This window comes from Cricetulus griseus (assembly GCF_003668045.3).
Source record: "Cricetulus griseus strain 17A/GY chromosome 1 unlocalized genomic scaffold, alternate assembly CriGri-PICRH-1.0 chr1_0, whole genome shotgun sequence".
NCBI classification, from domain to species: domain Eukaryota; kingdom Metazoa; phylum Chordata; class Mammalia; order Rodentia; family Cricetidae; genus Cricetulus; species Cricetulus griseus.
The window spans coordinates 148,957,000-149,098,218 of record NW_023276806.1 but is presented as its reverse complement, the minus strand read 5'-3'; the positions used below and the strand labels follow the sequence as shown (position 1 = coordinate 149,098,218).

The 141,219-nt window shown below is 39.0% G+C and overlaps 1 protein-coding gene and 1 pseudogene across 4 annotated transcripts; one reads left to right on the top strand and one right to left on the bottom strand.

Annotated features, from left to right (window-relative positions):
- Positions 1–23,317: 23,317 nt before the first annotated feature.
- On the bottom strand, positions 23,318–86,443 carry Mettl25 (methyltransferase like 25). Of its 4 annotated transcripts, XM_027392478.2 has the most exons (13): positions 86,205–86,443; positions 78,199–78,363; positions 75,062–75,168; positions 73,517–74,107; positions 70,664–70,811; positions 55,977–56,071; positions 53,153–53,182; positions 49,448–49,521; positions 40,657–40,750; positions 33,908–33,943; positions 26,051–26,125; positions 25,351–25,422; positions 23,318–23,551 (listed from the first exon to the last, which is right to left on the bottom strand). In XM_027392478.2, the coding sequence occupies exons 1-13, from the start codon at positions 86,422–86,424 to the stop codon at positions 23,459–23,461; spliced, it is 1,800 nt and encodes a 599-aa protein (XP_027248279.1). In that variant the 5' UTR covers positions 86,425–86,443; the 3' UTR covers positions 23,318–23,458. The 4 variants fall into 4 exon arrangements, 2 of the variants coding, with proteins under 2 accessions (XP_027248279.1, XP_027248280.1); XM_027392479.2 differs by lacking the exon at positions 33,908–33,943; XR_003480524.2 differs by lacking the exons at positions 33,908–33,943; positions 40,657–40,750 and having other exon boundaries at positions 23,483–23,551.
- A 90-nt stretch (positions 86,444–86,533) lies between these two features.
- Positions 86,534–93,407, top strand: LOC100751067 (annotated as a pseudogene).
- Positions 93,408–141,219: the final 47,812 nt, after the last annotated feature.

Sequence of the window (141,219 nt, the reverse complement as noted above, 5' to 3'; positions counted from 1 at the left end):
TTTAATACTGTTTCTTTCATGAACCTGTTTTAAAAGAAACACCACAGATTCCATTGTGAGTATATCCAGTTTTGAATTCAGAGACTTTCTAAAAATCAAAACACTGATCGACACAGCAAACTTCCCCCCTGGACACCAGACACTGCCCTGTTAACAAATCACAAGTATTCAGAAGCACAAGGAACACTGTTCCTCCAGAGACATACAAGGGAGCAACTACCTGGTGGCCTTGGAAGTATTAATAACCTCTATGATCAGAGGCACACTCAGGATGATGTCCATGGAGACTTGCTTAGGAAAAAGTGTTTGGTGTCATCTGAGTGCCTGGACAGCCCATGGGTTGTATCCAGAGTACAGCCACTTCAGAGCCTGTCTTCCACTGTGCCTGAGAAGAAAAGACACAGAAGGGGATATGATACACCAAAGAAAAGGCCAGCAAAGGTGCTGGAGAAAAGACTTCTGGTTACTGCCTCTTAAAAGAAGATACATAGATTTTGTTCAGTCTAGGATGGAAACAGAAGTGGGCCAGGCAGTGGTTGTGCTAGAGGAAGGGTCTGGCACAGTCTAGGAACAAGTGCCAATAGGTGAGTGAGATGGTCAAAGGAGATGCTGGCTCACACTGGGAGTTCTGACTGCAAGTCACAGGTGCCCTTTGACTTTGTGTGACTAAAATCTGTGTGGTCAGTCTGTGAGGACCCAGTGACACTCACTCATAATTCCTCTGTTCCAGATTAGAATTGTGTCTTCCCATTTCAAATAAATTAATTAAGAAGAAATCTCTCATAGCTGTACCCAGTCATTTTTGTTTTAGTTCATTTCTCATGTAGTCAAGTTGACAGCCAAGGATAACCATCAGAGGATGCATCAGTAATAAAAATGATAAGTGTCTGCTTGCACTACTTTTGAACTCCAAAGCCTTGATTTTTCTGGTATCCCATCCAGGTCTCTGGAATATCCTTTTATCTACACCTTGGGGATCAACAAACGCCAATGTGGCCCAACTCTGATCTCTATAAGATCCTATTCCAAATCAGGCTCCACTTTACTGAATTTGGATTTCAATGTCTGAAAGACACAGTCCAAAGAGCTGTCATGGAGTCTATATTCAGAAAGGGCACAGGAGCACACTTAGAGGAGTAGAGTTGTTAGTTCTGGAGGACTTGCATTGCATGCTGGTCAGAGGCAACCTTTTGATCTGTAGACACTGTCGGGATTAATTGAAGGACCACAAGTGCAGAAGAGAAGGGCTTGTCTTGTTCTGTGAGGAAGCCATGCCTGGGGCCTGGCTCAATGGTGTGCTGGGCAGAAGCTTCCTGGTACAGGTGGGTTGGGGATCTCAAGACACAACGGCCTGGAAGGAGGATCATGGGGGAGGGTACATCTGAGAGAGGAACTATATCTAGTTGGATGAGCCCCAGAGTAGACAACCTTCCCCAACTAAGGTGAAGCAGCAATATCATGGTAATTGTTAAGGGAGGGATCAAAAGGAACAGGCAGGGGACAGACTGAAATGAAGATGAAAGTGATGGGTACGCACTCACAAGCACACATGCACACCCACACACACACAACGGTATGCATGTGGGGAAGGATGGGTACCTTGGGACTGGGACTGTGGAGGAAATGATGCACTTTGTCACAGGAATAGCGATGGGGCAACCTCTGAGGATGCAGTATGGTACAGCTAACACATCATAAAAGGTTGACCCCCTTTGAGGACCGTCTCTTGTGCTACTTGAGGCAGGAATCCTTGGTGTTAGTGACATCCAGCCTACATCCTCAGACTTTTCCATCCCTTGGGTAAAAACATCAACACTGTGCTGGGGAGATGTGGTTCAGTCAGTATAGCCTTTGCTATACAAGCATGAAAGCCTGAGTCTAGGAACCCAAGAATCATGGAAAAGTTGGGTGTGTATTGTGGCTGGTGAGGTGCCTCCTCTTGCAGAGGGCCCGAGTTTGGATCCCAGCACCTACATTAAAAAGCTCATGACCACCTGTAACACCAGCTCCAGAGAGACCTTTCCTGACCTCTCTGGGAACCTGCTCACATAAACACACACATTGAAAAAAATCTTCAAAAGCTGGGTGTATGGTTGTATGCCTATAATTCCAGTGCTGAGGAAGCAGAGGCAGTTGGATTCTTGGAGCTCACTGACCATCAAGTCTGTCCTAATTATCAAACTTCAGACCCCCAAGACACACATTCATGTGCACCCACGTGCACACACACACACACACACACACACACACACACACACACACGCACACACACCATCTCAAAGGGAGGTGGACTGAGTTTCTGATGGTGATGTCTGAGGTTGTCCTCTCCCCTCCACACACACTTGCACAGAGACATACACACATGCACCCACTCACACCTGAGCACACCTAGCATGCACCCAGATACACCCAGTAAAACAAAAACTTCCAGGAGACCTAGGCTTTTCCAGGGCCATGCAAAAGGCAGTCATCACTCCCACCCAAGCTCCAGCACATGGTCCTGAACTGACTGTTGTAAAACATCACAGAGGAATCACCCTTTTCTCAACCTCCTCCTGACCCCTCTGTTCCACTCAAAACAGCCACATTCAATTCAACATTAGCTGAGACATCTGTCATTGTGCCTGTCCTTTAGCTCTGACCTGACCACGTCCCCTTTCTTCTCTCCTGCAGCTAGACATCTCTTGCAGGCTCATACTCTCTAGCCCTCCAGCCACTCTCTGAAAGAGTCCTCTCACTCCTACCCTGAGTGATAAATAAGCTTTGGATTTCTTGGGAATGGCTGGCCTTGGCTGGGGGCTTTGGGGTGTTCCACACTTTACAACTATTATCTCGTCCTGAGGCTTGGTCTACTCACCCAAATGAAGACTGCAGTTTTCACTCATATCCAAGGTCCCGATTGCCTTGGTGCCATTGAGCAGGTTGCAGTCTGGCTGGGGCATGCAGCCCTGCACCCTCAGATTGGTGGTGATATGGGCTAGGCAAGGGAAAGAGGACAAGGGGGGGGGAGAAAACTGACACAGAACCTTCCAAGTCTCAGGCAAACCCAGCTCCAGGGTTTAATGCCCACCTCGGTTTACCCACGTTCTCCAGGCACATGGATATCAATGCCTACCTAGCCTTTTCTCCCAGGGTCCCCTAGTCCAGGTTTACCTCCCTGGAGTTTGAGCACTCCATTGTAGCAGTGTGTACTGCCTTTGGGAAGACTTGCTCAGGCGTGTCCTCACAGCCATCTTTAGAAAGGCAGAGTGGGCAGTGCAGGGTCCCTGGGACTGCAGGTGACAGATGCAGTGAGGGGCAGTGGGAAGGCCTCCTTCCCACTTTGTTACCTAACATTGCCTCCTGAGGTTCCCCTCATACAAGTTCAGCTGCAGAGATTTCAGGCTATGGTCTAGTTGGGGGATCAAGGACAAAGGACTTAGGAGATGAGCAGAGAGACCCAGGACTGAGGTCAGAATGGCTCTGGGCTTGTGGAAGGATGACTTTTGAGACAGGACAGAGACACAGATTCCGACAAGGAAAGAAGGGTGCCCTAGTATGAATCAGTGGTCTCACCCACAACTTCTGCTAAAAAGTGAAAGAAAATAAACATTTATTCAGCAAATCTTCCAGCACACCACTGCCCCAAATGTCATGTAACAGCAGCAAAGGCTGTGCAAAGTTTCAGGCCAGGGCTTGGGACATGTCTTGGGAACATGAGGACCTATATTCAGTTCCCACTAGGTGCACTGGCCCTCCTAAGAGGCAGATCCAACTGTGTCCTTGGGGTTTGATCCTCAGCCAGCCTAGACTAATCTGTGAGCTAGCTCCAGGTTCCAAGGAAAAACCTTGTTTCAAAAACACTAACTAGATGGTTTCTAAGAAGAACACCCCAAGTTGGACTCTGGCTTCTACACATATTCACACAAATATGCACCCCCTCACACACACTTGTGTGCATGTGCACATGTACTTACACTAACATGCATCCCTGCGTGTGTGTGCGCGCGCGCGCGCGCGCGCACACACACACACACACACACACACACACACACACGAACACAGCGGTACACCTACATCCTCAAACAACCAACCAACTAAACAATGAACAAAGTTGGAGGCCAATGCCCCTTAGGGGAAGGAAACACAGAAACCCTATATGAGAGCCACAGTGAACGGATCCCAGCCACACAGAGAGAAGGGCTATGCCAGAAGAGCAGGGGTGGGATCAAGTGCCAGCCTTCAAGGCTGGTGGTTCAACATCAGAAAATATGGCTAGCTCCTAACTCCAACTCTGTTGTAAAATGATGGCAGGAGTGTTCTGAGGTGGCATGGAGGGAAGAGAGGGTGGGTAGAGAAGGAGGGAAGTGGAAGAGGGAAAAGAACAGCGGTGCAATCAAGGGTGGGGTGGAGCCAGTGAGCTGGCCAAACTTCAATTGGCAAGTGAGTATGTTCTCTCCCAGAGCCCCTCCTCTTCCTTTTAAGAACTTCTCCCTCCTCCTCTCCTGACATTCTTTCTCCCTGGGGCACCTGTGGGTGAGGGTAGATCCCCAAGAACCTCAGTGCTGGATACATCATTGCAGAAGTCACTATGGCAACACACACGGTTGTAGGAGACGATAGAGAGCCCAGGACCAGTCCTGAGCCAGGTAACCCGGGGCTCTTGGTCCTCAGCCTTAACACAGTCCTTGATGGTCACCAAGTTTATTCGGGGTCCTGGATGGAGAAGGGAAAGCCGGTGAAGGTGGGGATTGGGATTCCAGAGTCCTGGAGTGAGTTTAGGCATCCCGAGGTAGGTGAGGTGCAAGGAAGGAAGGGACCAGTCATGCATGCATTGCACCTGCTGGTGAGGAAGAGTTCCTTCCAAGCATGCAGGATGCCGGAGAGGGCGGGGTTCCTCTGGGAGTTTCTTACCATTCTCCAGGAGCATCACCAGGTCTTGGCAACCCTCGCTGATCTCACAAGTTTTCTCGCCAGTCTTCCACTCAAGGGCAGCTCCGAGGCATTTCGCACAGCCTCTATTATCGCCCTTCGGCAACTCAGAGCTGGTACATCTGTGATGAGATCAGCTCCATCTCAGTCGGTTACTTTGTGCCACTTCCTGGGAAAGATGTCCCCTTCCAGGCAGGATTTCTAACGTACAGTGTAGCAGAACGGTGAATCCCAGGAGAGCCAACACTGGAGTAAGCCAGTCCGTGGCTAGAAATGACTCCAGTGCTCTTTATGCAGGGAATGCAACCCTTTTTATACCCAGGATTATCCAAGGCAGCCCAGGAAATGGAAAGTACTGCCTTGCAATAGACACCAGGCCAACGCCCCTCCCTGAATCCACTACAGGAAAGACTAGGCTGTTTGGATAGTCCCTTCCCCAAGACTGAAGAGTACAGACCCAGCTTTCAGCCTTTAGAACCAGGGATCCAGCTCCTAGGCCCTCCTCCCTCAGACTTAAAGGTCCTAGTCTCAGCCTTCTTGCCACTAACCCAAGGGTCCAGATCGTAACACCTTTCTCAGAGCCTGGAGCCTAGGACTCAGTCCTCCTCCCTTCGACCCAGGGGTTCAGGCCCTAGCCCTCCTCCCTCATACCCAGGACTCCAGGCCCAGCCATTCTCCCTCAGACCCAGATCCTTCTACAATAAGAAATGGAGTTATTTTGGTCTCCAGTGACCCTATGGCTCTTACCTTTTGAGCTACCTGTGTGACCCCTTCCGTGTTTCCAGGTAATACTGGAATCCCACTTCTTCATCTTAGGGCTATTCAGCCACCTTCTAGCCAGGTGGGGAAACAGCTGTAATATCCATGAAGATATTACAAAATATACCTCAGCCCTTCTTGTCCTTTCTGTCTCCCACTGGTGATCTCCTTTGCTTCTTTTTGTCCTTTCTATATTGTTTTTCTATCTATTCTTCCATCTTCAGAGCTGTTCCTCTGGTCTTTTCCTCACAGAACAATATAGGTCCTGAAGTCTTCACTTTCCTCCCATCCAGGAAGGAGTTGAACAAGGTGGCAGTAGTGGGTGAATATATATGAGAAGAAATGGATTTCTTGAGGTGCTGAAGAAATGGTGGCTCAATGGTAAAGGGCAATGGCTGCTCTTATGGAAACCCCAGGTTCAGTACCCAGCACCCACATAGCAGCTCTTCAGCCTTTTTTGGCCCCAGGTATGCACATAATACACATACATACCTGAGGGCAAAATACATATGCACATAAAATGAAAAGAAATCAAAAAAGATATTTGTTGCTGTAAAAAGCCGGGAGTGATGGCATGCACCTGTCTTCCCAGTGTTGTGATAGGCAGAGATAGGAGGAGGACTAGTACTTCTTGGCCACCCACCAGTCTAGCTCCAGGTTCAGTGAAAGACCTGTCTACATGGAACCTGACATCGTTCTCTGGCCTCTTACATGTTCACAAAGGTGCATGTCCCCCCACATGAGTGTGCATAACACACACACACACACACACACACACACACACACACACACACACCGCACGAACGCACGTACACATGCACGCACGGGAAGGGAAAAAAAGGAGCAGTTGGCACACTTCATGGACATCCCAAATGTTAGCATTTTCTGTTGTAGGATACAAAGTCATGGCCTGCAGGATATTTCGAAGCATGTTTCTGTAAATCACCGTGGCCTCCATGGGATATTTGTGCTGTGTGCATTTATAGAGATAAGTGAATTTAAAATCCAGTATCTTCCTGATACTTTATGTACAAATTCTTTCTATTCTTCTCAGCTCCAATATATTTGAATACAAAGAATCAAGGCATGATTAGCCTCATAGAACCCAGTGGCACAGGCCTGAAATCTTAGCTATTTGGGAAGCTGAAGCAGGCAGATTTTAAATTCAAGGCTAACCAGGGAAATGTAATGAGGCCCTGTCTCAAAGTAAAATGTTTTTATTTGTTCAGGTTTTTAATTTTTTTTGTTTTGTTTTTAAAAAGAACTGGAGGTGTAAGTGGGAGTAGAACACTTGCCTGCAATCTACTCATGAAGGATGGCTCATTGATGAGTGTTTGCATAGAATGCAGAAGACTTTGGGGGTCAATCACTTGGTTAAGAGGGAAACCAAAAGAGTGGGGAGGGGCAGCAAAATGGCTCAGTGAGAAAGGCACTTGTCACCAAGCCCGAAGACTTGAGTTCAATTCCTGGGACCCACATGGTGGAAGGAGACAATAGACTCCCATGAGTTATCCTCCATAGGTGTGCCACAGCACACTAAGACACAGAGGGCAGCAGGTTTTTAAATCTGGTACCATCATTGGTGCTTTCACCATAGTTGGTTTACCTCGTGGTGGGTTTAAACATCCTTTTGGATAATGTGTAGTAAATAGTGCTGTTGAAGTTTATCCTGTAATATTTCCCCTAAAAATGTCCATTGGTGTTTTAGAGTGTTTATGTAGGTTATTAATGCTTCTAGATAGAGATATGTGTATTATTTCATCCCAAAATTGTGTATGGGATTTTGCTGTATCTCTTGGCATGTGTGCAGTAAATTCTGCCATATTCCAATCCTTAAATTTTGGATTTGGTAGCAACATATAGAAATAATATGGTAAATTGTGGTGTTTATATCTAACCTCTCCCTTGAGTTTATAATGGAGAGTTTTGAATGTTTCTCCTGCCCATGCCAGACCATTACTGTATCTTGCTCTTCCCATGTCTGGTGTTTGTATTTGCTGTGTTAGCAAGGGTCTTATCATTTCTATATATGGTGCCTTATATATTACTTTTATTATTCCTGTATAATTCTATGCTTTCAAAATGGTTGTGGAATGCCTTGTTGTGATTTCCTTTCTCTTCTTATTCCTGTAAGAATTATAATCCCTTATTACTTCCTTATTTATGAGAGTTGGGTATTCTACTTCTGACATTATATCTATTACTTCCTGTAAGGGTGATTTTCTATTTATTCTAGGCCTACTATTAATTAATATGTTGCTATCTCTAAGGCCAGAGTTATCTTAGTATCTTTTATAGGTTCTAATTTATTTTTAAGCATTCCATTGACTTGTTCTATGGCTCCTGCTGCTGTGGGGTTATAAGCTGTATGAAAATCCCACATGATTCTTAAAATTTTGGCCACTCTTTGTGTTTGTTGTCCTTTGAAGTGTGTGCCTTGATCAGATTGCATTATATTGGGTGCTCCACATTTTCCTACCCATGCCCATAAAGTCAATATTGTGGTTGCTTGATTTGGGGATGGTGAGGACCTGGCTAATCCCAGTCGTGTATGTATACCCACCATAGTGAATGTATATTGTATGTGTTGTTAGGGGTCCTATGAAGTCTATCTGCACTATGTGGTTGAAATGTAATCTGTGTCCTATCTGTCCTTTGTAATTGTGTCTGAATCTAAGCTGCTGACTAAAACATCTATTACAAGTTCTTATGTTGTCTTTTATATCCTTCCAGGTAACCTGTATATTCCTTTCCTCAAACCATTGTTTCATTGCATGTGTCCCTATATGTCCTAGGGGCCTCATGTAGTTTCAGTATTTCCTCTCTAATGATGGCTATCTCTTTTATAGGTTCTATTTTTGTTCACTCTCTTTGTAGTTTTATCTTATTGTCTCCTGTCAGCACTACTTTCCATCCTCCTCTTAATTTAATTGCTGCTGTGGCTAGCTTATCCACTACATCATTATTTTTATACATTTCCCCCCACTTTTTAGTATGTGCATCCACATGAAACACCATGATTTTTACTGTTTTTGCTATTTCATCCAATTCTTTCCATGCCTTTTTTGACCATATGTCTCCTCCATTTATTTTCCAAACAGTTGATCTTCATTTTCCAGACCAAATTGCTATGCAATTTCCTACACACCAAGAGTCAGTATATAGGTGCATCACCTTATAATTGTCCCTTTTTGGACTGTCTGGCTGCCAGCAATGCGGTTATCACTTCTGCATGTTGTGCTGATCTCTCAGTGCCAGATTCTGTAATGAATAGTCCATCCCCTGGTCTGAAAGCTACTGCTTTCCAATTGACTTTATAGTTCCTGGTGGTGGCTGAACCATTAGTGAACCAGGCATTAACCAGGGAAGGATCGTATTCCTGGGTCCCCCAATGCCCCATTGGTACCTGTTTCTGGGGAGAAGTGGTATTTGGAAAGGCAAAGTCTTCAGGAGTCATGTGGCAATTGGACTGTAACATCGACTTTGTCACCTTTGGTACTGACCCCTTTGTTGGTACCTTCTTAAGGAATTCTGCTAGGTACCATTTCCATTGGAGTACCTTTCCTTCCATGGGTAGTCCAGCCCATGCCTCTCCTGGTGCCTTAACCCCGTCCAGAATGGGTACAGGTGAGTGGAGAACAACCTGGCTGTGTCTCAGGGATGAATGAACTGTTCTGAAGGCTTCATAAGCTGTCCAAATTATTCTTTCAAGCAATGAATATTTGCTTTCTGACCATGGGAATCTTGCAATAGAATCCCACAGGGTATGTGGCATCTGCTCTTTTTACAAAAATATTCCAATTGCCATATCCTTTAATATATAGGATATCTATTTGTATGGTGTCCTGTGGTTGCACATAGAAAAGTTGTTTATACTGAGCTATATATTCTAATATTAATTTTGCTGCTTCTTCCTGTTCTTTTTCCCAAATAACATCCTGTGCCATTTTAACTATTTTAAATAAGGGTTGTAATATAATTTGTAAATATGGAATATACTGTCTCCAATATGAAAATAAGCCAATTAAATGTTGTACCTCTGTTTTATTAGTAAGTACTTTAAAATGCTTTAACTTATCTATTACTGTATCTGGTATGCTAGGTCCCTTGGTGGACCAGTGCACACCTAGGAATTTTACCTCACTTGTTGGTTTGTCACTTTATCCTGATTAATAGTCCATCCTTTAGTTCTTAAATGTGTAATGAGTTTATCTAGCATTTTTTTCTAAAACTTGTTTATCATCCCCCATAATCATTATGTCATCTACGTAAGTTAAAATCTGTATTTGGGGGTCTATTTATAAGTCTTGTAATGTTGTCATAAGAGTGTTATAAGCTATTATAGGGCTGTTCAGGTAGCCTTGTGGCAATCTAAGGAATCTATATTGCTTCCTTTGTCATGTAAATGTTGTTATTTCTCTTGAATCTGGGTACAGCAATATGCCAAAGAAAATATCTGATAAATCAATGGTAGCCATACTTTTTAGTGCCCTTTTTATTTTATTTTATTAGTTCAAATTAGGAACAAGCTTGCTTCAGATGTCAATCCCTTCTCCCTCTCCCTCCCCTCCCCCCCAACATCCCACCTGTCCCTAGCCATCCTCCCTCCACTCCCCAGGCAGGGTAAGGTCCCCAACAGGGGCTCCCCAAAGTCTACCACATCCCATGTGTCCAGGTTAAGAGAGCATCACTTCACATGGGATGGGCTCTCAAAATCCCTTTTTTTTTTTAAGACCTTACATATTTAATACAGTGCGTTACCCCTGTACAAATGGAAAAAAATTAAGTTCAACATTTCTAGACCAATATGGCTGTTAATTTTTGTACAATGCCAACTCAACATGGTAAACTGGGATACTTTTTTCCAAAGTTGACAGCACAGCTAAAGTTTCCAAAAATTCAAATTATATATATATATATATATATATATATATATATATATATATATCCAATAATGGCAGTATGTTATGCATCAATAGCAGCAACAGCTTTTCCAGGTTCTGCAGTCATTTTAACAAAATTGTAGAGACATCCAGCACTCTCCATTTTAAAAAAAAAAGTAAAAAACAAAATCCCAGAAAAACAGCACAGTTCTGTTACTCTTGTGGTACCTGTAGTGCCCTATTTTTAATTCTTAAAAAGATATCCTCTATGTCAGATAACTCTCCTGGTAGCTTAGGGCTTTTTTCACTAATTCTTCTATGATTTACTGCGGTTTTCAAATAAAAACAACACAAAACACACTCTCTCATTTTTCTACATCCCAATAATGCTGAAACTTCACTAAACTTCCTCAATTAAGTAACGCACACACAAACACAAACTTCACAAAACTAAGATCTTTGTAGTTCCTCAGTTCTCATATGAAGAAACTATGAAAACTCACTCAATCATTGTTCTACATGACTCTGATGATGAAAGTACACAAAACTCACTCAATGTAAGTTACATACCTTGCACAAACACAAATTTCACAAAACTAACATTGTTGTAGTTCCATAGTTCTCAAATGAAGAAACAACACAAAACTCACTCATTCATAGTTCTGCATCTCTGTAATGCTTAAACTTCACAAAACTCAATCAGTGTAAATTACATAGGAGGCACATGCACAAACACCACAAAACTGACTCCCTAGTAGTGCTATGGATTTCAAATAAACAAACAACCCAAAACTTACTCATTCTTAGTTCTACATCACTGCAAAGCTGAAACTTAACAAAACTCATTCAATGTACGCACACACACACAAACTTCCCAAAACAAACTTCATTGTTTTCTCACAGTTCTCAAATGAACAAACAACACAAAACTCATTCATAGTTCCACAACTGTGCAATGCTTAATTCACATGCATTCACAAAAACATCACAAAACTAACTCCCTGGAAGTGCTATGGTTTTCAAATGAAAACACACACACACACACACACACACACACACACACACACACACACACACACACAAAACACACTCTTTCATCGTTCTACATCCCAACAATGCTGAAACTTCACTAAACTGCCTCAATTAAGCAACAACACACACAAACACAAACTTTACAAAACTAATATCTTTATAGTTCCTCAGTTCTCATAATGAAGAAACTATGCAAAACTCACTCAATCATTGTTCTACATGACTCCCATGCTGAAAGTATACAAAACTCACTCAATGAAAGTTACATATCTTGCACAAACACAAACAGGGTTTCAGGGGGTCAGGGTTTCAGGGGGTCAGGGTTTCAGGGGTCAGTGTCAGAGTTTCAGGGGGTCATGGTTAGGGTTTCGGGGGTCAGGATTAGGGTTTCAGGGGGTCAGGTTTTCAGGGTTTAAGGGGGTCAGGTTTTCAGGTGGCTAGGTTTTCAGGATCAGGGATTAAGGGGGTCAGGGTTTTTGGGGGTCAGGGTCAGGTTTCAGGGCATCAGGCTTAGGGATTCAGGCAGTTAGGGACAGGGTTTCAGGGGGTCAGGATTTCAGTGGGTCAGGGGGTCATGTTTAGGGTTTCAGTGAGTTAGAGTTATGGATTCAGGGTGTAAGTGCTAGGGTTTCAGGGGGCAGGGATAATGTTTCAGTGGTCAGATTTAGGGATTCTGGAGGTCAAGGTTAGGGTTTCAGGGGGTCAGGGTTAGGGATTCTGGAGGTCAAGGTTAGGGTTTCAGGGGGTCAGGATTAAGGTTTTAGTCGGTCAGGGTTAGGGTTTCAGGTGTTCAAGGTTTCAGGTGGTCAGGGGTTCAGGTTATCAGGGGGTTAGGATTTCAGGGGGTCAGGTTAGGGTTTGAGGGGTAAGGATTAGGGTTTCAGGGGGTTAGGGTTAGGTATCAGGGGGTCAGGTTTAGCATTTCATGGGTCCAGAGCTGGGTTTTCAGGGGGTCAGGGTTAGGGTTTCAGGGGGTAAGGGTTAGTGTTTCACAGGTCAGGTTTGGGGTTTCAGGGCATCAGGGTTAGGGTTTCATGGGGTCAGGATTTTAGTGGGTCAGGGTTTCAGGGTGTCAGAATTTCATAGGGTCAAGTGGTCAGGGTTTCAGGGGCCACAGGGTCAGAGTTTCAGGGCCTCAGGGTTAGGGTTTCAGGGGGTCAGGGTTATGGTTTCAGGGTGTCAAGGTTAGGGCTTCAGGGGTTCAGGGGTTCAGGGTTTCAAGGTTTAAGGGGGTCAGTGGTTCAGGGTTTCAGCATTTCAGAGTCAGGGTTTTAGGGGTTCAGGGTTTCATGGGGTCAGGGTTAGGGATTCATGCTGACTGTGTCCTTTGCCTTACAGAAGCTTCTCAGTTTCAGTAGGTCCCATTTATCATTTGTTGATCTCAGTGTCTGTGCTACTGGTGTAATGTTCAGGAAGTGGTCTCCTGTGCGAATTAATTCAAGGGTATTTCCCACTTTGTCTTCTAATAGGGTTATTTGGCCGGGTTTATGTTGAGGTCTTTCATCCATGACTTAAATTTTGTGCATGGCAATAGGCTTGGGTCTATCTGTAGTCTTCTATGTGTCCACATCCAGTTATGCCAGCGCCATTTGTTGAAGATATTCTCTTTGTTCCATTGTATAAATTTGGATTGTTTGTCAAAAATCAGGTGTTCATAGGTGTGTGGTTTTTCAACTCTGTTCCATTGGTCTACCTATCTATTTTTCTGCCAACACCAAGCTGTTTTCAGGATTATAGCTCTGTAGTAGAGCTTGAAGTCAGGGATGGCGATACCTCCAGAAGTTCCTTTATTGTTCAGGGTTGTTTTTGGCTATCCTGGGTGTTTTGTTTCTCCATATAAAGTCGAGAATTGTTCTTTCAAGGTCTGTGAAGAATTGTGTTGGGGTTTTGTTGGGATTGCATTGAATCTGTAGATTGTTTTTGGCAAGACTGCCATTTCTACTATGTTGATCCTGCCTATCCAAGAGCATGGGAGATCTTGCCATTTTCAGGTATATTCTTTAATTTCTTTCTTTAGAGACTCAAAATTCTTATGGTACAGCTCTTTCACTTTTTTGGTTAGTGTTACCCCAAGGTAATTTATGTTGTTTGTGGCAATTGTAAAGGGTGATGTTTCTCTGATTTCTTTCTCCACCAATGTGTCTTCGGCATATAGTAGGGCTACAGATTTTTTTTTTTGAGTTAATGTTGTATCCTGCTACTTTGCTGAAGGTGTTTATCAGCAGTAGGAGTTCCCTGATAAGAGTATTTCGGGTCACTTATATAGACTATCATATCATCTGCAAATAGTGAGAGTCTGACTTCTTCCTTTCTGATTTGTATTCCCTTGATCTCCTGTTGTTGTCTTATTGCTCTAGCTAGAACTTCAAGGACAATATTAAAGAGGTATGGATAGAGTGGACAGCCTTGTTTATCCCTGATTTTAGAGGAATTGCATTGAGTTTCTTTCCATTTAATTTGATGTTGGCTGTCGGCTTCCTGTATATTGCTTTTATTATGTTGAGGTATGTTCCTGTTATCCCTGATTTCTCCAGGACCTTTATCATGAAGGGGTGTTGGATTTTGTCAAAGGCTTTTGCGACATCTAGTGAGATGATCATGTGTTTTTTTTTTTTCCTCAGTCTGTTTATATAGTGGATTACATTGATGGATTTTCATATGTTGAACCATCCTTGCATCCCTGGGATGAAGCCTACTTGATCATGGTGGATGACTTCTCTGATTGTTCTTGGATTGGATTTGCCAGTATTTGATTGAGAATTTTTGCATCAATGTTCATGAGGGATATTAGTCTGTAGTTCAGTTTCTTAGTTTTGTCTTTGTGTGGCTTGGGTTTCAAAGTTATTGAAGCCTCATAAAAAGAGTTGGCAATGACCCTTCTGCTTCTATTGTGTGGAATACTTTGAGGAGAATTGGTATTAGTTATACCTTTGAATTTCTTGTAGAATTCTGCACTGAAACCATCTGGCCCTGGGCTTTTTTTTTTTTTTTGGTTGGGAGACTTCTGATGACTGCTTCAATTTCATTGGGGGTTATAGGTCTATTTAAGTTGCTTATCTCTTCTTGATTTAATTTGGGTAAGTGAAATCTGTCCAGAAAATTGTCCATTTCTTTTAGATTTTCGAATTTTGAGGAATATAGGTTTTTGAAGTATGACCTGAGGATTCTCTGGATTTCCTCTGTGTCTGTTGTTATGTTCTCCTTTTCATTCCTGATTTTATTGATTTGCATGTCTACTCTCTGTTGTTTGGTAAGTTTGGATAAAAGGTTTGTCTATTTTGTTGATTTTCTTGAGGAACCAACTCTTCGTTATATTGATTCTTTGTATTGTTCGCCTTGTTTCCATTTTATTGATTTCACCCCTCAATTTGATTTCCTGGCGTCTGCTTCTCTTGGGTGTATTGGCTTCTTTGTGTTCTAAAGCTTTCAGTTGTGTTGTTAATTCTGTAGCGTGATTATTCTCTTGTTTCTTCATGTGGGCACTTAGCACTATGAACTTTCCTCTTAGCACTGCTTTCAAAGTGTCCCATAGATTTGAGTATTTTGTGTCTTCATTCTCATTGAATTCCAGGAAATCTTTAATTTCTTTTTTTATTTCTTTCTTGACCCATGAATTGTGCAATAGGGTGCTACTTAATTTCCATGAGTTTGTAGGTTTTCTGTAATTTGTGTTGTTGTTGAATTCTAGCTTTAAAGCATGGTGGTCTGATAAGATACAGGGGGTTATTTCAATTTTTTGTGCCCGTTGAGGTTTGCTATGTTGCCAAGTATCTGGTCGATTTTAGAGAGGGTTTCATGTGGCGCTGAGAAGAAGGTAATTGTTTTGTATTTGGATGGAATGTTCGATAGATATCTCTTAAGTCCAATTGACCATAACTTCTATTAGTTCCTTTGTTTCTTTGTTAAGTTTCTGTCTGGTGTTCCTGTCCAGTGGTGAGAGTGGGGTGTTGAAGTCTCCCACTATAAGTGTGTGCAGTTTTATATGTGATTTGAGTTTTAATAATGTTTCTTTTATAAAGGTGGATACCTTTGTATTTGGGGCATAAATGTTCAGAATTGAGACTTCATCCTGATGGATTTCTCCTGTGATGAGTAGCAAGTGACCTCCTTCATCTCTTTTGATTGATTTAAGTTTAAAGTCCAATTTGTTGGATATTAGGATTGCTACCCCCGCTTGTTTCTTGGGTCCATTTGATTGGGAAATCTTTCCCCAACCTTTAATTCTTAGGTACCGTCTGTCTTTGAAGTTGAGGTGTGTTTCTTGTATGCAGCAGAAGGAGGGATTCTGTCTTCTTATCCATTCTGCTAATCTGTGTCTTTTTATAGGTGAGTTAAAACCATTAATGTTGATGGATATTAATGACCATTGATCATTCTTGTTTGTTTTTGATTTGGTGATGGTGTTGAAATTATGTGTGGGATTCTATATATTTTTCCTTTTGACTGTTGGTAAAGTGGGATTATCTATTGCCTATATTTTTCTGGTTGTAGTTACCTTCCGTGGGTTGCAGATTTCCTTCCAGAACTTTCTGTAGGGCTGGATTGGTGGATATGTATTGTTTGAATCTGGTTTTGTCATGGAATATCTTGTTTTCTCCATCTATAGTGATTGAAAGTTTTGCTGGGTACAGTAGTCAGGGTTGGCATCCCTTAGTGTTTGTAGGATATCTATCCAGGACCTTCTGGCTCTCAATGTTTCCATTGAGAAGTCGTGTGTGATTCTGATAGGTCTGCCTTTATATGTTACTTGGATTTTTTCCTTTGCTGCTCTTAATATTTTCTCTTTATTCTGTAGGTTTGGTGTTTTGATTATTATATGTTGAGGGGATTTCTTTTTGCGGTCCAGTCTGTTTGGTGTTCGGTAAACTTCTTGTACTTTCATAGGCATATCCTTCTGTAGGTCGGGGAAGTTTTCTTCTATGATTTTGTTGAATATGTTTTCTGTACCTTTGAGCTGTATTTCTTCACCTTCTTCTATACCTATTATTCTTAGGTTCGGCTTTTTCACTGTGTCCCATATTTCCTGGATATTTTGTGTTAGGGATTTTTGGACTTGAGATTTTCTTTGGCCGATGACTTTATATCCTCTAGCAAGTCTTCAGCAACTGAGATTTTCTCTTTTATCTCTCGAATTCTGTTGCTTATACTCACATCTTTGGTTCTTGATTGTTTATCCAGCCTTTCTATTTCCAGCATCCCCTTGTTCTGTGTTTTCTTTATTGTGTCTATTTCAACTTTCATGCCTTGAACTGTTTTGAGTGCTTCCTTCACTTGTTTGGTTGTCTTTTCTTTGCTTTCTTTAGATTCTTTAAGAGATTTGTTTATTTCTTGAATTTTTTGGTTTGTCTTTTCCTCCATTTCATGTAATTTTTTGCTTGTTTTTTCTTCTATTTCTTTAAGGGATTTTCTTGTTTCCTCTTTAAATGTCTCTATCTTCTTCCTAAGATAATTTTTGAGGTTCATCTCTTCTTCATCCTCTGTGTTGGGCTTTTCAGAACTTGCTGGTGTGCAGTCCCTAGATTTTGGTTGTGTCATATTGGACTTTCTGTTGTTGATTGTGTTCTTCTGTCTTCTTTCATCCCTTCTTCCAGTGAATGCAGGTGGGTTCTCTCCCTCTCTCCCGTGGCAGGCAGAGAGCGTGGGTGGACAAGGGTGGGGTGTGTCCGGACTCAGAGTGGGCTTTCCCGGTCTGGGCAGGTCCACTCTTGCCTGGGTGGGCTCCGGCAGAAACGAGCAGGGGTTGATGGGGGAGGTTGTGGGAGCTGAGCATTGCCCAGACTCACCTGAGGCTCAAGCACCCACCACAGGACAAGGGTGGAGTGTAGACAAGCATGAGATGTGTGCTTGTCTCTGGATTTTAGTACATTTCATTTTTGGTTATCACAAAGAATGTGCCAATAAACAAGCACATGTTACTACATTTACAAAATCTTAAAATGGGATTTTTTTTTTTTTGGAGACCCTAGTCATAAAGCTGGGGAAACAGCATTGGACCAAACCAAACCCTCTGAATGTGGGTGTCAGCTAGGAGTCCAAGATAGTCTATGGGTCCTCTATAAACAGTGGAGCCAGTGTTTATCACTAGAGCACAAATGGACTTTGGGAGCCCATTTCCTATGGAGGGATACTATTGCAGCCCAGATACAGCAAGGAGGGCCTAGGCCCTCCCCCAAACAATATGACAGACTTTGAAGGTCCCTGGTAGAGGGCCTCATTATCCTTGGGGAGGAGTAGGGAGTGGTGTGGGGGTGGGTTGGGGTGTGTTGGGTGGGGAACATGGGTGGATAGGAGGGTGAGGGAATGGAGGGATGGATATGTAAATATGATAATTAAAATAATAAAAAATGAAAAGAAAAATAAAATAAAAATGAATAAATAAAAAATGGGATTTCTTCAGTGTTTAGCTAGTTTAATTTCAGACTACTGCTTCCACACAACTCAAGGAGAAACGAATGGCCTGTGTGGACAGAAAACTTTGGTGATAACAATAAAAGAACATATAAATCAAAGGTAAGTCATTTATGTCAAAAGTTTTTCCACTCTCTTCTACAAATATGGGGCTTACTCTATGCAATCTTCATAAATCATTTCTAAACCTATCAAAAGAGACAGAAAGTGTCCATACTCATTTGATGGCTTTGGGGCATGTACTCGCTGGTTTTGTGTTTCAGCGTGATACAATCTAGAGTCATTAGAGAGGAAGGAGCCTTAGCTGAGGCAATGACTTTGTGAGAGCCAGCTGTAAGGCATTTTCTCAATTAGTGAACAATGGGGGAGGGCCCAGCCCATAGTGGGTGGTGCCATCCCTGGGCTGCTGTCCTGGGTTCCACAAGAAAGCAGGCTGAACAAGCCAGGGGAATGAGCCAGTAAGTAGCTCTCCTCCATGGCCTCTGTATCAGCTCCTGCCCTTGGGATTCTGCCATTTGAGTTCCTGTCCTGAGTTCCTTCAGTGATGAACAGCAATGCTGAAGTGTAAGCCTCTTTAGAGGTCTGCTTTTGTTTATAAGAACATGCTCAACATGTTCAATGATAGAACACTGATACTCTATGATTTAAATCCTCTTCTACTGACTCCTGTCAGGGAATCAGGTAGGGTAACTACAGATCTTTAATCCAGCCCCCAACTCCAACAGGCACTCTTACTAACACACAGAGCACTCTAGTCAGGGAAGCAACTAGGCAGATTTTCACCTCTCTCCTCTGCTCCTCTAGACCAGCAGTTCTCAATCGGTGGGTCAAGACCCCTTCGAGGTTTCCGCACCATATATCCTGAATATCAGATATTTACATTAAGATTTATAATGATGGCAAAATTACAATTATGAACTATCAATGAAACAATTTTATGGGTGGGGTCACCAAAACATGAGGAACTGTTTGAAAGGGTCACAGCATTAGGAAGGTTGACAACACCTGCTTTAGACCCAATGCCCCAGTGTCACCCTCTACAACAGAACATTTGCAGCAGCCTTCCCTTCCTTGCCTCCTTGCCCACATCTCCTGTGAAACCCACAGATCTTTGACTCATAGCCCCCCCCCCCATATACGCATTGCTTTATCCCAGCCCTCAACCCCAGCAGGCAGCCTTCGCTTACCCTAAGGCCACTCCTGCCAGGGAAGCAGGTAGGCTGAAGGCAGACTCATACTTCTCCTTCTGCTCCTCTAGATCCAACCCCCAGTCTTATCCCCGGCTCTGCTGCAGTCTGTTTCCTCACTGAGCCCATTCCCAACAGATCAGGTGGATCTTCTCAAACCTTCCTTCCCCTTACTTATCCTATCATCCACGACTCCATTCCCAACACCAAGTTGAGCAAGCCAGGGAAACAGATATGCTAACCAAAGATCTTCACTACTCTCTTCTCCTCCAAAGCCAACCCCCCCAATCCCATTCCTAGCTTTGCAACAGAACACCAGGTGCAGCCTTCCTTCATCCTTTCCCAGCATCTTCTGTGGACCCTAGAGGCCATCCCCTCCAACCTCCCCTCTCCCCCATGCATCACTTTATGGCAGCTCTCAACTCCAGCAGGCACTTCCTGCTAACTCCAAGGCTACTCCTACCAGGGAAGCAGGCAGGCTGACTGTAGATCTTGCCCTCTCTTCTGTTCCTCCAGATCCAAACCCTCAATCTCACCTCTAGCTCTATAGCAGACCTTCTGGGGCAACCTCTCTCCCCTTTCTATAACCCCATTCCAAAAAGACTAAATAAGCAGATCCTGGTGGAAAACTCTGCTTTCCTCCCTTGTGTGAATGATTTCCAGGCTCCAGCCTATTTCCATCCCTAAGTGTCAGCTCCCAATACCCTGAAACACATTTTTCCTTGAACCCCAAGAGGTCACACCTATCAGGTACACAGAAAACTTCCTACCAGAAAACCCACAGCCACCACACTCTCCTAAAACCCAGAGAAGAAACAGACACCAATGAACAAAATGTTGTGGAATAATCATTTTGTATACCGTGAAGATGTGTTACTCTCATTGGTTCAATAAAGAGCCAAATGGCCGATAGCTAGGCAGAAAAAAGTTAGGCAGGACTTGAGGACAGGGAGAGAACTCTCTGGCATGAAGGAGGGCAGAGTTACTGGGAGACCTGGAGAGAAGCAAGATGAACATGCTATGCTGAGAAAAGTTACTGAGCCATGTGGTAGAACATAGATAAAAAATATGGGTTAATTAAGAGCTAGTTAGTAACAAGCCTAAGCTATTGGCTGAGCATTTATATTAATAATAAGTCTCTGTGTGGTTGTTTGGAAGCCAGCTGTTGGGAAAGAGATGACTGGCCAGACTGAAAATTATGCCTACAACAAAGCACCCATCCAACAAAGACAAAACTAGGTATCAACATCTAGAACTATAATTTTCCCAGTGTTGATGCCTAGACATCAGTGTAAAAACACAGTAACAGACAGAATAATATGTCTCCACTAGAGCTCAGCAACTCTACCACAGCAGGCCCTGAATATTCCAACATAAGTGAAACACAAGAAAGACCTTAGAACAGCCTTTATGAACATGCTAGAAGTCCTTAAAGAGGAAATAAATAAATCCCTTAAAGAAATCCAAGAAAAACACACACATACACACACACACACACACACACACACAGTGGAAGGAAAATAATATAATTGTTCAAGAAACCCTAGTCATTGGCCAGCAGCACTGTAATAAATATAAGAGGGCCCTAACGTGGTGGTAGAACTCAGGTGGCTGGCAGAAAGAGTTATTGTTACATACTGTTCATGGTACAGTATTACATGCTTATAAAGCATGTTTCCCACTTGACTTCTCAAGGTCGTTATCTAAGAGTTATCTTAACTCTTGTGTACTTATTGTATGCATTTCAATGACTAGATTACTACCGCTTAAAGATTAGGAAATATCAAAGATTTCAAGTCTTTTTCACAATCATTAGTGTTAAGCTTAGTCTTTTCTATTAAATAAATTTTATTCTTTGACAATTTCATGCATGTTTATAATGAATTCTGGTTTCGCCAACCTCTTTTATTTTCCCTTACTCCTGAAAACCCCCTGGTCCTTACTGATTTCTTTCTCATACTCATCACTTTTGTTCATTTCATTTTCCGTAAAGGTTAGGGCCATTTGTGTGACCCCGAGTTTAGAACTAACCATCAGAGCTTGGTAGACTCATGAGTTAAGTACAAAACTAGATTCTATTTCTCTGCCTTTCACAGAGAATCTACTAGTTGACAGCAGATGAGCAGTAAGTGGCAGGGCCTTGTGAATCCCTTCTCCATCCATAGCTGACTGTTAGCAGAGCCCCACTTGTGTGGGTCCAGTATCAGCAGAAGAGCTGAAATGACTTCATGATGGCCATGGCATTTTTCAGTCCTTCTTCCCATTTCTGGCCCTTATATTCCTTCTTCTCCCTTTTCTAGCATGTTCACTGATCCTTCAGGGGTAGTATAATGTCTTGTTTAGGACTGGGCTTCTGTTACGTATTTCTAAAACCTAGGAATCTTTCTATAATAATGTTTGTAGGGCCGGGCATTGGTGGCGCATGCTTTTAATCCCAGCACTTGGGAGGCAGAGGCAGGCGGATCTCTATGAGTTCCAGGCCAGCCTGGTCTCCAGAGCGAGTGCCAGGATAGGCTCCAAAGCTACACAGAGAAACCCTGTCTCGAAAAACAAAACAAAACAAAACAAACAAAAAAACAAAAAAAAAAACAAAAAAAAGAAAAAAGAAAAAAGAAATACGTAACAGATTAATTGTGAAAAATCACCAGCTGTATGGAATTTTCTTTACAATTCTTTGGCAGAGGAAGTTTTGGTGGAGGTATGTATATGTGTATATTCATAAAGGTGAAGTAAGATTGGTAAAATACTGATAGTCATTAAAGTATGTGACTAGTACAGGGACTCCTCAAAATTGACCTGCCACTTGCCAACATTTGAGTTCTTAACAAATAACAGGTAAAGTAGGAAAGTCCTGATCATTTGTATCAGCTGGAAACTCTGAGGGGGTGCCCTCGCTCTAGGACTGCTAGCCACCAGGTCAGGGAGGGGAGGAGCAGGGGCCACAGAGAGCTTTGTTAGCAGCCCATGAGCCCTTCAGGAGAGAACTCCCTCTGGCAGACAGATTTCCATGAATCAGCTCAATTTTATTCCAGAGGATGAGGAGTATATAGGAGTGGGGAAGCCTGGGCATAAACCTAATCTGCATTAAGTGGCAAACTTCTATCACAAGGCTCATTATGGGGCAGTAGGGTCTGATAGCAGAGCTCCTTAGCACACATTTTCTTAGCAGGCATCTGTGCCAAAGGCCAAGCTGAAGATGACTCAGGCATCCTGTTTAGAGACAGCTTTCAGATAAGGTCAGTCCTCCAGGTCAGGGACATTCTCCCGATAAGGGCAGGTAGAGAGCAGGAAGCTTTGCTGGGGAGGGAGGGAATTCCATACTGCCTAGCTTAGAGAAAAAGCTGCTAGGCTTATGGCAGACTATGACCTCTAACCAGCCAGCAATGTATTCCAAGGAAACTCCACAGCAAACCCCAAAGAAATAAACTCCTTCCCATCTAGGGAAATGCTCAAACATTTACAAAAGCAGTCACTTTTCTTCTCCAGAGACTCTGGGAGTCTTCTCCTGCTGAGCATCCAGGAGACCATATCTATCCCAGTTGGCCTGCTCTTCAGTGTGCAGGAGAAACTTGGTGTTTTGCTAAAGAAAGGCACTTGTTCTACACTGGGCAGGGAGGGGTCTCCTATTCAGTCTGGCTTCACTCAAGGTGGCTTTTTACAGAGCACAATTTAATTCCCCTGAGCATCACCCCATCACTACATTTAGTAGGATAAATAGCCTCAAGAATCCTTAAAATGAATACTCACTCATAAGACGCACATTTCCTTAAAGAAATAGAATATTGCCAAATGTACTTAACGTTAAAACAGTGTAAAAAATGCTCTATATTAGGCATATTTTATAACTGACTTGCTCCTGAATCTTTTAAATGTACATGTCCCCATTATGGCAATGTAGAAACTATTCCAAAATGTTCTGAAAAATACATATACTTGGCATTTGATAATACCTGCATTTGGACTTATTTCCCTTTAAGCAAATAAAGGTCAAAATGTTAAGGGTCCCAAATATTGAACCGGAATTAAAATTAGATTACAATTTGCTACTGACACACTCAGGAATGTCGGCCATAATATTTTCATAAGTTCTTATTTGTATTAATGAATGCTTTGAGAATGGAAAAACTGATTATGATCTTATACTGTTAGCCATTATTTTATTACTTAAAATATACCAATTATTTAAAAATGTTTATATAATGGGATACAAATGTTTAGAAAAGTAATCTTTGAGGTATATCCCCAAACAAGCTGATTAGCCACCTGCTTCAGCTTCGATCACCACTGCTTCTTCAGAGCAACAACAGCGTAGCATCTGGGAGACTTCACAGGGTCAAACAACTTCACAAGAGCAGACCATGCTACATCTTCCTGAAAATTGATAAAGAATTTACATATACAATCATCTTTCAGCAAATAAAAGAAAGATGGGTCAGACTACATGGATGAATTGGAGTACAAACTGTAATAGAAAATGTTAATAGACACCAAAGGCTATAATATTTTCTAATCAAAATTAACATTTACAATTTCATTTTCAAGAACTTATGCTGAAAACATATACACCTATAGAGACTGACTGCTCAAGTATGCTTTGTTTTAATGTAGACAAGCTGGACAAAGCCAATACAAATACTGTATTTTAAAAAAAGAATTTTATGATGAATCATTATTCAGCTTGCACAGATAGGGAAAAATGATACATAAATAAAAATTACACACTTTAAATTTTATTACAGTTTTAAAGTAAAAATAATATGCACACACATGAACAATCTACAATCATGTGTGTGACATCATTATAAAATATACCTAGTATTTAATAGTTAAGCCTGAAAAGTGGGATTATTATTCCTTTTACTTTTCTTTTCTATATTATGTATCTTAAATTTTAACAAATATAACTACTTTCATAAGACATTTTAATGTTTAAAATAATAATTTGCTTATATCATTTCATTTGGGCCTTTTCATTTTGTTTCGTGTTATTTTATTTCACTATTTGCCCACGTCAATGGAATATTTTTGTGAAGGAAATGATTTAAATAGATAGTGTATCATCCCCCAATTTGAGAATCAAGGCTTTGTAGGGATTTAGAATTAAATGGTGACTAAGGGAAGTATATTATTGAAATACTTAAAAATTGCCTTAATTTGTAATTAAAATCCATTTATTAAAATCCATTTATTTAAAGAAGGCTTTTGGAAAGAAAAAGCACTAGGTGTCCAAATAAAGTTATTAAAATAAAGGATTAATAGTGGGCAATAAGTTGATTCTATGAAGGTGATTATACAGTTCAAACAATTTATTGACTACAGCTCAATAGACATAACACATACAAAACGATAAGGTTGTGGGAGAGAAGAAATTCTCTTCTAGTCAGATATTATCTGACTAGAAAGACATTTCCACATCACAGAACATGCATATCCAAAACACATTAAAGAATCAAGTCTTACAAAGTGAAATGTGTACACAGGATCGTCTATGACTGGCCACAATTAATTTTGGCTTGAAAACCATATATGATTAGTTGTATTCACTGTCTATGAATATTAACTATCACACAATTTTAAAAATCAAGTTTATTACTGCAATTTTGAAGACATCTGCTGTACATATGTTAAGCAGCAAATAGAGTAAATATTAAAAGTAATAGAGTATGAGAGGTATTATCTTTTTTTAAATTTATCCCTTCACATCCTTTGTTGCCTTTATTCACATACAGAAACCAGAATTAACGAATCTTAATTATCTGTAGGCTTACTTGAACATCAACATTGAGTAAATTCAAGTAAGACCTTTAGATTCCAAATGCTCCAAACATTTTTACTGCAAAGGATATGGGACATAAAGCTTCACTGTGACAGTTATAAAGGGTGGTCCCTTGTGCACAGTATCCCCACTGGACTTCATCCCTTTAAAACAGTATACTACTATGTATACGCCATCTGGTTGACCTACAAACAAACAGATGCTACATGCACTCTACATCAACAGCTCTAGTCACCTGAAGGACCACTGGTGAAGAGCACTGTGTAGTGAGGGAACTGAGAGAGATATTATCTTACTAGTTTGTGTGAACTAACTTTATCCCGGCTATATGATTTTACTTATTTTATTCCACCTAATAAAGATATTTGTTATGCTCTGAAAAATAACATAATACCTGTTCCTTCAGGTAACAAAGTCGATCAAGAAGAATCAGTGTTTCTATGCAAGGAGCCAGAACAACTTTCAACTGGAAGAAAACAAAAGCCAGTGGCACTTTAATAGTTTATTTGCTATAACATTTATGTTTGAGAAACTGTGTCTATAAAACTTCACATATGTTAGATACCCAATACCGTACATCTTCAGAAAATGAATACTACAGATCAAAAGCTTTTCTTTACTAGAAACAGAAAAAGAATGCCCTCTAACAGACATGAGGTGGAATCCAGGAAGCAATCATGGGATGGAAAGCTTTTAAAGGAGACCTAAAAATGCAATTCATTAAATGAAAGCTCGTGAAATAACTGCTTTGGAGAGCAACATGTGTTCAATGGACTGTAAGCATTGCTCTGTGCATTTATGATGCGCTTTAAGAGAAATCTACCATGTGCTCTTTTTATGACATTACTAACACCTAATATAGTTCTGAAATAGGAAATCATCCTAGATAGTTTTCCTATAAACACAGACACACACATACACGTGCGTGCCTACACACACTCTGTCTCTCTCTCTCTCTTTCTCATGCACACAGCAGCAACAACAGTTTGATTGGCCCATAATAATACTTACTAGGATACTATTCTAGTGTAGCAACATATCCAGAATAATTCATATATATGAATATTGAATTATTCTGGATATAAATATCTTACCATATTAAATGCCTCCAGTTCATTCATTCTAGGCTTATATTTTTCATAGTAGTCCATTATAATTTCTTCAGAGACCTTTGAAATAAAAACAGTAGCAATAAATTTATCAATGGTTACAGCTAAATTATATAATTATAAAAGTCCTAATAATATAAAGTAAAATAAGTACTGTATCAATTTAAGATAACCTTAATTTCTGAAGAAGTGTCTTTAAGCAAGTGAATATAACAAGATTCTGCCATTCAAATCTTCTGAACTAATGTTAGTCACCATTTCATAAATAACACTGTCTTAAGTTTTTCCAAATTTAGTACTTATTGCTATGTTTGCAAAACTATAGTTTCACCATCTGAAGGTTAACTTGTGTTTTTTTTTTTTTATATTGTCTTCCTATAACAAACATACCTGCAATGCATATTCTTTAGTGTCTAGCCTTGGTTGAAATAAAGCAAGTCTTATTTTTAAATAAGAGAATAAATATGGTTTTCTCATCTTTTCTCTCCAAAATATCTCAACTAAGCAAATATAAAAAGAAACAAAACCACAAACTTCTTTGGCCAATGTTACAGGGCACTTTAAATCGTAAATGAGGTGTGTTGTAAAGTACCATGGCTATGATGGACTGAAATAGAAAGGGGCCTAAGACATGCCCTGGGTCACAGGTCCCCAACAAACTAGCAGGACACAGTTCTCCAACATTCTGTCTCCTGAGCAGCAAAATCAACAACAACAACAACAACAACAACAACAACAACAACAACAACAACAACATCACAGCCACTGGTTCTTTTCAATCGGCACCAAGAGAAAGCAATATAGGGAACTCGGAGTCACAGAGCAAGCTGTGCTTGTAGAAGCCAGCATGCTAGAGATCATGAATTCACAATGCTCTCCAGCTGCTGATCTCATCACATAGACAGAGATATACTATGGCCCTGACTCTGACACAGGTTTGTGAGATGAGGCCTTCTGCTGCCTCTGACTGCAATTAGATACTCTTATAATTTTAAAATTTACAAAATCCACGCAACAGAATTAGATATGCATGAGAAAATCAGACATCTTGTGATTTTTTTTAACTCTTTATTTTCTTTCACTTGCTTTGACATGTTGTCTTTAGTTACTTTTCTATTGCTGTCACGAGATACCATAACCAAGGCAACTTATAAAGGAACATGGAGGCTTACAGTTCCAGAAGGTGAGTCCACGGCTATTACAGTGGGAAACATGGCAACCGACAGGCAGGCATGCGGGCATGCAGGTATTGTTCTGGAGCAGTAGCTGAGAGCTCACACTGTGAAACAGCCACATGGAAGAGCCAGAGAGCTAACTGGGGATGGCATGGGGTTTTTGAAATCTCAAAGCCAGAGACACACTTCCTCCAACAGGGCCACACCTCCTGATCATTCCCAAACAGTTTCACCAACTGGGGACCAAGCATTCATATATGAGCCTATGGGGGCCAATCTTAGTGAAGCTATCACACATGTATATTTATTTGATTTTGGTTTCATGAGGTAATTAATGTCTTGATGTGTAGCTCAGTCTGGTCTTGGATTTGTAGTCCTCCTTCCTGGGCCTCCCAATGCTGGGATTCTAGAGTACAAGGCCATGCCTGATTCTGACATGTATTTTGATAGCGGTTTCATCATTTTATTGATTATGCAACTTCATCAACTATGTATGTTTTATATTGTTATTCTGATAATAAAACGGACATTAAAAAGCTGACAAATGCAAAACAACTGACACACTAATCATTGAGCTGATGAATGCAGATTTGTACATGACCAACAAAGTGCCTCCCAAGTGTGAAGAGTAAGTATAGTATGAGTGCATTACTTAAAAAAAAAGGAAGTATGGTTGTTGTTATATTACAAAATTACTTTAAAAGTGAACTGTACTGTTCTTGTCCTTGTTGCCACTGAATGTACACTGAATGGCAGATTGAAGTACTAAAAATAAATCTATTGTTTCCTGTTGTCCAAGTATCACATTCTAGAAACTGCCCCTACTATTACTTGAGCTGTCTGTGAGACTTACAGGTTATAGTCAAAGAACTGGTCAGTTCTAAAGAGAAAGTGGAGTGGAAATAGTGAACAAACGATCATCTCAGGCACTTTATTCAATATCCTACCCTCCTTGTAATTTATTGAGTTACTCCATCTCTTAACAGGGTTTAGATACTAGATAGTATTATGTGTTACTGCCCAGTGGATTTCGTGCACCTGACCATATTCGTCCTGTCTGGAAGAAAGAGTGAAGATTTGGAGGGAAGTATCTGTTAACTGTTCACTAACATAACTTCTTGAATTTCTTCTGCCTTTATTTCAAACCTTAATATTTAGTCTGCTTTAGAAATAAATTTATGTGCTGGCAAGCATGAATTTCCTACTTATTCCTTTGCAGCCTGTTTGCTTGATAACCGCCAGCTTTGGAAACATGCCCAACAAACATTCTTCATGTGAACAAAGCCTGTTAACATGTTATATAAGTATGAAAAAAATGGCCTATGGAGCTAGCTGTTTTAAATTAGAATACTTCTTCCCCAATGACCTAGATTTTGCCTTTAGAAATCCAAGTCTGCAAGACACACTGTGACCTACAGGCTGAACATGGATGCCCCAATGTTACAGAGGAATTTTGGGTGATTGTCCAGGCAGCGAGATGTCTCTGAAAGATCTAGAGTTTATATATTATCCTTCTGTGGTCTTTGATGGAGTTGAAGACAGATAGTTATCGTTTTCTTTAGTTATTATAAAAGATAAGCTACATATAAGGCTGTAGACTCACAAAGACAGGACAGATGACAGAATATTTTCTTTAAATCTTGCTAAATGTTAATGAATTAAATATTGTTCTTACTTGATAACTGTTTTGTTATATATTTTACTATGTTAATGGTAAACCCTTCTTTTCTTAATTTTTTTTTTATTAGTTCAAGTTAGGGAACAAGCTTGTTTCACATGTAAGTCCCTTCTCCCTCTCCCTCCCCCCCTCCCCCCAACCTACCCCACCCCATCCACCCTCCACTCCCCAAGCAGGGTAGGGCCGTCAACAGGGGCTCTGCAAAGTCCACCAAATCTTCCTGTGCTGGGCCTGGGCCCTTCCCCATGTGTCCAGGGCCAGAGTGTATCCCTACATGTGGGATGGGCTCTAAAAGTCCCTTCTTATACCAGGGAAAAATACTAATCCACTACCAGAGGCTCCCTGGAGTGCAGAGGCCTCCTTATTGACATCCATGTTCAGGGGTCTGGATCAGTCTTGTACTGGCCTCCCAGACAGCATCTGGGGTCAATGTGCTCTCCATTGTTCAGGCCAACTGTTTCTGTGAAACCTTCTTTTTATTTAGACTGAAAAGAGGAGATGATGGGGGATGTCCTTCTGTGTATATGTTTGTCTTATTGGTTGATGAATAAAGCACTGTTGGCCAATACGAAAGCAAGACAGGTGGGACTAGGAGTTGAGGAGAATTCTGGGAAATGTAGTACAAGGAGAGTTGCCATGTTAGCCTGGGAAGCAGGACTCTTGCCGCGGGCATCCTCAATAAGATAAGTTTATAAAATATATAGTTTAAAAGTTACGGTTGATACTTAAGACAGAGGTAGCAATTGAAAAATCCTAGTCATTGGCCAGCAGCATTGTACCTAATATTAATCTCTGTGTGTTATTTTGGGCACCCATGTGGCGGTGGGACTCGGGCAGCTTGGCGGAAAGATTTATCATTACACAACTTAGATAAAACTGTTTTGCTGCATCTTATTATATTAGAAATCTGTTCTTTAAGGAGAGACAAAAAGGGAGTGGATCTGGAGGGGAGGGAAAGAAGGGAGGAACTACAAGGAAACTATAATCAGGATATATTGTATATAAAAGTAATCTATTTTCAATAAAAGAAAACACATTTTAAAATATACCTAATAGAAGTAGGAAAATGAAGACTCCGAAAGAGGTAGCTGAATGAAAATTTAGGAAAAGTAAAATTATATGGGCTTTAGAGTCTCGCATAGAAATTGGTGACCAAGTCTGTGGAAGTTTTGGGTTGTTCTATCCACTTGGGCCTGCACCTAGAACAACATAATTCATGTACCCAGACATCCACTGGCTTTATTAGGAATTTAATATAGAATACATCAAAGCCTTCAAAATAAATAAAATTCACTTAACTTACATCTCAATCTTTACCTATAAAATGAAAATCATATCAATTATTTTATAATCATTAATATTTCACTTGATAAAATACTTTAGCACAACATTTACATGAGCAGAAATTCATAAGCTTTTTGTGCTATTTTTAAAATATTTTAATTGATTTTCACTTTATGTGATTCATGTTGGCCTGGGTGCATGTCTGTAAAATGTGTGTGTGTGTGTGTGTGTGTGTGTGTATGCAGATGTTCACAGAGGCCACAAGAAGGTGACAGATCCTATGGAACTGAAGCCACCCTATGTACATACTGAGAGCTAAAACCTGGTCCTCCACAAGATCAGCAAGTGCTCCTAAGCCCCGAGTCACCTCTCCACCCCCCATTTTTAAAAATAATCATGTTTCAGTGGCATTTTGATAACAGTACAGATAATTTTCACAATGCATTTTATTTCTGAATAAAGTTCAGACAATTTACTCTGATCATACTTTTCCGCTACCGCCAACTCCTCCCAGATTCTCCCCACCTCCCATCTCTCCATCTTACACAGTGATATATTTGTTTTAGTTAATGAACTTACGTTGATACATTATTAACTAAAGTCTATACTATACTCAGATGACCTTAACAGTTTGGGGAAATATTGGTCATTTATTTTACAAAACATTCTTCTAGTATGTTTTAGGTTTTTTTTTCTCAAAAATCAAAAAGTGTTATGTTTTGTAAGAGGTAGAATACAGGAGTACAGGACTGTTTACATGCCCTCCTATCAAGGGTCCACACTATTCACATCACTGTCCCTGTTGATGCTGACCTTGACTGTCTGGTAGAGACAGTGTCTGCCAGGTTTCCTCACTGGAGAGTTCCTCTTCTGTCCCATTTCCAAGTCCTGCTCTTTAAAGGAAAGTTACTGTGTACTGCTCATACCTAATTAGTTGACAGATTGCCTGTCGTTGACTTTAGACTATTGTGGTGGTTTTAGTGAGACTGTCCCCCATAGACTTAGACGGTTGAACATTTGGTCCTTAATTGATGGGAATTTTTGGTAGGTTTACTAGATGTAGCCTTGCTGGAGGAAGTATACCACTGGGGCAGCCTTTGAGATTTCAAAGTCACACACCACACCCAGTTTTCTCTCTGTATTTCCTGTTTGAGGTTCAAGAAATGTTGCAGCCACGATTTCCTGCCAAGAAGAATCTGGAACCTTAAGCCAAATGATCATTTCCTTCTATACCTGGCCATGGTGTTTCATCACAGCAACAGCAAAGTAACAGATACAAATAGATACATAAATTCTTTTTCAAGAGAGGTTTATATTTTTAATCTACTTATTGTTTTTCTTAAAGATCTATAGAAAAGACTATACAGAAGCAAAGGTGGGCCATAATGCAACCCAAGGGAAGACCGGATGAGTTTATGAGAGTTGTACAGTTGTTCACAGGTTCTTTCTGTTTCACATTTGATCAGATGACCTGGCAACTGACTTATTTATCATCACTAGATAGTCAGACCAAAGCTGCTGAGATAACACTGACCAGTATAGAATTAGCTGAATCACTATGGTAAGTAGAAAACCTATTCACTTAATGCAATTATAACAAGAAAATCTCCAAATGGGAAAGATAGGGATGGATAACTACATATTCACCAATTGTTGGAGCACTTACTTTGACAAAACCATCTATGGGGCTTAAAGAACAGCTAGGCCTATAGAACATGAATGGGTAACCTCAATACCCCAGTTTCAGCAACAGAAAATCATTCATATGGGAATTCAGCAATGAAAATTCAGACGTAAAATGTCATAGATCAAATGGACATAGCAGGCATCTAAGCAATCTTGTTCCCAGCAGCTACAGAATATACCATCCACTTAGAAGCCATGGAACTCTCTTTAAAACAAACTGCAATTAGGGCCTTATATCAAGTCATGAAAATACAAAAGAATCAAGTTAATTTACATATGTTATCAGGTAATAATTGAATAAAATAGAGATAAATAATAGGAGAAACTACAGAAATTCTACAAACACATGGAAACTAAGCAATATACTCCTAAAGACAAGGGCGGTGGGGGGTGGGGTGGGTGTGGGTGGTATCACTGAAGAAATCAGGGAGGAAACTGAAAACTTTTTAGAATTAAATGAAAATAAAAAATACACAGACATAAAAACTTTTATGCCATCCTAGAGCCCTCATCCAGTGGCTGATGAAAGCAGAGGCAGCCATCCACAGATATACACTGAACTGAACTCTGGAACTTAGTTGTAGAGAGGGAGGAATGAAGAGTGAAGGGCTCGGTACCAGCCTGGTGAATCCCACAGAAACAGTTGGCCTGAATAAGGGGGAACACATTGACCCCAGATGCTATCTGGGAGGCCAATACAGGACTGATCCAGACCCCTGAACATGGATGTCAATGAGGAGGCCTCTGCACTCCAGGGGGCCCCTGGTAGTGGATTAGTATTTTTCCCTGGTGTAAGAAGGGACTTTGAGAGCCATCCCACGTGAAGGGATGCACTCTTGCCCTGGACACATGGGGAAGGGCCTAGGCCCAGCCCAGGATGATGTGGTGGACTTTGCAGAGCCCCTGTTGAGGGCCCTACCCTGCCTGGGGAGTGGAGGGTGGATGGGGTGGGGGGTAGGTCAGGGGGAGGGGGAGGAGAGGGAGAGGGAGAAGGAGAGGGAGAAGGGATTGACATGTGAAACAAGCTTGTTCCTAATTTGAACTAATAAAAAAATTAAAAAAAAACTTTTACTAAAATATTTGCAAACTCAATTCAACAATACATTAAAAATCATACACTATAATCAAGCTTGTTTCATTTGAGGAAAATAAGCATGATTTAACGTATATCAATCAACAAGGTGTAAAGTATCACACAGACTGTAGAAATTAGGAGTAGGAGGATTATACTTCATCTAATAAAGGGTATAGATGGCAAACTGTCTGAAAATAGTATGATTCTAAAAATAGGGTTGGAAACAAGAACCATATGATCCAGTTATACCATATTATATTTAGTATAATATGAGTTATTATACTAAACAGAACATGTTCTATGACTAACTGGAGCACAATTCACAATAACTAAGTTATGAAATAATCTTGTGTTCATCAACACATAAATAGATAAAGAAAAGGCAGCATACATATACAATGGAGTTTTATTCAGACATAAAGTAGAATGAAATTATGTCATTCTTAGGAAAATGAACAGAATTGGTCATCATAAATGAAATAAGTCAGACTCATCAAGACAAATATTACATATTTTTCTCAGATGTGAAACTCAGTTAACAGACATACACATACACACAGAACACAGGTACCACACATGTATACACGTAACACAGATAAGACATGAAAATTAAAGGGGGCTATTTGAGAAGAGGAAGGAGTCTAAACAGGAGGGAGTACAGATAGGGTAGTGACAGGAGTGAAACCACATTGAACAAAACATGTCATTAGTAAAACCAACCAGCTCAACAAATATATTCTAATAAAAATTAAAAAAAAACATTCTTTGTATAAACTATCAAAAGAAAGAAAAAGAAACAAAAAGCATTAAAAGAGTTGGCTCTGGAGGTAAGGTTAGTTTCTAAAATCCTGCCAACCGAGCACAGAGAGATAAAGATAAAGATAAAGATAAAGGCAAAGAGGCTGAAGTAGTCAAGGTATTCTTAGGCTGACTGAGGAACTTACCATACTATTTCTCAAAAGATCATTGACAATGTGTTTCTATGAGGAAACAGAGAATGGAACTTATATACATATTACCTTTTGAAATCATGAAATTATGTATGCAACTAATCTTTGGGAACTTGAACTTCAAGGCAAATAAAATAGATACTTTTATTTTATTTTAGAAAATGAAAGGTAAATTATGAGGGGCTCTTCATCCTCCCCCCCCTCCTTATTTGGAATTGAATTATTAAGACTTGAGACTCCACATTGCTTCTGGGCAAATATCCAAAGGAAATAAAATTACCACATTGGAAAAATATCTGCATTTCCATGTTCACTGCAGTATTATACATAAGAGTCAAGATATGTTAACAAGCTATTATTTCACTGACAGGAATGGAAAAAATACTGTGGTATCTGTGTGCATGTGTGACATACAAGCACACACACACACACATACACACACACACACACACTGAGAGAGAGAGAGAGAGAGAGAGAGAGAGAGAGAGAGAGAGGTACTATTCAGCCTCCAAAAAGAAGACAATCCTGTTACTTGTCACAATGTACTTGACATTGTTCCATAAGTTATTGTTTTCAGAGATACATATGTAGGCTTAACTTTTCCAGAAGAATAGTAAATATGTTTTAAAAATAGTCTATACTTAACGAAGGGGGTCAATGAACATCACTCCATGGTGACTACAACTATCCAAAATGAAAGATCAAAGAAGGGATCATTTTGAATAACAAAGTCATCAAGCATAAAAACAGTATACTACAACCATTCCTTTTCCATACTCATTGATGAAAATGGCATTTTAAAACGTAGACACATAATGGACTGTTAGGTGGCAAGTGAAATCATAAAGGAGAAAAAAATTCTCAAAATCAGTGATTCTTTTTTTTTTTTTTTCTCTCTAAAATCAGTGATTCTTAACAGGGATCAATCTTGGCAATTGCCAGAGTATTAATCATTGTGCTACTGCTGACATCTAGTGGACAGACTCCAGAGATGCTGCAGAATGTATAGATCCAAATGCCAATGGTGCTGAATTTGAAAAAGGCTCTGAGAGCAAAGTCCACTGTTGATTTTCACAACTGACTATAGACTTAGGGAGAAATTCTTCACACTGTGTGAGAGCCACTGTGAATCCAGCACATACAGCCTTCGTTGCCTCTGAAAAGAGGTGTCTGGGAATCTTTGATTTTCTTTCATGTTTAATGTAATTTCGTGTTACTAGAACTTAAGCAGAGTTTAGGAGATTTTCTAGGCAGTTCTTTTGCCTAAACTGTTAAGTGCACATCTCACTGCTCATTCAGTTCCACAGAAATATCATTAATAAACAATTAAGAATTTAATCAAAGCTCTTGTAAGTCTTTTGGTATATTTAAAAATTAAATTTTACAAAGAATTTAGGATTTCATGTGAAAACTTCTTTTTGAAATAAAGTTATACACAAATACCTATTGTGTTGTGGTGAAAACTTTAATTTCAATACTCCTATTTCATCTCGTGGAGGTAAAATGAGGCATTTGTATAATGCCAGAAATATAAATGGTTTATTTCATCACTTTCCCTGTTTCCAAACTCTCTGGCCTAAAAGACATTATTTTTTAAATCTCTTGCTTACAATCAAGATACTCCCAAGCCAAGCCATTCTTATCAATTTGTTTCTTTTCCCTAGTACACCATTATTTTATACCCTAAGATGTTTGCTGGCCCTTTCTCCCCAATGTATTTCAGCTTATGCTTTTGTTTTCCTTCAAATCGCTTTACAGGGAAAAAAAAAACAGAACAAACAAAAAAAATGGATCAGTGGTTGTAAAAGAAAATCAATGGGCCATTATTAGCATCCTTATTAACTAATAAAAAGTAAGAAATCATTTAAGATAGTCTTTTTATTCAGTGATATTTGTCTTTTCCTGAGACTCTTTCTAAACTGGTTATGAATAATGGAAGCATCTACTATGAATATTTTCTTAAACCATTTCTTTTAGGAAAGTGGGAAACACCTGTAATGTACCAGGCTGCACACAAGCAGCCTCTCATTACCAGTGTCACCACAAGGACGATGTATTTGCTGTAAGTGATGAATCTACATCTATACAGCATTGTTGTCCAGGGCTGTCCTTTACGTTAGGCTCCATTCTAAGTAGTACACCTTTTATGGGTCTAGGTAACGTTCATGAATTTTGACTTTTGCAGCTCTACTTGAAAAGTCATTATATCAACATACAGATTCTCCTGCTATCTTCTAGTATTATCATAGTCTAGGATTTTACATTGATATATGTAATTCACTTTGAGTTTGGGAAAGATGTAAAGTTTGTTTCTAAATTCACTTTTCTACTTGTGTGTGTCCTATTGTTTGAACACTTCATGGTGAAAAAGAGATTCTTTGCTCTGCTGTACTGTTTTTGACAATTTGCCAAAGACCACCTGGTTGCATCTGTGTGGGTCTATTTCCAGGCTCTCAATTCTGTTCTTTGATCCATTTGTCTATTAGTCTGCAAATATCTCCTCTTTATAGTAAACCTTAGTTACCTAGTAACCATCCTTAAGCTTTGATTTCATATACTATTGTTAGCTCATTTGCTTTTTTTTTTTTTGCCTGTGTGTGTGTGTGTGTGTGTGTGTATGAACAGCTTTTCAACATCCACAAAATAACTTCCTGAAATACTAACTCAGACTGTACTGAAACATAGATCCAAGTTGGGAAGTACTTACTTCTTGAGAATAGTGAATCTTCCTATCCATGAACATAGACTATCTCTCTACTTTATTTCTCAGTTTATGGTTATCTTAAAGGCATTTTGTTTGGATTCTATTACGAAATCTATATAATTTTACTTTGGGGGAAGGCACTCATGTAAATGCTGATGCATCTTAATTTCAAATTCAACTTGTTCATTGTTGTTATCGAGGAAAATGATTTTCTCTACATTGTCTATACACCCTACTTGGCTTAGTTTTATTATCTTAATTGCTCATTATTTTTTAAAAAATGAGACAAAATATCCAGCAACCCCCTGACCACACAGACACATACACACAACATGGAGTCTGTTTTGTGTTGGCCAACTACTCCTAAGCATGATGCCTGATGCAGGGGTGGCTGACACCCTACTATAGAGGTTTTTCCTTTAGCAGTATCAATTCCAAATACCTTCATGGTTAGAGGTGCCCACTTCTCCTTCTCAGTGTGCGGAGTTTTCTAGATTGAACCTGGGCAGGTCTTGTAGGTGCTGTCACAGTCCATGTGAGTTTATATGTGCATCGGTCCTGTTGTGTCTATAAGACACTGTTTCTTTTTTTTTCCCCAGATTTGTTTTTTAATTTGAATTAGAAACTAGATTGTTTTACATGACAATCCCAGTTCCCTTCTCCTTCCCCTCCTCCCCATCAGTCCCCCCCCAACTAAAACCCTACCTAGCACATATCCTTTCTTCTATTCTTCCCGACTCAACCTTTCTGCTCCCTCATGACCTCTGCATCCTTCCTCTTCTTCCCTTCTCATTCTTGTAGCTTCCTCCCCCTCTCTTCCCATGCTCTCAATTTGCTCAGGGGATCTTGACCCTTTCCCCTTCTCCAGGGGACCAAGCATGTCTCTCTAAGGGTCCTCCTTGTTCAGTAGCTTCTCTGGCAGTGTGGATTGTAGGCTGGTAATCCCTTACTCTATGTCTAAAATCCATATATGAGTGAGTACATATCATGTTTGTCTTTTTGTGATTGGGTTACCTCGCTCAGAATGGTTTCTTCTAGTTCCATCCATTTTCCTCAAAATTTCAAGATTCCATTGTTATTTTCTGCTGACTCCATTGTGTAAATGTACCACATTTTCTCTATTCATTCTTTAGTAGAGGGGCATCTAGGATGCTTCCAGTTTCTGGCTATTACAAATAGTGCTGCTATGAACATTGTTGAACAGATGTCCTTGTTGTCTGAATGTGCTTCTTTTGGGTATATGCCTAGGAGTGGAATTGCTGGATCTTGTGGTAGACTGATTCCCATTTTCTTGAGGAGTCGCCATACTGATTTCCAAAGTGGCTGTACAAGTTGGCACTCCCACCAGCAGTGGAGAAGTGTTCCCCTTTCTCCACATCCTCTCCAGCATAAACTGTCATTGGTGTTTTTGATTATGGCCATTCTGACAGGAGTAAGACAGTATTTCAGAGTTGTTTTGATTTGCATTTCCCTGATGGCTAAGGATGTTGAACACTTTCTTATGAAGACACTGTTTCTTTGGAGGCATCCACCACCTCTGGTTTTTGTAATCTTCCTGCCTGGGTATTTTGAACTACTTCTAAAATCTTTTTAAAATTCTGTCTTAGACTGTCCAAAATCTCTGCTTACACTGTCTATCTGGTCTTGGGTGCTATCCAATTTATTAAATCAAACCTTTGGCATATTGCTCTATTTGCAACTGCAGATTAACATGTCCACTGTCCTTGTCATATCTCAATGTGGTTGTGACGAGTTCCATCTCTTCAAACTGTTTATTATCTTCAATATGCCTTATAAACTTTTGGTACTCAAAAGTGATATACTATGTAAAAAGTAGTTGAATGTGTCATTAGTAGTGTGGTGGTAGGAAGGATTTTCTATTCTTATGCTTGGATCTTAGTCTGTCATTGAACCTGTTTCTTGACTATGAACTTCACCAGCACTTCTTAGTATTTTCATGCCCTCTTCGGGGGACAGAATTGACAGAACTGACAAATGCTGAATACTTCCTTTCCCCTCTTCAGTTAAGTGTGGATAAAATTCTAGCAGTCAGGTTCTAATTAAATATGGTGTCTTTAAAAGTAAGTTTTGGTATGAATAGAATATACTGACTTATTTAAATGGTTATTCTTTAACTTCTCTTGCCACAAGAATGAGGGGCTTTTTGTTCAGTGTTCAGAACTAGGTTATATTCAGAGGCAAAATTCACAAAAGTATGACAACCCCTTAAAATTGTCTGCACACCTCTAGAGTTTCATTCTCACAACTATCCAAACTGAGCCTCTGGTAAGTTGCCAGGTTTTCTTACTGTGTTTCTTGTAAAAGCAAGCAAAGTAGAAGCAAACTTCTACTTTGGAGTTTGCTCCTCTATGTAGTCCTCTGTTTCCCTCCAGTTATGATTTCAGCTGTATACTGTAACTGCTTTGTGAAGAATACACAAGGCAATGTGTTATCATTAGCATAGCATCTATCATACAGTGTTTAGTGTTAACCATAATTAATATCCTAATAATTAAATATTAACAGATGTAGGGAAGAACTTTTACTGTGGTTACTATTAATAATAATAAACTTGCAAAGACAAAGTCAGAAAGGAGGATAAATATTAATCCTTCTGGATGTTTTATGTTTCATTTTTGGAAAGGATAGGACATTTTCATTTTAAGTAAGGCACAGTGAACACATTCAATCATCCACACAAAACTGACTTCATTTTTTAGTAAAACTATTTATAAGAATTGTATCAACTATGTTATTACTAATAATATATCAACAGAAATAAGCAGTAAGTAGTGTCATGCAGTCAGCAATTACATATAAATATAGGGTGAGTTTGACATGTATCTTCTCATTTATTCCTAAATTGTGCAGTTTTCACAACTATTTGATGGGGAATAAAGCAGCAAAACTACTTCTAGTCTAATTGCTTTAAGAAATAATTAAGACCAAAATAATAACAGTACAGTAGACAATCATATACTTCAATTGGGATGCAATATAATTATGTCTGTGTAAGTTTTCTCTTTCCAAAGAATAATTTCATACTGTGATAGTAAGTTTTAATTATCAATGGATATAATCTGAAATCATGTGGGAAGAGGACTATCTGCATCTCAGTGGTCCCGGGCAAGTCTATGGGGATTTCATTGATTATACTGAAAAAAACTGGGGTGCAAAGATGCATTCACTGTAGGTAGCACTGTTTGGTAGGCAGGAGATGCTGAACCATAGAACAGTGGAGGAAGTGAACTGATGTACTTGTTGCTCTCGGTCTTTGATTATGGACATGATATGACCAACTTCCTCAAGCTCCTACCACGATGATCTCGCTATTATGGAAAGATGTAGGCTGGAGGTGTGAGCTGAAATTAATCTTTTTTTCCTAAAGCTTTTGTTAGGGCATTTTACCACAGCAACCAGAAAAGAGACTAAAGGATATATTATTATTTTTAAATTTACAATCAATTTAATATGCCACTGTAACATGGCATATTCAGTAGTTCAGTTTAATATTTTAGTTAATGTATAACTTGAATTATATTGAGTTTTTTATGAGCCAATTAGCCTACTATTTACTTTCAATGATGTTATCAACAATGTTAGCTCATAGCTACTGTGATGTCCCAACTTACCAGAATGCTCACAGTTAGAAGCATTCCAAATTTAATACTGAAAATTATAATTAGCCATAAAATTGCAAATAAATGATGTGAAAATTAATCATCTCTTCTTTATTCAACTCTAATTTCCATTTATAGTGTTCTTCTTTTTAACCATATTTTATTTAGTGAAATTAAACATTCTTTTAAGTAAAAATCCCAGAGAAAGAGTTGCTTTGGTGATACACAATCATAAACTTTCTATAGATTTGACAGGAAAGGTGAATTGCAAAAAAGGTAACAGAGGCTTAATTTCAAAATAATTTAGAGTTTTTATAGGATGGAGAAAGGCAGAAAGCAAATGATTTTGTATTGCCTCAATCCACTACTCTACCAAGAATTCTTGTTTTTATGAAAATAAAAGGTAACCATACACTGACCTTGGCCTCATCTAATCCAAGCTTCTTTAGAGACCTTCTGACATAATCCAGAAAGGAAGAACATTTGGAATAAATTTTACCAACATGCTGATCACTGCAAAACAAAAGTGAATCTCTTTTTAGTTTTCCCAATTTAAAGTAAAGATGGTTTTACATTTCAACATGGACTATTTTAAAATGTCTTCCATATATAGAGCATAAAATCCAGATGTGATGAAAATGAAGCAATACTTTTGTGACATTTGTAAGTGACATTATATTCAGGATCTGCTTTGGAGGATTCTTGGAAAACAGCAGTGGAAAATAATATTCTGAACACAATACTATGTAAGAAACATTTCAAATTTATACTATTAAAAATCTCATTTAACAAGAAATAGGTCCTCAAAAGCTTCCACTGTGCTCAAAACACATTTTCCTTTTATTGGCATGACATTACGTTGCACATTTTATTGCAACGTGTTCTAGCAGGAGCAATACTTCAGCAGCTACCAACTTCAATGACAACTACCAACCAGTAACAGCCAACTGGGGTCTGACTATTATTTATGCCTTGCAGATTTGCATTATAATTTAAACAAAGCATCATGACATAGTTTTCAATTTAAATAATACTATGCTTGACTATCACATCTCTTGGGTTACAACTTTAGCATAATATAAAATCAGAGGCATAAAAAATCAGTATCTATATGTTATTCAAAGTGGTAAATTAAGCCTCATTGATAGAACATTAAACCCATGATTAGACACTATATTCTATCCTTCTACCTTTGCAATATATCTTAGATTCCTTCAGCTACACTTTCAGACTACAGCTTTAATTCTATTTACTATGTCATATAACTGTAATCCCAAATATTTCCTAGAGTCTTTTTTCATTACTGTTTGAGAATTTTATAGATGCATCCATGCATATGATATTTTGGTCGAATCCACCTCCATTTCTTAATTCCTTCCCCTACCCCTTTAACTCCCGATCACCTTTCCCTCCCTATTCCACGTGCTGTTTTGAGGAAACAAGTCCCCTAAGTGCTGCGTGTCCGTGCATGGGTATAGGACCATCTACTGGATCATGGGGAGCCTCTCAGGGGTCTTATAAAAACTGATCTCCTCCTCAGCCTCCATCAATTGCTAATAACTCTTGAACCAGGAGTGAGATTCCATGACCCTCCTTCTCATTCATGTTAGTAATTTGGCTAGCTTGATGCTATTACTATGCATGCAGTCACAGCTTTATGTGTTCAATGACCCTCTAATGTCTGTCAAATATAGCTTTACTACAGAAGTCCCCCTGACTTTTACAATTTTTCACCCTCTCTTCTGAAATGATTCCTGAGCCTGAGGGTGAGGAGGTATGATACAAATGTCTCTTTAAAGCTAAGTACCCCACAGTCTCTTATTCTTTGCAGGATGATCAGTTGTGGATCTCCATATTAATCACCATCTACTCCAAAAAGCAGCGTCTCTGATGAGGGTTGAGAGATGTACTAATCTATGGGTATAAAGATAAGAACATAGAGGATATTTTATTGCTATATCCAGTTAGATTATTAGTATTGGGTTGTCCCCTAGGGCCCATGAACTAGCCAGTTATGGGATTTGGCCCAGTTAACAATACTAGGCATACATTACATTTTGTTGTGGTGGCTTTAAATCCAGCCAGAATGTTGTTGGTTAATCTCATAACATCTGTGCCACTGTTACATCAGTGGACATATTTTGCCAGGAAAGTTGTTACCACAGCTCCATGTGTTCATAGCTGAGTAAGACTTTTAATGACTTTTCTGTCATTAACATGCATAGAACTATGAAAATTAGCCAGCAAGGATAGAATTTTCCAGTTGAGTATCAGCTTGATTTTTTTTTTTTTTTCATATCCCAAGACTCAAGTATGTAGCATCTTTGAAAAACAGAATTTTCCTATCACGGTCTAGAAGGTAACCAAAATCAATGGCAATAGCTTGTATGAATTATTTGGGGTGTGGGGATGTCCTATAGTACTTCATTGGCCAATAACTCAAAGAGAGGCAACCCACGTTGGATACTAGTCTTTTTATTTAATGGACTATGGTATCTGGGAGAGAGATGACCCCCTGTTACAGGGTAACACCATTTAAACTTCTACATATGTATATGTATGTACTTTTGGAAGATTCTACAGATTTCTATAAGACATTTTAAAGCTCTTAATGTCAGTTATCCCTCCCCATACTTCCTTCTCTTCCATCTCCCTCCCCATTTGATCCTTCCTGCCCCATTATTCCTCTTTCCCCCATCACACTACCACTGTTCTACCCACAGCCTTAAAACCTTTCTTCATTTCTGTTTACATATGTTTTTAGAAGTAACATTTTTAGAACCATTTTATTACTTCCCTGCCCTAAAAGTTTCGAATAACTGTTTTATGAGAAACTAGAGAATCCTTAGCTATCCCACCAGGACCCACATCTCTAACAGTTTCCCACCTTCTTGCACACCATTCAGTGCATTCTAGACTTTAGTTCTCTTTCCTTAAATGTTAAATGTTTGCTTCCTGGTTTATATCGTCTACCACACGTTTGCCTTGTTTTATCTACTCATGTCATCACTTCTGAATAGGTGAGAAGGTTCCTTACTCTTAGTTGTACTAGTCATTCACATGGTAAAGCTCACATGTACATACTCTTTTGGGGAAAGTAGTTAACAATCTACTTATTCTGAATTTCTATAGCCCTTTTTATATTTGCATCCAATTTGTTATTTTACCACTGTCTTGAATGAAAAAGGTATTTGAATAGGTGTACTTTGAGGAAGCAGAAAAAAAACTTTTATGGGGGGGAAGAAGAAAAAAAAACTTTTACGGGGTTCTGTGTCATTCTGAGTTTCTATAAATTGTTACACATCTTATGTATAAAGTATCGATATAGTAGATAGGTACAGAAAAGAAATCACTGAACTGATTAGATAGTCAGAAAAGATTCCATTTAATGTCATTTTTTGATTTTCACTTTAAGAATGCTTGTAGGGCATTCTTCCCACCCCCAAAGGGAAAAGCCCTTAATGTTTTCCCTTGATGTAAGCATTCTGTTTATTCTATCCCACTCACTGTTACCTTAGAGAATTCCTCAACAGAGAAAGTAAGCACCATAGATAAAATGTAGCTTTCAGTTAGGTAGTTCTACCACCTACTAGCTTCATAATGATATCAATAGTACTTTTTTTTTTTTTTTGAGACACTATAATGATTTTCATGGATAATACTAGTATGGTGTTTAGAACAAGAGATATGATGTTAGTTGTTTCTATGTATCCTATCTTTTTATTTTAAAACTGCATTTTTGTGTATGAGCATGGCAGTGCCATGGTACCTATGTGGAGGACAATGGGGCCTGGTATTTGGGTCATCAAGGTTAGGAGCAAGCACCTTTACCAAGTGAGCTATCCCTCTGGCTCCATTAAAAAGAAAAACCACTCCTGAATTCATACTTTCCATTTGTTTGTGTGTGTGGTCTATGTGTGTGTGCACATGTGCATTTATATGTTTGTGTGTATATGTTGTTAAGGCATGGGGTGACTTTAGGTATCTATATCTCTTTTCCTTTCCACCTTATTTCAGACAGGGTCTCTCACTGACCTAGAGCTCAGCGTTTTTGCTAGACTGGCTGACCAGCAAGCTTCAAGGCTCTCCTGCTTTGCCACTCTGCTCTGGGCCTGTGCTGGTTTTATTTGGGTGCATGAGATCCAAACTTGGGTACCAAGGCTTGTGCAGGAAGCATTATTTTATACACTGCACCATCTCCTAAGCTGCTGGAATTTTAAAACCCTTTTTATGAAGATATTTTATTAACATTTTATAATCAATATTTACTCATGTCCTCAGTTATTCTTTTAAAATTCTTATTTAATATTCTCTTTAGGAATTTCATACATATTCATCCCTCCCCCAACTCCTCCCAGAGCCTTCACTACCCACCCAACTTTTGTGTCCTTTTTTTTTTTTTTACCCATTAAGTTCAATTTGTGCTTCCCATATATTCTTTTTTTTTTTTTTTTTTTTGAGACAGGGTTTCTCTGTGTAGCTTTGGAGCCTATCCTGGCACTCCCTCTGGGGTCCAGGCTGGCCTCAAACTCACAGAGATCTGCCTGCCTTTGCCCCCTGAGTGCTGGGATTAAACGAACCCCTCACCAACTGCAGCTCTCTGGAGAAGGGGCCCTGTGCCCCTGTCTACAGTGCTGACTCATGAGCCAGTCCTGAGGGAATGAGGGGGACATGGTTAGTACCACCTCCCTCCTCTGTGGAGTGGTGATGGGAGCTAGGTAAAGATTCTCTCCCCTTCTACATTACCAGTTGCAACACTCAGGGAGAATGGGAACAGGCCCTGCATCTCATCTAGGCAGCATAACTAGGCTGACCCTGTTTGCAGGTGGGCCAACCTCGAAGTTGTAAGCATGGGCAAGCTGTCCCCACTCCGTCATGTAGCGGAATGGGCAAGGAAGAGATGTTCCCCTGAACCCTTGCAGACTGTGACAAACAAGGGCCCATCCCCCCCCCCCTTACCAGCTGCAACCCTTAGGAAAACAGGCCCTGCTCCTCACTGGGCAGCACAGTTAAGTTGACCCTGTTGGTGGAGGTGTGGGTGAGATGGCTCAGAGGGTTCCAGAGTGGGATAGCTGGCCACACCCTCCTCATCTGCCATGTGATGGGAGGGTGAAGGAGCTGACCTCTTACCACCTGTAGCACTTGGGAAAGTGGGCCCTGTACCCCACAAGGGCAACACAGTAACAAGCCCTGATGGTGCAAGTGTTGGGAGTGCAGACCCTGAGGGCATGAGAGCAGGAGAACTGGACTCACCTCTTGGTCATCACTGCAAGAGGTGAGCTAGCTGGGCATTGCTGGAGAGCTCTGGAAGAGCTGGTGGGCTGACCAACCCTGAAACAACCTAGCCCCAGAACCAGGGTTATGAGGTGGCCCACCACAACATCCACCCCATCCATGATCTGTGGGAGCATGTGAAGGGACTGGTCCTGCAGACCTAAAGCTGCAGGATCTCCATGACACACAGCAACAAAAGGATTTCCAGTGAGGGCCCAGCATTGACAGTGTAGCAGAAACCAGAGGTCTTGAACCAGACCAATGATTCTGTGCAATGAACACTTGCAAGTAAAGACATATGGACAAGAGGGTTTACTTTGTGACTCACTGTGTCACACTACAGCTGCCATGATGAGATTTCTCCTTTTACATTTTTCTGTTCTTTTTCCTTTTTTCTCTTAAATTTTTTCAGGGATGTGAGAGGAGGCAAAATAGGTGGTGAGGAGTGAGGGTGATTAGTAGATAATCTGCAAATGATGACCCTGAGTGAAGAACCGGAGGAAGTGCTAAGAGAGCCAGGAGAGTGTCTGTGGGAAGAATTCCAGCCAGGGATATCAGATGCAAAGCGCCAAGTGTCTATGGCATTTTCAAGAAACATTAAGGGAATCAGTGTTTCACAAGAATAGGAAATAGTACACTTCAACACAGAATAGACTATGGACAACATAGATGACAGGCAAAGAAAGATGGGGCTTGAGAAGTGACTGTGGTATTTAGCAACATGGGGATATTCAGACTTCTAAAAAGGGAAGTCTGCTCAAGTGGGGTAAGTAAAAGAGAGCAGAATATATTCAAGGGAAATAGAAAAGTAATAGCAGTACTTTAGTTTATTATTATTATTACTGTTGTTGTTGTAAAGGGAAGGAAACATATAAGACCACAATCGAGCTGGGCAATGATCAACAAGGAAAATGTGGTCCAGGCTTTTTATTTTACTGGTGCGGCCATTTAGGAATTCATAAAGTGGTTGAGGAGTAGAAGGAAATGTCATTTTACTAAGAATATCATTAAAAGCTATTGATTACAGTTTAAGTACTACGGAAGGAAGAAGAGGTGAGAAGACATGCCAACTCCAGTGTGGAATTTCAAGGACACTATCGATTTTATCTGCTGCATGCTCTAGGGGGAAAGTGGTGGCAGTAATGGGGAATGGAATATAGTTGGTAGATAAAAGGGTTCCAAAAGGCATAGGAGGCACAAAAATAGTTTCACGGGAATGCAATAATCTAGTGCAGCCAGGGTGCATGGGCAGCTGCTCAGAGAGCAAAGAATGATCTTAGTGGAAGGATATTTGTAACAGATTAGAAGTGGCCTTGAAAGAGACAATGAGTATCTCTTAGTTTAGGTTTATAAAAGTGGAAAATTATCAAACATTTCGACAAGTTAGAAAAATGCAATGATTGTCTGAATGAAAAATGACAGGAAATTAAGGGCAGATTAAAAGAAAGTCCTCTATGAGAATAAAGCATGGCCAGCATGCTAAAGAGGAAATGTATTGTCTTTTAATAAAAGAGAACACACTAGATCTAATTAAAATTCTACTTAACGAAACCCAACACCACCCACTTGCTTTTCCAAAACTACAACCAAAAGAGCATGGCAGCAGGCACACAGCACTCTCCAGCAGACAGCTATATGGATTTCTAGGACATGATGAAGTAGATGTACACTAAATAAATAAGAACAAACAAGAAAAGAATAGACATGTACAGATGCTCAATTTCCCCAACATCATGAAAGAGCCACAATCTTGTACCTTTTTCATGCTATACACATCGAAGACTTCAAACGTTATTTAAGAGACCCACTTTGTAAAATCTTTACATTTCATTTCAGATTAAAATACATAGTGCTTCTAATTTTAGCTTGACCACATATTACAGATTAAAAGATCTGCTGTAATTTTGTGAGAAAGTTTCAAAAATCTGGGTTTTCATTTTACTATGTGGTCAGACTGAAAAAAAAATTAAGATAAAACTCGGTAACCCATAATTACAACAGAAAAAAAGTACCCATTTCTTATATAGCTGAGTATGCTTCTTATCACAGAATAGAATCAAATGGGGGAGGCAGGAATGATGCAGTTCAGTAGTAAAATGTCTGTCTAGCATGCTAAGGTTCATTCCCAAATACAGCAAAAAATAAGGATGGTGCAATAGCTATAATTGTTGAGAAATGGTGCAAATTCTAATTATTATACTGCCTTTGGTGCAACCCATCAGTTCTGGGTAGTTTGGTAGATGGAAGTCATGTTTCTCATGTGGTTTCTGTAAGACTAAGTTGTTAGTGATAGGGTACTTCTTAACAAGGGACATTAGAATGCCCGTTATTTATCCAGCCTTAACTGACAGGATCCTACCATGCTGAAGAGGGGTAAAAGGAGTCCAAGGGCCATTGAGTAGATGACTCCAAGAAAACTGTGTCTTCTGGATACATCAGTGCAGCTGCACATATGACCTCACAGCAGTTGTGACAGTATGCACAAGACCATGCAAGCCCAAGCCAGACCAAATCACAGAGAGGGGAGGTGAGCACAAAGTTCCACTAACTGAGGAGCTATTAGCACTTCAGAAGGTCTGGGAAAGGAAGGTTTAGTTGGTGAAGTCCCTGCCTGATAAGTCAAACACACTCTAGTAGAAGGACACACATCCAAGAGTATTTGGGCAGCACAAATTAACCTTATTGGGTGGGGGGGGGATAAAAAGGCAAAAAGTTGGATGTGGAGGGAAGGAAGCTAGATCTGGGAAGGGTTGGGGAAGGAGGATTGCATATTCTGAAAATTCACTGTATACTCTTCCCAACACTGAGAAGGTATACCCTCCAAACCCCAGCTCCCAGTTTTCCTCACTGGATATTTCTGCTCTGCTGTTCCATAACATGTCCCAAGATGCCTTATCCAATTTACAATTTCCTCAGTGGAGACTTGTATACCTAGGTGTTTGCATTCAGAAGTCTCTATTTGGAGACCAAGTCTGAGCCCAGTAAAAACATGCATTTCTTGGGTTTCCGATGGACCCTCATACGATATCTGAGTGTCAACGTGTGTCAGAGTCAAGGGAGATGGAAATTTTGGCTTTCGTTACAATGCTTCACTGGAAGGATTATCCAATCCCTTTAACAGAACAAGTGGAGTATTAGCAAATTGCTTTTTTTTTTAACACCAGGTCACTTCATATATATATATATATATATATATATATATATATATATATATATGTTTTGTTTATTTTAATTAGAAAGAAGATTATTTTACATGTTAATCCTAGGTCCCTCTCCCTCCCCTCCTCCCTGGCCCCCCAACTAACACCCTACCCATTCCATACCCTTTCTGCTCCCCAGGTAAGGTGAGGCCTTCCATAGGGGGGTCTTCAAAGTCTGTCATATTCTTTGGGATAGGGTCTAGGCCAACCCCCTTGTGTCTAGGCTCAGGGAGTATCCCTCCATGTGGGATGGGCTCCCAGAGTTAGCAAGGTGCTTGTACTAATGAAGGGACCACCACTGACTCACTTCCAACTGACTGCCACACACTTGCTTTACTTTCACGGTCACATTTTCTGCTTCCAGAAAACCACCAAGGCTGCACTATTATTCCAATGTTACAGATGATAAAATGTACCAAAATTAGGGACATCCCTGTTTCTCTTTGTTTGGGCCAATTCTTGGCCACACTGATTATCCTTGAGTAATTATTAATAAATGCCATGTTCTCTCTCGGAAAAAAAATGTTTTTTCAAAACATACATGAACAAAAACTAATTATAATTTGTCCTTTATAAATTTACCCAAAATATTAAAAATTCACTTATCTAACAATATAATACAGGTATTTATCTGTTCGTTATTTGGTTGCTTGCCATTGAAGTAAAGGTATTTCATGTCCTAGGAAAACTATCTACCTTTAGGTCCCAGCATAATTACAAAGTAAAATTCTCATACCATTTGGTGATGCCATAATAATCTTTAATGATATTCTGAAGAACAGCACGATAGAAGAGTGATTCGGTGGGAAGCTGAAAAAAAATACGCAGATATGTATATAGGAATAATAAATAAATGAAACTCAGAAACAAAATTAATACTAAAGACTTGGGAACTCATAAATGTTATAACTTGACTTTGTTGTTAAACAAAGAGTAGGATTTTTATAGTTTTTCCACTGTAAATTAAGGGATTACCCTGAGACTAATTCTCACTGAGAAAGTAATTCTAAAATGAGAAACCATAAGAGGAATAATCAGTAGATGGGGAATAAAAGTAATAATAAAAAAATAAGCTGTTGCTCCAAATGGATTACTTATCAGCTAAGAGGGTATATATAAACTTTAGAGTCCATCCATATCATTTCTGAAGTCCAGCAGAGTCAGGAAGGACATGTGTGAAAGAGAACATTGTGAGGCCCTTTCCTAATGGGAATGGACTAGCAATAAAACTCAGCATTCACACTGTGAAAGACAATACCTATGTGAGATGTTTTAAATAATATGTCCAAAGTATGAAAGATCACAGCACGACAGAGTTGAAGAGTAGAGTTAAAAAGGACAAAGGAAACTGAAGACACTGCTTTGCTGAGAAAAACAGAAGTGTCTTATGAATGGTCCAAGTATTTTTCCCCACGTTTTATTTTATTTTTTAAATTATTTGCACGTGTGTGTCTGCATTCAGGCATGTGTACACATGACCACAGAGGCCCTGAGGTGTTGAAAACCCTGGAGCTAGAGTTATAGGTGGCTGTGAGCAATCTAATATGGGCACTGGAAACTGAACATAAAAAACTACAAAAGCCACCAAAATGTCACTTTACCTCAAGAGAGTTCATGCTACTGACACTTCAGAAATAAAGTAAAAATAATCCTAGCAATAAGGCAGCATTCATGCAAAATAATTATTTTAAAAAGCATTTATATATGCTTTTGAGATGGCAAATAAGATAAAATTAACTGCCCAATGCCTGGTCCAGTTTTAAGGATAGATTTCAGTGGGATGAATATTTTACTGACTTAGTCTTTTCGAACTCTGTTCTTCTTGAAGTGACAGATTGAATTTTAATTTATTTTCTCTGGATGCATATTGTGTTCTTGTGTGAATCTGTGTGCATATATGCAGCAGGCAAGCTAGGGTGTTTCTCCACAGGAACGGCCCATGTCTATCTTTCTGTCAAAACACAGTCTCTTGCCAGTTTAGAGCTCACTAAGTAGACTGGGCTGGCTAGTTGGCAAATGCCAGGGGCTGTCTCTGCCATCCCAGGGCTGGGATTACAAGTGCTGGCTGTCATACACTATTTTTTTTTGTTGTTGTTGTTTTGTTTTTTGAGACAGGGCTTCTCTGTGTAGTTTTGGAGCGTATCCTGGCACTCGCTCTGGAGACCAGGCTGGCCTCGAACTCACAGAGATCTGCCTGGCTTTGCCTCCCAAGTGCTGGGATTAAAGGCGTGCGCCACCAACGCCCGGCCATACCTACTTTTTAACAAGGGGTTTGAATTCAGGTTATCTGGCTTGCAAAGCAAGCACTTTATAAACTGAGTTATCTTAGTTATCTGAGCAAATTAAAGCTTAGTGGTTGTTTCCTAAGAGAAAGGGATGTGAATTATGAAGTGCCTTCAAATGCTCATTCTTGGAATAACTAGGTTGATCCATCCTGGTGAATACAGCGGGGAGGAAGGGAGGAAGACAACCCTATTCCCGGTGCCTGACTGTTCTAGGAGTAAACTGGGTGGGGCTGAGAATTGATTTTCCTTCCCTTTCGAGTGATAAAGCCACTTAACACTTTTAGTGTACTTTAAAACCAGGAAAAAACAGTGTATCACTGATGCATGGATTATGTATGTGATATACAGGACTATGGCAAAGGGTACAAGCTACAAGTCATGGTTCTGCAATCAATTTTGGGAGCTAGACTGTATCATTAAACTCCTGCTGCATATCATGTACTTAGGTTAGGCTAAAAAAAATATCCAACTACTCAGACTGAATGGAAGCATGGGCAAAATCTTGGAAAACTTAAAAAGCAAATCCACATTAGTGGATACCAACATGATCAAGGCTTCTCACTTTCCCAGGGCCCTAGGGAACCATTAAGGAAGCATGTACTATGGATGTTAAGGACATCTAGTGGGAAATAGAGATTGAAATTCTAGAATTTGTTATCTTACAGCTGCCTCCTGCATCTCAGGGCATAACAGTCATAAATAACTAAAAATTCTATGTATTCATTACCACAAATGATAAGAAGTTTCAACACAACTTTGTAAAAGGACTTAATTATTATTTTTAAGATAGTAATAATTATTGTTGAAGACAGTTCTGTTAGTGCTCAGGCATCTGTACTGGCCAGCCCTTGGGCTTCTGACAGGATACGTCCTCAGCTGCAGCCCTAAGAGCACCACCTGTGCACATTCACCATGTTCCCTTTTAAAAGGGCCCTGCCCACCTCCCACACTCTTCTCTTTCCCTGTCTCTCTGTCTGTCTTTGTCTCTGTCTTCCTCTCTGCCTTTTCCCTCTCTCCTGCTCCTGTCCCTGGAGGTTGGGCCCCCCCCTCCCCCCCTTTTTTTATGATCCCTTTGCCTAATTAAAAAGCCCTCTACTTGAACTCTGTCACATGGCATCTTTCTTTCTCATGCCGATTTTTTTAAATTACAAAGGGTTGACTTTTTTGTTGTTGTTTTGTTTTTTGAGACAGGGTTTCTCTGTGTAACAGCCCTGGCTATCCTGGAACTCACTCTATAGACCAGGCTAGCCTTGAACTCACAGAGATCCACCTACCTCTGCCTCTGCCTCCTGAGTGCTGGGATTAAAGAAGGCATGTACCACCACTGCCTGGCAACTGTTGACATTTGACATTTACTATTCATTTTAAACATTTTACCTGTTTCATTTACTTTGTTCACCATGAGACACCTTAGATAAGCAAAATTAATACGGGGGGGGGAGGGAAGGCAACTGCTAACCAGTACTTATCAAAGTACTTATCAAAGTAACTGGCCTAGAGGAAGTGATACTTGTTATTGCAATTATTATTAAAAAATTAATATTAATGTTCCTTGAAAAAAGAAACAATAGATTTTTTTAAATTTAGGTTCAACAGGATAATTTTATGAAAATGTTCAAACTTGCTTTTCAAAATTCGTAAGTTTCATGAATACACTGTAAAAGATAATACACTGTATGGGTATTTAGGATGTATCAAATTTGTATTTATACTTGCAAGCCTGTTTAGTTATTTCAACTAAAGACTAATTAAATTGAAAAAGGTATCAAATAACCAAATGAAACATGTTTTAGATTACACTGAAGTAATACATTGTATATTATGCCTTTTTTCCTTGCTTGAACTGACCCCATAAAAGCCTGATGGTCAGCTACAATGTTTGTTAGGAATACTTACAGATTGTTAATACAATATGAAGAAATGAAAGGTTGGTAGAAGGGCATAATGTGGAAACTTTCTTCCAACCTCAATGTTTCGTTCTGAAAGTTCACTTTAAACACACAGAGCATGTATACACTTGCATGAGCAGCGGTGACAAGCAGAGGTGATATTTATTAAAATCCATCAGGTTTCAAGTTCAACAGCAGGTCAAGTCTGAAGAGGGCTTGAGAGAAAAACTATTTTGTTCATCAGCTACATTAAACACTCTCACTTACCCCTTGGCCAACTGCAACCCGTTCCAATGCCTTAAAAGAAAAAAGAAACAAGACAAAGATTGCTAACATATTTAGTCTTATGAGGTTTACAAACCTGCTCTATAAGAATCTGCAATAGTGACAATCAAAATGATTAATTAAGTGATAACATGTAAGTTTAGATAGTTAAAAGTATCAATATTACTAAAGAATGTTAGCTCATATGTATATAAATTAGGACTAATTTATAATGGAAAAGTGTCATATACAAAAACACAATCACATTCTGGTTATACACTATATGAATAGTGCAGAAAGAATTAGAAAGCACCAAAAAACAAAGACGACAGTCTGACTCATGTTCAGTAAGGCTGCCCTGTATGATATAGACATAGACGTGTTTATAAACTTCCTAACATCTTTCAGTTGATGGGACATGTAATTTCATCTTTTTGATTTTACTCCAGTGTCAGGAACTAAACCCAGGTTCTTGTACAGGTGCTCTATCAGTACTCCACCTCCCAATCTCTTAATTTCATCTTTTAGCAAGCAAATATGAACAGACTGTAGGTGGAAGAGTATTTTAGGGATAATATAATCTGCATGTTGTATGAATTCAAAGCCTATTTTCATCTGATCCTGCATGACAGGAAATGGAACTTGCTAAAGCATACAGTGTTTCCATGTCTTTTGAATGCTTGTTGGGTGCTGGCGCTATTGGGGGGGGGCTGTAGAACATTTAAGAGATAGTCTAGCCGGGTGGTGGTTGCTCACACCTTTAGTCCCAGCGCTTGGAAGGCAGAGGCAAACAGATCTCTGTGAGTTCGAGACCAGCCTAGTCTACAAGAGCTAGTTCCTGGAAGCCTCCAAAGCCACAGAGAAACCCTGTCTCAAAAAACAAAAACAAAAACAAAAACAAAAAACAAAGAAAAAGAAAAGAGACAATGTAGCTGGGGGGAACTGATCACTAGTGGTAGGAACTGGTTACTAGTGGTATCATGATTGCTCCTGCTTCCTACTATGTGGTGGTGTACACACTATGCCCTCACTGCCATGAACTGGGCTGCCTCACCATGCCTTCCCTGCCAAAGTGAATTTAGACCACTGAGACTGGAAGGCACATAAAGCTTTCTTATACTGCTATTGTTAGGTACTATAGTGTATAGTGACAGTGACAAAAATGTAACTAATAGAACACTATAGCAGACTTCTATAATTATACAGTATTGATTTTACATTTAAACTTAAGAACACATACATTTTATATTGTATTTCCTAACATTTCTAATAATCATAGTGAACATATGCTATTTACTATATAATTTATAAATGGGATAGGCCTTTACAAATTTCTTCATTTCTTAGATGTACATTTCCACATTTATTGGATATTAAGTATTTAACTAAAATTATGTTTTTAAATTTTAATTTGGAAACACTCCAAACATAAGGTAGATACAGAATAATTGATCTTCGTATGCCTCAGGTTTCTAGGATTCCATAAATAGGTTTTGTAAGTGATAGCTGAAACAAACATTTTTTGAATTAAAATGTAATCTATAGACTATGTTTTTTGAATGCCTTTTTAGACGTGTATAAGATCACTGGCATGATCAGTAGCTTTCCAGACACTGTGTGGCTAGTTAGCAATTGATCATGAGTTGAATCTTGTTCTTTGACCCTTTATCTTTATCTTTTTTCTTCATGCCATACAGATGGGCACGGCCTCGGGGGGTGTATGCTTCAGTGAATATTACAGAACAAATGTACATCAAGTTAACTCCCCTAAAAAGTCTATTTCAATGTTTTGCCTGGCTAGCAGTGTTCCACGATCGTGACATTCTAAGAGTCACTCTCTGACAATCTTCTGAGCATGTTTCATTCACACATGACATGAGGGAAGAGGAGAAATTTCTAGGGAAGTCCATTAAGTGTGCTATATAAGAAAAAGGTTATTTGAGAACAAATACATTTCTAAGCTATTCCAAGGACACAAACTCTCTGCAGCACATAGTAGTAGACCAGTAACTTAGAAACGATGGGCTTTGAAAGAATTCATTTATCTAAGATTGGACAGTAAAAAATTGTTCAATGAACTGTATTTTATTTTTAAAAAAGTTACTCTATGTTTAAGTAAACCAATATGTAGTGGTGCCTGCATATACATAGTAAAATCATCAACACAGGTAAGCAATTTCATATTTCCATTATCATTTTCTTTTCAAGCGTATGTATCACCAGAATATTTATGTACATAATACAATATTAATTATGGTCTTGTTCTATAATTTAGTTTTCCATATTTATTCTTCCAAACTAACTACATTTAAGCTTTCCGATGATTATTATTCACCTGTAATATTTAGCCTGCTCTTTTGTCAACTAACATGGTATCATCAACAAAGAATTCCAAGGCCTAAAGTGTTCTACATTTAGGAACACCAGTCAAATCAAACAAAACAAAATTTTTGACTAGTTACTTCATATCTCACAGCTTAATAGTTTTCTATCCTATAAGAAAATTAGAAGGTGAAGTGAGTGTTACAAATATACAAAGATACTACTAAGCTATGTATAAAGTACTGAACTGATTCTGTGTTTAAGACGTGGCAGTTGATATATTTTATATTATAAGTGAAACAACCACATGTAAACTTTTCTATGATGCTGCATGTAAAATGGATGACTGAATATCTTTATCATTACTTTTTTACAAATCAGAATGTTAAAAAACTTTAATGGGATGCTTTGTTAAAATTTGGCATTTAACATAATCTAGCTAAAAATAAAGAACTACATAGCATCTGGGTAAAGTTCTCATGTTTTCTAGAACACAAAGCCATACCAAGCATGCTGACATTCTTGCATTACGGCCACAACACCATCTCTCCTCTTTCAGATAACGGCACATTGGAAATCCCCAGTTTTCTTGAGCATACTCTGCAGATGGGAAAAATAAGGATTAGTCAAATAAAATTCTTCTTCTTCCAGTTACAATAAATAATCTATTGAGAAAGCAAATCAGTCATTGAGGAAGTCAAACAGTGATGAAGATGAGGTGGTGACAAGATGCTTAAGAGTATATTCCAGTTTGTTAACTGACAGCTTGTAGATGTTATCAAATATGCTTATTCGGCAACAGCTACCTTGTGTTTAAGCTCCAGATATGATATTAGCCAATTTGCCAAAAACTACTTATGTAAGATTTAGCAAAAACAACTTAAATTTAACAGCCTTCCTGTTTAGTGTAACCATAAGAGACCACTAATAACATACTGGACATTTACTGCTGACCTAACGTTCTAAAATGAAAAAGAAAATATAACAGCTGTCACTTTGTTAAAGAGAGTATAAGTTCATCCCTTACAATACTGAAGCACCGTCTCTCTTGTCACTGTGACCACTCCTCTGGAGTGAAGCAGCTGTATGGACTCAGTGTTTTCATTGTTTTAAGGAACTGTAACGTTTTTCTGTTGCAATCCCATTTGGCTCAACTGTACTTATGATTCAAATAATGACAACAAAAATCATAATTCAGACTTACACAATTTGCCAGTGTTCAAACACCTTACATGGAAATATTAAATCAAATATGCTCTTGGGAAGGCAAAGAAACCATTTAAATTTTAAATTGAGGTCTCAGAAACAGATATCAATGTTATTAAAATTATGACAAATAATTGAAATTAAGATAAATACACATTGCTGTTAGATTAAGAAAAACATACAATCTTGAAAAAATCCTGAAAAGAAAATGCAACTGAGGTATATTCTACTAAGAAAAAAACTGTACTATGGGTCACTTTTGATTAACAGAGATAAAGATTAAATTTTATGCAGACCATACATCATTGAAGTATTATATTAAAATTTATAATATACCCTACCAAAAGACAAATTTGAAGCCTGACTCGTTCCCTGCCTTCAGAATTGGGTACTCATAATTTTAATATTGATTCTAATGTTGATATGGTATTCAATATTGTGAAATACTATGCCAAGTACTTTAACTGTACTAATTTGGTTTAGTGTTGGGAGCCATATAGCTTGGCATGAACCTTTAGGTCAAACTTGGCAAGCCACATAGTTATAGAACTGTCTTTTGATTATAAATGGCTTCTAGAAGCATGAGCACTCGGAAGGAACAACATGACCCAGACGTCAATCCTTTGGTCCAACCACAAGCCCACTTACCTAAGCAAACCTCCCACATCCCACCACTTACCTAAGCAACCTTCCTTCTTCCCACCATTCACCTAGGTAACCTTCCCTCTCCCCACCACCCATGAACTTTTCACCCTGCCAACATGCTCTTCCTATAGTTTTCTAACATCCTGCTTGAACTAACACCTGGCTCTTGGCCTCTTCTCCCCCTCCCGTTTACTCCATACTACTGACTATATAAACTAGCCTGAAAAAAATAAAATTCGCCACTTGATCAGAATCCTGTCTTGTGGTCATTCTCTCGAGTCTCTTGTCCCCATTCCCCTCCCTGGACTTTTTGCTCTAGGTTGCTGTCCTGTGGGTCAGGACAACTACAGTTTGGTCTCTACAGAAGTTCTATGAAGTAGGTATACTATTATCCCTCTGTTTCAGATAGGGAAACTGGGCAGAAGCAAGTTAAGAAAACACAATGATTTACACAATCTCGAATGGGCAGTCCGACTCCAGAGTCCAGGCTTTAAACTATCAAGCTAACATTCAATCCACATTCACAATCTATCTCACTTGCAATTACATAGGATTTGTATAGCCCTGAAACCTACCCAGACTATAGGGTCCTTGGGCCATAGCTATTTTTAAGATTACCTAAAAAGCTGATTGAGTCTTGCTGTAGATTTTAGGACTTGACTGAGACATAATTTCTTGCTTAATGAAAGAATTACCATAGATAGCCAGATATTTCTGCAAAGAGTGAAGTACTGGAGAGCAGTATACTATGTTATGTAGTATGGTTAGAATAAAACACTCACCAAACAAAAGCTAATTGCATCCTCTCCTTGTTATTTGTTCTCAGAAGGGGTCTAACTGTTGAAACTAAACTGAGGTTTCCAGTTTTCCACAGAGTTACTAGAAAAGCTAGCTACAGGACTAGGCTTTGGCTCATTGGATGTGTGTAAAAACAATGGATGCAAACTCTTATGCTAAATGTGGTGGACATACTCTTTTCCTTCTTCCATTCTTTCTCTAGCCGAATGTGATGATTGTGGTGGACCAACTACAACAATGGAAACAAGATAATGGAATGGCAGAGTTAGGAGTCTCTAAAGCTGTTTATAATGGACAACTCCCATACCAAATGTAATTGTCACCTTTGGACTGAAACAATTATCCCTGTGTCTTGTTTAAGCGACTGCCAATCTGACTCTGAACCTATTATTTTTTTCCTCAATTTATTCTTGGCACTTTTAGAACAAGTTAAATTTGTATTACACCAATTTGATCTTATTCAGAAGAAAACCTTAAGAACATCCACACAGTATTAAAAGGACAGTAATTAAATATTTCTCTCCTAATTGTTATAGAAATCTTTTAAAAGCTGTTACATTTGAACAGAGAACTAAATCAAATGAGAAAGTAAGCCACAAGAATATGGTCAGGCCTCTGTTTCCTACATTCCATGTCTATAGGTACATCAATTAAGAGCAGTGAATTTTGAAAAATTCAGTCTGTACTGAATGAACATGGGCAGATATACATTTTCATGTCATTATTCCCTAAAGAAAAAGGCCTAACAGCTCGTTATGTAACATCTACATTTAGGAAGTATCTGTTCAATCTATGAATGATATTTAAAAGTAAAGGGATGATATTTAAAAGTAAAGGGACCCTCTGTGTAGGCTATGTGAAGTATTACACTATTTTGTATGAAGAACTGGGACAGCTGCAGGTGTCGCAGCTCTTAGGGAACCTGTTATCAATGCCCTGTATGAACTGAGGGACAACAGTATCAGGGACGGTTCTATGAAAACCCACAAATAAACCCCCCATACTTCCAAAGAGATATTTGTCCCAAACAGCTGAATACCTTCTTAACAATTTCAAAAATTGTAACTGAATAGTAATTCCCCAATCTCTCTAATATCCCAACCAAATACCTATAAGCAAACAATCTTGTCCCACTGAACAGTATGAAAGGCAATTCATTTACTCAAGAACACAACACAAATTCCATTTATATGAAACAACAGAAGAAACCCCCTCCCCCCAGAAACCCTACAATCCCCAAGGGAAGTAGGTAGGCTAACTGCAGATCTCCATCCCTCCCTTTACCCCTCCGGAATCATGCCCCAGTCTTATCCCCAGCTCTGTAGCAGACCACATGTTGCAGCGTCTGCCCTCATCTCTAGTGGATCACACCTCTATTCCTTCCCTCTGAACTTCCCTCCCTTCACTCATCCTTTATTCCAGCCTCCAACTTCAGCAGGCATTCCCTGGTAACCTGCCAGCCAAGCCTGAAAATGGAAGAAGCAGGCCAGTGAAGCAGGCAGGCGAGCTTCAGATCTCTACTCCTCCTCTAAATCCAATCCCCCAGTCTTATCCCTAGACAGTAGCAGATTACCTGCTGTTGTCCCTCCTCACTAGGGAAGCTAATCTGCATGCTACCAGAGGAGAAATATAAGCACCAACCTAGTCACAATCCCTTTGATCCACAATGGTGTCCTGCCTACAAGGTATGCTAGTGCAATGGTGGCATAAAGTCTGTGGGTGTAACCAACCAATACCCAATTTGACTTAAGGTCTACTCTATGAGATGGAACACCTATGGGAGATTAGATAGCTCAGGGATCTAGGGTAAAGTCAAACACTACTGTTCTAAAAAAATAAAATAAAATAAATGAAAATAATGACCTTTTGCTATACTCAAAGATCAGTCAGCACCTTGTTTCAGAGTGCCGAAGAGTTCCCCGAATCTCCACCTAAAGCACCTACAAACCTTAAGTTCCTAAGACAATGTACAGGATTGTGACAATGACTGGGCTCTATGAAACCACATCCCTCTAATATACAGGGCATCTTTGTGACATTGTGTGAAGCTGCCTCAGTTTCCTTAGGCACTGGAAACACCATCAGAGAAGCTCCTGCATCAAATGGGAACAAATGTGAAGACCCACAGACATTCTGCTGAGAGTGACAGAAAAGAGACTTGGAACACTCAGCCTCAGGGGATGTCTCCATCAAATTCTTCCCCTCAGGGAATGGGGAACTCCAAGGAAGTGGAAGCAGAAAGAGTGCAAGAGATACAGAGAATGGAGGATACAGAAAACAAAGCCTTCTAAATGCACTAGATGCAGATGAGCTCAGTGCTGAGGCAATATGCAAAAGGCTTATACAGATCCACACCAGATGGGGTTTGGGAGCTGAAAGAGAAATGGAAACATGTCTCCACCCCAACCCAGAAGTAATCTCCAACTGATAACCACTTGCAAATGAAAACAGAGTTTTCTCCTAGGGAGTCTCACTGGGAAAACAAACAACTCTTAAGGGAATGCTTTATGTCCATCAATAGATGGCCAACAGAAAACAAACTCATAGGCATCATTGGGAAATTCCTTGTCTCATGTTGTGCCAGGGCTTTTCCTTTTTTAAACACACACACACACACACACACACACACACACACACACACACACACACACACACACACACACACACAAAAACAAAACCAAAGGGTGAAGGAGGGAAGTCCAGTCTTAATTCATGGCCTGGTTCCCCGAATCTCCACCTAAAGCACCTACAAACTTTAAGTTCCTAAGACAATGTACAGGATTGTGACAATGACTGGGCTCTATGAAACCGCATCCCTCTAACATACAGGTCATCTTTGTGACATTGTGTGAAGCTGCCTCAGTTTCCTTAGTCATAGTGCATTCACAGCTCAGCTCTTTGAACACAGTTTATAGAAATAATTGAAAATCTCAGTCAAGGTCTTCATATAAAAGTTAAATATTCTCTTTGGAAGTCATTTATCAGATTCACTGGGACTGTGGTGAAGAATGGGGCTTCTCATATTTTGAAAGAAAAGCCAGAGTTCACTATTTCTAGTAACCATGTTCTTGGATCACATTCTACTCTAATCAAGTTGGGCATGTCATCCTTGTCAGTGACTCATGTTGTCTTGTCACTTCCAGGCTATCTTTAAATAATAATTCCGAGAAGACAAAGTCCTTCCTTTTCTTTCACATTATCATTAGTTCTTGCTACTAATGTTTGGAGACTTTTGTTATTTAGGGATCTCATCAGGGATTCTGTTAGTCCTTTTATCCTGTGTTAACAGTATCCCCGAACACCTAATTATTTAGAATCTTTTCCTATTATTTCCTTTCCTTTTTTTTTTCTTTTTTTTTTTTTTTTGGTTTTCCTTTTTTTTTGGTTTTTTTTTTTTTTTTGGTTTTTGGTTTCTCTGTGTGGCCTTGGAGCCTATCCTGGCACTCGCTCTGGAGACCAGGCTGGCCTCAAACTCATAGAGATTGCCTCTGCCTCCTGAGTGCTGGGATTAAAAGCGTGCACCACCAACGCCCGGCTACTATTTCCTTTTTAAATCGCCAAATTCAAATATAAGGATTTTTAGTTACTTCTCTTCATTAGCTCTTGACTAACAAATGACACACGACTAATACCACTGTTTACTTTTATTCTTGTTTATCCTTTATCTTAATATTGTCTTAAGGGAACACACACACATAGTTAGGCCACTTCAACACATACTGTTTTCCCTAACACTGGCATATATGAGATAAATTCAGTGGGAATTGAGTCTTTCTTTCACAAGAATTTTTTTAATTTTTATTTATTTATTTATGTGTGTGTGTGCCCATCTGCAGGTGCCCAAGGAAGCCGGAAGTGGAGCTGGAGTCCCTGAAGATGGTATTGGCAATTGTAAGTTGCCTGAGATAGTAATGAGAACCCACCTTGGTTCCTCTGTAAAAGAAGCAAGTGCTCTTAACCACACTGTACATTTCTCCAGACCTAACACTGGGTCTTTGCAAATTAGTTTGCTAATAGGAAATCACACTGTGGATGTCATAAATACAATGATTGATTTCTCACTATAAACTTTTAGGAGTTTTTGATACCCTCTCCTTTAAAAAAGTCTTGTCTGGCTTCCATGACACCACTGTGTCTTATTTGTGGGTTTGATTCTCTTCCTATAACCTTGCTGGCTAATTGCTGTCTATCATGCATTACATGTTACCATAGCTTAGTCCTAATCCTTTCTACACATGCTTTATATTTTATTTGAACAAAGACTTATGAACTCAAATACTTGTAGTTTTTAAACAAACATGAAGTATATACGTAGTATGTAATTGGTGGTAACCATTTGTTGGGTTACTGAGTACCTTATTTACACAGGTACCTTCACAAGCACAATGTCAGGCAAATAGACCACACTTATTGTATAAGTACTTTGTATGAAGTGCATATGAAACGCACCATCTGTTTATGATCTTTCCTAAGGACTACTTATCTATACTTCCATATGCAATAACATTACCCTCAGTGGTCTGCTAGGTGTCACAAGGCACATAGTGTAAAACACTGTCCTGTCAAGTTTCTCCTGACTGAGGGAAATCTTTGTCATTCCTTAGTTTGTGGCTACAACATTCTGGCTTTGTTTGTATGACACACTTCCTCCTATGTATTTTTCCATGGTGTCATTGATATCACCTCAAGGACATCAGTCATTGGATCTGGGGCACTTATTAAAACTGAGGACAAAGATCCAATTTCTGATAGGTTCACACTCTAAGATTTTGAATGAATGTAACTTTGGGGCATATTACTAAATCTAAAATTCTTAAATAGTTTACGTAAATTATTCTTTTCTGTAGCCATATACACACAAACAAGAAAATGAACTCAACAAGTTCTATTTTTTATATACTTATGCATATACAAACATATATATGCAACAAATATAATCAAAGAAGTTTAGTGAGTGGTCTCTACATATCAGAACCTGAACTAGTGAATATTCTTTCATTTCACTGAATTATATATATCTGACACAATGTTATTTCTTGATAACATCTTTGAGGTATGAGTATACATATAAAATTTGTATATATTTAATGTATACAACCTGGCACGTGGTTATTGGTATATATACTCATGACATCAAGCCATTACTATTAGCAATGCCATAAACGCTACTCTAAAACTCTTCTACTCATAGTATTGGGGTGTCTCTATTCACTCATTTTTAATTTAAATAATTTTCTTTCATTAAATCTTGTTTTAATTTTTAGAAAATATTTGTATTTATTGTTTGTAAATTTCATATGTAAATAATGCATTTGATCATAAATTGCAAATGGACTAACCCATTCACAAGTACAGATGGTGTCTCTGAACTGCACTTTTATAAATCTACCTTGGGAGTTTTAATTTTTAAATTAACATCAGAATCCATACAAGCATATGATAATTTTTTGAAGGTTCTTTAATTTTTCCACCTGCATTAAATCATTTCAGTTTATAAATAGGCTGCTTCAAATGACACTGGAAACATTTCCTAAAAATAAATTTAATATGAGACTGCTAGGATTTCTAAAATAATAGTAAGTTACTGCTTCTCAAATATGTTAAAACTAAAAGGCAAGTCATAATTAAACCACAGGATATCATACCTAATACTCTGTAGCATAATAAAGAATATAATAAAACATAAGAATAAACTTTCTATAACAGCAAGATGAAAAAAAACATAATTAAAAAGTAAGTTTAAAAAAAGTCCCATTATCTTGTGAAAATGATTGTAAAAATGTATATTGTAAACAAATACTTTAAGTGTAAGTGCTAACAATGACTCAAGTTGGAAAGGGTTACCAGACAAGGGCCCTAAAACTCAAGCATGGTGGTCACATGCTCAAAGTTATGAGCTCAATGTTATGCTCAATCCTAACTTTGATTCCCTAAGATACAGACACCACAAATAAGCTTTTGCTTCAAAGAATATTTTAAAGGAGAGAACTGCAATGACAAAATGGCCACTTTACCATCAGAATAACAGCAAGAGAATATCTTCCTGTTTCTGATTTCTTTCTCTTTAGAAATTGTGTTGACTGTGCTACAAGACATGCATATTTCTGCATATGTCTATGACAGAGCTTTGGTGAGAGACTGAGATTTAAACTGGTAGAATGAGTTGATTAAACTTCCCTCTCTTGTGTGAAGACAAACCAGTGAGAAAGTATACATCCTTAAGAGTTCTATCTAGATCAAAATTGTCTGCATGGATTCCAGTCCAGATACTATTGCTTTATAGTTTCACTCATGACTACAAATTAGCACAGCTCAGGTACTAAGGGAAACAGTGATATTCTAGTAAACACTGGAACAACAGTTCCCCAATGAGTATATCACTGTGTATGACAGGTTTCCCTCTGCTGCAAGAATTTGGTTTTGATTAAACAAACAATATTAAAATAAATATGGAACCTTTATACTAATATTAAAGATGAGGTTATAGTTTTAATTTCTGCTGTTTTAGACAAAAAAGGGGGAAATTTCAACAGCTAGTGTATGATTATCTCAGAAAAAAACAAATGCAAGGTATTTTTAGTAAATATATTCAAGTGCATTTTCTCTCAGGTAACCAAATCCAGATCTTCGTATAAATACTACTTACTGTAAACTCGTTTTCCTTAAGGGCTATTAGGCAGCTGTATTAATTTTAATATTTGTTTATGCTCACAGTTGAAATTATTTACTACTACTTTTGTGTAATGTGGGTTTCTCTGTGTGTATAGGTGCACATATGTGTCCAGGTTCACACATATAGAGGCCAGAGATCAAGTTTTGTGTCCCTCAGGAGCCCGTTACTTTGCACTCTTTTTGAGATAGGATCGATCACTGAGACCTGGGGCTCACTGATCAGGCGAGGTGCTAGCAGGCCAGTGAGCCAGAGGAATCCTGGTGCCCCTACCTCCCACATATATTAAAGTGCCTCTCACCACCGCAGGTATGCACACACTGGTATCAAACTCATGTCCTCATGCTTGTGAGGCAAGTACTTTACCAACGAAGCCAGCTCCCCAGGCCTTTCTTTACTAATTCTGAGTGGCTATATTAATTTTTGTTTCAGATTTATGCATTCATATTCTTGACTTCTTTCAATTATCATGAACAAACATAAGATGGCCTTTTTTTGTTCTCAACAAACCCAACCTACATAAGCTTCAAAAACACTTTACAGCAATTAGAGAAAATAATGAGGTGTAAACTAAAGTAAGAAGGAGGATACTATTTAAAGATCCATTTTTAAAAAGTGCTAGACAGCTAAAAGATGGCCTAGGGCAAAAAATAAGTCTAGCCAACATTCTAGAAAACACATGGCTGACTAAAGATCAGATACAGCTGTTGGTGTGAAGGAAACACACAGAGACTGCCAAATACATCTACAAACATCTGCACTCACCCCGTGCACACTGCCAGAAGGTTTTCTGTGGCATGGGTACAGCTTTAAAAAGAAAAGGGATGTGCTATGAAAGAAAAACTATAGGTGGGTGGCTCTCAAGTTGGCAGTACAATTTATTTACCTGCTTTAGCTTTCAAAGAACAATACCAACAATATCAGCCCTGATAATATTTTCAACCTGAGACATGTCCCGACAGGTTCTAATTGGTCAACTAACTATTAAACTTAATATTGATGATTAAAAAGATGAAAGCTTAAGTATGTATTTGTTATGGATTATTGCCGGGTTGACTTTCAGAAACCAGACATAAAAACTTTGAAAAACAGAAAATTGATGGGCATTATAACACTGGTATTTTCAAATTTCCTAGAATCAACCAAATGAAGAATCACAGCAGGAAATCAGACTATCTGGTTATGTAATGCTAATATAATTAAGAAAATAAGATGAATTATTTATTCATGTTAGAAATGTTAGATTTCTATGTTAGAAATGTAGAAATGTTAGAAATGTTAGAAAAAGTAAGCTAAGTTTAATTAACAAGCCTGCTTTGGAAAGCTGTATTCAAATCAAATGCCAGTATCATGTCAGCCACAAGAAAGCATCCCAGTTAACTTCCTCTTCTTTCACTAATTTACAGAAGAGCTACAAAGGGGAACTGATTTATTCTAGGACACAGTAGAAGTACATGGAGAAGTCAACCTATCTCTGCTGAACAGTGTTTCTGCACTCCTGTGGACATTTAGAAGCAATTATCTCTGTGCTTCTAATAAAAATTGTTACCTAGCTCCAATACCAAACTGTGTGGAGGGCTGGAATAGGTAAAGGTGGGATCCTGTGGTCCATGTGGGATCATGTGCTGAACACTTGTTCCCCAGTCAGTAGCACTGTTTCAGAGTACTGTGAAACCTTTTGGAAGTAGAGCCTTGATGGAAGAAGTGGCCACTTGGGTTCACTTTCTACTTCCCAAGTGTGTATGAATGCAATGTAAGCTGCCAAGCCTCCCCAGCCTGCTGTATGATGAACTGTATTCCTCCGAAACCATACCCAAATAAGCCTTTTCTCCCTTAATATGTCTTTACCAGGTTATTTTATCACAGCAAGAGGGGAAAAAGAGAGAATGAAGATGGGGTGTAAAGCACATAATGTTTAATACTCTTACATATCAGTTACCCTGAGATACTAGAACACCTGGCACTGTATTACCACTGTCTTTTCTTACCTAGAACAAATTCTAACATGCTGTAAGTTTATTTAGCTAACTTTATGTAGATATACCTCATACCTAGCAGAGAGGGCTATGGGAGAGCACTCAGTTTGCTGACTAATCCCTAGTTGTAAGCACTGTAGATGAAGTTTTTCAATGGGACCACTAGTCAGTTCTGTCCCATCAGCTAGCTCCCAAATAACCACACAGAGTAATTATTATATTTTAATTAATTAATTGTATTAATTATAAATGCTTGGCTGATAGCTTAAGTTTGTTTTTAGCTATCTCATAATTTAAATTAATCCATTTCTATTAATCTATTTGCTGCTTCAAGGCTCATTTCCCTCAAGTATGTACTTCCCATCCTTCTCACTCTGCATCTCATAGCATTAACTCTACCCTTCTTCTCCCCAGCATTCTCTCTGCCTCGAAAATCCTGCCTAGCTACTGGACATTTAGCTTTTCTATTAAACCAATCACAGTGACACATAATATTTTGTCCATTCTGGGACAGAACATTATGGACCTTGGAACTTGATATAGCACAGGAATTATGTTAATCTTTCCACACAAACCCCTTGTCCTGTAAAGTCAATTGTTTTGATATAATGACTAAACTATTCAGTGGTATATTTGTAATTTTGTAAAGAGCTCTAGGGCCGGGGCTGGAGAGCTAGCTCAGTTGTCAAGAACCTTGTTGCTCTTACAGAGGACCTGGTTTGGCTCATCACCCACATGGTGGCTCAGAGTCATCTCTAACTCCAGGATCAGGGGGTCTGATGCCCTCTTCTGACCAAGGCACATGGTGCACACACATACATGGAAGTAAAACACTCATATATATTTAAAAAAACTAAAATAAGTTAAAAAGAATAGGACCATACTGTATACCTTAAATATATAAAATATGGCTTCATTTATAGTATATTGGCTGCTTACCACACACACACACACACACACACACACACACACACACACACTTCTATGTGCTTACCAATAAAGAAATGTAAGCTATTAAAATTCTAGTGATACCATTATTGCCTTGAATATTCTATTAGTTGCTTGTCTCCTTGTGACAAAGCTGCTTATTTTGGCTCATCATTCAAGGGCACAGTCCACCATGGCATGAGAAACTTGGCAGCAGGGTATTAAGGCAACCATCACATTGCATCCACAACTAGGAAACAGAAGGCAACAGATGCTTGTGATGGTTCGGCTTTCTCCTTTTTATCCAGTCAAGAGTTCCAGCTCATGAAATGGTACCATCCACATTCAGGGTGAGTCTTCCCATTTAATTATTTCATCATCTAATCTAGATAACCTCATACAGCTGCACCCAGGGAATTGTCTCCAGGGTGAGTCTAAATCTCATTGGATTGACAATCAAAATTAACTATCACAGATACTCCTTGCTGGTTTCAGGCTTTCCTCCATCAATTGTCTTGTTTCTAACCTATCACTCCAGATTCACAACCCAATTTCCTCTGTTCTTGAAACTCTGTCTGCTAGGAAACTAGATGCCTGTTCTGAGGGCTTTGTTAGGAACAATGAGTCTGGCTTTCTGCATGTTGACTTTAATATGTCTTGCCATGGTCTTGTAGCTCAACCTCTGGTTCTGATCTGCCAAAGGCATCTGAATATATAGTCTACGCACAGGAAAAGTTAAAATAAATATTGGGTGTATTTTCTTAAACATACTTCTACAAACCATTTTCTCAAATTCTGTATCTTAAAATAATCATAATAAATTCCTTGTTTTCAAAGTGGTGTACATCAGAGCTACTTATGGAGCTTCATAAAAATGCATATATTCAAGTTCTGTCCCTGGAAGCTATACTTCAGATGGACACAGGCAGTTCTCCAGCATCCTGTAGTGACAAATTTGATTCAGCCATATAGTCAGAGTGAAGAAGCACTGTTACAAAAACTGCAGGAATGACTATCTCATTTCCTTTTCCTACACTGAGGATATGGTAGGAAAATTAATATGTAATATGGCAAAAGGTGAAGGTATCTACCTGGCTCCCAAATCCAGCTGGTTTTGTACAGAAGACAAAGAACAGTCCAGACGACACTGAAACACAAACCAAGTTTGTTGTGCTTACTACTCACTTTTGTACACTTTCTCTTTTTTCCTGGGTGTGTTTTCCTGATGTTCAGACTGTTGTAGTTACTCACGCTGCATATATCTGCACCCATTTCAAACATCAATCAGACCACTGTCCTCCCATTTATACTCTGCTTTACTGACAAACAGAACTCCCAACTCTCTGTTCATTTCAGGTATATATGAAAAATAGGTGACACTAAGACATAAGTACATATTTTACCTAACCAAAGCTTATTACTACCCATCTGATAAAGCAAGGATTCCCTATAGATAAGATACTCTTCACAGGAAGGTCTTCCCATGTATTAACAAAGCCCACAGTGAGATAAAATGAGAGTGTGGCTATCGGTATCTGAGGACAAATTTTCACAATTCTTCTTTTTCTCTATCTTAGGACCTCAAATGTCAATAAACTCATTGAACAATGGTAACTTCCCCTGTAGGTTTTTGTCATGGCAATCGAAAAGTAACTCAGACATGAGGAAAAAAGGAGAATCAATACATGCATGAGTATACCAGCTGTTCAGTTCTTTCAGGCTCTTCCAGTGCCTCTCTAACATGTGTCTTAGTCAGCGTTCTATTGCTGTGAAGGGACACCATAACCATGGCAACTCTAATAAAGGAAAACATTTAATTGGGGCTGGCTTACAGTTTCAGATGTTTACAGTTATCAGCACGGCAGGAAGCAGGGCAGAATGTAGGCAGACAGTGTGCTAGAGAGGCATCTGTGAGTTGTACATCTGGATCTACAGACAGCAGGGACTCTGGACCTGGCTTGAGCATTTGAAACCTCAAAGCCCACCCCCAGAGATACCCTTCCTCCAACAAGACCACATCTACTTCAACAAAGCCACACCTCATTCCTGTCAAGCAGTGCCACTCCCTAATGACCAAGCATTCAAATTTATGAGCCTGTGGGATCATTCTTTTTCAAACCACCACAATTTCCTATTCAAACTTAATTTAATCAAAATACTACCACATATAAGAGAACTGCTACTATTAATAGCCTAAAAACTATTTTGAAACAAATTTGAAACAGCAGTTTTGAATCTTAGAGAGATTTATCATATAAAATGCACCAAGCAAATGCTATATTTGAAGCTGCCAACACATTTTTCATTTTTCTCTGCAGAGTCCAGAGAGCACAAACTGAATAAAACAACAGTACTAAGTCTTTCTAGGCTCACAGAAAAATAAGTATGCTATTTTTTCATTTCACAAAGAAATATTAATTCTTCAGACATGGAGAAAACTTTGGAAATGAGAATAAATTTTGTACTTATGAAAATAACAGTTTTATTATCACAATCAAAGCAAAACCTACAAGTATTTATAAACATTGGTCCTACAAAAATATACATCATATACTTGTGAAATTTCAGGTATTTGCAAATTTTTAGTTCTCAATAAGCCCATTTTATGGCAAAGAAATGATAATAATATATAAAAGTAATATTGTAACTAATTTCTTTAATACTACTAGTGTTAAATTTGCAAGAAAATTAGATGTTATCTCAAATGCTAATCCAAGTCACAGTAATGGCTGGCATGGTGCCACAAGCTTCTAATTCCAGCACTCAGAAGCAGAGGCAGATGGATCGTTGAGGTCATGGCCAGCCTGGTCTTTATAGTGAGCCTCAGGACATCTAAGACTACACAATGAGATCCTTTCTTAACAAGAAAATAAGACAAATCAGTCAAGACACAATAATGGCCAAAAGAGAAATAGAAAGTAGCTACAATAATTGAAATACATAAGAATTATGACACAGAATGCTTACTACCTTTAGTCTGGTTTTCAAATTCCTCAGATAAAAGATGGTAGCAACAACCCACAGAGCAAACTCCCTTGACTTCAGACTTGGATGCAAATATCCGCAGAGTATTTGGTGCCAGGTCACCACAAGTATGGAGACCCACCATTAAACAGTCCTTTAGAGACAAGAAAATTAAAACAATGACAATTAATAGGAGAGTTAAAAACTATACAAGTCAAGTTTTTAAGTATGTTTTCAAATATGTGAAGCTTTTAAGTGGTCAGTTCTATATAAAATTTTACACATCATTTTATATTCAAAATAAATAATTGTTCCTTTTAGCCAAAATGGCCATACTTTCCTAGAACTTCTGCTTTGTTTTTAATTCTTCATTTGTATTTCTTCTCATCTCTTTTACAACTAATGTTTGCTTTACAGCTAGACACTGCATATTAAAGGCTAAGGTTGGATAAAAAATGCAGCTACTCCATAAGTCTGACATTTTTGATGTTTATATGATACTATGACTATACTAGTCTTATTTCCTTTATTGATTGAACTTATTCAGGCTGCTTACCTTATAAAACATGGTTATGAGAAACAGAAAAGATATAAACTTATCATTTCTAACATAATGCCAATATGTTTATTTACTGATCAAATTTAACAAAATAAAAATCAAGATATCTATTTTTGCTCTCAATTTTCTAACATGAATTTTACATAAAAATTGTCTTGCAAAATGCTTTTTCCAATTACTCCAATCCTAATTTAAATGTACTCACATGAAATTGAGCACAAATATATATTATATATAATATATATATATATATATATATATATATGCATAGAATCTTATCAATCTACCAAGCATCTCATAGTTGTATTTATTATTACTTTGTCTAACATGAATCATAAAATTGAATTAAAGAGGAGCAAATTGGACATTTCATGTGGACAATTTGCATCCATATACTTTTACCATTTGGAGTTGATGACTTTTAGGGAAGTTGTACTATCTTTTAAAGTTTGAAGAAGCTACCCGTCAACACAGACATTACATGGGTCACATTATTATTACATTTATGATAGAAATATACTTATAGCAATTTCTCAGGCTTTCTTCACAATAACATTTTTTAATGTTTTCTTTTTTTATAAATTTTTATTTAAATTAGAAATAATCTTATTTTACATCACAATCCCAGTCCCCGCTCACAACATTTTTAAAAAGTCACCTCTCAATGCTGTGCTAAGAATTATTCATCCAACAACTCAATTTTTATAGTACCAATTAGAATTAATTTTAAAGGCACAGTGGTAATGAGACTATAGTGACTCTCAGGAGGCTGAGGCAAGACTTTCTCATGAGTTTGAGGCTAGTCTGGGCTACATAATGGAATTATACACTAGCCAGGCTTACATAGCAAGACTCTATCCCAAAACAAAACAAATACTGATGATACTGTTTAAGAGAACCAAAGAACTGGATAATTATCAATAAGTCTAGTACAAATGAAGTAATATCACTAAGAACATAAACTTGAGAAATAGGTAGCTGGCTTTAGGGTCTAATTTGTTACTAATGTAATTTTGCAAATTTATTCAACTTTTAAGTTTATTGCAGACTCCTTATAATATACGTAGCCCAGGCTGTCCTTGAATTCAGGGCCCTCCTGCTTCAGTCTTTGGGCTGTCTACAGGTGTGCGACACCATGCTCAGGTTGCTCAGCTCTAATAATAGAATCTCAAGACTATTTTGAAAAATTGAAGTGACAAAATACCCTAAAATTTTTAATTTTACCAGATAACCTAATTACTGTTTTTTTAAATTTGGGAGGACTAATGTTTCCTTTAACTGGTACCTTTTATGGGTATCTGGCAGGAGGGAAGGCATTGGAGAGATGGCTCATTGGTTAAGAGCATGTACTACTCTTGCAGCGAACCCACGTCTGGTTCTCAATGTGCAGGCTGGTGCCATCCCCGCCTATAACTCTAGATCCACGGCATCTACCCTCTCTTCTGGCCTATGCAGTTGCTGCACTAACATGCACAAAGCCACATAGAGACACATACATATACACATAATTTAAAAATAAGAATAATATCTTTTAAAAAATCTCTGTGGGGGGGAAACCCCTCTTTGTAAAAATCATAGAAAACAAAGATTTAAATGTATAAAGAATTCTGGTACTTTGTTTAGCCATTTCTTTTGGGAAGATTTTTAAAAATTAAGAAAGATAGAATAATATTAACTTCAAGAGATACTCTGTCTTATGAAAGAGTCAGAATCTGTAGAAGCTTCTGTAAATACTGTTTTAACATATAAGAGCATATTTAAGGCACGTTGTCTTTCAATTATGTAACTTGAAAACTTAGAAAGCATTAAAGCCTTAAAGAATCCTCATAGGCTCTTTTTGCTCTAGGAAACTGCATGTCTGTCAACATAGTTATGCCAATTACCTCTTTATTCGTTCTCACCGCCCTGATCGGGTCATCACGTGTGGATGCATGAAAACGTGTTGCACTTCATGAACATCTACAATTACTATAAGTGTCAATTTAAAAATAGTAAAAGTTATTATGAAAACACATAAACTTCTTGGACTAGAATTTTAACAATCTCTAAACTGTAGATAATGATAATTTATTTGGCTTACTGACTAGCATTTGCGCTAGCTCTTCTATTTTGTATTATACAGTATGTCCTCATTAAATTTTGACAGTTGTGGGGACAAGGAAAACCAGCTTAGGACTTTATTCTTGATCTTTAGGATTGATGTGTCAGATAACATCACATTAATACAATAAGGAACTATTTAAAGTGTATTCCATGTTGATAGTATTCTCGCAAACCAGAGGATTCAAAAGCAGACCCACCTCCAGATCTTTAATAATGTCATGTAATTCTGAATTAGCAGTGATAAAAGAGGTCAGTGGTGAATATATACTTGAGTCACTTGGTTTGGTTGCCATATTTCTTCTCTGTTTCCTCACTTCAGATATTTCTGTATTGTGCACCTGAGATGAAGTAGGTTCGATGGCATCAATAGGCAAAAAATCCATGAGAGAAAAGGTATTTTCAAAATACAATTTCTCTTCTTCAAGTGGCTGAGCATGTAGATCTCCTAGCTGTTTTCTGATGGCTGAAACTTTGGACTCTGAAAACTCTGGCAAAACACTGGTAGACATGTCTTGATTGCCAAGACTGCTCTTTGGTACACTCTCAAAATCTCCCTTACACTTAACTTCCTTTTGAGCTCCAATTTCTTTCGGCATTTTTAATGCCAGTCCATTGACATCTACTCTTGTCTGCCGATGATTCAGGTTCCAGTGCTTCTTCAATTTCCTGTTTCTTTCCTTAGCTCCATGAGTATTAGTATTTGAGGAATCGATGCCATAGACATTTAGACCATATTTTAAGGACAAAAAGGAGCTTAGGTAGCCTTTACCAGAACCCACGTCAATTATCTGAGAAAAGAAAAAAATAATGAATTCAGGATTTTCATCAGTTGGTAATAGTAATATTCCAGATATGTAATCTTTTATGTGTGTTATTTTAATGTTTAATTTCTATAAAAATAGGCAACACAGCAGCAATGACCATTTTGAAAAAAAAGTTTTAAAACAAGACTGTAGTTGTACTCATCTCTCTGTACTACCTGTACTACCCATCCTGATTCCTCCTCATCTGGCTGGCGACTCCACTTGTCTTCTTCCCAGAGTTCTCTCTCTCTGCCCAGAAGTCCCATGTACACCTCCTGCCTAGCTACTGGCTCTTCAGCTTTTTATTACACCAATCACAGCAATACATCTTCACACAGTGTACAAATATCCCAAAACATCCCCCCCCCTTTTATCTAAATAAAAGGGAAGGTTTTTAACTTCAATACAGTGAAGCTATACAATCTGGAAGCTGAATGCTCACATTTCATTCATACACAGGAAGCAGAATAAGGGAGAAAAAAGGAAGTGGGGCCAGGCTACAGAGCTCAAATTCATCCCCAGTGACATAGTTGCTCCAGCAAGGCTCCAGCTCCCAAAGATTCCATAACCTCCACAAACAGCACCCCCAACTCAGGACCAAGTGTTCAGATACATGAGCCTATGGGTGGCATCTTACATTCAAACCACAACACTGGTTTACATAGTTATTTCATATAAACACAAATGTATAAAGTTATGAGGACAAGAATACAGTAAATAGCCTTCACCTTATTCTAGTTTGGTATAGCTTAGTGGCAGACCTTTCAATGAAGAATTATGTACTGTGAATGTGATCTCTTTGGCAAGTGAAATGAACACTGAGCAGAAATCAAAAAGAGGGGACAGGGTGGAGAACAACAGTCCAATAAGAAGTAAAAGTAGAAAATGAAATCTGAGAGGTACTAAAAATGGGTAGTACTTAAAAGGAAATACTCTTACCTGCTTTAAACCACAGTAATCAGCAATACTGCAGATTAGCTCTGACATTTCCTGAACCTCATGAGATTTTTTTGTATTCATAAACTCAATTGCCTTCACATTTTCACCTGAATGTAAATAAAGATAATTAATATACTTCTACTAAAAAGAATTTTAATGAGTTGTCACAGCTTTTTAAATCAATATGAAAGTGGCATAAAGTCTATTGTGTTATCTGTTCGATTTCTGTTAATTTAAAAGTTATGATTTCGATTAAATAAGATAAAAATATCCACAGATAATTAAAATCATTCCTTGATATAAAAAGTAGTTATCTATAAATGAAAAAAAACTTTACTACAAAATAAGTTTCTTCAGAGAACAGTTTTAACAAAGTAAAAAGATAAGCAAGAAAGTGAAAATAGACACTTCTATACACACACATGAAAATAAAACCAACTCCTATACACCAATAAGAAAAATATTGCCTAATACAAGAGCAGACAAATGAGCAAATTAAACTTCCAAGCTATACTAGGCACATTTGAAGAGCTTAATACCCACATATGGCTATTTTCTACTATATAGTGTGTAACAACAGAGCACATTCTATAACATAGCACTTTACAGTACACACTACATTTGATGGAATATATTTGATGGTATTCAGCATAATCAGACATGTGGGAATTGGGTGTGGCAAGTTGAAATTTAGGGCTGGGCTAGAAATAAATAAATCTATTAAGGCATGGCAGTGTTGACATTTGACATGCCTGCTTATAGGCCAACCCTCTTTCCTCTTCAATGGGAAAATGTAAAAACCTTGCTAATAAGGTCTTTCCAGGAGTACATGGTTATTACACAGTGGCATTCTTGAGACTGATACCAGTCCAGAAAACAAATAAACTGACATACTCCAGGACGGGGAGTAGATTCCCTTTGAACACAGCTGTCACTAACTTTTCTTCTTCTTCTTCTTCTTCTTCTTCTTTCTTCTTCTTCTTCTTCTTCTTCTTCTTCTTCTTCTTCTTCTTCTTCTTCTTCTTTTTATTTATTTATTTATTTGGTTTTTTGAGACAGGGTTTCTCTGGCTTTGGAGGCTGTCCTGGAACTAGCTCTTATAGACCAGGCTGGTCTCGAGCTCACAGAGATCCACCTGCTTCTGGCTCCCGAGTACTGGGACTAAAGGCGTGAGCCACCAACTCCCGGCTGCTGTCACTAACTTGTATCCCTATACTTCAAAGTCAATTTTCTTTTACTGGCATAAGACAACATCCATCTAGATCTTGGTAATGGTTTCATTTTTTTTTTTTTTTTTTTTTTTTTTTTTTTTTTTTTTTTTTTCGAGACAGGGTTTCTCTGTATAGCTTTGGAGCCTATCCTGGCACTTGCTCTGGAGACCAGGCTTGCCTCAAACTCACAGAGATCCACTTGCCTCTGCCTCCCGAGTGCTGGGATTAAAGGCGTGCACCACCAACGCCTGGCGGTTTCTTGTTTGTATATGCTATTCTTGCTCTGATACCCAACATATAGTTCTTACGTTTTAGAAGGCAGAAGGCCAGGTTTCACTCAACTGTGGCCAGTTAGAAACAGCTTGGATGATGTACTTAGTGTTTTGATTACAATGCCAATAGCCATGTTGCTGATGAACACAATTACAGCCAGAATGCCCTTACCCAGAGTCACGATTTCCTAAAATTCTTTATTTTGCTCCAGGAGGAACATAATAAGGTAATTTTCATTAAAATACTTAGAGATAAAGGAAAAAAACAATAATAAGGAGAAAATTGGACTAAAAAGGGGATAAGCTCCTTTTGCAATAAAGGGCTTCTGAGGATCCACTTTTGCCAGCCAACACTAAGCACTAGTAATAGGAAAAAAATTGCATTGCCTCTTAGTGAGGTGCATGAGGAAAAAGTACTTTAATTAGCATCTTGCTTAAAATGTAAGGCTGGACTTAATCAAGCAAACCTTCTTGAAAGCATCAATGTATCAATGTTAGGAAAAAACAAGACAAATGAGAAAATTCTGGGTCCATTGTCTGACACCCATGGCAGCTCATCACTGTTCAAAACTAGAGGCCCTCTTCTGACCTCTGTGTGCACCAGGCACACACATGTAATGCACACATGCATGTAAGCAAAGCGCTCATACACATAAATCTACAAAAAGTCTAGGAAAAAGGAAGCTATAAGTAATTTCAGCAACACTGAAACAAAGTTGAATACAGTCTGCTTATTAGATGATGTTACTAAAGCCAAGTTAAAGTCCCAAATGAATCAACATGATACAGGATAAGTAGGAATATATACTGGTTCTTATGGATACATACTAAAATTCTTGCAGATAATTCCATATCTGTGACTAATGGTCAAAGGATCCAGATTTTTAAAAACTATGTATGTGTGTGGGGTGGTGCTTACAGCAAATAGGACTTTAACATGGCAAATTTAGGTCAAAGGTATCCAGGATTCACTGTAGTATCCAAGCAGTGTTTCTGTAAGTTTAGAGCTTTCTTAAAAAACAAAAAAGAGTTGGTGAAACAATGAAGGTCAAATGAGATAACAGATAGTAAGGACCTTGGTAAACAATAAATTAGGTCATGTGTTCCCTATTTTATCATTAATGTAATTATTATTAACCCATTGGCTCTACTATTAAAGCTGATTCCTCGACTTGGAACACAGTCAGTTTTTATATTTTTGGTTGTGAGCCTAGCCTTTAACGGCTGAGCCCCATGGTCAGTTTTTAAAACTTCAGTTTCCTCATCGCTACCATCTAACTGGGGTGTCTAATTGGCATTTAACATAACTATGGATATGACTTTTAATCTATCTTGCTACTTGATTTTAATTTGGGTTGTCCCCACTTTCGTATACTTATGTCTCCCCCATTTTCCCAGCAACTACCATCCACATTACTCATATTCTTCCCCCCCCAAAAAAACCCATCCACAGAACCATTATCCAACTGCAATAAAAACTAATGCAAGGATTTTGAAATCTGTAGTAGCACAATACATATGCGCTTGAGAGTTTGAAACTAACTGTGAAAAAGCATAGAGATGTGCATGTGTCCTTAATATGGGCTAAGACAACCTGTTCTTCTCAGTATGACTAAACATATCAGGGCTTGGAATTTGTCAAACTCACACATACCAGTCCTCTGTTCTTTATTTAGCCGGAGGGCTGTAAGTAACTGCTCAATAGGAGTACACAGCCCCAAGCTTTGCACAGAGTAGTGTCTGGCGGCCACAACAAAGGCTTCCGTGCTCAACAGCTTCTGAGATCTTTCACAAAATACTCTGGGGAGATCAATAAAACCTGAAAATCGGACGGAAAAAGAAAATGAGCAGCAGTTAATATCTAAACAGTTTGCAATTTTAAAACAGCATTGGCACCATGGGAATTTTACAGCAACTTACAAGATTTTAACTTTAGATTTTGGCAATATCTCTAATATAGCTCCTTGTTATTTAAACTATTGGCCTCTGTAAAACCTGGTTTTAGCATTTTCTCCAATCATGTCTTGAAAGAGCAAATTATGCTTGGTCTTTATGTTTTCCAGGAGTAACAGCAGTAGGAGTTTTCAGTCTGCAGAGTAATGTAGTTGTTTAACCATGAGCTGTCTTTTCTGACCTACAATTGTGTGTTTCAAGTCTCTGCAGCACTGTTATCCCTGTATTGCAGTCTTACCCTTCTTTGCCACTGGTAAGGAACAATTTATTTCTAAGGTTTTCATTCCAATTTGTCCATAGCAGTTCATAGACCTCAATGGATAAAGCAGTCCAAGTGAGCCCATTCACCTAAGGGTGTTTTTAAAAGCTAAATCAACACGTAATAAAAATAAAAGAAGCTCACAAAACCAACAAATCTGGTTGTTAAACAAAGTCTATGGAGCAGTCACTTAGGGGATGAACACAATCTAGGGAACAACTTGGGACTCTACCAAAACCAGACAAACATCATAACATACATGCCATGACAACTTGTCTAGCACAGATGACACTCATAACTACTTTTTAAAATAGCAATCTAAACACAAAACTGTTGCTCTCTGAAAAAACTTGAAAACAGTGTAACTGATGAATATCTTCAAATCCCAACTAAAATTATATACTTCCACTCATAGTTTTTTTTTAAAATAGCATCTCTTAAGTTGGAGGTATAATGTGTGCTAAATTTATTAAACAGAAAATAGCAGAGATGTGTGACTTCAACTTTTGAATCAATTAAATAGAAAATAAAACCACAAGGTTACCATAGTGAATTTATTTAATATAGATTTTAGGAAATTTTACAAGCTGAATTTACTGATGCAGCCAAAAGTAATAAAAATCTACATCAAAATATTTAGACATGATGCAGGAGGGAAAACTCAGTCAACTATTAAGTGAGACTTCCAGGTTTAAGAGCAGTCTCAACATCTGAAGGTTCCAGGGGAACAGTTTCTTAGAGTGTGATAGAATAAAAGAATGAAATCACAGTGAGCAGAGAGGCCATTATATCGGCCAGTTATTGGGCAATGTTGTCAACAGAAAGAAATGTGATGTTTCTGTTGGAAAAGTAAGTGTCTGAATCAACATAGCTATCCTATTGAAAATTCCTGAATATATTCCAATTTGACTTGAACTAAACACTATTAATTTGCTTTTAATTACAAGCACTCCAGAAATTTGGGGTACTGGAGGCCTAAGTTAAAATGATAATACATTTTCAGCAATATTCAATTTTTTAAAGGACTACATATTGTGTGATTCCATCTCATAATTTATTTCTTTAGAGTTAAAAGCAGTTTATTTAGTCTAGAGTTCCACAATTAATTGTTTTTTTGATCACAGAAATACAGCTGAGGTTATTTTTTTCCGAGTGATTCAGTCTATAACAGCCACAATTTGCTGCTTTCAGAGACTCACAGAGAACGAGAAGGGCCAATGATCTTGTCTTCCCTTTCTTCTGTGATCTGGCATGTGAGAACGCCAATGGCCAGGTTCAGATCCTCGGAGTGCCCTGTGTCTGCATAAGAAGTTTGTGATTGGCAGCCAGCAGCACAGAAGCCACAGTGCCATTGAGTTTTAGTTGCTTCTTAGTTGGGTGCAAATATTCTTCCCCACAGAGAAAGTTGCTGCATTTTTTTTAAAATCTGCTGCCTGCTCCACCTGCATATTCTGCAGCTTGATTGCTTGCCTACACCTCCCTCTAGTGGAAGGTCCTTATCTTCCTCCAGTGTCTGCTGTCTTTGTCTTTTTTGTATGACCTACATCACTATCCCAAGGCAGTTTCTTTTGAGAGAGGCCAGTATGGGAAACAGATTAGCTGGAAAGCTGGTGGGCTGGCTCAGTGGGTAAAGGTGCTTGCTGCCCATTCTCCCCACGGAGTCTGTCCACACGTGGAAGGCTAGAACCGACTCCTGCCAGATGTTCTCTGACCTCCACAGACCACAGAAGTACACTACACATGCATCTATACTAACAAATCATACATCATACACACAGCAATAACTAAACATAGAATTTAAAAATAACAACAAACTAGGAAACAAGATGGGAAAGAAGCAGTAGCGGTTATTTTCAATAAACACGACACCAAGATACCTCTAACCCGCTTTTAATTTAGCTACCAGATATCAGTGTGCACAGGAAAACAAAAGAGTCAAATACAGACTGTAAGAATCTTCAAGAAAAAAATGTATAAAGTTTTAAAACCAGAAATAAAACCAATGAATGTATATTCATAATGTATATCCAAGCTACTTACCTGTTATTGTACCTGAGTGTCCTATAAAAATTTAAGGAAGATGAGCTCCATCAGGTTTCACTAACCCACTGCTCCACTGCTAACAGGTACTGCACTTTAATACCACATGCCATGCACGGCATTAGACACTTTACCTGTTATACGAGCAAGTTAATTGTTGCTCTTATCTCATTTGCAGAGGAAACTCCTAAGACTTGACAAGACTGTAACTGATTCAAGTGTGCGCACACTAAGTGTCAGGGCAAAAAAGCTGTGGCAGTCTGACTTTCCACTCTGCTCTTAATCCTCATGTTCCACTGGCATGCCACAGCAAGCAAAGTAACAGTGGGCCTTGAAGGACCTTACTATCAAAATCAAGCGACTTCTCTGCAGAGAGCCATCTATAGCCATAAGTTATTACACATTTTCCTTTTCTTTGTAACTACTTTCATTACTCCTCTTAGCATCTCCCTCTCCGCTAGAAGCCATCTTGCTTCCAGAAATTGAAACACAATTTGGGTATCTGAAATAATAAATGTCTCTGAAAAGAAAGCAAATAATTGGGTAAGATTTCCTGTGGTGATATCTACTCCTAGAAACAAATACCACTGTTGTATGTTCAGTTGTAAAGCAAAAGTACTTTGCACACAACATGAATGATGGATGATGGATGGATGCATGCATGCATGAACGACAGCATATTTCAGTGCACTTACTATTGTAGCATCATCAACTACGGAATTCTCCTAAGACTCCGTAGTGGCTGTAATCACTGAGGCCACTATGAGGACTTCAATAGCACCACTGAGCCTGTTAGGGAAGCATAAAACCTCATTTCAGCCTGAATACTTACAATCTTAGGGTGAGACAAGAGTGACTTAGATCATACAGAATACAATATGAGATACAAGTATGTACTAAGTTGCAGACATAACTTTGTTATAGGGTTCAATATTGACAGCAGCTCCTTCCTGATGATTATCTTCACGAGGATATAAAACTATTTTGTGTTTGCTTCTACAAACATTCTTATTCCTGACCCATCTTACTCTTTTCCTGTTTCCTTTGTGGGTTCCTTTAGTTCATGTGTCCAACCAGTCATCTATGCTGACATAAAATTTGTCTTTCATTTGGAAACCCTCCCCATCACAGCAATGGATCAAATCCCATTAATTCCAGCACTATCACAAAAGCCTCATGGCATGTTCCTTTCGGATAAAAAGTACAATTTCCCCCAAGTATTTGATGAGTTGAGCATGTATCTCTAAAAAGGAAATTAATTTTTTGTTTAATGCAAATTTAATAGAAGTTTTTTGTTTTGATCTTTTTGTGTGTGTGGTGTTTTTTTTTTTTTTTTTTTTTTTTTTTTTTTTTTTTTTGGGGAGACAGGGTTTCTCTGTGGCTTTGGAGGCTGTCCTGGAACCAGCTCTTGTAGACCAGGCTGGCCTCGAACTCACAGAGATCCACCTGCCTCTACTTCCTGAGTGCTGGGACTAAGGAGTGCGCCATGACCGCCTGGCTGCTAGAAGTTTTTAAGGCTTTTATTTTTGTAATAGTTGACTGTTGGGTTACATCTTTGTTAATTGATAGCCAAAAGTTAAGTCTGTCTTCCTAAACTTTGGAAACTAAAAGATGGATTGTGTGAAATTCTACAAACTTTGAATCTATCCAACTATAATGTACCAAGAGAACAAAAACAATACATATTGTTGCTTTTAAAATGAATCAATTATATGATCCAATTATGTGGTAGGATTTTTTTTTTTTTTGCCTAAGCAACTCTAGCTTAATTTATAATTGCATATAAAATGAAAAAAAAACATTACTTAAACAGGCAAATCATGTTTTTGGATGAATAACACATATTAACAAGGACTGACATGCAGGTCCTTACCATACCAATATTAACACCAGAATGAATACATAAATATAGTCAATCACTCCAAAAGCATTTTCACATTGAGCTATATTATTTATGAAAATTAAATTAAATGTAAAACTAGAAAAATTAACCATAATATTTTAATTTTAAGATTCTTTACATAGTTTAACTTGTTGGCAAATAAAATTACACAATAAGATATATTTAGAAACATTTGTTAAAAAATAGATAAAAAGCAAAGTAATTCACGGGGTGTCTAATGTATGTGAAGTAGTAGTCATGGAAGACTCGGTCAGTTTCCGCTAAAATGGCATAAAACACCCCATGAAACACAGCATAGCATAAAGAACAGGTCTGGGGAGAAAGTTCAGTGGGTAAAATGCTTGTCACATTAACCATAAAGACCAAAGTTAGGATCCCCCCAAACCAGCGGTTAGGATCCCCCCAAACCAGCGGTTCTTAACCTTCCTAATGCTATGACCCTGTAATACTGTTTCTCACACTATGGTGGCCCACAACCATCAAATTATTTTTGTTGCTACTTAATAACTGTAATTTTGCTACTGTTGTAAATTGTAATGTAAATATCTGTATTTTCTGATGGTCTCAGGTTACCCTGTGAAACGGTCATTTGACTCCCAAAAGGGCTGCAACCCACAGGTTGAGAACCACTGCCCAAAACTCATGTGAGGCCGAAGTCCAGCAGCCTCCTGTCCTAGTTTAGTTCTACTGCTGTGGTCAAGACCACAAGCAAGAGCAATTTGGGGAAGAAAGGGGTTATTTGGCTTACATGTCTCCATTACAGTCCAATACTAAGGGAAACCAAGATAGGAACTCTAGCTGAGCAGGTCCCTGGAGGTGAAAACTGAAGCCGAGACCATGAAGAAATACGGCTTACTGGCTCACTCCCCAAGGCTTCGATCAGCCTCTTGGGTTTTTATATAACCCAGGACCACCTACCTGCCAAGGGTAGCACTCCCACAGTGTGGGGCCCTCCCATATCAATTATTAAGAAATAAAACACCCCACAGACTTGCCTACAGGCCAATCTCAATTAAAGTTTTCTCTTCCCAAGTAATTCTAGTTTGTAAGAAGTTGACAAAAAATAACCAGCACCTCCCTATAATTCCAGTTTGTGGGAGGGAGAAACAGGGATTCCTTGGGGAAGTTGGCTAGCCAGGATAGACAAAATGGTAAGCTCTGGGTTCAACATGAGACCCTGTCTCATCATATAAGGTGAAGAGCAATCAGAGAAGACACTGGACTTTAATCTCAGGTCTTAAAACACATGTACACATACATGCATATACATCCCTCACAAAAACACACATACACACATGCACAAATACCACACAAGCATGCAAACACATGCATTTTTTTTTTTTTTTTGTGAAGAACAGCTTGAGTTCAGGGCAATGAATAAGAATTTTATTCTATAGAAGTTGAGAGATTAACTCAAGAGCAATATGACAGCTGAGATACATGCATGTTTTTATGTTGTAAAAACAAAAATCCCCCAAACAGCTTTTGGTGGCTGATGGTTGCCAGGAGAGAAGGACACATTTATCCATGTGCTAATAAATAACTCTACAGCCACATTCACACAAGCAACCCTAATTAAACCCAGTGGGACACACACACACACACACACACACACACACACACACACACACACACACACACACACAGTCACACACACACTCACACTCAGGCATCCATTCCTAGTCTAAGAAAGCAAACACAAGGTATTACTGATGTGTTCAGTTACATTTTGGCAATATCTATTCACCATCTTCACTGAGCAAGCATTGTTCTAAACACATGGACAAAATACTCTTAGCATTACTGCTTGTGGAAACAAAAAAATAAGGAAGGTATGCATTCAGACTACTAAGTAATGATTCTGATGAAAAACTGACTTTGTAATTACTTGCTAAACAAATCAATAGATTTAAATATGGATATGAAGAGCTCATACTGTGGAGTCAGGTGATGCAAAATTGATAGCATGAACCTTCTACTAAAAACTGTGGTCCCCGAGAAATGAACTGATGCTGCAAATTTACAAATCACAATTAAAGAATCCAATTTGCAGCATAATGTAAAAGTCCAGGCATGGTGGTACACACTTGTAATTTCAGGGCTGGGCATGCAGAATCCTTCAGGTAGATTCCTGAAGCTCACTAGCCAACCAACATAGCCTACTTGGTGAGTCCCTGTCTCAAAACACTGGGTGCATAGTTCCTGAGAAATAACACTGGAAGCTGACCTATGGGCCTACATGAGGACAGGCAGGTACACAACACACACACACACACACACACACACACACACACACACACACACACAGGAAAATATATTTGGAGAAAAAAATACCTGTGCACCTAGCAATAGCACATTGCAGAACATACAGTGAATACAACTATTAGTATATGCAAAATAATGTAATTCCATTCAGTGGAGACCAAGTTATACACACATTAAAGCCTTGCTCTGCACTTCATCCTCACCTTTCTTTACATTTTCTTTGTTCTTTGAAAGCCATCTTGAGTCATTAGTTCAACAAATATTTATGGAGCACTTAATACATGCCAAGTATTTTTCCACATATTGGAATCCACGCATTGTTAAGACAAATGTGGTTCCTGCTCTTTGCAAGTTTCCAAGAAAGATCTGAAAGAACCAATATTTACTAAGTTCTATAATACCCACCCCGCCCCTCACCCCGTGTCACACTGCATGTTGAGGATGCTTCAGGGATGAAGTTCACTAACGACACCTGGAAAGCCTGGATGCAAAGCAGAAGACATTCCAGTAGCTGCTATTGTTCCTTTTTTTCCAAAACAGACACTTCATAGAACCTAAGTTTCTTTGTACGAAACTCCAGAGACTTCAAAACTTCACATGACATAACTGATATTGAAAATACATAGTTTCAAAATGAACTAATGAACTTTCAAGACTTCCACCATCCAAATCCAAATCCAAGATACACTCTTCCTTGTACTGATGAGAAACAACCTTTTTGTATTTCCAAACCTAAACTAAACCGTTGAATCTCTAAGTGAATGAACGCCTATTTCCTGTTTCTTGATTCCCTTAAATTGGGGCAATATACCAACACCCAAGATGAGACCAGGGGACCACTCCCACCCTCGCTATGCAGATCCCTCCATTCAATTCCCAGGGACGCTACGCAAATCCCTGTCACTTCCGCCAAATTCCACCAGGGGGCGCACTATCAGCCGCGCAACCCGACCGCCCGCCCCGCAGTCAACTGATCCCGCCCTGCCCACATGCCAGCCACCTGGTCCCGCCCCGCCCACTCGTCAATCACCTGGTCCCGCCCCGCCTACCCGTCAGTCACCCGCTCCCGCTCCGCCCGCCCGTCAGTCATCCGTTCCTGCTCCGCCCATCTGTCAGTCACCCTGTCTCACCCCGCCCACCTGTCAGTCACCCGGTCCCGCCCCGCCCACCCGCCAGTCAACCGGTCTCGCCCCGCCCACCTGTCAGTCACCCGGTCCCTCCCCGCCCGCCCGCCAATCACCTGAGCCGGCCTCCGCCTCCGGCGGCGGCTCCCTCAGCGCCGCCCGCACGCTCTCGGGGGGCAGGTCGACCAGCTCCTGCCACACCGACTGGGTGTAGAAATCCACCGTGTGCGCGCTGGAAATGCGCAGGGCGCCCCTCAGGAAGCCCAGCAAGTCCTGCAACTTGCCGTGCAGTGTGGGCAGGTCCGGGGTCCTGGGGAGAGAGCAAAGCGCTGCCATGACGCTCGCTCGCCCTCCAGGGCTGCAGGTGGCGCCAACATGGCCGCGCGGCACCTCTCTTCCTGAAGCCGGACAGGCGGAAGCAGACGAGCTCCGAGCGTGCGCTACATGGGTGGTTGGTTGCTTCGGCCTGGTGACGTATTATGTCAGCGTCGGCCGTAGTTCTCCAGACCCTAGTGGGGCAAGATGGCGCCGGTGATGCCGTCTTCGAAGTGGCGGACCGGAGGACGCCTCAGGTCGCATCCAAGAACCAAAGTCGGAAACGCAGGACCTGGCGGCCTAGCCACCAGCAAGCCTTCCCCGGAAGCGTTCGAGAGGGTATGTCTGACGACAGCAGTGCAGAAGGCCGAGGGTGCTTGCTGGGTGTCTGCCCGGAAAAGAGTTTTGGGACGTCGTCCGGGTCTTTGTTGAGACCTGGGAAGCCGTTTCTAAGCCCGCTCAGTCCATTAGCTTCTCAGCCTTTTGCGTGGGAGAACCGGACGGTGCTGTCAATTGAATCTAACCCGAAGCACGGAGCGTCTAGGGGTCTAGACTGCGCTATCTAGACAGTTCGTATCTGTACTACAGCAAAGGAAAGAAAGATGGGGTTAAAAGTACACTGCCCCAATGCCTTGATAATTACAAAGGCTCCAGTCTCATCCTCCTCTCTTAGATTCCCTGTTTTGACTTTGTAAAGCCTCTCAATTGCGCTTCAAATGGTTAAGTATTTTGTACGATTTAATAATTGACAGATGTTCAGAAAGTTGTACATCATCCCCTTTTGTGTTTTGTTTTGGAAAATAGATGATTAGTAAGTTTCTCCAAAAGAAAGTAAGATTCTCCCACCCTATTTTTAAGTATTTGCTGAGGACCTCCCGCCGCCGCCCCGTGATGTTTTAGATGAATTAAAGAAATTCTAATTTGTGAATACGATAATGAGTTCAAGTTAAGTAGTAGACTTTAGTTTACTCTTTAGTTTTACTTTGAAGGTGGTGTGTGTGTGTGTGGGGGGGGTGTCTGACAATTGTTAGTCTTATATTCAGGCAAAGGGCCACCTTCTCAGTACATCATTAAATGTGTTGACTAGACTATGGTTTAAATCAAAACCAAGTAATTCTATCATTTGAATATTATGTTTAAAAAAGAACTTCATTTCTAGTAGCTTTATTTTTCACTTTCTGTGAAAATAATTGTGACTGAAATCATTAAATGTTAGGACAAGGTTTTGCATTTTGGAGGAAACTGAAGATCTAGCAAGATTACAAGAAATTGCTATGGAAGGTAAAGAAGGAACCAATGTCCCAGGAATCCCAGTTCATCGATTATTACCCAGACCATCTGAAACACCTCTACTTAGCTGAAGAAGAAAGACTCAGGAAACAGCGGAGAAAGGTTGGTCTGCCTCCCTCAGAAGAACAAGTTGACCAGCCTGTGCCTGAAGAAGAGTGTAACACTGAACAGACTTTGTGTGAAGAACAGTCTAGTGATCATCAGTCTCAGACAGAGGAGCTGTGTACACCAAAGTATGTACTTTCTTCCTTTGAAACTCTCCACATTAAATGTAAATAATGTTTCATACAAGATATAGGGAAACATACAAGATATGGGTAAGAATTAGAAGTTTTCTTAATACATTTTGAAGTCATGGTATAACATTTTCACAATCTCCGTTTTTTTTTTTTTTTTTTGTGTGTGTGTGTGTGTGTGTGTGTGTGTGTTTAAGTGTAAAATGACTGAAATAGGCTACTTGAATGTAGGTGAAAAGAACATGAAATCAGAATTAAGAGATCTGAATTTTGAATTAGTCTTTCAAGAACAAGTAACTTAATTGAACAATAATGAAGCCTAGCTATTAAGAAATGTATATTTGGGGCTAGAGAGATAGCTCAGCCATTAAAGGCTAGGCTCACAACTAAAAATATAAGAAATGTATATTTGCATTGTGTGTGTTTTACATTTTTTTTAGACTAGGCTTGGTGTTGTATTATCTGTAAGGCCAACATTTGGGAAGCTGAGGCAGAAAGAACAATTACAAGTTCCAGGCCATTATGGGCAACATGATGAGAAAAGCATGAAGTTTCTAAGGAGATGTGTAGAGGATATGGAAGGGATTGGAGAAGAAAAAATGGTGGGTGGATTTGACCAATTTGTATTAGTAATGCTTTGTATATAAATACTGTATTTGAATACACAGTTGCATAATTTTGACTAAATCATTTCTTAATTGTTTAACTTGCATGTCTTAATTTCTCTTGCAAGTTCTGTCACTATTCCAAAAAAAAAGAAAACTTCAAACCAAAAGGCACAAGAAGAGTATGAACGGATACAAGCAAAGCGTGCTGCTAAGAAATTTGTAAGTTCTACTTTTTTATTATTTGGGTTTTTCTTTATCTTTAACATGTGTAAAAGCTATGTTTCTTAGTATTGGGCACGTAATTATTGTCTGCTACAATACTTATTTCTTTTTGTATTGCTCAGCAGACTTGTAGAATTGTATGATATTCTAAGTCCTTGATTGGCTCAGACAATACTAGTAGGTTAGTGATAAAATTCAAAAAAGTTGCCTGTCAGTTAATAATATGAGCATCTGGCATCTGTGATAGTATTTCTCAGACTACAGCCTAGGAACTTAGATCTTTAACAAGTTCCTTGAAATAAACTGATCATGCTGTAAATTTGAGGAAAAATAACCTAAGATCTATATTGATGATTTTCCTAATTTTACACTTCAGTAAAAGACACAGAGGAGGTATTGGAATAAAATACCCAGAAATGAAGCCATCTCCCATGCTTAAATATTTTCTTGAGCCTCCTTTCGCCCTTGACCTATGACCTTAAAAACTGATCTGTGCTGGGTAGTAGTGGTTAGTCTGAAGGTTCTAGCTTTTAGGTTTTTGTTAGTTTGTTTTGTACTAAAGCTTATTTTTGTTTTATTTGAGTTACAAACACGATTGAATTGCATGACAATCCCAGTTCCCTTCTCCCTCCCCTCCTCCCCTACCATCCCTCTAGCTAAAACCCTACCTATCACATATCCTTTCTTCTATTCTTCCCCTGACTCAACCTTTCTGCTCCCTCATGCCCTCTACATCTTTTCTCTTCTTCCCTTCTCATTCTCATAGCTCCCTCCCCCCTTTGCCATGCTCTCAATTTGCTCAGGAGATCTTGACCCTTTCCCCTTCTCCAGGGGACAAAGTTTGTCTCTTTTAGGGTCCTACTTGTTTACTATTTTCTCTGGCAGTGTGGATTGTAGGCTGCTAATACCTTACTCTAGGTTTAAAATCCACATATGAGTGAGTACATATCATGTTTGTCTTTTTATGATTGGGTTACCTCGCTCAGAATGGGTTCTTCTAGTTCCATCCATTTTCCTGCAAATTTCAAGATTCCATTGTTTTTTTCTGCTGAGTAGTACTCCATTGTGTAAATGTTCCACATTTTCTCTATCCATTCTTCGGCTAAGGGGCATTTAGGCTGCTTCCAGTTTCTGGATATGACAAATAGTGCTGCTATGAACATTGTTGAACAGATGTCCTTGTTGTCTGAATGTACTTCTTTTGGGTATATGTCTATGAGTGGAATTGCTGGATCTTGTGGTAGATTGATTCCCATTTTCTATGAGGAGTCCCCATACTGATTTCCAAAGTGGCTGTACAAGTTGGCACTCCCACCAGCAGTGGAGAAGTGTTCCCCTTTCTCCACATCTTCTCCAACATGAACTGTCATTGGTGTTTTTGATTTTGGCCATTCTGACAGGAGTAAGATGGTATCTCAGAGTTGTTTTGACTTACATTTCCCTGATGGCTAAGGATGTTGAACACTTTCTTATGTGTCTTTTAGCCATTTTAGATTCCTCTATTGAGAATTGTCTATTTAGTTCTGTACCCCACTTTTTAATTGGGTTGTTTGGTGTTTTGGAGACTATCTTCTTGAGTTCTTTGTATATTTTGGAGATCAGCCCTCTGTCAGATGTGGGGTTGGTGAATATCTTTTCCCAGTCTGTGGGCTTGTGTTTTGTCTTGCTGACTGTGTCCTTTGCCTTACAGAATCTCCTCAGTTTCTGGAGGTCCCATTTATTAATTGTTGATCTCAATGTCTGTGCTACTGGTGTTATGTTCAGGAAGAGGTCTCCTGTACCAATTAATTCAAGGGTATTTCCCACTTTATCTTCTAATAGGTTCAGTGTGGCTGGGTTTATGTTGAGGTCTTTGATCCATTTTGACTTAAGTTTTGTGCAGGGCGAAAGGCTTGGGTCTATCTGTAGTCTTCTACACGTTTGCATCCAGTTATGCCAGCACCATTTGTTGAAGATAGTCTATTTGTTCCATTGTATGAATTTGGATTATTTGTCAAAAATCAGGTGTTCGTAGGTGTGTGGGTTAATATCAGGGTTTTCAATTCTCTTCCATTGGTCTACCTGTCTATTTTTGTGCCAATACCAAGCTGTTTTCAGGACTATAACTCTGTAATAGAGCTTGAAGTCAGGGATGGTGATGCCTCCCGAAGTTCTTCTGTTGTACAGGGTTGTTTTGGCTATCCTGGGTCTTTTGTTTCTCCATATAAAATTGAGATTGTTCTTTCAAGGTCAGTGAAGAATTGTGTAGGGATTTTGATGGGGATTGCATTGAATCTGTAGATTGCTTTTGGTAAGATTGCCATTTTTACTATGTTGATCCTGCCTATCCAAGAGCATGGGAGATCTTTACATTTTCTGGTATCTTCTTTTATTTCTTTCTTTAGAGACTCAAAATTCTTACGGTACAGGTCTTTCACTTTTTTGGTTAGTGTTACCCCAAAGTATTTTATGTTGTTTGTGGCAATTATAAAGGGTGAAGTTTCTTTGATTTCTTTCTCCACCAATGTGTCATCGTATATAGTGGGGCTACAGATTTTTTTGAATTAATCTTGTATCCTGCCACTTTGCTGAAGGTGTTTAGCAGCTGTAGGAGTTCCCTGCTAGAGTTTTTCAGGTCACTTATGTAGACTATCATATCATCTGCAAATAGTGAGAGTCTGACTTCTTCCTTTCTGATTTGTATTCCCTTGATCTCCTTTTGTTGTCTTATTCCCTAGCTAGAACTTCAAGGACAGTATTGAAGAGGTATGGAGAAAGTGGACAGCCTTGTCTTGTTCCTGATTTTAGAGGAATTGCATTGAGCTTCTCTCCATTTAATTTGATGTTGGCTGTCGGCTTGCTTTTATTATGTTGAGGTATGTTCCTGTTATCCCTGATTTCTCCAAGACCTTTATCATGAAGGGGTGCTGGATTTTGTCAAAGGCTTTTTTGACATCCAGTGAGATAATCATGTGATATTTTTTTTCCTCAGTCTGTTTATATGGTAATGTACCAGTATTTCATCAAAATATCCCAAAAGATAGTACTGATATAATTTCATGTATACACACAAAGATGATCTCTACTAATGTTATACAAAAGCCGGTGACACTTTACCCATGAGATTAAAATTGTTAAGAATTAGTTAAATAGACCCATAAATAAGAGTAATGCCATATCGATAAATCAGACAACCAAGCCAGGCAGCAGAACTCTTAAATAAGTTTCAGATCTTTTTTGAGGAGGTCTTACTATGTAGCTCTGGCTGGCCTGGAACTTAGATATCTACCTGCTTCTGTCTCCTAGTGCTGGGATTAAAGGCATGCACCACTACCACCACCCAGCTTCATATCTCTATGTACATATTAAATACTATACCACATAGTTATATGATTTTAAGTAATGTGCACTTGAATCTATTTATAAAACCAAGTTCCCAAGCTCCATCACATAGTGGTCCCCAGCAAGTCACTTCTTTATTACTGAGCTTGGTCCTTGTATGTAAGACCAACAAAGTAAACTAGGAAAAGTTGTTAGAAGAACAGAGTGTACTGCAGTCTCACAAATTACATGTAAGATTCTTTGCTAACTATAATTACTTGTAATTACAAGTGAGTGTAAGTCTGATGTATGTCTAGTATGTCATTTTGAGGCTCCCTAGACTGGAGATGAGCACACTTACTATACAGTACAGCTTCTTTTCAGCTGTTCTTTTAAGGTAGTGATAATGTTGTAGTGCTTGTTCGATATGATGGATCTTCAGAACTAGTTATCATTTTGGGTTACAATCTTCTATACTTGAGTTTCTATCATAGCAATAAATGAGCATGACTGACTTAAATGGTGAAACTCATGGTGTCTAACAGATTGTTTTGCAAATTAGCTAAAGAACAAAAAAAAATGCAAGATAGGGTTTTCTGGAAATAAACTTTTTAGTGTTATTCAGAATATTAGAATAGCTAACCTCTGTAAAGGTCCTTCTAATTCTTTAGTGGATTTAAACAGTGAAATTGCTAAGTAAGTATTTGACTTTTCTTTTACTTAGATAACATGCATAAAATGCTGCCATGACTGTTATTCTTTGGTGTTCTTTATATCATTACGGTATGAAAGCAAAGAGCTCACACTTCTTCAATTTTGGTAATTATTCACATGTTATACAACATGAGAGACAAATATCAGCGGTTTGCATTGTGATGTCAATTTCAGAGGGCTTCTGACCTGTGTTTTCTGTCTGTGATGAATGAACATTGTGTATGTTTATAATTGTAGGAATTTGAAATGAGAAAGCGAGAACGAGAAGAGGCTCAGAGGCTCTACAAGAAGAAGAAGAAGATGGAAGCTTTCAAAGTCCTGAGCAAAAAGACTAAAAAGGGCCAGCCAAACCTGAATCTGCAGATAGAATATCTTCTCCAGAAGATACAAGAAACCAGTTAAACTAGACATTAAATGCCTATGGACTGGTGGACTGGTGCATCCATTTGTGTGTTGGGAGCACCAGTGAAATAAATTTGCTGACGTCAATGGATTGGTGAATTACTTTTTTGTTTTTGTAATAAAAAAAAAAAAAGCTATATGTATTTTTTTCCACAAAGAATGACTTAACCTGAAAGAACTTTAAAAACTTTCCATGGAAGTTGTATGAAATAAAAACTGTTTTGAAATAGGAGGCCTGAGCTCACAAGTGAAGCATTTCAGTGATGGGAACACGTTTCAGTGCAACAAGCAGCCACAGCACTGGGGCTTGCTTACTGGGAATTAGGTCCTTGCACTTGTTTGGCAGTTGTATTACCACTAAAGTACATTGTATCCCTGGGAGTTTTGTGATAGGGTTTCCGTGCTGCTTCCAAGTCTCATGCTGGTCTCAAACTTGTGATCATCTTACCTCTGCCACCAGGGCACGACCGTGCCTAATAGATTGTATAGTGTTTAAATTAAATTCATTTTATTGATAAAGGAAAGAATGACTCTCCTTGGAGTTTTTATTTATCAATTTTTAGTACAGGAAAGTGGATTTTCTAGGCTACCTGAAAGTAGGATACCTGGGCACTAAGTTTGCAACCTCATAATAAACCTAATAAGTATTATTTATGAATTGAATTTCATAGAAACATTTTGTTAGATGAAATTACTTTTGATATCTAAATGATGGGAGAAGCCCAGTATTTTCTCATTGTTAAGCTCCCCACAACCTTGGGAGGGACCCTTTACTTTGAAGAGTATTCTCAGCACTTCATATTGTTGGTACCTTTTAGCTGAGAAACTTTCTGCCTTCAGTTGCAACAGAACAAGAAAGCATTGACATTGTAAGCAAAAAAGATTGCACAATAATGATTCTAAAACATTCTAACATTGTGTTAACTTTTTAGAGAAGCTTTGCCTGCTGCAGCCTTCCCCCGGGTTAAAAGTGCAATGATGGCTACTTAGAAAATACTAAACTTACTCTTTGCATAGAAGAATAATGCTTAGAAGTTTGTGATACCAAGATGCTTACGGGTGTGCTTTACGGACAAGTTTGTAATACCAAGATGCTATTGCACTTAAACAGCCCAGAAAGCCAAAATCTGATGAAGGAAGTGTGCACAGTGAACAATTTCACTGATTTCCTTTCCTCACATCTGTATTCTAGATTCTTCATCCTGACAACACATGGAGAACTGGTCCTTTTAAGTGCATTGTACAACACTGTTAAGGAGAGGTCTACCTTGAGGGCTTGTTTTGTTGTAGTTCTGTTGTTTGCTTGCTTTTGTTTGCATCCAAGGATGTTGTAGGGCAGAAAGTAGTTAACACCGTGTTCAAAACAAAAGCTTTCAGACTTCAGTGTGGTATAAAAATCACACAGCTCATCTGAAAGCTCTACCCTCATGTTGTTGGTTGTTTTTACTGTTAGCTGTTTTTTTTGGGGGGGGGGGCGCTACCTAGCTCCCAAATAAGTCATACAGAGGCTTATTTCTTATTGAAGAGACCAGCTGCCCCTTTTGGCAGCCATGACAGTAACACATGCTTGCCATGACCTTGCCTTGGTCACTAAGAGGTCAGATGCCTGCCTTGTGGCAAGGAACCAATCAGAAGTTAGCTGGTGGGGCTATGCTTTATGGCTCTGGGTGTGCTTTACGGACAAGTGCACAGTAATGATGTGCAGAGCATAGCAACCACCCTGGGAGGGCCTATGGGCCATAACAACCAGTTGACCAATCAACACAGGGCAAGCCCTCCAAGCCTGGAGGCACACCAATCCTGAGCCTGTGCGTACCCCTAGACACTCCCCTTACGCTGCCCTACAAGATCTCTCTGCAGCCGGTTTGAGCTGTTTTTGCTAGCCATCCGCCTTGGTGGGTGGGTGAAAGACCCGAGCTAACATGGGGTTAGCTCGTTAAACAACAATAAAGCCTCATGCAGTTTGCAGCAAGTTTTTGAATCTGCCTGGTGATTGGGGTGACTGAGGTCCTGGGCTGGGACCCTGGAGGCCTGAGTTTTCCTGGGGTCTAACATTATGAATACCCAGCCTTAGCTTGACTTATTTATAGCTACCTTTGCTTGATTTTAAATTATCCCATTTATCTTTTGCCTCTGGGATTTTATCTTTCTCTATCCTATATATCTTTCTTTACTTCTTACTCCAAGGCTTATTGGGTGGCTGGCCCCTAATGTTCATTCTCCTTTTCTTGCTCCTTCACAAATTTCTCCTTTTTCTGTCTGCCTGCCAGTCCCACCTAGCCTTTTCCTGCCCAGCTGTTGGCCATTCAGCTCTTTATTAGACCAATCAGGTGCTTTAGACAGGCAAAGCTACACAGCTTCACAGAGTTAAACAAATGCAACACATCTTTTCATAATTAAACATGTCCCACAAATACAACAAATCTTAAAATAATATTCCAGGACACCTGCGGGTTTGAATAGTAGAGATTGGCTCAGTGATGGCTGTTGATTCTTCTGCCACACTTACCAAAGTCTCAGCCAAAACATCAAGGGGGAGATTTAATATGAAGAGGTTAGGGAAGCTGGGGGGGGGAGGGGAGTGGAGACAAAAGAGATTACCTGTCTCCGTTAGGCTATGTAGGGAGAGAAGAAGAATTTCATGGGTGAAATAAACTTCAGTCTTCAAGGTTGCAAAAACTAGAGGAAAATTGAGCAGGAGGAAAATTACAAGGACAAAAAGGTTGCGATGTATTGCACACCATGTATATTGGCCCTGTGTTGGGGAGCCATTTGTCACAGCCTGATGTCTTTGGGGCTGCGATTGGAACAGCCCCGGGTCCATTTCTGAGTGGGGGAATGTGGATGAGGAAAGGCTAGCTATCCAACTGCCATTATAGAAAAGATAGAGACATCTGATCATAACAGGAGGGCAGGGGCAGTCAATGAATGCACAGTTTGTTGTTGCATCATCTTAAGTAACCATCCAAAGGTGGTGGCTAGGGCAGAGGACATCTATCTATTATCATGTATAAAGGGCTGATAGCTGTTATTTCCCTTAATCCTAAAGACACTCCTTTGCACATACTAAGGCCTTCAGGCACTTCACCCCAGCAGGTATAACTAGCCTTCAGGGTGGGTGTAAACTCACCCTGGCCCAAGTCTATTGTTATTTAGATAGGAGCCATGCTCCCCCAAGGCCAGGACATCCTGTAGCTATTAGCCTACATCTTAAAGACAATTAGAAATTGAGGCTCTCCTGAACTGGTGGTGGTGTGGAATAGACTTCCAAATATACGGGCTGAACAGAGATGTAGTGAAGTATATAAAAACAGTTGCTTTCAGTGGGATAATGTTTTCCCTCTATTCCTAATGGTTCATCCCATTCAGAGAAAATGTCATTGTCTCCTTATTGGCTGACTTGCTTTGTCTTGGGGCAGTATTGTTAACTGTTTTAAGTTTGAAAACATAGGCTGTTTTAGAACATATAATCTCCCTATACTCCCACCTCACTCTACTTGGATATGTGTTTATGTAAATGTACACATCTGGGCATGTGTGTAGAGGCTGGCAGTAGAGGTCTTCAATCACTCACAACCTCATAGTTTGAGATAGAGTGTCTCACTAACCTGGGGTCTTCCTATCTCTGCCTCTCCAGTACTTGGGCTATAGTGAAAGACTTAAAAATTAGCAAAGAAACTGACCAAGGCCATTACTATGACTTAGTGCCTAGAATTTACCAGCTGCCAGCAATTACTCCCTTACAAGGCCGTAAGATAACTGGGTACCAAGAATTCCCAGATGGCCACCCTCCCCCAAGGGGCTCATAAAGGAAACAGATTGCCCCACCGGCCAGTCAACAATTAACAATTAAGGGTCCCTATGAAACAAAGAGATAGCTACCATTTGCTCAGGCAAGATTAGTTAGCACGTCCTGAGGTCTTCAGGTTTTACAACTGGTGGGTCAAGAGGCCATCTGATTCCCAGCCCTCCCCTCAAGACAAAGGGCCTCCATGGAATCCATGACTCTGGTCACATACTCAAGGGACAGAGAGTCGTGGCCCCTCCCTAAGCTTATGGTTTTTGCCTTTAAAAACACCTTTTCCCTGGGGGACGAGGCTGCTCTCTAGCCTGCATGCTGAGGAGGCCTGTTTGTACAAACGTTCACTTTTCATTAAAGCCTCTTGTTGTTTGCATCAAGTTTCTGCCTCTGCCTGGTGATTGGGGTGGCTGAGGTCCTGGGAAAAGATCCTGGGGGCCTGAGCTTCTGGGGGGTCGGTCTTTCAATAGGAACAGAATTCTGACTTTTGGGGAATCCCAACTCAGGTCCATATGCTTGGACAGTGCAGCAGTCATTTTACTGAATGAGCCATCTTCTCTTGAGATGGTTCTCATGCTATTTTCCCTAAACTGGCCTTAATTCCTGGACTCAAACTTCAGCATCCCAAGGAGCTAGTCTACAGGCACATGTAGACATAATAAACCGGAACACACATACTCTTGAGTGCCATTCTCATAAATCGTAAAACCAATTTCTATTGAAAAAGGTTGAGAGGGGTATAGTCACAGCAAGGGAAAGGCCTGCATTCTGAGCAATGTATCTGAGAATTTGTTCTATAGACTGAGATTAAAGCTTTATGGTAGTATGCTTGCCTAACATGTGCAAGGTCCTGGGTTTAAGTCCCAATGCTGCAAAATAAAATAATTAAAAAGTATGCCACATGTGTCCAGTTTGCCAAGACAAAAATGAACAAGGATAGCAATATACACAGGAAAGCGTAGCCATGGGACACACGATAACTACACACAAAAGGATAGCCATGCACATATGAATGGACAGCCATGTACACGGGAAAAGATAGTCATGTACACATGAAAGTATAGCCATGCATGTAAGATGAAGCTCTAGGTGACCACAGACTGGTCTCAAACTTTAAACTTGTAATGTATACAGATGAAGTTTGACCTTGGAACTTTACACAAGTTTATATTGCACCATAGTTTTAATTTGTAAAAGCAGAGTAGGCTTTTAATTGCTCCATCTTGTATTTAGTCTTTTTCTTTCTTTTTTGTTTGTTAGGTTATTTCTTTTTTGTTCTTTTGTTTGTTTGTTTTTGAGACAAGGTTTCTACAGAACCTTGGCTGTCCTGGAACTCATAGTGTAGACCAGGATGGCCTTGAACTCAAGAGATCTACCTGCCTCTACCTTCTAAGTGCTGGGATTAAAGGTGTGTACCACAATCCACAGCTTTGTGCATTAATCCTTAAATGTTGGGACCCAGCCCCCATGAGGTCTCTGTGAGTTGTTTTCCAGCATAACCACAGGTACCTCCTGTTTTTCTAAGTCTCACCCACTAACATCGTGTTATGAACCTTGTTATTGAAACATTATGCCTTGACCCCATCCGCTTCTTGCTTCGTTGGCCGTGGGCAGGTCTTGTGGTTGGTTTCCTTGTTTATGATAGGTCATGGGAATGCGTTCTGCTAAAAGGTGGTGTTTTTCCATCTTCTCTTGCATATAAACTGCTAGCTGCTGATAGCATTTGCTTCTACCGAATGACCCCAGTTGTATTCTTCTTAATCCGCAGACTCTGTTCCATTTCTTCAGTCGCTGGCACAGGTGACAATTGGAGGTTCCACCAACATCCAGGAAAACAGAGGCATCCTGAAAGACTGCTCCTAACGATTGTGGCCACAAGACAAGGAGGAGCGCTTTGGGGTTGACAGTGCCAAATGGAAAGTAAGTAGGTCTGCCGCCGTCGGTAAATGATTGTCAGAATGGGGATTTCAAGTTCCTCATTACTTTTGCAGGACTAACTCATTCAGTTATTAAAACAGCAAAAAAAAAAAAAAGAAAGAAACAGGAAGAAATAGAGTAGCTGGGTGTGGTGGCACATGCCTTTAATCCCAGCACTCGGGAGACAGAGGCAAGCAGATCTCTGTGACTTCAAGGCCAACCTGGTGTACAGAGTAAATTCAAGGGCAGCCAAAGTTACACTGAGAAATCCTGTCTCATAAAAGGAAAACATAAAGAAATAGAGTAATAAAAAAGCCACATAAAGATTGAAAATACACAGAGAGTCTGGATACTATATGCTATATTGTTGTCTTTGAATTGATTGTCAAGGAAAGAGCTACAGCTGCTAAAATACATTTGATTATAGTTGTTGCTAAATTAATCCAGCTTATATATTTTAAAAAAGGACTGGCTACTTGGAGAAAGATTTCTTGCTTGTGTTTTCACAGAAAACGAAAGGCTGTGGATTCCTTCCAGACTAATATGATTTGATCAAGCAAGACCCCCTGAAGCAGTGGCCCAACTGATTCTACATCCAAAACAGCTTAGATGATGCAGCCGTGCAGATTACGAAAACAAGGACCTGACCAGATTTCTGTGTTTTATTATGATCCCCATCGCCCCCTACCAGCAGGAAGCAGTTTGGAATGAATGACGCCCAAATTCCCAAATATTGTTTATTTGATATGGGATTGAATCTAAGACAGGTGCTATCTATAAAACAAAAAGGGGGAGATGTTGGGGCCCAGCCCCCATGAGGTCTCTGTGAGTTGCTTTCCAGCATAACCACAGGTACCTCCTGTTTTCCTTGTCTTGCCTACTAGCATCAACATTCTGTTATGAACCTTTTTTGTTTTGGAACATTGTGCCTTGTCCCATCCCCTTTTTGCTTCATTGGCCATGGGCGAGTCTTGTGGTTGGTTCCTTGTTTATGATAGGGTGTGGGAATGCATTCTGCTAGCAGGTTGTGTTTTTCTATCTCCTCTTGTATATAAACTTCTGGTTGCAATAAACCCATGGAATTACCCGACTTGTGTCCTTCTTAATCTGCAGATTCTCGCCTGTTCCAGTTCTTCGGGTGCTGGTGTTGGCACTGACGCCGGTGACACTTAAAAGTTCCCTGATGAAGATTTGACATAAATTTAGAGCAGCCCCTGTCTATCAGACATAATTCTGCAGAGATGAACTGTAATACTGAGTTTGAAAAGAGGACTGGGGGACCTCAGAAAAGAATCGAGATGTGGACTCAGAGCCTTCAATAAAGCACAGTCTCACTCTCCTTGGGCTCATTGAACTTAAAAGGCAAATTATCTATACAGAATTATGGTGGAGATTGTGGCTCATCTAAAGCTAGGGTCCTGGATGGCCACAGCAGATGGTGGCCAAGATAAGGTGTGGCAAGCTCTCCCAAGTGTGCTAATATCGGGAAAGGTGCATGGAAAGTACCTGGCCTCAGATGCAGACTGCTGAGGTTTGACCTTGGCCTATATTAGGTATGCTTGTATGAGCACCAGAGGCTTCCAAACCCAGGCAGCAATCTTATTTGCAACAATGATTTGGATCTGGCAGACATTTGATTAATCAGTGTCTGCTGCTTTTATAACTTTAGGACAGATGCCTACTTGCAGTACAGAGCTCTACAAAGTTTCAGGTCTAGCCTGTTCATACCATTGAATTGTGTGCACACAGCAAGAATTTGATCGTTGTCAGTAGGAAAATCAAACCCAGTCATTGGTACTACACCATTGCAAATGCTTTGCTTTTCAAGGTTGTGTCAGTATCTCAAATACATACTGGATAAGAGAAGAGAAGTCGTCTGCCATGCTGAAAGCATGATGATAAGTTTCACTCCTTATTGACAGGGGCCTTCCGGTTTAGATGAGTGTGCAGCTGGTATGCAGCATGCTGCTAAAGAGCTTAAAGCCTCCATCAGCTCCCTGGCCACTTTCTGTAGATCCATGACTTCCTACCTCAGAGGTTCTGGTACCTATTATATCTGGCAGTAATAAGCACGGGTTTTAAGAGTTGAATTATGGACAGGATAACTGCCTTTTAAATGTGAGTAGGAGACAAATGTGATACTCTTTGATGTTTTATTAATTTGCTGGGCCTTTTGAAAATCAAGAGACACTCTAGGCTTAATGTTGAAATGGTTTAATTTTTGAAGAGCTCAGTAAATCATGTTAACTCTTTTTTGTTTGTTTGTTTTGTTTTGTTTTTCGAGATAGGGTTTCTCTGTGGCTTTGGAACTAGACTACACTTGCTGAAAACTCTATCCAAGGCTTAGATACGCTGTTGGCTGTGTGTAGTGTGAGTGAGACATGAAACTGGGGAGAATGTCAAATTTCTGATTTTTTAAACTTTAACAGTAAGAAGGTACGAATATATGGTTAGATTTTTTTTTCCTTGTCTGATCTTTACCCTACATTATGGAAGACTTAATTTTATTTCAGCAGCCTGATTAGGGAAACATACTGAAAAGAAAAGCACATTTTCCTTTCATTTTCCCCCCTGGGATTTCTATTTGAATAACTTTTATTAAGAACACCATTAAATCATACATAGGGCTTTCAGTTTCAATGAGGCATGTTATTAAATATGTAAATGTAAAACTTGGCAAGTTTGACATACATATATACGTGAAGCATCTTTGTAGTTCCCAGCAATTAGCATCACCTTCAAAAATTTCTTCCTGGTCCTCTGTAATTGGTCCTCCCAGTAGCCCTGACACTGATCCAAAGAAGTGCCTGATTAACTTTTTGTTGCAATACAGTGTACATTAAAAAAATCATAATAAGGGTCCTGTACTGTCCTCTATTTTTGCCATTTTTCTAGCCAGTACAATTACTTGGCAATTCATATATGTTAGTGCAGTATTTGTAAATAGTTTGCTTCTATTGAAACAGGAATATTTTTCTGGATGGACATACTTTACCCATTCATCTGTTGACCGTGTGAGCCACTCTCAGTCTTTGGCTGTAATAAGAAAGTTACTTTTTAAACACTTGTGTCTATGTCTTATATGGGTCAGTGCTTTAATTTCCCATTGGTAAATTTGAAGGCACCAAGTGGCTTAGTCACATGGTAGAAGAATATTTAATGTTTGAGAAACTTCAACATCTGTGAAATGATAGATACTGTAAGAATGTCTTCCTGCTGAGATGCAAAGGAGCCTATAAAGTCAAATTAGAGAATAATGATGCCTTTCCAAGAAGTTCAGTAGCATCCATGCTGTATCCTGGGTATTGTGTCTGCTTTCAGAGTGAACCCTCTCATTCTTAGTGAATGCACTTAGTATCTATTTTACCTGAAGTATTTCTATTCGATTCCCACATGTCCTTTACAGGCACAATATAACAACTGTGGTGTGTTCCTTAAATAAACATTGATAACTTATAAACCTAACAAGTCCTGCAAAGTTTGCTAGTTTCAATTATATGTCAACTTCAGCTAACTTACTATGGTTCACTTTGTAATAGCATTACCAAATTAAGTGCTGGTCTGATGTTAGCACATTAGAACCTGGGTTCCATGCTTCTCTTGCATGGACTGCCCTCTCTTGATGTCCTATTACATCAGGCTATTTCTGTTACAAGGCTTCAAAATTCTACTAATATGACTAGAAAATTTGTATTTGATTAAATGAGCCTTGTAAAACCACACGACACCATTTGAATATACACTTAAATCTGAATAAAACCTGGCTATAAATATTCATCAGAATAATGATGGACATATCTGAGACTTAAAATACTCTTAAATTTTCAGCTAAGTAGCCAGCTTATCAAAGAAGGAGACTGATGTTCAAGAACTCAGAGTAAGCAATAAAACTATGATTCCTATAGTATTGTAGCTCCCAATGACAATGTGTTCTGTCAATTTCCTGAAGAACTACATAATGCATTTTTCTTTAGTAAATATGGACACAAAAGTAGTTGGCATTTTTTATTTTAAAATTTGTAGCATGCATGGATGGTTATGGCATGTTTAATGAATCCCCTCATGTTTCTTTCAGTTATAAATTATTTAAACAAAAGGATTCAAAGGTTTTTTATTTTGAATATTCTTCACTTGAGCATTGCTTGAGGAGCTGGCTCATAGCATGTGTGGCTGATACATCGCTATGTTTACTAATCTAAATAAGCCACAAGAAGCTCTACACATGTCTTTTCAAAGTTAGCTGAACAGGGGTATAAAAACTCTAGAGAAAAGTCTTAATGTTGCCCAAAGCTGAAGAAATTATTTGGATCGCTGTAAACATGTGGGCGTTTTCTGCCCTGCAAAGAACAGACTACATTTCCAAAAGACGGTGAAAATATTAGAAAGACTGACTAGTGTTTGAAAGCATAAATAAATAAATAAATAAATAAATAAATAAATAAATAAATAAATAAATAACATCCACTTAAAAATTAGTCATTGCCCACAGGAACTTTCAAAGATGGTACTTCCTATGCCCTCTGCATTGACCCAAATTTGGGAGAGGCCTTTCCTCCTTTGCTTTCCTCTGCAGAAACTTCCAACTTAAAGTGTCTTTTGTTTAAGAAAAGGGAGAATGTGCACTGTAAGTAGTAGCCCAGCAGAAGCTTTCTGCTGCCCCTTATGGCATATTCCTTCAGTCAAAAATGCCTACCTGTCATGGTTGCAAGAGGTGGCTATAGCTGAACTGTGTGAAGCTTCTGTTGATATGGTATTTGAAGCAGGGCTTTGTGACCTGGACCTGCAATCCCATCGACTCAGGTAGCTCGGGTAGCAGGAGACCTGTCTATGTTATGAAGTGAGTTATATTGTCTGTTAATTATCACTGTTCAACACTGTGCAAATTTCACTCCCGAAACTGGATTTCCTCTATGAGAACATATGACTATAGCAATAACTTAAAAGTTTAGCACTGCCAAGTAAGATCTTACAGGTACGTATTTGATGAATTTTACTCTTAAAAGAAACAATATCATCTTCTTTTGTTGTATTTATTGAAAATACAGTCATCCAGACAGCTCCATTCTATTGTGTTCAATCCCACTGGGTGGCTGAATTAATAGCCTTGACTCAAACGTACATTGGAGCTACAAATAAAAGATGAAAGAGTACTTATGCTGTAAGAATTACCCCTGATTTTGCTATATTCTGGACACTGGGAGGATTTAAGACTCCTTCATACTTTTTGACTACCAGTAGAAAAGATCAATAGTTAGTGGAAGCTATTAAAAACTCAAAGTTTATGAAGATAGAAGTAATATTTGAGGTGAGAGAATAAATGGGAAAACAGGGCCAGGGAGCTGGAGGGGGAATAGGGCTGGAGATAAGGACTAGGAAGTATGCATGCAAATGTCATGTAGAAACCTTTTACTTGTAAGGTAATTTAAAAAGTAAAAATTTGAAAAGAACATATGTAGACCCAAACCAAGGTCAATGCCCTTGTGTTATTATTTTTAAGATGAGTAGCACATCCATTTAAAAATGAATGAGTTGTTTCCAAATAAATATGTAAAACTACCAGTCCTTCAGAAGGGAAATATACCCAGTTTAAGCAGGCTCTTTGACTAACATTGACAAGTTCATCTTCTGAATACAAAATGGGCCAACACAGGGATCTACTTCTAGACAGATATGTTTTGGGTACCAGTATTTTGAGTTACATCAAATTATTTTCATTGTTTAGTATTGACGGTGGTGAAAAAGCTAATGTAAGCCAGGTAAATGTGTAAGGGTGAGCCATGGTTCAGTCTTCTGCAAGATCTCAAATGGGCTTTGCACACATACAGCACAGTGAATAGCTTAGCAACCCAGGGCTCTACTGGCTTAAGGCTATGCATACACCCTCTTCTGCCAATATACTTGAAAGCCTGAGACTCTTATTTGCATGTACTATGCGCATATACTTCTTGGAAACAATACAACTAGCAACCTTTTGGAAACCCAGCACTGTATCAGACTACATTGAGTACCCATTTTGAATGGAGGAAATAAGTTACTCCTCCTTGCCAATCCCTTGAAAAATGACTATTTTTCTATCCAGCCTGTTCAACTCACTGTTCTATTACCATGACCACAGAAACTCTTAGAAAAGGAAGCATTTAATTTGGGGTTTGCTTACCATTTCAGAGGGTTAGTTCATTATCACCAGGGCAAGGAATATGGCAGCATGCAAACCAGGGTGATGCTGGAGCTTTACATCCCGATCTACCTTTCTTCTTCCCAGAGTTCTCTCTACCCAAAGCCCCCCATACTTACTACCCAGCTATTGGACATTTAGCTCTTTATTAAACCAATCAGAAGGCACCTTAGGCAGAGACATATCTTTACAGTGTAAACAAATGCTCCAGAACAAGATCTAGACATGCCTCTTGGTTGCAGCCAGACAACATTATGGTCCTGAGTGACAGAGTAGGCCACTTAGATCTGTGTGGCTCTGGATGTAGCCTGACCCTCAGTTACTAACCTGTCCTCAGGTGTCAGCCCAGACCCCAGGCATCTTCATGGCCTTCAAGGGAAACTGAAGCCATGGAGATCAACAAAGATGCTGGTTTCGGTAGAGCCACAGAGTCAGGCATAGCCCTTGGTTGTCACCATGGCCCCAGGTAGCAGCACAGGCCATTCAGATTAGCCTGGTCCCATTGACAACATAACTCTTGGACACCAACATGGACAATAATATAAAAATGATATAAATCACATAAGGGGTCTGTAGTGCAAGTTTGTTAAGGATTGATTTTTGTAATACTTCCTTCTTCTTGCATTGGATTGTGGATCTAGTACTTATTGCAAGTCACCTAATAAATGATTTGGTCTAGGTTTTGTTGTTGTTGTTATTGTTTTAAACCTATTTTATGTCAGCCTTGAAGATTGGCTAGGAACAAATATAAAGGCAAAACAATAGTCCACATATCAGAAGATGTCACCTTTGGCTAGAAGATAATTTTGTTGAAGAAAAACTTCTAATTATGATTGTATTTACAATAACATGATGTGATTATATAGAAAATTGGTATCTAGTTTTATGGTTAACATTTAAGTAGTGATTCTCTGCCAGAGTTGACTAAATTTCTAAGCGGTGAACCTATTCTTTTAGGATAAAAGTAAAGTTGCAGGGAGAAACTGGTTGAGTTTTGACCTCTTAGATGCATCACCTTCAAAACAGTTAGCCTAAAGTCATGATTACAGTTGCAGAACTTTAATCTGCAAACCAAGAAATATAGATGTCCTGACCCTAAAATGGGAACCATACAAACATTTCATCTGGCTTTCTGTTATGTAACCCACAAATCTAGATGGAGGTAGTAGATAACAGGACTGGTCTTGCTTTTCTAGTGTGAAACAGATTATGGTACATAATCTCATGGTGACACAAGATCCACTGCATTTCTTCCCCTAACTCTTTTTATGTGAGCCTCCAATATTGGTCCTTTTATTATATGAACATAGTATGCTTATTATCACAACATCAGGGGTAGAGAAACTAATAGAAGCCCATGCTTCTGTTACAAATCTTGAGTGTGTTAGATACTTGTATCTAAATAGGTTTGGAAGCAGTGAGGGAAAGCCAAGTGTGTGTCTTTGATGCTATCCATTTCCTGTTGCCATTCTTAGAAAAAGGTCTCAGAAACTCTGTGTAAATTAATCACTGTGGCTAGGTTTTGGTTTTCATGCTCTCAATTGCAGACTGAAACGTGACTTCATTTTTAAAACGTTAGCATTTTAGTGTTCCTTTAGTGTTCTCAACATACTTGTATGAGAAATGTAGTTTGATCAGGTTAAAATTTAGTGTTTGTGTTAATGTGGCATCTCACTTTGCAAACATTTGCAAAAGCAGTTTGCAGTAGAAAGGATAAACTACTGTGGATCTATTACACTTCACCCCTAAACTATGTTTACAGAAAAATTTCTATTTTTGCACACTTTATTAATAGCATAATACAAAAACAAGTTTGGAAATCATTGTCTTGACTCTTTATAGCAATAGATGGCTGGTCATTTAAAGATATCGTGTGATACAAATAATTATGACTGACATTACTATATTCTTTACAGGGTGTATAATATTCCCATAACTAAAAGGACTTATTCAAATTCTTTGCTTTCATAAGAATGGCTTTACATTGGAGGCTGAATAAGTGGAGTATCCACATAAGCCACATGCAAACATCCTTCTGTGTACACAGGATTTTAGCAGCACAGAATATAGCCTCTTCTAGAAATCAGAAACCATTAATTCAGTATAAAAGGTGAGAGTTGAGTTGATCTTTGTTCTTGACTGAAATTATTTATCTGTTTGCAGTATTGTGCTGTCCCAACAGTTACTGCAATTCTGAGGCATCATTGATGATTTATAAGGAGTGTGATGGGGATATAAGCACTTGAGTGATTATTACCTTATACGTTTACAATTTCACTACTTAAGGCATATGATTTTGGATATGATTATGATATTACCCACTTACCACTTTAACAGCTATTAAGGTCTCAGGAACAAACTTAAATGTTCTATCTTGGGGGCATACTGCAGATGACAAATATTCACTGCTGTGAAACTAGGACACACCATTTTCAGGATTAGACTCAAATAATCAATGCTACTTGTAGGCCTTCCTTAAAATGGCTCAATTAACTGCACTCATGTCCATTTATTCCATTTATGGCTCATGAAAACAGAATTTTAAATATGATTTAGATTTTAAGAGTGAAAATATGTGATGGAAAAATCCTTAGTTACTGATTCAAGGTCATACAACATTTTAGTTTCAGAGTTAGAAACAGAAACTCAGTTTCCTAACATCCATCCCAAGCGGCTGGGCTGGATGATATCTCTAGAAATTGCATCTGTGAAATTACAATCAAGACAGATATATTTAAGCCCTTGAAAAGCTTTGCTTGCTCTGTAATTTCATATCTCAGGCTGATTATTATATCATAATTCACAGCAGGTTTTTAGACTGTCCATGCTGGCGCAGCATTTGGCACCCTAATAGAAAAAATAAGACACACACTTGAATAAGTTCATATTTCTGCATTGAGTCATCTGGGTAACCAGTATGACCTCCTTTCTGGAAGATACAATTATTTCTTACCTAGCAACATTAGGAACAGTCATTTTATCTAGTTTTACCTTTCTAATGACAGTGAATGAATGTATGGAGCATACCACGCTTAAGATAATGGAGTCATGGAGATGGAGACAGGATGGGAGAAACATTTAGCTCCCCAGTAAATATTTACTGGAGTAATGGAAACGATTCACATTTCAATTGCTTACAAGCTGTGTTATTTTGTGTAAAATTTCCTACTTTATCTCTGCTCCATTTATTTGCTAATGACATGAAGAAGAAAATGGTTCATAACTTACTTCTTAATCTCTTGGGTAAGTGCAGAGTGTTCAGGATCCAGAACATTTGGGATTTTAGGAAATGACTGCCAACTCATCTTGTTTTATAGTAAATTGTTATAGGAGTTGGAGAGAGATGGAGGTGTTAATCAGTTCAGGTTAGATTTCTGACCATGTGAGAAAACAATGAAACCAAGAGGGGCTTTCAAACTGTTGGATGGAGACTTTTAGATATGGGATAACATGAACATCATCACAAAGAGGGAGCTGCACATAGGAATTTACAGCAGTTGTGAAAGCATCAACAAGACCTGGGAAAACGAAGCTAGATCAAATCCCAGTACGGAGATGGGAAATGCACATGAAATCCCGATACTAACCTTGGTGCTGTTGGCTGGTGTTAGCTTCTGGAAGGAGAGTTCTTTCTTAGAATGTAACACTGGGTAAGCCAACCACACACCGGTAGAAGACCATTTATGGAACAACATTTGGGGCACAAATTGGTTTTGATGGATTAAAAACAAAAACAAGGACACAAATTTGGGTGCATAGGGAATGGCAGTGGGTCTGGAAGTGTTGGTAGAGGAGTGATAATAATCAAGATGCACAAAAAATCTGAGAGAAGTAATACTTTTAAGTAGGCAAATTAAATATGTGTACATTATATTTTAAAAGAATCTAACAATTTATACATTCCCTAAATTGGGCTGAAGTGTATAATTCCTAGGTCACAATATAGCTTGAGATTTAACATATCACACTTTTTTTCTAAAATGAGATGGAAACATGAAATTTGCATTCTCTCAAGTCACAGCACGAGGGTACTTAAATTGTAGTTGGATGTTTATAGCTATTTTCTCCTAAATCTCTTTGTGGTGCTTTAACTGGATTGCTACATATTAAAATTCATAGCTTTTGGTTTATATTGTATTAATGCATCTTCTCAAGCCGAGCACTCATTGCAAAAACAAGACTAACAGACATAAATGTCTGTGATATCCCTGTTTTATCTTTCGCAGTAATGTAAAGGGAAATTAACCTCTTATGACAACATAGGATCCCCTTAGTGATGTTGTTCCTTCCATCTCTTGTCGTCTTTTTACTAATAATCTGTATTATATAAAAATTTATTTGACTTTAAACATGAAACCCTGATGCTGTATTGGGTAGGGACTTCCCATTCCTTGTCTATCTCATCTTGCCATGTTGCTAGTCTTGTCCTGAGCTCAAGGGATCCTCTTTTCTTAGGATTACAAATGCTGGAACTTGCAGCTACATACTGACATGCCACAGTACCTGGTGATCAAGTCTAGAAAAGCAAAGACAAAATCTTTTTACAAGACTAATTGGTATTCTCTTTAAATTTGAATTAATTGCTCTCTCATCAAAATCATCACAAGAATCCAAAATCCCTGTGTAGTGTTATCTTTCTCCTACAAATAATGCCTGTCTAGGGGTCAGAGGATGGAGCTTGCCACTAGCTAACCATAGAGGTCTGGAGGTTTGTACAGACAGCAAGTGAGGTAGCTGGGCAGATACAGGATATAAGCAGGGAGAAACAGGAACTCTGCTCTCTTGTGTGCTGAGAGGCTAAGGAGGTAAGGTGTGCCATGGATTGCTCCTTCTCTCTGATCTCTCAGCATTTTCCTCAATATCTGACTCCAGGTTTTTATTACGTAGACCAAGTGAGACCTCCTTTCACAGGTCACCAGAAGAATTCAAAGAATTGTCCAGTCTTTAAGGGCTCAGGGATTCAGATACCCTAAACCAGCAGTTCTCAACCTGTAGCTCACACAACCTCTTTGGGTGTAGAAAGATGCTTTCACAGGGATCGTCTAAGACCATTGGAAAACAGATACTCATATTACAGTTCATAGTGATAGCAAAATTAGAGCTATGAAGTAGCAACAAAAATAATTTTATGGTTGTGGGAGTCACCACAGCATGAGGAACTGTATTAAAGGGCAGCAGCACTAGGAAGGTAGCAAACCACTGCCCCAAGCTAACGCTATAATGTCTGTTATATACTACTTATAGGGGTAAAGCTCTTGAGGTCATTTTTTTTGAGAACAGTAAAGCTAGCAGCCACCCTGTGGTTGCTCCTGCTCCTGCTACCTACAGCCAAGGTTTTAAAAGCATCCAAGGATATGGCTGCTGTGGTTAAAGTACAGAACAGTGACCCTCCAACTTGAGTACCTACAGGTCTAACTCTCTGCTGTCTAAAATTGGAGTGATAGATTTTGACTCTGCAGGTCTGGAACAGTAAACCTCTGGTCTTCGAATCTAGCTGCTAGTCAAACTTGGAGAGCTTCTTCTAGCCTATCCGGGGATGCTATCTGGGTAGATGCAACGGCCCCTAGATTGGTAACAAGGAGTTGTCCATTATGACTCATCATTAGCAAAATGCAACTGAAGCTCACACTTTGTAGAATAATGAAAATGCAAAGTGTACTCTGTCAATGGTTGCTAAAGATGTGAAGACTTTGGAATTCTCTGTTAAGGACTGTAAAGAGTCAGTTTTACTTGTTGATGGGTGTCCCGCACGCTGTATGTTCTCGCCGGCAAGAAATACACGCAGGACACTCAGATCCTTCTGCAGACAAGCTTTAATGCATCTTGAGAGTGGAGAGCATAAGCTTACCAGAGCGGAGACACTGAACCAAGAAACCCATCCCTAATAAAGGCTGGCAAGCAGCCGCCTGGGACGTGTTACCCTATGAATGGCTTCAGCTCCTCAGGCCAAATGAGCCATGGGATAGGCAGAGATCAAAGGAATGGAGATTACCCAGCGCCTGTGAAGTAATTTACATCTTGGTGTCTTCAGGCACCATTATTGTAATGGAGAATGCAGGAACCGGCTCCCTACATATCCCCCTTTTTTTATTAATTAATGATAAGGCTTTATATTTTTACAAGCAAATAGGTCACCCATATGTTGAGGGATAGAGGCAGAGGTTGTACCTTCCCAAAATCAAACATTAAGACTGTGTACGGGAGTCGCGACTAGGCTGTTAGCTTGACCCGAAGCACTCTCGACCTGTCCTCTGCCGTTTTTCTGGGAAAGGGAGACTCGGGCAGGCAACCCTTATGCAGGACAACGTACCTCTCAGAGAAGCCTGCATACTAGGCAACTCTGTGCGATGCCTTTGCTCAACACCCTCATTGGGCTGCTCAAACCAGACACTCTACCCTGTGCAATGAGCCTAGGCTCCGGGTGTGCAAGAGCTGTCTGGCCGGCGGCCTATTGCTTAAGCATTGTTAGCCAAATATCAGTGGAAGCGCTTGGGCGATCTCTCTTGGTTTGAGCCCTCGAGCTTACATGCCAGCCAGAGAAGTAACATCAATCCGCAAACGGCTGCATCAAACAATCCCACCCCCACCCCTTTCTCACAGACCAGCCAGAAGTAACAGCAATCCGCAAACGGCTGCATCAAACAATTCCACCCCCACCCCTTTCTCTCCGTCAAGGACAGGAGTTAATCTGGATAACAATAGCGGCTCTCAACTCCCAGGGAGAGGGTGGAGTTCCGACTTTTGAAGGTCCGAAGGGGCTCTTCGGGTGAGTCTTTCTGGGATCCACAGAGGATTCTCTTCATCCTGTGGAAAAACACATAGCTCCCCTGGATCTTATGAGAATAGGATCCGGGCCTCTCCAAAGATCAGTTAAGATATCTTTCCATTTTACCATTTCCTTGGCCTTTTAGGTTTTGAGGTTTGGCGCTTGGCCTCAGTATGGCCCTGAGCTTTAATGTTTATGAGGCTTTAAAGCCCCAGGCATTCCAGGCCTTCAAGAGGTGTTGAATCACATGCATGGCCTTTTCCCCTATCAAAGACTGGGAAAGCCATCTGTAATTTCCTCCGCTCCTCTGATGGTAAGAAGGAGTTGGTACCAAATAATGGGGGTGCTGATGGAAGTACACCCGCTGGATTAATAGGCGATGGCCTCATATTTGCTTTCACTTTTGGCAGCCAATATCTATCGGGGTGGTATCGTGCTGCCTCCTCCTCTAGCTCTGCTTCCTTGCTAGAGTCTAAAATCTCAGAGTCTGAGCTGCTCAGCTCCAAGGCCTCTAGTTTCATTGTAGGGCAGAGGCTAGGTTTTGAGTCTTTATTTCTCTTAAATTTACCGGGGTGTGACCGGTTATCCCCTATTTTCTCTCCCTCCTTTTTTGTTTCTTTTTCATCTAGCTGAGCTGTTTCCTCTAAAACTTTATCTCTTGAGCTTTTAGAGTCATCAGAGCTATCAAGATTTAAAGCTTTAAACTTATTTACAGAATCATCTAACAAACTATTTACTCCCTTGTCATTAGACATCCCAGGAGGTCCTTTTTTCTTATTTGTTGTTGTTTCTCTTAACAAATTATTCACTCCCTTGTCACTAGACATCTCGGGAGGTCCTTTTTCCTTACATACTCCCTTGTCAGTAGACATCCCGGGAGGTCCTTTTCCCTTATATTTTATTGTTGGGCGCGCCCCATCTCTCACTACATTCGGTTTCTGATATGTAATTTTGGACTTCTTTAAGATTGTTACAACAGTGAGAAAGGTCAAAATAGCTCCTAGTAAAAGCACAGAAGCCTCTACATTAACCTCCCAAAATAGCAACATTCCCAAGCCAAAGTCCAGAAAAAACATACCTCTCCGAATTTACCACCCTGCAGTTCTGAATCCGCCCCGTTAGAGGGGTCTCCGCGGTGCCAGAGATGTTCACATGTTCCCGGGTTTCGGCACCATATGTCCCGCGCGCTGTATGTTCTCGCCGGCAAAAAATACACGCAGGACACTCGGATCCTTCTGCAGACAAGCTTTAATGCATCTTGAGAGTGGAGAGCATAAGCTTACCAGAGCGGAGACACTGAACCAAGAAACCCATCCCTAATAAAGGCTGGCAAGCAGCCGCCTGGGACGTGTTACCCTATGAATGGCTTCAGCTCCTCAGGCCAAATGAGCCACGGGATAGGCAGAGATCAAAGGAATGGAGATTACCCAGCGCCTATGAAGTAATTTACATCTTGGTGTCTTCAGGCACCATTATTGTAATGGAGAATGCAGGAACTGGCTCCCTACAGATGGGGATTTTATTTTTTTACTCTTGTGGGTGTTGATAGAAGACACGTGATTCTTTACTCTGACACAGGGGTATTCCTTTATATATTGGCAGTGGTCAGAGTATTAACATTTTTTGCTCCAGTTCTCTGAGCTCTGATTCCCAGGGGTGATAGCTGCACTACGGGTCCACTGGGTGCTGTGCATGCATAAACAGATCTTCCAGTCTGTAGAGTCCTAGAGTTTTGTGTTCTGGTGCAGGTGCATTGAACCCAGGTCCTTCCGAGTGCCAGGCGTGATGTCTACCACTGAGCTTCACTACCAACCCGAATCTGAATCCCTTTAAATGGACTCTAGGTAAATATGCCTTTACTTACCTCAGAGAGAGAAAGATACACACACACACACACACACACACACACACACACACACACACACACACACACAGAGAGAGAGAGAGAGAGAGAGAGAGAGAGACAGACAGACAGAGACAGAGACAGAGACACAGAGATGGAGACAGAGACAGAGAGAGATCATTATGCTACACATTAAACAACCCTGCTTTTTCAAAACTGTTTATTGCACATAAACAACAATGACAGTGGCATGAAAGAAAAGAGTAGTTGATTCTTCTGAATGCAAAATGTGTGGAAACAATAAAGATACATTAGAATTGACTCCTAGCATCCACCCACATCACTGGTGAGAATGGAAAATGTTATAGCTATTTGGAAAATTTTGACAGCTTCTTAAAAAGTTTAGCTTATACTTTTGATACAATTATATGAATTTTTATTCCTAATTTATGAAGTAATGAAATGAATATCCACCCATAGATTTGGATGGACATTCTTATAAAATTGATGTTACGATCCCCATAACTGCTAAAGTTCAAATCAGTTTTGACCGAAGACTATGGAATACTGCTTAGCAGCAAGAAGTAAGAAACCACGGTTATATGCAACAGAATTGGTAGTTCTGAAATATATTGCACTAAGTGGAGGAAGCATGAAGCAAGAGACTATCTATGGTCTAGGAAAGTGAAAACTATAAATAGTAAGAAAATCAGTGGCTATTTCAGACTGGCTTGGTGAAGGAGAACCCTGCACAGCAGGGGGGCTCCCTCCTGTACCCGGATTAGTCTCAAACCACACCAAATATCTGTTTTCAGAGAGAACTTTTATTAAGCAGGAAGAAAAAGTTCAAGTGACTGCTTCCTGACTCCCGCAGAAAAACAGTAGCAAATGACCTTGCAGGTATAATTTTTAAGAAGAGAAAAAGGGGAGGTCTGGCTAGCTTTAATAATGTAATCTAATGGTTTTTTAGCAAGGCACAGGGGTTGAGGGAGAAGGGCAAAGCCTGCCAGAGTCATGTTTTCTGTGCTTGAGCTGGCCAGAGTCCCTTCACTTAGGGACTGGGATGGATTGCAAATGGTATGGGAAAATTTGGGGAGTGGTAATGAGTGAATCATTCTAAACCTTGGCAGGGTTCTCTAAAAGATCAGAGATGATAGAATGTATGCATATAAAAGGATTTATTGGTTCGGCTTACAGAATAGGGTCTGGATAGTTCAAGAATGGTTGTCTCACACTGGAGAGAGCAACATTCCAGTACTTTTTCAGTCCACAAGTCTCAGCAGTCTTAATGTGTTGTTGAAGTTCTGGAGGAATCCTGGAAAGCCACCGGTTTTCAGTATTCTTTGGAGTCTGGAAGACATGAGTTCTGATATTGATGAAGGAATGCCACAGCAGCAGGGTGGACATACTTACCAGGGAGAGTGAGGGCAAGCAGGCAGAAAGCAATGCTCCCTTCCATATCTTTTTATCTGGGTTGCCCAGGTTCAGGGATGCTCTTCCTGCTTCAGATAACCTGGTTTAAAAAATCCTTCAAAAGGGTGCCAATCAAGTTGTGTTTCAGTTAATACCAGATATATTCAGGTTGATAACCAATATTAGCCAGCCATTACTCTTGGTCATAGTGGTAGTTGCCCAACAGGATAAAGTTATTGAAACTCACCGAGGTAAATATTTAAACGGGAAGATCTAACTCAATGAAATCTTTTTAAATAGTGTGGAACGGGGCAAAAATTCAGCCGCGAGTACGCGGCGCCAGCACAAAACTACCTTTCACACCTATGTATTATTATGGCCTTCTTCCTCAGGTTGCCCGCCTGAGGCACCACGCAGAATCCATGCAGTTCTCTAGCACGGGTTTAAGGCATGGTACTGTTTCTCAATCTTCTCTGTGCTTCAGAATCACCCGGAGAGCTGTCTAAAAATAATGGCATAGAAGAACCTAGCCCCAGTTCCAAGATAGAGAATGGTACAGCCAAAGCAGGGATTTTTCTTTGTTCCCTAGTTGATTCTAGCTTGGAGCCAAGGCTGAAGAATTAAAGAAAAACAAACAAACAAACAAACAAACAACAACAACAACATGCTTTTTTTTTCCTGGAATAAATTTTGAAGCTATTTTGGGAATCTGTCAGTATTGCCCGCACCTGTGATTGCAGCCAACCACGAGGAGTCATATCAAGTGTCACGTGGGGAGAGAGTGCTTACTCTGGGCAATCTGTAAGCCTACAGCCCTCAGTAGGGGCTAGGCTGGAAAGCAGAATCCAAAAGCCACTAGCGAGTTCTCCCACATAAAGGTGTGCTCAGGCTCACTGTTGTAGTACATCCTTCCCTGGAGTTTATGAATACACATTGCTGGGGGATTAATTTCATTTCCCTTGGAGGTAAGAAGAGAAATTAAAAAGTCCAAGCAAAGGTACCATGTATCTTTAAATGTATCTTTAAAGATGTTGTATTGATTGGTTTTGTGTGTTAAGTTTTTTTTTTTTTTTTTTTTTTTTTCGAGACAGGGTTTCTTTGTGTAGCTTTGGAGCCTATCCTGGCACTTGCTCTGGAGACCAGGCTGGCCTTGAACTCATAGAGATCCTCCTGTCTCTGCCTCCTGAGTGCTGGGATTAAAGGCGTGCGCCACCAACACCCGGCTGTGTGTAAACTTAATACAAGTTAGCGTCATCGGAGAGGAAGGAGTCTCAGTTGAGGAAATGTTGCCAAGAGATCCAGCTCATGGCGTTTTCTCAATTAGTGACCAATGGGGAAGGGTCTGGTGGTCTGGTGGTCCTGGGGTCCATAAAAAAGCAGGCTGAGTGAGACAGTGGAAGCAAGCCAGAAAGCAGCATTCATCCATGGCCTCTGCATCATCATCTCCTGCCTTCTGCATCAGTTTCTGCCCTGTGTGAGTCCCTGTCCTGACTTCCTTTGGTGATAAACAGCAATGTGGAAGTGTAAGCTGAATAAACCCTTTCCTCCCCAGCTTTTTTTTTTTTTTTTGACCACAGAGTTTTGTTGAAGTAATAGAAATCCTAACTAAGGAAGATGTAATAAATGAGTATTTCCTGTCAACTCTGTATGCTTCATTTCCTTTATTAGGCTATAATGTTATTCACATATTAATAGTTTTTTATCATTTTTTATTTGAATTAGAAACAAGAGTGATTTACATGACAATCCCAGTCCCCTCCCGTCCTCCCCTACCACCCCCCCAACTAAAACCCTACCTATCACATACCCTTTCTTCTATTCTTCACCTGACTCAACCTTTCTGCTCCCTCATGACCTCTGCATCCTTCCTCCTCTTCCCTTCTCATTCTCCTAGCTCCCTCCCCCTCTTCCCATGCTTTCAATTTGCTCAATTAATTCAAGGGTATTTCCCACTTTATCTTCTAATAGGTTCAGTGTGGCTGGGTTTGTGTTGAGGTCTTTGATCCATTTTGACTTAAGTTTTGTGCAGGGCGAAAGGCTTCGGTCTATCTGCAGTCTTCTACATGTCTGCATCCAGTTATGCCAGCACCATTTGTTGAAGATGTTCTCTTTGTTCCAGCGTATAAATTTGAATTGTTTTATAAATAGGTTTTCAACTGGAAAAATTAAAATGTTTCAAAGAATTAAATATTTATGAGTAATATAGTTGAAAACTATTTCCACACTACCCATTCGTACTTCCTTGTTGGTTGACATAGAGGTCCTGGTCATTTCCTGCCACTTCTCTCACATACACACACACCAGAAATGATATACAAAATGGCATATTATCTACACTTTCCTTAGAGATTTATTATGGGTCATCTGAATGATTCATCATGACCAAAATATACTTCTTTATAATCAGTGTGCACATACCCAGTTACGTCTGCCTTCTAAATAATTGCAGAGGATAACTCCACCAAAATTCAGTTACATGTTTTTCTTTGGTGTTTGAATTTCTCTAACTTTTTGCTGCTCCAAACATACCACATCATGTGTTGCTATATGCATATTCTTTGGTATTGACCTTTTGGAGTGTTTGTTGGATGAATTGTAAGTAGAACTAAATGTAATGCTTGCAGCAGCTTGCATGTTTTTATTATTTCAAATTTTGGTCAGCACAGGCTTGAGCTAACTGGCCTGTCAGTGATTCATAACCTTCACCACACATTACATTTTATTTCATTTTCCTTGATTACTAATGAAGCTGAGAAAACTTTTACACACTGACAGTTCAGAATTGTCTTTCTACCTCTTCACTTCCCCTGCCATACGCCCACTTCCTCTTGACAAAGTGTTGGACCCAAAAGTGAAGTCCAGCTTCAGGAGATGCACCCCACAGAGTCACTCACAGGATGCAAGTTCGATGCAAAAGCAAAAGGATTTTATTCCAATCCTTTGGGGTCGCTCCCTGGGAAGAGAATGACCCTGAGTTTCTAAAGCAAACAGTTTTTATGTCTTTTGGGTCACTAGGCAGGAGTATGACAACATGTTGATTGGCTATAACATACATGAGTCATTTACTGATTGGTTGGGAACTGAACTTACAATTTTGCCCACGAGGGATTTGGAATGTTATTTTGGTTTTTACACCTGCAAGGCCATGGGACAGCTAGTGGTTTTTCTGGGAACACAGTGACTTATTCTTATTTTCAAAACTTGGGTGCTCTGGAGCAGGGCCCATAACAATTTTTAGAAACCAGACAGTTGTTGAGGATAATAACATTCCTTGGAAACTAGTAATAATAACAATTTCCAGAGACTGCCATTATTACCGACCATTTTATGCGTTCTTTTTCTCAGAGCTGTGTGTGTAGCCAGAGTGATTTTCAAATACATGCTGGTGGGTATCAGGCTGGGTTTGAGTTGGGGTCTTTCAAAAGGCAAGCCTGAATAGCTCAGGCTAGCCTTGAACCTGTTATTCTCCTACCCCAGCCTGAGTGTGGGTGTCACTGATAAACATCACCAAGCCTAACTTAGATTTCTTTTAGGATTTTCTTTAAAACAAATCTTTATTTGTCCATTGAGTTATTTTTATTTTATTTCCAACTTACAGTTACTCTGTGCATACCAGGGAATTTGTGCCTTTATGCATTATACCTTTTGCAGTATTAACACATGCTTGGCTCTTTGGTTCAGTTCATATTATTTGTGGTTACTAAAGGGTGCTCTGTTCTTTGGGATCTTTTACTCTTTCCCTCTGCCTGCTTAAACACTTCATAATGATTTGATATTGATGTCCTTTCAGTTTCCAGATATCATGACTCTAAGATATGCTTTATTCCTGAAAAATATACAAATGGTTTATTTTTACTTGGATTTTAATTATAATTGAAATAGTTGTGTAATGTTTAAAGTGTTGGCAAGTGTTTCTCAGTTTTCAATGCTAAACTACTGTACATCGCATGACATTGTAAAGTTGAACTATCCTTGTAAAACCAGCAGAGGGCAGACAAGTAACTGTTTTGCTAGTGAGGAATTGAAAATAATTTTTAAATATCAGTTTGCTGATTTGTGGAATAAATTTAAAGCCTTCAAAATATTTACTCATTTAGGTATTTTTATTGATCAGAGTTACTCCTACACAACCAAAGATTACCTAAATATTTTATGCCTTCCATACAGTACTGAATTTAGGGATGAATCTAGATCTTTTGAAACAGAGGAATTTGGGGGCATAAATTTAGTTTATGTATACAGCACAAGTAACATGAAATTGAAACATCATGGAGTGACTTCTACATATATTTTTAAAGATCAAATGTAGTAAAAATTGCAAGTGATTGTAGAATAATAGAAGATACTATTTTTTTACTATACATTTTATAAGATGACCAGTGCTCTAATGTGAGAATAGACATAACAGTCTTTTGTAAATAAAAGTGATAGATAATTTTAAAGCACTTGTTTATTTACCTACACTCTAGGAAACTTGAAAACACTGTGAACACAAGCTAACATGGGGTTAATTTAATGAGAAATCCATAAATGGGCTGTTGGCTATTTTGAAAACTGTTGTTATTCCGATGTTGTTTTTGTTTGTGACCTGCTGCTTTTTGCTATTTATAAATATTAGAATGATGGAGACTGCTATGAAGTAGGAAATGCTCCACTGAACCTTTCAGGGACAGTAATTCAATCAAACAAAGGTTACAAAAGCCCTGAGGGCCATTTATTTGTTATATGACAACACAGATAGACCTGATTTTGTTGCATCGATGTTTTTTAAGTCAGGAAGCCTATTGTTAAATTAATGCTCTAGGGGCTGGAGAGATGGCTCAGAGGTTAAAAGCACTGACTGCTCTTCCAGAGGTCCTGAGTTCAATTCCCAGCAACCACATGGTGACTCACAACCATCTATGAGATCTGGTGCCTTCTTCTACTGGAAGCAGAGTGTTGTATACATAATAAATGAATAAAAAAATCTTTAAAAAAGTTAATGTTCTATCAGGCCAATGCACTACTCTGAATTTGCTGTATCTCTTTCATTTTTGTCCTAGATTTAATTCTGTTTGTTGTCAAGATATAGGATCTGCTGTATAACTATGTATACATATGCTAATATGTAGTATTTTTGATGTGCAAATATACTTAACAAATGACAATATAAATAATTCAAATTTAAATAGGAAACAATAATGTATTTAGAGTGACTTAAATATTTTCTCTGATTCTAAAATTTCTCACACAAAAAAAATTTTGTAGTATTGAAAAACTTTAAAATTTAAAATTAATGCCCAGATAATATACTTCAATTGTTACCACTGATGACATTTCCAAGCTTTCATTTAAAAATAGTGTAAGCATTTTAGTTTTTCACTTTGCTAATGAAAAAGTTTAATTGTAGTACTTGCAAATTTTTACTTATGGTTGAGAATACAGCTCAGGTATAAAGCATTTGCTTAGCATGTGTCAAGCCCCAGTTTCAATCCTCATCACACACACACACACACACACACACACACACACACACACACCCACACACCACACCCCACACACACACCAGAGAAGAGAGAGAGAGAGAGAGAGAGAGAGAGAGAGAGAGAGAGAGAGAGAGTTTTGAACTATAAAACTTAATTATCCTTATAAAACATGCTCATTTGAAAATAGGCTTATGAAATATAAAGAAGATACACAACTGGGGCCTCAGAACCTGCTGTCACACAAAGCATGGGAACCCGAATTTATTCCCCAGCAACCAGGTAAATGCAGGGTGGGCATAGCAGCCTGCTTGTAATCCCAGAGCCCTGGAGGCAGAGATGGGGTTCCTGTAGCCATCTGGTTGGCTAGACTGGCTGAAATGATGAGCTCTGGTCTGAATCGAGGAACCCTGCTTTAATATCTAAAGTGGAGAATGAGGGAAAATCATCTAACATCATAGGTACACATATGCACACACATGAACACACACACACACACACACACACACACACACACACACAACTGCACACACACACACAACTGCACACACACAGACAAACCCTCACACACGCAAAACTCGAACATACAGATTCGTATATGTATTTTTGATTATCCATGTGTTTTAGAGCTGAGAAATAATAAAGTAGTACTTCACTGTGAATCAAAAGAGTAGGTATATTTCAGTACAAGAACTTACAAATATTTTTGCGCATCAAATAAACATCAGACAGAACAGACAGGGTCAAAACTGGCAAGATATTTTTATAATGAATTACAAATCATGGATCACAGAGTAAACTTTTCTAATTCATAGGATAAATTCTCCCAACTCAGAATTTAAAAGTGAAACATACATTTCACAGTACAGCTGCTTCTTAACAGAATAAACACAGATGATTGTTAGGTTTGGAGAGAGGTCTGGCACAGGGCAAGTGTTAGGGGATCCACAGGGATGACCCCAACTAAGAATCTAGTTAATGGTGGAGGCTGCCTTTGATGAGGCTTCTTGTATAATGAGATTGATGACTACCTTGGTTGCCATTCCTTGAGTCTTTATCCAGTAGCTGATCGAAGCAGAAACAGGCACCCACAGCTTCACTGAGCCATACTCCTGGAATCCAGTTTCAGAGAGGGAGTATGGATGAGGAAAGGAGCAAAGACTGTGCTGGAGAAGCCAACAGAAACTATTGACCTGACCTAGTGAGAACACTGAGACCCTAGTTGTAAAGCTGGGGAACCAGCATTGGACCAAACCAAGCCCTCTGAATGTGGGTGTCAGCTAGGAGGCCTAGGCAGTTTATGGGACGTCTAACAGTGGAGCCAGTGTTTATCCCTAAAGCACAAATGGATTTTGAGAGGCCATTCCCTATAGAGGGATACTATTACAGAGAGATATGGGAAGAGGGCCTGGGCCCTCCCCCAAATGATGTGATGGAGTTTGATTGTCCCCCGTGGAGGCCCTCACTATCCCTGGGGAGTGGGTGGGGGTGGGGTGGGGTGTCCGGTGGGGAGCATGGGAGGGCGAGGGAATGGGGGGATTGATATGTAAATAAGAGTGCTTCTAAAAATGCATTTAAAAAACAATAAAAAAGTATGAAGTGGCACATTGTCTCTAGAAAATGGAAATACAAAAGGTGAAGTTGAATTTGGGTTGATGAGTGAAGAGGTAACATTAATGTTGAATTCAGAAAGTAGGTACTGCTGTGGGTTTTCTCTTTCGCCTATCAAAGACTTCACAGAGGCCAATGTGACACCACTGCCCTATATCTCAAGTCCTGTTGAATGATTTTTAATTTGAAACAGCCTTTCACCGAGCTGCCCAGTTTTACCCCAAAGTCCTGAATCTCCCCCCTCAGTTTCATGGGTAGCTGGGCTTCCAAACCTGTACCACCATTCCTGGTTTTCATGTGCAGTTTCAGTGGTATTTCAATGCATGTAGTGTTTTAGGATTGAAATTTATGAAGACTTTAAAAAATACCCTCTGTGAATATGATCTGTGATCTGGTAATTGTATTTCTCAGACTTCATTGTAAAAACATATTCCTTGGCATTTCACATTGACTTTTCCTTTGCTTAAAAGCTCTTAAAAATTATGTGCCTAACTTTACCACTTTGCCATCCATCTTCACTCAAACAAACATCAATTGTTCAATATGGTATCCCTAAGCAACTTATTTAAATTAGAAGTCTTGTCCTTCTAAAGCAGATTCTCTCATTATTATTCTGTTCCTTTATTTTGTAGCAATAACATCTTCTAGTGTACTTATGATTTATGTGTTTATCATGGGACAGTGATTTTCTGTCTCTTTTCAGTGGAGTGCAAACTCAAGACAGTCTTGAAACCTTTGTCTTGTTCCATTGTCCCAGTTATCCAGGAGAATCCTTGACTATGTGCTTATATCAAAATCATGTTGAATGACCAAATCGTAAGTGTCTCCATTCTAGAATTATTTACAGCAGCAAAAGGAAAAAGAAAGCCTTCCTTTGTATTTGAAGATGGTTAAATAAATCATAGCACCTGCATGTGCCTTTCTAGGGCTGTCATAATTGTCCAAATGTGTGTAATTCAGCAGAAATTTATTCTCCCACAGGTTTGAAGTCCAACAGTGTGAAGGCAGGGTGTTGGTGGGGTACCTTCATTCTGAAGCTTAAGAGTCAGTCAAGTCTTGGGTGCAGCCCCCAAATATTCATATAACTTTTCCGTGTCTTATCCCTTTTTCCAGTTGCACAAGGATGCATAATAGTTTATTTGGGGCCACTTTAATCATTCTTTGTGATCTCTTTTGGAGATTATAAATTTAGTTACATGTGCAAAGACTTTTTCCCCAAATAAGGTTACATTCACAGTTTACACAGAAATTTATATGGGGGGGTCAGCACTCAATCCACTAAAATGCTGTTACTATTTACATTTATAGATAATGTTTGTGATTGATGCTTAATGATAAATGGCCTGAGAAAGAAATCAGAGAAACATCACCCTTTACAATTGTCACAAACAACAAAATATGCCATTGCATAATGCTAACCAAAAAAGTGAAAGACCTGTATCGTAACAATTTTGAGTATTTAAAGAAAGAAATTAAAGAAGATACCAGAAAATGGAAATAGCTCCCATGCTCTTGGATAGGTAGGATCAACAAAGTAAAAATGGCAATCTTGCCAAAAGAAATCTACAGATTCAATGCAATCCCTATCAAAATCCCAGCACAATTCTTCACAGACCTTGAAAGAACAATTCTCAACTTTATATGGAGAAACAAAAGACACAGGACAGCCAAAACAACTCTGTACAATAAAGGAACTTCTGGAAGCATCACCATCCCTGACTTCAAGCTCTATTACAGAGATATAATCCTGAAAACAGCTTGGTATTGGCACAAAATAGACAGGTAGACCAATGGAATCGAATTGAAAACCCTGATATTAACCCACACACCTACAAACACCTGATTTTTGACAAAGAAGCTAAAATTATACAATGGAAAAAAGAAAGCATCTTCAAATGGTGCTGGCAAAACTGGATGCTGGCATGTAGAAGACTGCAGATCCATCTGTATCTATCGCCATGTACAAAACTTAAGTCCAAATGGATCAAAAACCTCAACATAAATCCAGCCACATTGAACCTCTTAGAAGAGAAGGTAGGTGGTACTCTCAAACGGATTGGCATAGGAGACGGCTTCCTGAACATTACACCAGTATCACAGACACTGAGATCGACAATTAATAAATGGGACCTCCAGAAACTGAGAAGCTTCTGTAAGGCAAAGGACACAGTCAACAAGACAAAATGGCAGTCCACAGAATGGGCATTGTAAATTCTTATCATTATTGCTTGAACTGACTCTTTTGCCTGCTTCGTAACCTTGACACGACTATAATCACTTTTTGTTTTCATTCCTCCACTTTATTTTTTTCCTAATTAATTCAACAAGTGTCACCATTTGGGGTTTTCTTTCTCCCCCTCTCCATTTCCTCTTTATGGTTTCCCTTCTTGTCTTACCTAAAGAGCTTGTATTTAAATCTTGAACCTGTAGTTGTGAGTATAGGGACAGGTGCTTGCTTGCACAAGGCAGTGGTGGGGGCCTTGTAGTGACTCTGTAGAGAGTCATTCTCCCCTCTGCATTGGCTTAACAGAATCTTGTCTACTTCCTCTGCACACAGTGGGCTCCTGATGGGATCTGGCCTGCACCAGAACTGACTTTGTGGAAGCATTAAGGCAGTTGAAAATATGTATGTCACAGAGATTCTTGGGCTTTTAACCTCATTTTCTTAAACTTTGTTGAACACATTTCTATATGTAAAGATAATCATGGAAGAATATTGAGTATATTCTCCAAGGTTGTTAGCTCTATCTGTTAGATACTTCTGGCAAGGTTGTATAGCTAAGGAGTAGAAATGAAAAATCAGTGAATGGTTTCCCTTTTAATGTTTTATGTTTGATGATTGAATATTGTTATAAGCAATTTATAATATGAGCACTACACATGCAAGAGATCTCCCTGCAGCATAACATACAATACAGTATTCTTTAAACATTATGTTTATTAATAATCATCAATTCACTTAAATGATAAATAACTTGCTATATAAATATTCCCTTTAGTATTAGAAGTATACATGGAAGCAATTTCCTAATTGTTCTGACCTGCTGTGGACATTAGCCAGTGTTAGGTCTTTTAACACTAATGTGAACACTTCCATTTTGAAGTTCATTCAAAAGACGATACCTCTAGGAATTCAGCAACCCTTTATGTTTCAAATCTATTTGGTGTACCTCTAGGGAAATCTGTTGGGCTGTCTTTCAATTAGTTGAGTTCAATTCTCAGAAAGCCTTTTAGCAGCACTTCAGTGATCTCAAGAATCTACTTTTATAAGATTCCACTTAAGCTGTTGAAAAAAGTCTCTTCCCTATCTTGCACTCGATGTTCAGTACAACTATTGAGGACAACAGGGACTTTAGGAAATCCAGTCCTACTTTCAAGATTTCAAATATGGCTATGTAGGTCATACATGAGTAAGACAAGGAAGCACCTACCAATTTTCTCTCGTGGCCTCATTGTTTATTTTGTCCAGATGTTCACCTCGCATAGCATGTTAGTTACTTTTCTCAATGCTTGGAGAAATGAAGCTATTCTAGAGACACTGTTCCCTTTCTATCAGATTATTGAAACAATGGGCTGCAATGAAATGGAAATTTCCACAAGAATCTTATGTTAGGTTGAGGAAAAGGCCCTGACCAGAGGAAAAACTTGTTTCCTGCAAAGAGAATTCTAACCACTTGTCAGATAACTTTATAAGATGATGCTAAAACCCAGGGTGATGGATCAGTGGTTGGCAATACCACACCTTGATCTCAACTTCTTAGGTCTACATACCCTTGGCCCTCTATTTAAGTTTTAGATTTATTTATCTTCCTTTATGTGCATGAATGTTTTGCCTCCTTGTATGTATGTGTATCATGTGCATTCCTGGTGGCTGTAGAGTTGATAAAAGACATCAGATCCCCTGGAGTTCGTGTTATGGATGGTTGTAAGACACCAAGTGGATACTGAGAACTGGACCAAGATTCTCTGAAAGAGTAGCAAGTCCTCTTAATTGCTGAACCATCTCTCTGTCTCCTTTATTTAAACTTTAATCTGGCTTTCAGACCTCCACTAAAGATGGACATGGTGGAATCCCAGGTCATTTTCTTTTTTCCTAATGTGATCTTATTGAATAAATCTCCTTTTGTTTTTCCCTTACTAATTCTGCCATCCTTCCTCAATAAGCCAATTAAAAGAGCCTAATAAATAGGTGAAAACACATGAAGGGTAGCCAAACTTGGCTTGGCTCACAGGACATGATTCCCAAGTTCAATAACATCTTGATTAGAGTAACTTAAGGAAGAAAGGATTTACTTTGGCTCACAGTTTTAGAGCATAGTCCATCATGGTAGTGAAGCTACAATAGTTGGAGCCTGAAGCAACTGATTACACATGTTAACAGCCAGGAAGCAGAGAGGAATGCTGGTGTTCAGTTCTCTGCCCTTTTTATTTAAATCAATATCCAAGTCCATGGAGTGGTATTTTCCACATTAAGAGACACTCTTCCTTCCTCACCATCTCATAAATATACCTAGAAATGTGTTCCCATGGTGATTTTACTCTCATCAAGTTGACAGTCAAGGCTAACTATTAAAGATAGCACTTTGAACTATAAAAAATAAAGATTAAATCTTAAGCTCACCTCTACTGGCTTCTGGAAGTGAAGGAGTCACCTAGCCAATGGTCAATTATGACAGAATACACAATATCTCCAACACATTTCCAGACATTTCTTTGAGTCTTGCCATTGCTGCTTCTAAGATCATCAAGATCAGTGAACCCTATTCATTAAAAAAAACTTTATTTTTTCACTTTCTGATGCTTCTTTTAATTATTTTTATTTTTATTTAAATTAGGAACAAATTTGTTTTACATGTCAATCCCAGTTCCCTCTCTTTCCCTTCCTTCCCTGCCCCTCACTAACACCCTATCCCATCCCCTTTCTGCTCCCCAGAGAGGGTGAGGTCTTCCTTGGGAGATCTTAAAAGTCTATCATATCATTTGGAGCAGGGCCTAGGCCCTCCCCCACGTGTCTAGGCTAAGAGAATATCCCTCTATGTGGAATGGGCTCCCAAAGTCCATTTGTGTGCTAGGGATAAAGCCATTAGAGATTTAAAGAGAAATCTGGCACTAGGGAAATGTCCAGAGATCTACAAGGATGACACCAACTAACAATCTAAGCAATAGTGGAGAGGCTACCTTAAATACCCTTCTCCAATGAGTACATTATATGCCATCAGTAGCTGATGGAAAAGAAGCAGACACCCACAGCTAAACACTGAACTGAACTCCTAGAAAACCTTTATTTTTTATTGTTAGATAATTTTGTACACGTAAATGACATGTTTTCATCAAGTTCATTTGCCATTTTTTTCATGCCGTCCTTATCCTCTCCACCATTTCCCACTTTCATGTTTGTTTGTTTGTTTTCCTTACTGTGTACACTTACTGTTGTCTGCATGTGTCTGGATGTAGGACCATCTAGTGGAACATGGGTAACCTCTTAAGTCCCACATCCTTAAGGAAAACCAACTCTCTCCCCAGTAACCATCAATTGCCAGTAGCTCTTCAGCTACTGGAAGGACTTCATGATCACCTCATTCTTCCCTGCTGGAAATTTTGTAAATCTTGATCTTGTAAGGGTCTTTCATGTGCTGTCACAAGTGCTGTAAGCTCCTATGTGCAACTCCACTCTTGTGCCTGGAAAACAGTTTCACTATAGTCAGCCACTGCTTCTGCCTCTTAAAGTCTTGCATCCCTCCTCTATGATGATCCATGAACTTTAGAAAGAGGGTTGTGGTATAGATGTCCTATTTAGGGCTCAGATTTCACTGTCTCTTATCTTCTGCTCATTGACTAGTTGTGGGTCTCTATACTAATTGCCACCTACTTCCAAAAGAAACTTCTCAATGATGGTTGAGAGATGCATTAATCTATGAGTATAAAGATAACACTACATGAAAAGAAGCTTAATATTATGCCCATTTAGCAGGTAGTAGCTTCTTCCCTACCAACAAGTTCTTAGCCCCCCCAAATGGCAAAGGCTTCTCTTGTGGAGTTAAAATTGTTAATAAATGAAAAAAAAGAAACGAATGTTGCAAATGGAAGCTGTTTTGTTGAAGCGAGGAAGAAATATTAAAAGAGGTTGTTGGAATCTGATTCCTGGTATGTGGAGTTGCATAGTTTTTCTTCCATAGTATCTGATTTAGCAGTTCTTTATAGCACTTATGTCCCATATTTACTTATCTGCTTAAAAATATTTTCCTGCTAGTTAATAGTATTAGCTGAAGCAGAGAACTTGTCTCCCATGTTCCCAGTGGAATTTTAAATGCTTAAAATAAAGTCTGGCACCCAGGAGACACTCAACTATTTTTAAAGAAATCAATACCCCCTCATTGCAGAGAACCACATACCACAGGAACTCAGTTTGCTTATGTGTATGGCTTGTCTGTTCGGGTGGACCTACTTGAACTAGAGAATGGGAATAAGAACATCATATTTTAATAATATATAATTACAAAAGAAAAGACTTAAACTCTTTGTCTAGAGAGATATGTTTTGCTACTGAAAGGTACAAGATTACAACATGACAGAGGGACACAGGTTATCAAAGAATAACCATATGGCAGGCAACACATGCTTTTCTTGAGATCATTAAATATTCCTTTGTGGGATTAATGCCATATTTTCTTGCCACACTCTTTAAAAGGCAGAGTTTAGTATGTAAGTTGAAAAACACTACTGGCCCTCTGACTAATATAAAACAGTGTTGGGTGTAATCTATCACAAAATCTTATGTTTAATTAAAATATATAAATATTATTTCATGTTTATTCAAGCATGCACTGAATATTTTTGTCAGTTCTGGTCAAATTACTTCCTCCTTTGGGAAATGTTCAGACCAAACTAACAATTTGGCTTGTCTGACAGCCCTCATAAATGGTTGTCTGATTTTTTTTTTTTAGTGTAAACCAGATGGCTTCCATACATATGAGCTTAGCAATAAGAACTATTTCCCATAATTATTATTTTGTAATGAGTTCAAAGACATGTGTTATTAACCTGAAATACTCCTTCAAGGATTTTATTAAGCACTTTAAGGAATTATTTTTGTATTCTATTTTTATTTCATAGGGGTAGTAGAAATTCATTTCTGAATGTGAAATTTTTATTTATTTTGCTTAAGTAATTTGAATTCTCAACAATTTCCATTTTTAAAAAGTTTCTGCTTAAATATTATAGAACATAAGAAAAAAATACATTCTCTCAGGGCTGGAGAGATGGCTCAGTAGTTAAGAGCACTGGTTATTCGTCGAGAGGCCCCAGGTTCAATTCCCAGCACCCACATGGCAGGTCACAGCTGCTTATAACTCTTTTCCAGGGTACCCAACACCCTCACATAGGCAAAACACAAATGTACATAAATTTTAAAAAACATTCTCTTGCTCATACATTTTAAGGTAGCATTTTAAGCTTTAGAAGTCAGTTGACTGGCCAACTGACATTTCATCTGTTTTTAAACATCTGTTCTTCCAGTTTTGACTTGTTTGCTTCCTTCCAGAAGAAAAAATTTAAACGGAAGCTATCCCAAATATTCTTTCACATTACAAATATTCTTTTATATTATAAATATTCTTTTATATTAATGATAGTCAAGTTCTAATTTTTGAGATAAAGTTTTACATATTCTAACTCTGTTATTGCCCATATTGTGACACATATTTAAAGTTCAAAATAATTTCTATCAATGTGTTATACAAAGGGTAAATAATAAAACATCCATGAGTTTTTTTTTTCTTTTTGAGACAAGGGTTCTCTATGGAGTCCTGGATGTTCTGGAACTCATTATGTAGACAAGGCTACTCTTCTTTTTCAACTTTTTTTATTTGAATTAGAAACAGGATTGTTTTATATGACAATCCCAGTTTCCTTCTCCCTCCCAGCCTCCCCTACCACTCCCCCCAACTAAAACCCTACCTATCACATATCCTTTAGGCTCCCCCTGGATGGTGAGACCTTCCATAGGGTGGTAGGTCTATCATATCAGAGTCTATCCTATCCTTTTGGATAGGGCCTGGGCCCAACCCCATGTGTCTTGGCTCAGGGAGTATTCCTCTATGTGGAATGGGCTCCCAAAGTCCACACCTATGCTAGGGATAAGTAATATAGGAGGTCCTGTAGATTTCCTAGGTTTCTTCAAAGAAATCCATGTTCCTGGTATTCCAGCTATCAGTCTGGGGAGCAAGAGTTCCCCAATGTTCAGGTAAGCTGTTTCTGTGAGATTCACCAGCCTGGTCTGGACCGCTTTGCTCTTCACTGGTCCTTCTCTGCATCTGGGTTCCAGTTCAGTTCTGTGATTAGTTGTGGGTGTCTGCTTCTATTTCCACCAGCTGCTGGATGAGGGCTATCGGGTGGCATATAAGTCAGTCATCAATCTCATTATCAGGGGAGGGCATTTAAGGTAGCCTCTCCTCTGTTGCTTAGATTGTTAGCTGGTGTCATCTTTGTAGATCTCCAGACATTTCCCTAGTGCCTGATTTCTCTGTAAACCAAAAATGTCTCCCTCTATTATGGTATCTCCATTCTTGTTATCTTCTATTCTTCCCCTGACTCAAACTTTCTGCTCCCTCATGTTCTCTGCATCCCTCCTCTTCTCCCCTTCTCATTCTCCTAGCTCCCTCCCCCCTCTTCCCATGCTCCCAATTTGCTCAGGAGATCTTGACCCTTTCCCCTTCTCCAGGGGACCATGTATGTCTCTCTTAGGGTCCTCCTTGTTTATTAGCTTCTTTGGCAGTGTGAATTGTAGGCTGCTAATCCTTACTCTATATATGTCTAAAATCCACATATGAGTGAGTACATACCATATTTGTCTTTTTGTGATTGGGTTACCTCACACAGAATGGTTTCTTCGAGTTCCATCCATTTTCCTGCAAATTTCAAGATTCCATTTTTTTTTTTCTGCTGAATAGTACTCCATTGTGTAAATGTACCACATTTTCTCTATCCATTCTTGGGTTGAGGGGCATCTAGGCTGCTTCCAGTTTCTGGCTATTACAAATAGTACTGCTATGAACATTGTTGAACAGATGTCCTTGTTGTCTGAATGTACTTCTTTTGGGTATATGTCTATGAGTGGAATTGCTGGATCTTGTGGTAGATTGATTCCCATTTTCTTGAGGAGTAAACATATTAATTTCCAAAGTGGCTGTACAAGTTGGCACTCCCACAAGCAGTGGACAAGCGTTCCCCTTTTTCCACATCCTCTCCAGCATGAACTGTCATTGGTGTTTTTGATTTTAGCCATTCTGACAGGAGTAAGATGGTATCTCAGAGTTGTTTGGAATTGCATTTCCCTGATGGCTAGGGATGTTGAACACTTTCTTGTGTATCTTTCAGCCATTTTAGATTCCTCTCTTGAGAATTGTCTATTTAGTTCTGCATCCCACTTTTTAATTAATTGTTTGGTGTTTTGGAAACTAGCTTCTTGAGTTCTTTGTATATTTTGGAAATAAGCCCTCTGTCAGATGTGAGGTTGGCGAATATATCTTCCAGTCTGTGGGCTGCTGTTTTGTCTTGCTGACTGTGTCCTTTGCCTTAGAGAATCTCCTCAGTTTCAGGAGATCCCATTTATCAATTGTTGATCTCAGTGTCTGTGCTACTGGTGTAATGTTCAGGAAGAGGTCTCCTGTACCAATTAATTCAAGGGTATTTCCCACTTTGTCTTCTAATAGGTTCAGTGTGGCTGGGTTTATGTTGAGGTCTTTGATCCATTTTGACTTAAGTTTTGTGCAGGGCGAAAGGCTTGGGTCTATCTGTAGTCTTTTACATGTCCGCATCCAGTTATGCCAGCACCATTTGTTGAAGATGTTCTCTTTGTTCCAACATATAAATTTGGATTGTTTATCAAAAATCAGGTTTTCATAGGTGTGTGGGTTAATACCAGGGGTTTCAACTCTATTCCATTGTTCTACCTGTCTATTTTTGTGCCAATACCAAGCTGTTTACAGGACTATAGCTCTATAATAGAGCTTGAAGTCAGGGATGGTGATGCCTCCAGAATTTCCTTTATTGTACAGGAATACATTTGGCTATCCTGGGTCTTTTGTTTCTCCAAATAAAGTTGAGAATTGTTCTTTCAAGGTCTGTGAAGAATTGTGTTGGGATTTTGATGGGGATTGCATTGAATCTGTAGATTTCTTTTGGCAAGATTGCCATTTTTACTATGTTGATCCTACCTATCCAAGAGCATGGAGCTATTTCCATTTTCTGGTATCTTCTTTAATTTCTTTCTTTAGAGACTCAGAATCCTTATGGTACAGGTCTTTCACGTTTTTGGTTAGTGTTACCCCTAGGTATATTATATTGTTTGTGGGAATTGTGAAGGGTGATGTTTCTCTGATTTCTTTCTCCACCAATGTGTCATCGGTATATAGTAGGGCTACAGATTTTTTTGAGTTGATCTTGTCTCCCCTCTGCCCTCCTCCATCTTAGGAGATATTAATTTAACATACAGTGTTAGAACTTATAGTGCACTTCACTTGATAAAGATAGTGCCATTATCTTAATTAAATTGTTAATTATACATAACAGGTAATAAATTCAGAGTATAAGGAAAATTTAATGATAGATGCTGAGTTATCCAATGGTATTACAGGGCAGGAAGGGTGCTCTTCACTCTAGCCAAGATCAAGAATGACATTAGGACTCCTGGTACCATTGTTTTCTTTCTCTGCCTCTCTCCCTAATATCTACCTCAGTTTTTTTGCTGAAGGATCACTTCTGCCATTCCATATCCCTGTTTGTTGCAGATACTGAATTTACACTAACATTGCTCAGACTATCCTAACTGGTGGTTTTCGACTTTCAATTGCAAGTTTTTAACAGAAAAAACAAAACAAAACAAAACTTTTTTTCGTAATTTAAGTTGGGTGCTTTTGTAATCAGTAGTAATGTTACTCACCAACTATTTGATTTTCTTTCCATCTTATATCCATATCATAGATTAGTACTTCCAGACTTCATTATGGCTGGGTGAGACTATGTGACTTATCCAGGTCAATGAGGTGTGAGCATTAGTGATGTGTATCATTTATATAGCAGTAAGAGACTCTCCAGAGTGTGCTTTTCCTCTGCTGTCATGATCAGTGATGCTACAACTAATAGCTGCTTCATTAGCTCTGGTTCGGGAGTGAAGACAAGGCAAATTAAGGCACACATCCATCCCTCAAAGGAGCAAGAAATCAAGCTTTATTGTTTAAATCATTGGGATTCTGGTACTGTTTATCTTAGTGTAGTCAAGCCTGTTTTCACTAATTTATACATGGAACTAAATTAGATTCCCAGTACCTTCAGTTGACCATGTTTATTATTTAAAACCTCTTTCTTGGCCATTGTTTGTCCCTGTTTGCCACACATTCACATACTACTCTCTTGTCTCCAATGTGGTATCATTTTGTTCCATCATTCTGTGTTGCTGTTAGTATCCTCAGAAGACATATAAAAGGGAATTAAAATGTATTGAAATAAGTATTGACCCAGGAGTTAGAAGACACACATTCTCTGACTCATTTATTGACTCTGTGTGTGTGTGTGTGTGTGTGTGTGTGTGTGTGTGTGTGTGTGTGTGTGTAAAAGGGGACTTGTTAGAATGACTTATAGACTGCAGTCTCGCTAAACCAAAAATGGCTAGTTATGAACAAAAGTCCAAGAATCCAGTAGTTGCTCAGTCAATGAGGTCAGATGTCTCATCTGGTCTTGAGTAAATTCTGGACTTCTGAAGAAGTACATTCTAAGGCCAGTGAAGAAATGGACTTGCTAGCAGGCAAAGAGTAAAATCTTCCCTCTTCCATGTCCATGGAAGGTAGCTAGCAGAAGGTATGATTCAGATGAGAAGTGGGTTTCCAACTCAAAGGACCTAGATTATAAACCTGTCTTTCTATTTCAAAGATCTGGACTACAAATGGATCTTCCTAGGTCATATTAGGCAAAAATTCCTTACAGGTGTGCTCTCCATTTTGGAGAATTTAGTTAATTCCAGATGCAGTCAATTTGACAACCAAGAATAGCCATCACATGATGATTCAATTTCAGCATCCAGGCACTCCACAGCTATTGGACATGTTTATTTCTGGAGCTGTTGTTCAGTGCTTGTTCTTGCAGCCTTCTCAATATTATCATCAGCATCTAGCCCATATTGAATGCATTTTTAAATATTTTGTTTTTACTTATGTGCATGTGTGTGTTTGCCTGCCATGTACATAAAGATACTTATGTAGGTTAGAAGGGGGTATCAGGTTCCCTTGACCTGGATGACAGGTAGTTGTGAGGTGACCAGTGAGGGTGCTGGGAACCAAACTCAGGTCCTCTGAAAGATCAGCCAATATTCTTAACCACTGAGCCATCTCCCTGGCCTTTTAAATGTATTATCATATAAAATGTTTAAGAGTATGACTTCTCAAACTTTAGTAGAACTCAGAAGGATCCAAACAGCTTTAAGAAACAGACTATCTGGCTATTTTCCCTGAATATTTGGTTAATTTGGCATAGGGTTAGAAACTCTACAAGTTATTAGATTGCTAATCCAAGGACCATACCTAGAAAATCATTAATCTAGAGTGTTTTCCATTTTTCTACTCAGACTATATAACAGAATATTCTTTGTTTCTAAATGTTTCAAATGACATGGGCTAGCCACAATCATTTGCATCTCAAATGGAGAATATTAATTGCATTTACAGTATAATGCACATTGAAATTTTTATGTAGGTTTAAAAGAAAAGCTATTAGAATAATTTATGGTGTTTATATTTTTGGTTTCATTCTTTGAAATAAAGCATGTATGGGTAATATACATATAATGATATTCCTGCACAGTGACATGCATGTCTGAGACACTAGACTGTCTTAAAACATTTCAGGATAAGTTTATTATTTTCACCACAGAGACAAAATACCTAACTATAGTGACTTATTGGAAGAAAGGTTTGTTTTTGCTCATAATTCCAGAGGTTGAGACCGTGGTTGGCTGGCTCCGTCTCTTTAGGCCTGAAGAGAACAGAGTGGCATGCAGAAAGAAGACTGTGGAGGAGGAAGCTCACCTTACAGTTTCCAGGAAGTGAAAAGAGTGAGAGACAGGAAGGGTCCCATGGACAAGACACCATTAAAATCACACCCCCTGTGACTTCCTCTAGGTAGTACACAATTCATAGAGTTTCTACCACCTCCTGGTCTAAGGCCATCAGTTCTGTACCAAGCCTTCAAGACATACCTACAGCTGACATTTCATTTTCAAACTACGACACACATTATCATATTTTTAACAGGCACAGAAGCCTACTAGAAGAGATGGGAAAATCATCCTAATATTTAAAAGTAGCAAACTTCATGAATAATCACCCAATGGTGAGTTGTTTATCCTTTTTAATTGTTTTAATTACTATAGAGAAAGAAATGCAATTTTTAAAGAAAAACATTGCAGGCTTGAAAAATGGATAATTCTGGGGGGAGGTGAGTAAAAAATGTATTTTGTTATCTCAGACTTGAAGAGAGGAGCGATTGACTGCTGAGTTCAATTAAATTTCAGAAAAGAAAATCAAAATTAGTAAATCCTTAACAGTTAGTCTGGAAGGAAATTAATTTTTGATTAAATAGCATGATTGTAGAGTGAGAGAGATTAATTTGCAGTGAGCTACTGGATGTCTTCCAAATAGATTACTTATTTCTAAGGATTAAAGAATAACTCAGAATAGTATAAATGATACTTTAAAGCAGAATTAAAATAGCAAAAACTGATGGTAATCAAGTATTTTTGGTTATCACTTAAAGTAGTATGTTGCATTTGGTGATAAATTCATACTAGTGAATTTTAAAAACCTATTTCAAATCGGGAAAAAATTTCCAGTGTTGTATTTAGAACATGCATGTGCATGCTTATACACACACACACACACACACACACACACACACACACACACACACAGAGGTCCATCCCCAGTAAGAGTTGGATGAGTAGTAAAAAGAATTTGGAAAAGAGTCTTTTTAGACCTGTTGTGAACAGACTGGCATGGAGGTAGACTGTGGAGGAGGAGTAATCACTCCACCCTGAACAATTGGAAAAATCAACCACCCTTCGTAGATCCATGATTGAAACAAATCTACAGAGCAAACAAAATCCCCTGAAACTCAAGAGACAAGTACAGAGAATCACAAGTCATAGGAACTGGGATAGGAATACCTTGTCTATACTGACAAATTGCTAGAAGTTCAGTGTGATCAGAATGGCTGACAGGGACCCTGTTTCAAAAACAAAACAAAACAAAACAAAACAAAACAAAAACAACCATGCCTGTGTTCTTATGAAACATGCCACTGCTGAAATGATTTCCATTCTAGTTCCTTAGATGTATGTTGCTGCTCCGTCTCCAGCACAGTGGCTGTGCCTTAATCTACTGCTATATTTCAGCCAGAAATTTTGACTCCACAGTTACTTTCCTGCTTCTCTAGCAGTGGCCCGGCACTCAGGCTGCAGCCTGGTGGGAATTCTGTTCCTTCAGGCAAAGGCTCTGTTACTGCTGCTAAAGGTAGCTTTAAGTAAACCTATATTGTTCTATTTACAAGGAAGACTCGAGATTGAAAGGCTGGGGTGAAAACTTCATAGCTCAGATAGGTTGAGTAGCAACCAGCTAGCCTTCTCTTCTTGCTGGTGTCTCCTGAAAGCCCTGTCCTTCTGTTTCACAAGACAGAAAAAGCCACACCACTCCTCAAAACTCCTTCCCACTACTTCCCATGCATCTCTTTATCTTTTCCCTCTGATGCTCTATGACTACTCTCTGTTAACTATTTGCTAACTTATCTTCCTGACCCAAGATTAATTTTACTTAATGTTACAATAAATCTTTCCGACCCAAGATTAATTTTACTTAATTAATGTTACAATAAATCTTTCCGCCAAAAGCCGCCGAGCCCCACTGCCACATTTGCGCTTTACGCCAGCCGCCCGCCTGAGTTAGGGCCCAGATGAATACACAGAAACTTGTATTAGGTACAATGCTGCTTGGCCAATGACTAGGATTCTCCTCTGTTAGCTTAGTCTTAGCTATCATAAACCTATATATTTTATAAGACTTATCTTATTGGACGCCTTATTGGCGTCCCTCCTTGCTGGTGGATCACATTGTGCTGCTGGAGGAGCAAGGGGGAAAAGACCCTTCCTGTTTCTCCTTCACTTAAATATGAGTCTCCTTGCTATGTCACTTCCTGCCTGGATCACCACTTCTCTACTACATTTCCCAGAATCCTCTTTGACTCCTAGTCCTGTCTAACTTGCTGTCTCATTGGCCAAACAGTATTTTATTTAACAATCAATAAGATAAACATACACAGTACATTCCCCATCATCTCCTGTTTTCTGTCTAAATAAAAGAAGGATAACTTATCTTTTATAATAATTGAAGAAAACTATAACCATAACTATCCACCTTCAATTCTATCAAAGACCACAGAAGGATAATATATAAACTCTAGAATTGACAGAGACATCCGCTACCTGGACAGTCACCCAAAGTTCCTCTGTAATGTTGGGGCATCCGTCTTCAACCCATAGACCACAGTGTCTATGCACACTTCTGGCACACTTCTCCATTTCAACAGGAACCCTTCAGTATTGTCTTGTTTTGTAAGTTCAGCAGTCACTTTCTTGTGGGTCCTGTATGTCCAGTTTGTACAGCAACAAACAGTGCAGGCAAGAGCAATTTCTTGCCCAAATGGCTAATCGTGCTATGTTGAAAGCAAACTCCATAACGAGTTTCTTCGATGCCCATCCTCCTTTCTGACGTAATTGGTGTGACAGAAGCAGTTGTGTCTTACTGCCAAGAAAAACCCTAAACCATTTAAATGCCATATTTCTGTAGGTCTTTGAAAGGTTTGATGAATACCTATCCATCTCAAATATATCTCTGTATATCTAGAAAACCTAACTAACCTAATTATAAGTTCTGACTATTATAGGTAAAAGATCTGTATAAACACAATACCTAAACAAGAGGAGACATATACATATCACAAAATTGACCTTAAAGTTGTATCAATAAATGACAATCTATACCAATGCAAAGTATTCATTCCTATATCCTATTCCCCTTTTCTTTCTTTAAAAAGAGATTGACTATGCTCATTATCATTTATAACTAATCCCATTTAAATGAAAACAAACATTTATACACAATATTTGGGGATTTGGGCGTCATTCCTTCTAAACTGCTTCCTGCTGATTGGGGGCGATGTTCATATACCATTAGGATCATGACAAAACATAGAAACCTGACCAAGTCCTTGTTTTTGTAGTCTGTAAGGCTACATCATTTGTATCATCTCAGCTTCAGGGGGTCTTGCTTGATCAAACCATATTAGTCTGGAAGAAATCCACAGCTTTTCATTTTCTGTGGAAATACAAGCAAAACCTTTATTTCTAAGTAGCCTGTCCTTAAACTTAAATTTTGAAGTTAGAGCATTTTAAAAATGTATAAGTTGGATTAATTTAGCAGCATTTATAATCAAATGTATTTTAGCAGCAGTAATTCTTTCCTTGGCAATCAAACAATTTAAAGACAACAATATGGCATATAGTATCCAGATTCTCTGTGTATTTTCCATCTTTATGTAGCTTTTTTATTACTTATTTTTACTTTCTTTTGTTTCTTTTTTCCAAGACAGGGTTTCTCTGTGGAAATCTGCCTGCCTCTGCTTCCTTCTCTCACAAGCAGTGTAAACCTTTAAAGGTTTTTCTTTATTTGGATCTGTCTTTATCATCTCAGAAATACCGAGTCTAAACCCCAGAAGCGCCAGGATGGTGCAAGCATATGGAAGCTGCTCCGATGCCTCTCAGCAGCCCAACAGGGCAGTCTATGGCGGCAGGTTTCTCTCTTTCTCTGGGAACCTTGGGATGTGGGGGTCATCCCGCTCACTGAGTTCAATCAAGTTGAGGATTTTAAGCAAGATCTTCAATCAAGCAAATCCCATCTAACATGGACTGGATACAATTCATTCAAGACTTTTACTATACTAACATTTTCTTTCTACAGGACCCCACAAGGATGTCATTGTCCCTTTTCAGCAGGAAGTAACTTGGAGAAAGCTACGCCCCCTTTCCCCCATTGTTGTCATTTAGGATAGTGTATATACCTAGTTAGGGAATAGCTTCCTATTGTTTATGGTTGGGATTGGAAGGAGGTGTTCAGGCTTGGACACCTCTTTCAGATGACTTTAGGATTTAGTTAAAATAGTTAGGATGTGACAAAAGCAGATTGTTGTATCTTCTTATATTTCACCTTTATGATTGTTAATTTTGGATACTTTACACTGTTAAGTTTTAATCCTCTTTTAGACTAAAAGGGGAATTGTAGGGCAACCTGTAGCCACGCCTGCTTAGGGGCTGGCTACAGGTCTGCCTGACCATGCCTGCGAGGGCGTGGTCAGGGTGATGTAGAGGAGAGAGTCAGCTGGCTGGGCGCTTTCAGTTTCACCCTTTCGGCTTGCTGTACAGACTGCTGCCACGCCGGCTGGCTAGGTTGCTCTGTAAGTAAGGCTTTTCCCTATTAAATACCCTTATATTTCTACTTGGCTCTGTATTGGTAATTTCCCACATTAAATTAACACAAATGCAGCTTGGGGTTCACAGTATGATCAAATATCCCCTAACAGCATGTTCTAGAAGTAAAACCTCAGAAACACCCGTGTTAAAAGCATGACATTAAAATGTATGACAAGAATATAAGCTTAATATATTTAGGACTTAAAGATAGCTTACAAAAATCATGGTAGAGGCTTTAATGAGTAATGTTTGGCTGTATAAAAATAATGTATGCAAGAATTAATGAATGGTAAAGGAAAATGTTTATTCTTTGTGCCTGGGCTGGGGATTGGCTATAACAAGCCCTTGGATACAGAATCCAAAAAGGCACCAATTGTGCAAGTTCATCCTTACTTCCCCCATCTTTTTTCAGGTAATTAAAAATACAGTTATGATAGTGGTCCTCATCTTTGGATATGGCATTCATAAAATATATGGCACTCTGTGTGCTTGACAAATGTCTGAGTTGCTGGTATATGATAATTTGAATGCTGGCTTCTAAGCCTCCTCAGAGAAAGTCTTTCTGTAGAAAAAGCCAGCCACAGGTTTGTAAAGTCACACAAACAGTCATATTCAGACCTCTGAGTAACAGGGAACTGAGACCATCTGCCAACACTCAGGAATGAACCATTTCAGAAGCCTAGCTTCCTGTGCAAGTCAAGTTCTAATGTGAAGCTGCACCTAACATGCTAATTACAGTCTCACAAGAAACCCAAATGAATCAGAACGATGCTCCTGTTCAGTTCTCAGCCATGGAAATTCTGAAATGATAAATGCTTATTATTGTAAGACATTTATTGCAGAATGATAGGTAACTATTCAGCAGACTTGAACTATTTTATTATATTGCACATAATACAATTTTATCTCAGTATGGAGATGACAGCACAAACTCTGTAGTCAATCTGTCTCTTCAAATTCTGTGTGAGACATATATTAGTGGTGTGTCCTGGGAAAATTTAGTGAACATAATTGTGTTTTAGTTTCTTCATTGAAAAAAAATGAGGAAATAGCATGTATATGTCAAGATTGATATGATTAAGAAAGCAAACATATATAAAATGTCTATCAAATGAATACTTTGTAAGTTTTTCTCAGTATTCCAGTTAAGTTTTTTCATGTTTGTTTCTCACATGGATACATGGTTTTTAAGGTTGAATGAAGTACACTTTTCCTTATATGTGAACAAATTTTAATTGAGAAAAACAAGTTTCTGTGTTACATAGCTGGAAGAAGTATTCTCCATCACTAAGTTTTTTATTTTGCTTTTTTTTTTCCTTCTTACCACACCAGGAACACTTCCAGTTTCAGTATCTGGGGTTAAAATTGTGTATGTTTCCCTATAATGAAAGGCTCAACAAGGTTTTATTGTTCAATTGTTTTTGTGCCTACAACATCCAGCTTCAACATCTCGGTAAATGAATCTTTTCTTTTTGAATCATATTCTCTCCCA

Bases quoted from the DNA above. Each gene is read 5' to 3' on its own strand.
- Mettl25 (XM_027392478.2), bottom strand. From the start codon at position 86,424: ATGGCAGCGCTTTGCTCTCTCCCCAGGACCCCGGACCTGCCCACACTG. The intron at 49,522-53,152 runs GTAAGTGAGAGT...ATTTTTTTTCAG, and splicing joins GGGTTGCAGTTGGCCAAGGG to CTTCCCACCGAATCACTCTT. The intron at 33,944-40,656 runs GTCAGTGTATGG...GTTTCCTCATAG, and splicing joins TTGGATTAGATGAGGCCAAG to AAACACATTGTCAATGATCT.